The sequence below is a fragment of the Ambystoma mexicanum genome, chromosome 14 (assembly GCF_040938575.1).
Source record: "Ambystoma mexicanum isolate Mex_15411 chromosome 14, UKY_AmexF1_1, whole genome shotgun sequence".
Lineage (NCBI taxonomy): Eukaryota > Metazoa > Chordata > Amphibia > Caudata > Ambystomatidae > Ambystoma > Ambystoma mexicanum.
The window spans coordinates 609,385,611-609,529,789 of record NC_090940.1 but is presented as its reverse complement, the minus strand read 5'-3'; the positions used below and the strand labels follow the sequence as shown (position 1 = coordinate 609,529,789).

Below are 144,179 nucleotides of genomic sequence, written 5' to 3'. Positions count from 1 at the left end.
AGCACGGGTGGTTATGACGGCGTGTATGGAGCTCTGCACGAATTGATGGCGATATGGGTGAGCAGGCAATCACGGCGGTGAGCGGGGGCTGCAAGCAATCACGGCGGTCAGATAGAGTTGTCGGCCCAAGTCTGTTGATCCTTGCGGGCTACAGCAGTGACTCTTGGAGGCAACACGGGTCACTCGGCAGCTTTCCCCAGCCGCGGCGGTGAACCCTTTCATCCCTCATTTGACTTGACAGAATTATCAACCCCCGCTTTAGGGGTATTTGAACCACCCAAGCCAAATGGAGTCAAATCCTCCTTCTTTAGCAGAAGTGCTAAAGACATTGCAAGATATTCAAGGAGAGTTAGTGCATGCCAGACAGGAGACTAATAATATTAAGGCTCAAGTACAAGGGTTAGTGGCTCAGGGTACTCTCTTGGAGGGGGCGGGACCATCCACAGGGGCTACAAAAGGAAGAGCTTCTACAGTTATTGTACAAGCACCCAGCAGTGTTCCCTTAGCGGCACCCGAAAGATTTGCAGGAGATCCTAGGAAGTATATGACATTTTTGACGCAATGTAGGTTGCATTTTATCTGTAAACCCGCTGCATTTGAAACCATCCAAGCTAGGACAGCATTTGTGATTTCTTACTTAACGGGGGATGCAGCAGCGTGGGCCATGCCATTAGTACAAAAGGATGACCCATTGGTATACAATTGGGATATGTTCTTGACAGAATTCGGATTACTATTTGATCGAAGAGAAGTTTCATTAGCCCAGGACAAAGAACTGTTAGCATTAAAGCAAGGGACACGTGATTTAGTATCATATGTTACGCAGTTCAATCGGTTGGTAATAGAGACGGATTGGCCAGAGAATAAAACAACAGTATTGTTTTATCAGGGACTCAGGGAGGAATTGAAGGATGCGATGGCTCCGGTGGCACCTCAACCAAGTTCCTGTACTGCTATGATTGACCTAGCTTTGAGGTTAGATCGTCGTATGAATGAAAGGAAAAGGGACAGGAAGAGACCTGAGGTGGCCCCTTTTGTAAGATTGGATAAGGGACGGGGAGGAAAAAGTAGTGATGTAGAGCCCATGCAAATAGGTGGTGTAAGAGGGCCTTTGTCGGCGGTGGAGAAGGAGCAGCGCAAGGTTGTGAGAAGTGAAGGGAGCAAGGTGGAGGTGGGAAAAGGATTGGGCCGGCCTTAAGGGGAACTCAGGTGTCAGGCCCCAGTCTGAGTAGGGGCCCCAAGTTGGCAGCTAATACGATGGATACCAAGAATTCTCATTTGTATCTGTTGGTAACATTATTATTTGCATGCACAAAACAAATGGTGTCAGCCATGGTGGATTCAGGTGCTACTGGAAATTTTATTGACATTGGTTTGGCTCGAAAGTTGGGATTACCTTTAAGAAACAAGACACAGGTGGAAGGAGTGCAGTCAGTGGGTGGTTCTCCCTTAATTTCTGGTCCCATTTATCAGCAAACCCAACCAATTCAGATTAGATGTGAATGAGGACATGTGGAGGAGATTGTGTTGGATCTGATAGCAGCACCTCAATTTGGCCTTATTTTGGAAATGCCTTGGTTGATTTTACACAACCCTAGTCTTGATTGGGTCAAGAGAGAGGTATCATTTGAGGGGTGGGGACTGGCATTCCTAGGCAGTATGTTGATTTTGCAGGAGTATTTGACAAAAGGGGAGCAGAGAGGTTCCCTCCACATCGATCTTATGACTGTGTGATTGAATTAGAACCTGGGGCCAAGTTACCATGCAGTCGCATGTATGCCTTAACAGAAAAGGAAAATAAACATTTAAAGGAATATTTGGATGATATGTTGCAAAAAGGTGACATTCTACTTCGCCAGTGTCATCCCCTTTGGTTTTTGTGCCGAAAAAAGAAGGAACACTTAGAACCTGTATTGACTATAGAGTGTTGAACAAGGTAACCATACAAAACAGGTAACCCTTGCCTTTAATCTCAGTACTATTGGATCAGGTGAGATCAGCAGTGATATATACTAAACTGGACTTGAGAGGGGCATACCACTTGATTCGTGTAAAAAAAAGGGGATGAGTGGAGGACAGCCTTCAGAACTAAATTTGGATTATTTGAATACTTAGTTATGCCGTTTGGGCTGTGTAATGCACCTGCAGCATTTCAGTACTTTATGCAGGAGGTTTTGAGGGAGTTTTCTGGACATATTTGTCATTGTATATATTGATGATATTTTGATTTATTCTGCTTCAGAAGAACAACACATAGATCATGTGCGAGCAGTGTTACAAAAATTACAGGAGCATGAATTGTGTGTAAAGTTGGAAAAATGTGAATTCCACACTACTAAGGTGGAATTTCTGGGATTCATACTCACTCCTACTGGTATAGTAATGGATCGAAAGAAGGTACAGGCAGTCATCGATTGGCGAGTGCCTCAATGTGTCAAGGACATTCAGTCCTTTTTGGGTTTTGCCAACTTTTACAGAAGATTCATTTTGGAATTTTTCACAAATTGTTGCACCCATAACTAAGTTGTTTTAGTTGGAATCAAGAAGCAGAACAAGCATTTAGCGCACTCAAAAAGGCATTTACCTCTGCTCCTGTTTTGAGACATCCAGATCCAGAAAGACCTTTTCAAGTAGAGACCGATGCCTTCAATATAGCGGTGGGAGCGGTGTTGTCTCAAAAGGATGGGGAAGGTAAGTGTCATCCAGTGGCTTTCTATTCCAGGAAACTCACGAGTTGTGAGCAGAATTACTCTATTACGGACAAGGAATTATTGGCCATACGAGAAGGATTTCTGGAGTGGCGTCAGTATCTTCTGGGAGCATCAAGACATCAGGTGTTGGTAATAACTGACCATAAGAACCTACAGTACTTTAAGACTGCACATACTTTAAGCCCCAGACAGTTGCGGTGGTCACAATATTTCAATGAATTTGACTTCCTGGTAACTTTCCGACCAGGAAAGAAGAATGGGAAGGCTGACACATTATCCAGACAGCAAAATTTAGAAAATGTGGCTACCGAGGTGAAGACTATCCTTCTGGTGGAAAGAGTGGTAGGTGCAGTAACCAACAGTCTGTTGATCCAGGTGAAGAAGGAAATGAAGAAACAAAAAAATGTGTCATGGGGTACCAACGGACCCTTAGAGACGATGAAGAATGGTCTCCCATACTATGCAGGAAAATTATGTTTACCTACTCAAGATTTACAAACAAAAGCCTTGCATTGGTGTCATAACTCTCCCTTGGCAGGACATGCGGGGAGGAAAAAGACACAGGAAATGTTGACAAGGTATTTATTTCTGGTGGCCAACTTTAAGACAGGATACCATTGATTATATTAAAAAATGTGAAACATGCACACATTGTAAGGCTGATCATGTACGTAAGGCAAGACTATTGCACCCGCTGCCTACTCCGGAAAATGTTTGGACACACATTTCAATGGACTTCATAACTGACTTGCCTCCTGATAATCACTGTGACACAATCTGGGTGGTAGTGGATTATATGTCCAACCAAGCTCATTTTGTGCCTTGTCAAGGTATCCCAGGGGCAGGGAAATTGGCAGAGATATTCTTCCAGAACATTGTTCGATTGCATGGATTTCCACAAAGTATTGTGTCTGATAGGGATCCACAGTTCACATCTAAATGCTGGGTATTGAATGTGCTTTATCTACAAGTTATCACCCACAGACTGATGGACAGACTGAGCGTGTCAATCAGACTCTGGAACAATATTTACGATGTTATTTGCATGACGGTATGGATTCCTGGGTACAGGCTTTGTGGTTAGTAGAATTTACATATAATAATACTGAGCATGCTTCACTGGGGATGTCACCTAATGAATGTTTGTATGGACAAGGACAGAATATGTTGCCAGAACAGTTACCCCCAGTGGAAACATTTCCAGCATTACAGGAAAGGAAAGAATTACTGTTGGCTATCAGACAAAAGGCTAGAGTGAATTTAGAACAAGCAAAGAAGGATTATAAGAAACAGGCAGATAAAGGAAGACGGGCAGCTCCTCATTATCAAATGGGAGACAAAGTATGGTTATCTACACGTAATTTACCCTTGGCAGGATATCATAAATTTGCCCCCAGATTTATTGGGCCCTATGAAGTGGTGACATGTATTTCGCCAATGGCTGTTAAACTTAAATGGCCTGATACGTTAAAAATACATCCTGTGTTTCATGGGTCTCTCCTTAAACCCGCAGTTCCAGGAACACGTGTACAGAGACCACCAGCCATCACCAAAGAAGGTCAAACAGAGTATGAAGTCAAGAAGATATTGGATTCCAGACGCAGACAGCAGAACTTGTGGTACTTAATCCAATGGGCTGGTTATGGACTGGAGGATTGTTCGTGGGAACCTGCCAGCTCAGTGCATGCACCAACATTGATAAAACAATTTCATTTACGTCATCCGGAAAAGGCCGGACCAGAGAAGAGCCCTGGGAGAGGAGGTACTGTCAGGAATAGGGTGTGGGACAAGCCCAGGAGACAGTATAGGAGAAATTGAGGTAAAGACTACTGTTCCCAGCATGCTTAGGGGAGAATTGTAGTCACTGGAGTTTGCGCCGTGATACAGCTGGAGCCCATCAGGGGAGTATTTAGCCGTTGACCGCCCATGCAAAGGTGCTGATAATTGATGTTGTGCAGCACGGGCGGTTATGACGACGTGTATGGAGCTCTGGACAAATTGATGGCGATCTGGGTGAGCAGGCAATCACGGCGGCGAGCGGGTGCTGCAGGCAATCACGGCGGTGAGAGAGAGTTGTCGGCCCGAGTCTGTTGATCCTTGCGGGCTACAGCAGTGACTCGGCAGCTTTCCCCGGCTGCGGCGGTGAACCTTCCATACTGCTGCTTTGAGCTCCAGACTATGCGCGGCAGTGGCTCCGGCTACGGCGCTCCAACAGCGGCATGTCCTAATGTACTCTCGAGTCACCCGGACCCTAAAATAAGTACATTCAAGTATTTACGTTAATGCCTCGAGCATGGTGTTTAAGTGCTAAATTCTGAGTGATTTTCATGAGCTACTGGTGTTGGGTCAGCAGGTTGTTGGTAACTTTGTTTATACCCGGAGTATGAGGCAATACTCGCAGTAAAGAGAGGAATCTTTACTAATTGGAAGGGGCCAAGTCTTTCAGGCATACAACTGCTGACAAGTCATGATCTATGTTTTTGCTTATGTTTGCTCATGTTCAATGTCAGTCCACGGGGCCATGTGTCATGTTGAATTCATGTGGGGAAGATTCCCTTGTGTGTGCCATACAGTTTATGTTGCTTCATGTTTGCTATGTGTTATACACGTTATACACACACGTACATGGTCATGGGTATGGTATAGTATAATTAAAAATCCTAGGTGCTACATAAGTATATTCAGGAGTTGAATAGGATAGGCAGTATCAAGCATGGAGTACAGGATTATGAAGTTTCAGTATTAAGTTCTGTGTTAGGTAATGCATGTTTTCTCTTCCCTACCTTCACTTTGTCATTCCACACCCTTTCCCTAACTCCGTCTTCCCCCCATTGGCTGCCACGTGGTTATCTGTGTATTTACATTCAGACGCCCGTGCCCGAGGGTCGATCTATTCGGCTTCTGTGGTTCAGGAGAGGGGGTTGAGACCCTTTCATCCCTCATTTGACTTGACAGCATTACTGGACGTAGAGACAGAAGAGGGCGAAGATACAAAGACACGACATGCTGAGGTTACAGCTGATGCAGTATCCTCTGTTCCCACCAGGCACATTTACGTGACTATTGGGGAAAATGGGTATGGTGCGCCCATGAAGATTGTAGTTATATGACCTGGAGTCTGGACGACCATGGAAAGTAACATGGACATCTAGAAGAAGTAACAATGGTTTGGGTCCAGAGACTGTACGTGAATAGGCAGAGTTGTCTAGGGAGTGTGGTTGACTTGTCGAGCACAGGGGGGATTGGAGAGGGAGACATAAGTGTGGCCCTGGTGACCCCCAGCCGGATTGCAGCCCAAAGTCAGAGAAATGAGAGATGCACGTCACTCCTAGGATCTTCCTCACCATTGTTGATGTATCACAGACGTGAGAAATTCTATTAGCTCAGACAGCCATTCAAACCGTACCCGACTGACAATATGGAGGAGATGCAGTTTTCCTCAATCGAACATGTTGACTGATCATAACCTCAAAGAAGCTGAAGATGTCACTATTGACATTACTATATAACAAAATGATCATGGTGACTGAACTTATGTACAGGCTGGTCTATTATATCGGGGGTATTTTTATAAAAGTTTTTTGTTTTCTGTTCTAGGTTCGCCCTCTTGCTGATGTTTGCTGTGAGGTTCTTAGAGTTTCTTTAAAACTGCTTCATAAATTAAAAACCTTCTTTATTTCATTTCTCTATCCACAGGATTTTTTATTAAAAAGGGAGATACATATATATATATATATATATATTTCCATTGTATCTCTAAACAACGACGGGCGTTGTTACTTTGAGGTAAGTCTGAATACTATGTTTGCATATCTTAAGACACAGTGTTGGATGATACCAAAGTCTTTTTATTCAGCTCTCCCATGTCTTCTATGAACTGATCTTTTTTGTTATCCTTTTAAGAATTCAGTTCGAGGTTTGAGTGGTTCTCGTGTTGTTTGGGAGAATCATAGACCAAAAAACGTACACCGAGTTTTAAAATTTTTCTCCTCTGGGTTGTTTGGTAAAGAAAAAAGCCAAAAAGCCTACCGGTTTCAGTGGCACTATTGAGTTAAAACCACTTTCATCGGGGCTGGGCAGACACTCAAGATGTGATGTGTCAAAAAAGTAGCTGGTATAAGGTGGATTAAGACAGGAGATCCCACCTGTAGATGGAGGGGGAGGGGAGAGGGGGACAGGGTAGATACAATTGCAGCGTTATAGATAGATATCTTGTTTTAAACTGCAAAGATATATAGACTGGGAGGGTGCTGTCCCACAGTCTACTGAAATCTTATCTTACCCAATTGTAAGGATCCCAGAAATGTCAGTCCGTGTGGGTACTTGCAGTAAGGTCGCGTTTATGCCAGCTGGGGGTTAATTACTACATTGCGGAATGGCAGTTTCTGCAGTGTTTCATTGTTCTTAGTGATGCGCTTATGGTGGGCAGGGGTGGGGTTATTGATAGTTTGGTGGATTGGAAATGTTTTTTACCCCATTAGTAAGCTTTTTTCTAGATGCCATCATTAATTTGTGTACTCACCGTCTCAAGATGTGATTGATGTGCATATTGCATCTCATTATAGCACTTGTACTTTACCATTGAGATGCTGCTGTTTAGTGGATGTGTCTGGTGCATATATTTTTTAATTCTGTGAGGGCATGCCTGTATTTATTAATGTTTTTGGACTACTTTGGGTACTTTGGTAATCACCTTTTCTCCTTGTTGGTTTTTACTATGAGAAAAAAAAAGGGGGGGTCAGGGGTTGGCTACTGGATTGAAGGGTGCACATGGGTTACGAGTTATTTTGACATGCAAGGGGGGATTTTATTGTTCATAGTGGTGGTTCTTGATGCAGGGGTTGGTTGGGTTTGGTGAGGGCTCTGGGACTTATTTATTAAGGGTATTTGAGGAAGATATTTTGTAGTAAATGTTAGGCATAGGATTCTGGTGGAGATAGTTGGAATAGGTTATGATTATGTATATTATAGTGTTTTGTTGAAACCCAGGATATGTTGGGTTTCTTACAATCGATACTGTTTTGTATGTGTGTATGTTGTCTTTTGTTGTATGTGTGGTGTGGGGGGGGATGATACATATGTTGCTCGACTTTATAGGATGGTTTTGGCATTTATCACCATGCTCAAATGGAAGATTGTAAATGTTTGAAAAACTATGAATGCATGTGAGGATATAGAGTGTATTAGTGTGCTCTGTAGGGGCTTGTTTCAGTGGGTACTTGGAATGTGAAAGGGTTGAATTGCGTGCGAAAGAGAAAGAAGGTGCTCTCTAAACTTTGGCGGGAGAAGATTGATGTGGCTGTTTTGCAAGAAACGCATCTAATTGATGGTACTGGTGATTCTCTGACTAATTCAAGATATACGAGAGTATTCTTCAATTGCTACTCTTCCAACTCCCGGGGTGTTGGTGTTATGAACTACCGATTCCGTACTGGACTTCGTGGTCCATGATGCACCGCAACATCAGGTCGGTGATTCTTCCAACATGGCTGACGGCCCAGAAACGCTGCGCTCTAGTGTTTACATGCAACACTCTGCTTCCTAGAAAACGGGCATGCCCCCGTGGCTCTGCGCATCTCAACGCAACTGCTTAGAGTTGTTAGGCGTGTGTATCGAGTTCTTGACCTGTGCTATTTCCAGTTCCTTACCCCTTTTTTCTCCTTCCTGGAGCCCCCTCCTGATTCCTGCCTTGCTTCTGCTAGCTTTATCACTTTTTATCCTGGATCCCATCCCGTGCTCTGTGCCGCAGTCTCCCCGCCACTCTATGAGCATAGGACGCCTGCCCCCTCTCCTTCTTGGATTCCGTTCGCTGAACATTCCTGGATACTGAATGCTATCCTGCTTAAGGCAGTCGGCTTACGGAATCCGAAGACTCGCGCCCCTACCTGTACAAGTCTCAATCAGTGAGGAAGAAGGAAGGTGCTTCCAAAAGGACCACAAACAAGGAAAAACAGGTGAGAAAGAAAGAAGGGTGTGACAGATTGAGACGCCAAAAAACTGATATCGAAGTCGACATGGAAGCCGCAGTCCAAGACCTCATGAGAGGGATGCAAGAATTAACCACAGAGGTTCTCTCAAGGCCAAAAATGCATCATTAAAACAGCTTGTCTTTTCCCTGGATTCCGCGTTCAAAGAAAGCGCCCTGATAGGGGGTATAGTGGACAAATATGATGGCTCTTCCAAGTCCCTGCGTTCCTTCCTTGACTCCTGCCTGGCGCATTTCACGTTCAAGCCCTACTATTTTTCCACACCTCGGGCTAAGGTAGGGTTTATAATATCTCACCTCACGGGCCATGCCTTAACTTGGACGACTCCCCTAGTAAATTCGGGAGACCCACTCTTGGATGATTACGATGGATTTATAGAAGCCTTTAAGGCCATGTTTGATCGACCAGAACTTGTCTACAGTGCACAAGACTTCTCGAATTCCAGCAAGGAAGTCAGGATATGCTTACTTACGTGACTCATTTCAAACAGCTAGCTAAAGAAGCCGATTGGTCTCAAGAAGCTAGTTTTACCCTATTCCGAATGGGATTGAATGACAAAGTCAAGGATGAGTTAGCCAGAGTAGCCCATCCAAGTTCCTTCCAGGCCTTAATGGACCTTTCCTTACAGATTGACTTCAAAATCCAGGAGAGAAAGGCAGAGAAAAGAAAATCAAAGACAACATTCCCAAAGACAACCGTAGAATATCCTTGCCTCAAGGAAGCACCCTCTCCACGTTCCTCAGATCCTGAACCTATGCAGTTGGGTGCCTTCCGTGGACCAATTTCTCCACAAGAAAGGATCCGTAGGATCAATACTGGACTTTGTATGTATTGTGCCTCTGATAAACATCTTATGAGAGAATGCCCAATAGCACCACCCCAGTGTTCGGGAAACGCCAGCTCCCAATCCTAAGCGGAGCGCAGCTTTGGGAGAGAGATGCCTGCTCCACATCCATTCCTTCCTTGAATACTCCAGGACAAAACACCTTAGTGATTCTCCAGACAATCTTGTCACCTGCTGAGAAAGAATCATTCCCCATCCTGGCCCTAGTGAACTGCGGTGCCATGGGTGTTTTCATAGACCATGACTGGGCTGAGTCACAATATTCCTCAAGAACCCAAAGAAATAATACAACCTGTCGAAGGAATTGACGGGAGACCGTTATCTTCCGGGCCCATTACTCACCAAACCAAGGAACTACTACTTTTGATAAACAACCACCGGGAAAAGCTCCATTTTGATATCATAAAAGCCGTTCACTACCCCATGGTTTTAGGCATGCCCTGGCTTCAGAAACATAACCCATACATCAACTGGGCAGCCGGATCCCTATTTCTAGGTTCTGAATTCTGCCTGTCCCATTGTTTGTCTCAAGACTCATTGCAAAACTCTCCTGTGAACTCCCGGAATCTCAATCAATCGCCCTTATGTGTATCCAACATTACCCAAGTACCTGAGATTTATCAACCATATTCGGATGTGTTTTCAACAGCCATTGTTCAAGCTCTTCCACCCCACAGATCTGAGGATTGCGCCATTGACAGATTCTTCAGCAGTGATCCCATTCGGCAGAATGTTCATATTATCCGAACCCGAAAAAAGGGCCCTATGAGAATACCTGGATACCAACCTGGCAAATGGGACTATTCGTCTTTCGAAATCTCCAATCGGTGCTTCTCTATTCTTCGTTCCAAAGAAAGACACCCAAGAACTTAAACCCTGTTTGGACTACCGTGGTCTCAACCAATGTACTCTCAAGGATCGTTATCCTCTACCACTCATTTCTGACATCCTAGAGGCAGTTCGGGGTACTGCCATCTTCACTAAACTCGATCTTCGGGGTGCTTATCACCTCATTCGGATACAGGAAGCGACGAATGGAAGACGGCCTTCAGAACACCTTTTGGCCATTTTGAATATCTAGTAATGCCCTTCGGTCGCGCCAACGCCCCTGCAGTCTTTCAACGGTTTATGGATAGAGTCTTCTCAGATATGCTGTTCCTTTTCGTCATCATGTACCTGGACGATATACTGATTTATTCCAACGACCCCCAGATCCATCAGGAACATGTAAATGCAGTTTTACAATGTCTACGAGAACACAAACTCCTGGCCAAACCAGAAAAATGTCTCTTCCATGTCCAGACCGTTCATTATCTTGGATTTGTGCTGAGCTCCAAAGGAATCGGAATGGATCCTGCCAAGGTCGACTCCATACTCTCTTGGCCAGCACCAACTACTGTAAAACAGATTCAATCCTTCCTGGGACTTGCAAATTTCTACAGAAAATGTATCGCCATATTTTCTGACATAGTGCATCCCATAGTAGCACTCCTAAAGAAGGACACACCGTTTAAATGGTCTACTGCTCAAGAGGCTGCCTTCCAGGAGCTGAAACAGAGATTTACTCAAGGTCCAATCTTGGCCCAACCCGACATAAATTGGCGCTTTCTGGTGGAAACAGATGCATCAGACTACGCCATTGGTGCGGTCTTAAACCAAGAATTTGAAGACAAGGTGGAACATCCTACTGCCTACCTATCCCGCACATTGACTCCCAGCGAGAGCCACTACTCTGTCCTGGAGAAGGAGTTATTGGCCAACCCACAAGCCTTTACCGACTGGCGCCATCTACTCTTGGGCGCTAAACATCCATGGCAAGTACGGACAGATCATCGAAACTTGCAAGTCCTACAATCCCTAAAATGCAGAAACAGTCGTCAAGCCCGTTGGGCCTTCTTTTTTGCTCAGTACCAATTCCATATTCACCCCTTTCCTGGAACTAATAACATTATAGCAGATGCCTTATCCAGGCGTCCTGACTACGAGCCTGTCAAAGCTCGTGCCTTCCCGAAGATGTTTCCAAACGCTGTGTTTGTGGCACAGGCGAATTCACTCCTGGAAAACGTCTGAGCCGAAACACCCTCTTCTGATCTCTGGGAGGACTACATCATGACTAATCAATGGAACCTAGTTACGAAAGATGGTTATCTCTTCAAGGACAAACGATTGGCAATACCCACACAAAAACTGAGAGACAAGATCATGAGTCTATGTCATGATACCTCTCATTCGGGACATCGTGGCATCACTACCACTCTCCGCCTCATTCAGAGACAATTCTGGTGGCCAAAGATGATTTCTGATGTAAGAATTTACATCCAAACCTGCGCAGTGTGCAATCAAAACAAACATGATAACAGAAGACCTGCAGGGCTCCTTCATCAACCCGCATTACCAACACACCCTTGGGAAACTATCTCCACAGACTTCATCATGGAATTGCCCCCATCCAGAAGATATACAACCATAATGGTTACCATCGATCTGTTTATCCATATGGCTCACTTCACACCTTTGTTCAAACTACCATCCTCGCTTGAATTGGCTGGGATATTCCTAAAACATATATTCCAGCTTCATGGATTACCTTCCAAAATCATCTCCGACTGAGGACCACAGTATATATCCCAGTTCTGGAAACAACTATGCCAAATACTAGGTATCCAGCGTGCATTATCTTCGGGATATCATCCTCAGACTAATGGAGCAACTGAACGTGTAAATCAGACCCTGGAACAGTACCTCTGCTGTTTTGCAACCAAGGTGCAGGATTATTGGTCACTTTTGGTTCCTGTAGCTAAATTCGCTTACAACTATTCCGATCATTCGGCTATCAAGACAAGCCCATTCTTTTGCAGTCAAGGATTTCACCCTTCAGTTCTGCCATCTGTCCTACCACATCCTACCCCGGTTCCCTAGATTAAAACACTAGTAAACGTACATAGGGACGTGAAGGAGCACCTGGAGAAAGCCAGGATAGAAGTCAAGAAATATGCAGATGTGAAGCGGAGACCTAGCCCTTCATATGAAATTGGGGATAAAGTTTGGTTATCCTCAAAACTTCTCCCTCGACATCTACGGCCTAATAAACTGGCTCCCATGTATTATGGACCTTTCTCCATTAAGGAAATCATTAATCCAGTGGCCTTTTGACTTCAACTTCCAGAATCCTGGAAGAGGATACATCCGGTCTTCCACACTTCCTTATTGAAACCGTATGCACGGTCCACCAGAACTACTCCTAGACCTAGCCTTGTGCTTGTCAATGACCAGATTGAATTTGAGGTGTCCAGGATATGTGATTCTAGATACAGACAGGGTCAGCTCCAATATTTGGTGGAATGGAAAGGATGCCCCCCCAGCGAACACACCTGGGAACCTGTCTCAAATATGAGTCCCCCCATCTAGTACAAAGGTTCCATCGAATCGATCCAGGCAAACCCAGTGGTGCTGGGTTTAGGAGGAGGCATGGTGAGGAACCACTGATTCCGGCCCTTCTGGACTTTGTGGTCCATGATGCACCGCAACATCAGGTCGGTGATTCTTCCAACATGGCCGACGGCAAAGAAACGCTGCGCTCTAGTGTTTACACGCAACGCTCTGCTTCCTAGAAAATGGGCCAGCCGCTGTGGCTCTGCGCATCTCAACGCAACTGCTTAGAGTTGTTAGGCGTGTGTATCGAGTCCTTGACCTGTGCTATTTCCAGTTCATTACCCCTATTTTCTCCTTCCTCGAACCCCTCCTGATTCCTGCCTTGCTTCTGCTAGCTTTATCACTTTTTATCCCGGATCCCGTCTTGTGCTCGGTGCCGCGGTCTTCCCAGCACTCTCTGAGCATAGGACGCCTGCCCCCTTTCCTTCCTGGATTCCATTCGCTGAACATTCCTGGATACTGAACGCTATCCTGCTTAAGGCAGTTGGCTTACCTCATGCTGGAATCCGAAGACTCACGCCTCTACCTGCACAAGTCTCGATCAGTGAGGAAGAAGGAAGGTGCTCCCAAAAGGACCACAAACAAGGAAAAACAGGTGAGAAAGAAAGAAGGGTGTGACAGTTGGAATCTTATTAAGGAAGGGTTTGGATGCGTGTGTTGAAAAGGTGAGTATGGATGGTGAGGTGCGTATTATACTAATTGACCTTAAATATGAGGGTATGTTGTTAACAGTTGGATCTATATATGGCCCATGTGCGGGAGGAGGGGACTTTTTTGTTTCGCTGAAGGCGATGCTTGGTGATATGGGAGGTGAAATGGTTGTTTTGGGGTGGGGGTTAATTGTGTGATTGACTTCAAAATGGATAGGTCCTCGACGTGTCAATTTACCGGACAGAAATCGAGTAAAGATTTTCGAGATTTTTTGGAAGTATATGATTTAGTTGATGTATGGAGGAATTTTCACTGGGGGGAAAGGGAATACTCGTTTTTCTCACCGGTACATAATTCTTATTCTAGGCATGATTACATATTAATGTCTGATAGGCTAATTGAAAATGTTCAAGAGGTGTCTATGGGGGAACGACACATTTCAGACCACTCAATGGTTATGGCTAAGCTGAGATTATCCGCTGAGAGACTAGTCTCTAGTAGATGGAGGTTGAAATCTTGTGTGTTAAATGATAAAGATGCCACTGATGCATTAATGAGTTTTATACCAAATTTCTTTGAGATAAATGATGGCACGGCAGACAGTATGGTGGTGTGGGATGCTTTCAAGGCTTCGGTTAGAGGGGAACTGATGAATTGGACTGCGAGAATGCAAAGGGTGGGAGAAGCTAGATTGGAAGAGCTTGAAAAGCAATTGGGAGATTTGCAAAGAAATTATGCTTTGTCGAGAAAGGAGAAAATTAGGCTTAGGATATTGGAGGTTAAGGAAGTAATGAAAAATGAGGTGAACTCACAAGTTGAGAGGGGATTGTATTACATGAAGCAAAAGTACTGGGAGCAAGGGGATAAGTGTTATGACCGGCTCTTGGTCATAGGGTTCACTCCAAGGGACACTCAGGATACACAGGCCAGGTACGCATAGTGGTTATTTTATTAGGGTTCTTCTGTTACAAGGATCAGATGTCATCATAGTTATTAGGAGATAAAGAGGAAAGGGACAGGAGCCCACTGGCTCCCACCACCCAGGCTCACATCTTGTAACTGCCTGGGTTAGAACCAATTCACCTCTAAACATTCTAACCTCACACTCACAACCTGCATTCTAATGATGACATCAATCTTGGCACAGCATACATGCAAGCACAGGAGCCAACCCTAACACCTCCTTTCCTACAACAAACAAACATATGTCAAACTCACCAGAAGGAAGCCAACCCTAACAATAAGGCAGGGAAGTTATTGGCAAATAGATTGAAAAGTTATTCAGAGAGGGTGTATATTCAAAGAATTGTTGATGAATCTGGAAATATGGTGATTAAGAAAGGTAAAATAGGTGAATGTTTTCGTTCATTTTGTGCTAAATTGTATACGGAAGATATTGCCAAACAAAGGGATGATTTTGATAGGTTTTTTGGAAAAATTTCCCTTCGTGTGCTTTCTGAGGGAGGTAGATGTTGTATGGAGGCCCTGATTACCATCCTAGAGGTTTTGTCGGTAATTGAGGAAATGAATATGGGTAAATCTCCGGGGATGGATGGTTTGACAGTGGAATTTTATCAAAAATATGATGAAGTGTTGGCACCGGTTTTATGTGAGTTACATAACTGTTTTTTGAGGGAGGGGAGGTTATGCGATTCAATGAAGGAGGTAATCATCACGGTGATCCTGAAACCTGGAAAGGATGCAACTAGGTGCAATAATTATCGGCCTATCTCCTTACTTAATGTAGACCTAAAAATCTTTACCAAAATACTGATGGTGAGGCTCAAAGAATATATGGGTGAGTTAGTAGAGCGATCTCAGACAGGATTCATGGGGAGAAGGTATGGATATGATAATATTCGAACACTGTTAGACATTTTGAGTCTGCCAGACTCAGAGATAAAGGATATTTTGTTAATCTTTTTAGACGCTGAGAAGGCCTTTGATAGGGTGAATTGGGGCTTCCTGAATTATACATTGTCGAAACTAGGTTTTGGTCCTTTCTTTATTAATGCTATTCAAGCACTTCAGAATGGCATATCGGCAAAGGTGTGGGTGAACGAGGGGTTTTCTACGGCATTTCGGTTGTTTAGAGGCACACGCCAAGGTTGCCCTTTGTTGCCACTGCTATTTAATTTGGTATTGTAGCCCTTGTTATCGTATATTCGTCAGATGAGGTGTATCAGAGGGTTTGCTGTGGGAGATAGGGAAGTTAAAGCTCTGGTTTATGCGGATGATGTAGTGGTCATCTTGAATGATCCTGATTTAGGGGGGTCATGTATTGAAGGAGGTCTTTGAGGAAGTGGGTAAGCTATCTGGGTATCGGATCAATTGGGATAAAACAGTGATATTTCCGGTGAGGGCTTCGCATGGATGTGAGAATCTGCTGGGGTGGCATTGTAAATGGGAATATTCTACTGTGAAATATTTGGGTATCTATATTACTCAAGATTTTAGAAAGTTCGTAAATTATAATGTGGATAAAATCACTGAGGCCGGATATTATGAGATGGGGACGTGTCAATCTAACTCTTTGGGGTAAAATTAATGCTATTAAAATGATTTTGCTACCAAAGGTTCTGTATGTTGTTCAATCTCTGCCTTTGCATTTTACAAATGGAGCGTTTGCACATATAGACAGATTGTTTCAGGATTTTTGTGGGGATTTGGGAAGAGGGCCAAGATTCCCCGGTATATTATGGCCCTGAAAGTTAAAGATGTGGGTTTTGGGTATTCGGTGTTAAAACATTATGGTAGTGTTTTTTTGTTAAAGAAAGTGTTTTTAATTTTAACTGATTACACTGGTGAAGTTCTGAACCAGGTGCCGTGGTGGGTACAAATTGAGTTGCAGCGGTTTTTGCCTTATGATATTAAATGTTTTCTTTTGGAAAGTTGCCTAGGAAGGTGCAGTGCTTGAAGTCGGTATTGGCTACTAAAGAAGCATTGTCGTCGTGGATAGTGGGAACTGGACAAGGTCTATATCTTTATGAAGAGGCGTCCCTTTGGCATAATCCTGGTCTGCAGTTTAATAATAAGGTACTGAATTGGAAAAGTTGGGTTCAGAGGGGTGTTTTGACTATTGGTGATGTGTGGAGTGATGCAGGGGTAGTACCTTTTGCAAGTTTAGTTGAGAAATTTGGGTTGAGGAACAGGGAATTAAGAAGGTATGATATTTTGGTAACTCTACTATCAGAACGGAGAGACATGTTGGGTGCTCCATTTTTGAAGAAGCCAGAGAATTTTAATATTTTGGAAATTGGATTTCAAAAAGTGTCTACATTTATGCAGATTATGCAACCTGATGGGCAATGGTTAGATTTGTGGGAAAAGATTTGGAGAGTGCCGACGACAGCCAAAGTGGATTTGCAGTTATGCTATATACATCAAAGGATATTGGGCAGAATATATTGGACCCCAGTACGTATGTGTAAATTGGGATTAGTTGGTGATGATCAGTGTTGGGGTTGTGGGAAAGAACAAGGTACTTTGGTACATATTTTGTGGTATTGTGAAAGGGTGGTGAGTTTTCGGAGGGAGGTTATTGATAGGATCGACCAAATTTGGGACATTGTTTACTCAAGCAATCCCTTAGCGGTCATCTTACTATTGTACAGTCCTTGACGGGATGTGAGTTGGGTGATATCGTGTGGGGTAACCAAAGTTTTGTTGGTGGCGGCTAAACAGGTATTGAGGGTCTGGAAGACACGGAAGAAGCTGACGGTGGAGGAATGGATTTTAGATGTTAGAGTTTTATCAAGATTTGAGAAAACGATGTTCTGTAAACAAAACAAGGAAACCCTTTATGAAGAAATGTGGGGGATCTTTATTGATCCTTATGGATGATGATAGATTGGGTTCTGTAGTGGAGTGCATTGGTCTATTTTCAAGTAACATAAATAGGGGTGGGGGTTTGTGTTGTCTGTGTGGTTGTCTTGTGTGGTCCTACTTGTCTGTTGTCACTTGTTTGGTGCATCTGGTTTTGTTTTAGGTTAGTCTTAAGTTTAGTATGGTGGAATAAAGAGTTATGGTTTGGAATTCTGTTATATTCGTCTTCCGCTGTTGTGTATTTTGCAATTCAATGACCTATGATGTTAATTCTGTTGTTTATTTATCTTGTTGAAATTAAGAAATAAAGAGTAAAAAAAAAATAAGATGTGCAAACATAGTATTCAGACTTACCTCAAATAAATAACGCCTGTCGTTGTTTAGAGATACAACAGAAATATATATATATACGTATCTCACTTTTTAATAAAAAATCCTGTGGATAGAGAAATAAAATAAAGAAGGTTTTTTCATCTATGAAGCAGTTTGAAAGAAACTCTAAGAACCTCACACCAAACATCAGCAAGAGGGCGAACCTAGAACAGAAAACAAACAACTTTTATAAAAATACCCCCGATATAATAGACCAGCCTGAGTCTTCTAATGTGTGAGCATAAAGGGTAAACTCAGGTGTGAGACCCTCCCTTGGTCCTTTTGGTGCAAAGTGAACTCATGTATACTCATGACATTGACCCCACAACAAAACACATTGGGCCTCATTAGGACCCAGGCGGTAAGGGGTTCACGCCGGCGTAAACCTGCTTTTAGCAGGCGTTAAAATCCATGGCGCTAAGGGACCTTGTTGTTAATTACGCCACCGTAATTTACGGTGGCATAATTAACGGCTTCCCCACTCCCATTATGCCCTATGGGGCCAGAAATGGGAATGGTAAATGGGGATTGGGGACTTACCGCCCCGCCAACCTCGGAATGGGGCGGTAAGTCCGCCAACCCCCATGGCGGAGATGGCAGCTTAGCGCCATGGACCATGGTGCTAATAGCGCCATGGTCCTCCGCCAAGGTCCTAATGAGGGCCATTGCATTTTGTTTGAAGAATGAACAATTAATTAATTTGTCCAGTTATTTTAATGAATAAAACATCATTATCAAGATTGTTCTTCAGAGCAAGACACGAATCGATAACAACACAATATCTGTAAGCAGTACATTGATACTTTGTCCAGTTACATTAGCTGGATTCAAGTGTGGATAAAAATGTACAATCCCTTACAGAATCTAAGGATTTCAGTGAACAAGTAACGTGTGAATATAGCACACAACAGTATATAATTAACAGTGTTGATATTACAAGACTGAGGAAAGAGGAGTCGACACTACTGTGTTTCGGCCATTCATCAGCTGATCCATAAAGCTGGCACGTGGTTGGTACCAGGGGCATAGTACTTTAGTCAGAGGTGGCTGAGCAGGGGGGAAGTAGTGGGAGAAGGAAAAGGAAAGAAGTTGATGAGAGATGGCAGGATCCGGTCAAAGAGACCTTGAACCAGTATGGTGCCCGTGAAGTAGACATTAATGCAGCAGCAAGATGAGAAGAAGCCCGCCAAGAGGACTTTCCACTTGGTGCCGCCATTAATGGCAGAGGAAGAGTAAGGGGAGAGAGTAGAGATGAGATGAGAAGTCCATAGGTCTGGAAATGGGCAGAAAAAAGGATGTCAGTGAAGATTTCTCTGGGTGATGCACTGACAAAGGTGTCTGCAATTGGGAGGCCAGGGTTTGCAGCAAGGATGTCTTTTTTATGATTTTTCTGTCCAGATTTTGTGAGAGAGGGTGGATAGGTGATAGTGTAGCAGTTGGAGTAGATTGGAGAGACGCAGAGTGCCATCTCAGAGCAAGAGGAAAGAAGCGAGAGGAAGAGAGGTAAAGAGGGGATGGGGGGTGCTACAGTGCACAGTTCTGACCTTAACTCACAGGCGGCCAAGTTAGGTTAGCTTTGGATGGCAGATTGCTTCCTTTGGACATTTATCCACAACTGATGAGCACCTTACTTAGTAAAATAGGAAGGGAATCCCCATAGTTATAGGGAAAGATAGGCATTATTTAATTCTTTAATGAAAACATACTACAAATGTCCTCAGAGTGTCCGCCTCCTTCTTCTGATCTGCCACACAGCTCACCCTGAACTCATCTCAGCCAGGGACAGGTTCCCTGTACTTCTCTCCAGATGCTGCTGTATGAAGAGGAGCTGCAGCCTGAAGGAGGGTTTGCTGCCTGGGTGATAGAGCCTGGACCACCCTGGAGCACGACATGCTTGCAAGCTGCTTGAAGAGCCTAGAGGAAGATGATTGACCCATGCCATGGGAGAGAAGGAGAGTATCCCTGCAGCCCCACCTAAGCCTAAAAGGTGGAAGAGCTGACCTACCAGAGAAGAAGCTGAGGAAACTGGCAGACTCAAGGGGAAGGAGAGTCTCTCCGGCAGCACCACCAAAGTCGAAAAAGGCAGAAGAGCCGACCTACCTGGGAAGAGGCTGAGGCAACACCTTCCATAAGACCCTGGTAGTGATACCAGGACAGAAGCAAGTTCCCTGAAGAGGAGAGGGGCAAACCCTTCGATAAGACCCTGGTAGAGACACCAGGGCAGACGTAAGTGTCCCACAGAGAAGAGGGGTAAAAGTGAAGTACCCTGAAGAGGAGAGTGGGCAAAGCAAAGAGAAAGAGAACAGGGCCACCAAGTAAGAGGTGATATTACCCCACAGAGGGGGTAAAAGAGAGAAACTGAGAAGCCAAACTGGAGGTTGGGGCAAAATATCAAGCAACAAAGAGAGAGCGAGAGATTGTAAGAGGGATAGCACAGGACCCCGCTGATCCCTCGCCGAAGAGGTCCTGCACCTGGAAAGGAACTACAGATCCCAGTATAAGTTTTCGCGTAAGCGGCCCTGTTGCTTATCTACCTGAGGAGGCCGGGAAGAAGGCCGCCCTGAATTGATGGACTTTGTTAATTTAGGGAAGGACTTTAAGTTTGAGATTTATATCCCTAGCCCTCCCCACCCCAGCTCCCCCCTCAACACTTTTCCACCTTTAGGTTTATTTGCCTCATTTCACCATTTGATTTAGCCATAATGACAACTCACTATTTTAGGAACACTTGATTCAGGAGACCTTTATATTAAGTTGAGCATTAGTTGTGATAGGCAAATTTACTTTAGGTTTTTTGTACTTTGGGCACATTCTTACTTCATAGGTGAAGATCATCTTAAGTTTGTGTTATTTAGTCAGGGATGGACTTTTAAGTCACTTATATTTGAACACTTTGTTTTATTCTTTAAACCCTGTTTTGTTTTACACTTGCTTAATAAAAAGTTTTCTTTGAAAAGACCCAAAGTCTGACACCATTTAATTTGCCATGTCGTCACAAACTCTAGCAATGGTGGGGATAGGTTGTGGAGGGAGGAGAAACATGCTGATTAATGTCTTTTTGGCTAGTAGAAATAGTAGTGAATACTTTGTAGGTGGAATTCAAGATAGCGTCTCTGGCCCTTGGCCCTATCAAGCCCAAACTGGCCCAAATAGGTAAAGGTTTTGTCTTTGTCCTTCCTTTGCTGAGGATACCAGTAATGAGGGCGCCTAAGGAGGTCTGGTGAAATAGGTGGTGGGCGGAGCAGCTGAGTGGCTGGGCATGATCATGTGACCGGCAGCCTCCTCAATGTTGTCTGCCTGCAGCTGGATTGGAGCCCGTAAGTATGGATGAAGAAGCTTCTCCTTGACCTCTCTGAGGAGGGGCAGGCAGCAACTCAGAGGGTGATACCCTTGAGACTGTCCCTTTGGAAAAAAGTGGTACCTCAGAATAGAAGGACACAAGCGAGTACACCCCAGACTCAGGGAGACCAGTTGTAAATCCAGATGTGTTACCCTCATTTTGCATGGGAACGCAGCCTGAATGGAATCTCACCTGAGTCTAGAGCTCAAGCATTCCAGTCCCAGATGGTAAACTCTGAGATTAAAGTGTTGTAATCACCAGGGTAGGGTGTTTAGGCCTTAGGGCTATGGGACCCTACCCTGAGCTTACCAAGAGGTGTGTAGTGCCTCGCATGGTAATCCGGGGTAGCACTGTATAAACCAGCAATGACTTACTAAGCAAACAAGGAGGTTAATTGCTTGGCCCTGCCTTAGCTGAATGTCACCAGCCAATGGGGAAATTCAGCCCCTGGGCAGCACTGCTGCTCTCTAATCCCTCAGAAAAGAGGATGATCAGTTGGCCAGGAGAGATGCCTGGTAGAGAGACCCACCCACACAATGTTACAGCACACAGCGGGCTGTGAGGCCCAGTCAGAACCTCCTGCAGTCATTCCCTTAGCCATGACAATGGTAGATCAGGAAGATGGGAATTTAGGGAATGTTCCCTGGATATGTACCACAAAGAAAAGAAATATATTGCTTCACTCAGCTCTAAATGGATAGCTCGATCAACTCCCATTTGGACTGACTCAGGTTATTTAGACTTAGGCTTTACCTCAGCCATAAGTAATTCTGATGGGCAAGCCTTCAGAGTAGACTAGTCTAAGGAACCACAAGATAAAAACTCCACCCCCGCACCGATAGTGAACAGTCTCTCAGGGAGATGAAGAATACCTGCAGAAGGGCACCAACTGTGAGCAATTTTCTGAGGGAGAATGGGCAGTGCTACTTCTGGCCTTCCTATTTGAGCATAGGATAGTTGTACCCCATTCATCTGGTATGGATGGAGTCATTTTAATAGGTGTGTCCCCAACTTTTTCTTCAAATTAGGAGAGAATTTAGACAGGGAGGACAGGGTCGGACAATACTTGTGAGAACAGGGAGGTGGCAGACATTTATTGGGATGCACCTTGACCATCATAGAGCACACACTACTAGCAACCTGAATCCCAGGATTTGGGTAACCGAGAGAAAAAGGCACTTATTCACTGGGCGAGGTGCAATGTGGTATTGGTACTAGTGGGTCTGGGAGATCCACATGGTCCACGAGGCTGGGCTAAAGGCATACTCAGGGCACATGCAATTGTCCAGATTGTTACTAGGATTCAGCATGGACATCATGCTTTCAGCTGGAAGAAGGTGTTCCAGTGCAGATGGCTCTGAAAAGTCATGTCGCTGGTGGGAGGAAAGTGGCCCAGTAGCATTTTAGCTCCCTGTTTTTCAGCTGAACGGAATATGACAGATTTCCACCTGCTAGGTAGAAACACACTGATTTTTTTTTACATTATAGGAGCTTTAGTAAACAGATTCTTCCATAAAAATCAGATCGGCTAAACAGTCTCCCTTTCAGACAGCGTCCTGTGTTTTACACTCCGGTGTTGGTGGCTTGTACCCCGATGGGCCTACAGGCCATTGGGTTGTAATTTAACTTACCAACAGACATATATAAGACACACCCTGTACACTTGCTACTAGACATAAGTTATTGGCATGGCAGAAGCATGTTATCAACAAGCATTGGCAATGTCCACTGTTTGGGCTTTTATGTAGGTATGGAAAAGCCACTTGCCAGGCATGGCTGTAGTGGTATTAACTGGACATTGATGGTAGAAGTTGCAAAATGGTGCGAGTCCCTGGCCATCTAATAACAGTGCCTGGGAAATATCTAATACTTATACAGAAGCCAACACTGTTGGCTTTATAAAAGCTTGTTTTTAACAGAACTTAAGTGAAGGACACGCATAGTGCTTATAAACCGTGTGGCGGAAGGCAGACCTGGTTATGTCATTTGTATACACCAATAGTAGGTTTACAGCTCTAATTAACTGCTTGGAAAAAACACTGGCAGCCCCTTTCGTGCAAAGTTCAATGGTAAGGCTTGATTAAAGCAAGCTCAAAGAGTTCCCATGAGGCAGTGTTTTGGGTGGTGAAGGGTAGGAACTGGGTGGGAATGACCATGGGTATTAGGATGGCCATGGACAGTCAATGGGTAGGCAAATAACTAAATAACACCTACAAGCTGTGTGTCCCTCTTCATATGCCATTTCACTCTATCTGTACTATAATGCAATCAGCCCTACAGATAAGGGGTGTATCAGCCACTTTTACTCCCTAAACATTGGCAACTACTCCCAAAAAATAAAAATAGGGAGTAAAAATACCTCTAACAAAAAATAGGAAACAGGACCTTGTGCCCCAGCTTTCACCCACGCAGCTCCATGGATATGTTTGGAACAGTAGTGCACATAGTACCATGGGAAGAAACTACTGTTATTACTGCCTGATTGGAAGAAGTAAACATGATGTGTATGAATAAATCAGTGCAAAGAAATAATTATTACAAGAACATTTGTTTTCCAGTTAGAACATAGTTTTACTCGCTTGTAAAAATTGGACTCACATTTTTACTCTTTAAAAAATCATTTTACTCCCAACTTAAAAAAATAGAAAGTAAAACAATCCCATTCCAAAATCTTATCTGGAGCACTGAATGCAATAGTTTTGGCTTATAGGTTGCGCCAGAGCCACCTAATAGCCCACACTTAAAATTGGGCTTCACATTTAGAAAGTGCCCAAGCCAATTTGTTCTCTAAAAAGTGTAAAACAATGTTATTTGCCAATTCTGCAGAAAAATAAGTAGAAGTCGCTGAAAGACTCTGGAACCTTTGCCACACCAACATCTGACTCGCCCCTCGCTTCTACAGTTCATTACCCACCTCTTAAAGGACTGGCTCCTCCCTAACAACTAGGCCCATACACCATCCACTCCCCACCATACCTGAGACTGGGTGATCTAATACCCACTGTTTCTTCTCCTGGTTACTTGTAGATCCATTGCTAATAAGTACCTTTCCTCCCCTGTTGTTGGATCCCCACTCTCTTGTTCCTCTGCTTCGTACACATTTTCTTCTCCCCATGATTCTGAAGTGCACTGTTGCCTCCTGTAGCGTGGCCTGCGCTGAATAAATAACCTAATAAAGCAGCTGCCTGGAAGGCAAGAAAACTGGTGGGACAGGGCCTGGTCACTTGACCAGCAGCCTCCTCAATGATGTCTGTCTGGAGCTGGCCTGGAGTCATTAAGTAGCTTCCTGGAAGGCAGGAAAACTGGTGGTGGGTGTAGTAGCTGAGGGGGGGGCCTGGTCGCGTGACCTGCAGCCTCTTCAGTGTTGTCTACCTGGCACTGGTCTTGAGTCCTTAAGTAGCTGCCCAGAAGGGGCGAAAAATGGTGGTGGGCAGAGTAGCCAAGGGTAAGTGCCTGGTCATTTGACCAGCAGCCTCCACAATGCTGTCTGCCTGGAGTCCTTAAATAGGTGCTTGGAAGGCATGAAAATTGGTGGCATGCGGCACAGCTGAGGGACAGACCCTGGTCAAGCGACCAGCAACCTCTTCAATGCTGTCTGTATGGAGCTGGCCTGGAGTCATTAAGTAGCTTCCTGGAAGGCAGGAAAACTGGTGGTGGGTGTAGCAGATGAGGGGCGGGCCTGGTCATGTGACCTGCAGCCTCTTCAGTGTTGTCTACCTGGCACTGGTCTTGAGTCCTTAAGTAGCTGCCCAGAAGGGGCGAACAATGGTGGTGGGCAGAGCAGCCAAGGGTAGGTGCCTGGTCATTTGACCAGCAGCTTCCACAATGCTGTCTGCCTGGAGTCCTTAAATAGGTGCTTGGAAGGCACGAAAATTTGTGGCCAGTGGCGCAGCTGAGGGACAGACCCTGGTCAAGTGACCAGCAACCTCCTCAATGCTGTCTGCCTGGAGCTGGACTCGAATCCTTAGGTAACTGCCAGGAAGTCACGAAAATGTATGCTGGGCGGAGCAGCTTAGGGGCAGGGCCTCATCACGTGACCAGCAGCTTCCTCGTTGCTGTCTGAATGAAGTGTTGAAATGGCCCTGTTCTGTCACCAGTTTCAGCTTCTATTATGTGTTCAATATGGGCAATAACCACAACCACTGACACGCATTTCAAAGATTCACTTGGGCTTTCAATCTACTTCCTCCAAAATTGTATCACAAAGTAAACCACCTTTTATTTTTAACTCTGGAACGTTGGCTAGACCATATTTGCTTGTTCAATGGTGAAAATGTGTTAACTCGTTTATGGAACTATACATTGTTAGGAAAGATTTCGTAATTGTAGGTAATTTTCCTTCCATGTGGCAAACCCTAAACTTTTTGCTGTTGTTTTTCACCTTGTTCTTGACTTTGCCAGAGAAGTGCAGCCTTCTGCCGCACTCCTCTGGGCTTTCGCTCCTTTCTTACGGGGAAACTGACATGCCCTTAAGACAGTCAGTACCGGGGAACGCTGTTTCCCGTAGTTTCTTTTATCATGTTGCGGCTTTAGTGCAACATGACACAAGAGGGCACTGTAAGCTAAGTTACAGCTCTCTTGGGTCACTAGCCTTCTACAGGCCCTAGATACTCGTTTAGGATTGTATTTGATCGGTGCAAGTGATTCAGGGACGGGAATGGTGGCAGCGATCGTTTCTTTATATTTTGAGCTCCTTTTGGCTTTCTAAGCACGTTTTCTGCGCTTAACCCAAAATGGTGGCCTGGCTCCCAAAATGGCCAGACCACGAGGCTCCTTTGTCCTGTCCGCTGACCGTCTTGCTCCCTTCACCTTCCCCTGGTCGAGCCGACCCGGGGCCTTCCTTATTTGGGCATGTACTTTCCAGCGAAACACGGATGCTTTTGCGGGCTTCTACATGTCTTTTGTGCGCCTCCAGGGTGTGGGCTGGGATGTCTGGTCCCAATACACATCCTGGGTGCCAGAGAGTCTAGGGTAGTGTGAATGCCTGGGACCACCGTGGTCCGTGATTGGTCCACGAATGGTGTGTGTGTTGATGAGCGGATCTCCCATTGGCTCCCCTCCGTTTTGGCGCGAAGGGAACCGTGGATAAGAGGGGGCTGGAAACACCACTACCAGGTCGATCTCCTGAGTTCTCACGAACGAAGGAATACAGGAGCCAAGTATCCTGCAACCAAGAGGCTGGACCGAGGAATCGCTGGTGACCCGCTGAAGGACTTCTCCTCTGCACTGCTGTCGCCTTGTGAAACCCTTTTCACCTTTGATCGAACCAGAAGGCCTGTACTGGTACTTCGACCTTTGGAATAGCGGGAACAGCTATTCTCGGCATCTTCATCATCTCCTGCCAGTAAGCCTTCGGAAGCGTCTCTGGGCCATCCAGTTGACTGACCAGCTTACAAGGGAGTCTTGCTCTGTAACCGCCGCCAGGTTGTGTTGTATTTCAAGTCCTTGTCACTCTCACAAGCTTAGTACACTTCTCGTTCCCAAGTCTGAAGTGAGTAGTGTACATTTGGCTCAGATACACACGGCCGCTCCGTTGCCCTGCTGTGGTGACAAAACTGTGCAGGTTTCTTCGATTGGGACGTCTTTTTTCTCTACACGACGACGAGGCATTCCCGGCTCTTCTGAACCTGCCAGCTGCTGAAACTAACGTGGAGAAGCCTGGGTCTGTTTGCATCGGGGACCGGTGAGTAGTATAGCTAGGATCTGGTCGCCCTCCTGCAGTAGCCCATTGCTTTTCCCCGCTGTGTAAAAACAGCACCCTTTTGTCCGTACTCGCGTGTCCGTACTCGCGCTCTGCTTCTGCTCACTGTGGAGGCTGCGCTTGAGTCGCGGAACCTGTTCTTCTTCTGTTGTGCACTAACCCGAACTGCCTGACTTCCTCCGAAGAGCTTCTCCTTTTGCCCGTTGGCACCAGCGTGTGCAGGTACTTTGAGCACAAGGCTCCACTCTTCGCAGGGCTCGGACTTCCATCTAGTTAGGTGCCTCTGAAGGCGAACTGAGTCTAAAGCATTATCGCACTGCCTGTTTTCTTTCCCTTTCAGGTGGACTACACATTTCGTGCATATAACGCTTGCGACTGTCGTATTTGTATATATATTGTATTGGTATGGTATGTGTTGGCTTAATATTGTGATATTGTGATTTTCTCGCTACGGTCATTGTTTTAAAGGCCTTAAAATAAATGTGTATATATTTTTGATATAACAACTGTTTGGAGTAGTTTGTAAGTGATCTTGCTTTGTGTGCTCATTGCGGGCTTTCAGTCACCCTCACCCCTCTTGAGACCTAGTCTTGACCGCCGCGATCGCTACCTTGATTGGTCTGGCTCGTCCAGAGGTTACCCTGTTCCAAGTAATTAGGTTGGCCTTCTGAACTTCTGCGCCACCAGGACAGAGTTCAGAAATCTGTCTTAACAAATTGGTGTACAGCGGTGGGATACGACTGAAGGTATCCAGTGTTGCGCACGAACTAAGGCATTTCAGGTTATTCCAACCAGGACACGTAGTGAATTGTTGTAGTATAACTTTAAAAAGGCCATAGTCCTATCTAACTGTATGGAAACAAATACCTTGTTAACTTTAAATGCTTCCAAATCAGAAACATTGAAGAAGATGTGTGCGGAGAGAGGTGTTTCCTCTCAAGGCACGAAATTGGAAATGATCCAAAGAATCGTGGCGTGGCAAGAAGCGCAGCTTGACGCTATAACTTCTGAGGACAGTGCGGAAGGTGGTGGGGCTGCTCTCACTGGTAGAACCGACGGTTCTGCCGCCGCACTGATCCATCGCGACCACGAGGACAGGGAGGACGAGATGTCTAATGTTTCCTCTGCCAGTGTTGATGGGGAGGCTATGCTTGAATTCAAGAAGCAAGAGCTGCGGTTTAGGCAGCAGGAGCTTGAATTCAGCATAGCCAAACTAAAAATCGAACAGGCAGAAAAACAGAAAGACAGGGATCACCAGTTGGAACTGGTCAAGCTTCAGGTTGCAAATGGGTCCAAGGGTCCTGGACATGGGTCTGGGGCTTCCTCTCATCCACGGTTTCCGAAAGATCTGCTCAGTGTGTATGAAGAAAGGAATGACATTATGGACTGGCTGAATGCGTTTGAGTATGCATGCGAAGTTCAACAAGTTGACAATGCTGATAAGATTGCCTGGTTACTCAGCAGACTGCCCCATTCTGGCTGTAGTGCCATTATGGAAATGTCGAAGGCTGAGCGAGCTGATTTCGCAATGTTAAAGCAAACTCTCATTTTAAAGTTTGGGAAGACTCCAGCCCAATATTTGAAACGTTTCAGAGAGTATAAGAAAAAGGAAGGTGGTACTTGGGTATCTTATGTCACTGAATCCTTGAAAAACTTAACTGGCTGGGTCGAAGGTTATAAGGTTTCTACCTTCGAAGGCATGATAAATCTTGTCATGCTGGAACACATTTTTGCATCTTCTTCCCCGGAGCTTAAGCAGCATTTGGCCGATTCGAAGGAGATAGATCCTAAGAAGCTGGCCATTGCAGCAGACTTATGGGTGTCACATCGAGTGTCCCATAAGGACAAAACTCATCCTGGTAAGCAGGAGGAAGGGAAAAAGTCCAAAGATATGGAGGGTGGAGAATCTGATAAATCTTCTTCTCATAAGGGCCACAAAAAGAAAAATAAGGGTAAAACACAAGAGAACTCACAGGGTAGTGGAGGTCAGCCTCCGAAACAGAACTCTGGTTACAATAAGCCTCCCTATGTAAACAGACCCAATGGATCTTGTTTTGCTTGTGGAGCAACTGACCACGTGAAGGGGGATCCCCGGTGTAAGGTTAGACCTTTGGGGGTCCACTCCGCTAATCTGGCCATCTCCTCCTACGAGGAAGAAGAGATTACAGGAGCATCCTTCTCCTCAGACTCATTTCCCAGCGGGATAGAGGCTGAGGTAGTTTTAGTGTCCCTGGGTTCCTGGGAGCCTAAAATCGCAGAGGCTTATGCTAGGATTCCGGATAATACCAAGCACTACTTTAAAGACAGTGTGCTGATCAATGGAGTAGATACTCCAGCTCTTAAGGATAGTGGGTGCAGTCGCACTGTAGTGGATTCTACCTTGGTAGACTCAGAGGAAGTTGCCAGAGCTACTCTGATGCCCACTAAGTTGGCTGACGGCCCCCTCCGTATGTTTCCCGTAATACCTGTAAATCTTACTTTAAATGGTACAGCAGTCAGGATTCCAGTGAGCATTCAGAGAAACGTCCCGGGAAAGGTCTTGTTAGGTAATGATCTCAGAGCTTTAGGGCTCGTAGGAGACACGGCCGAAAGACCCTACACACGGTCTCAAGCACGGGCAGCATTGGCCAAGTCCAATACGCCGCCCCAGCCGAAGGGGAAACCCAAGGCGAAAGGAGTCGACAAGTCAAGACGAGGGAAAGAGAATATTCCCCCGAGCTCGCCTACCACTGCGGTGGAGGAAGTTGGTCAATCGCCCGGGCCTGACGAGGAGGTGGCGATGCCTGAAGTATCTGACCCCAACGATCATCCTAAACTAAAAGACTTGTTAGTTGAAGGAGGTCCTGATAGGGACGAATTCAGTAAAGGCCAACGTGAGTGCCCATCTCTGGAAGGCCTAAGGAGACAGGCCTGCTCCCAGCTTGAGGGTGAACCTCCTGGGACGCATAGGATTTATTGGGAAGGTGGTCTCCTGTATAGTGAGCCCACAGAGTCTACAGAAGGAGACCATAGGAGGTTGGTGGTTCCCCTTGCTGTTAGGCCCTTCCTCCTGCAGTTGGCGCATGAAGTTCCCCTTGCTGGTCACCTTGGTATGAAGAGGACCAAACAAAGGTTATCCATGCACTTCTACTGGCCCAAGATGGTGGTGCAAGTAGAAAGTCACTGCAGGAGTTGTGCCTCCTGCCAGTTGTCTGGTAAGGTTGGCGCGACAATCCAAGCTCCGTTGGTACCGCTCCCAGTTGTGGGGGTACCATTTGAAAGGGTAGGGATCGACATCGTTGGTCCCCTTGACCCGCAAACATCCTCAGGCAATAGGTTTATCCTGGTGCTGGTCGACCATGCAACCAGATATCCTGAGGCCATCCCATTGAAAACTGTAACTGCCAAGTCAGTTGCAAAAGCTTTACTCTGCATATTTACTAGGGTTGGCTTCCCTAAAGAAGTTGTGTCGGATCATGGCAGCAACTTTATGTTGAAGTATATGCAGGCTATGTGGAAAGAATGTGGGGTCACCTACAAGTTCTCTTCTGCATACCACCCCCAGACCAATGGTCTGGGGGGCGTTTTAACAGGACGTTAAAGAGCGTGATTGGGTCTCTGGAGGAGCCTCAGAGAAGAAAATGGGATCTTCTTGTTTCATGCTTACTGTTTGCCTACCGAGAGGTACCACAGGAGGGTGTTGGCTTCAGCCCCTTCGAACTTCTGTTCGGTCATCCCGTACGGGGACCCTTAGCCATCGTCAAGGAGGGATGGGAGATGCCCACTCCCCCTGTTACTACCAACATAGTTGATTATGTGCTAGGGCTCAGAAAACGGATGGTACTTCTAATGGGCTTGGCTAGTGATAAATTGAAGGCAGGGCAAGCGCTGGTGAAACATTGGTACGACCAGAAAGCTTCCCTCATCAACTTTACACTTGGTCAGCAAGTCCTGATCATGAATCCCATAAGGCCTCGAGCTTTACAGGACAAATGGTCAGGCCCTTACCCAGTGGTGGAGCCCCTGGGTGAGGTTAACTATTCAGTGGACCTTGGAAGGCCTGGACAGGCTCCCAAAGTGTTTCACGTGAATAGGCTGAAGGCTTTCGTCCCAAGCGTCGAAATCGCAGCACTGCTACTGGCTTCAGACGTTGAGGAAGAGGAGTCTGAACCTCTCCCCGACCTGTTCCAAAGCAGTCCTTCAGATACCTCTTTTGAGGGTGTCCGAGTGGCCCCTCACCAAAATGGACAAGGCTCAGTGGTTTACCTTGGACATGAAGTAGGTGGAGGGAGGAGACAGCCTCTTCCCAGTAAAGTACAAGCAGTACAAGATTGGCCTACCCCCACTACGCAAACCCAAGTGAGAGCCTTCTTAGGACTCACGGGGTATTACCGCAATTTTGTGGCAGACTATGGCACCATAGCTGCCCCTCTGACTGCCCTCACAACTCCGAAGAAACCCAAGAAGGTAACTTGGACCGACGAGTGTGAGAAGGCCTTCAATGGCTTAAAAGACTCCTTGTGCCAGGCCCCTGTCCTCAGGACCCCTGATTATCAAAGACCTTTTATTGTGCAGACGGACGCCTCTGACACTGGGATAGGAGCTGTACTATCACAAGTAGATGAGAAGGGTAAGGAACACCCTGTCGGTTTTATTAGTCGCCAGCTTAAGGACAGAGAGCTCAGATGGTCCACGGTAGAGAAAGAATGTTTCTCTGTTGTGTGGGCCCTAAGGAAGCTGAGGCCCTACCTCTATGGGACCCACTTCACTGTGCAAACTGACCATAAGCCGTTAAAGTGGCTAATGAACATGAAGGGGGAGAATCCAAAGTTGCTTAGGTGGTCCATAAGTCTACAAGGCTTCGACTTCACTATTGAGCATAGGCCAGGTGTCCAACATAGCAATGCTGATGGGTTGTCCAGAATGTTTAACCGACCTGAACAAGAGACTCATCCAGGGGTGGATTAGTTCCCCCTGTCCATAGTCTGGGAGGGGCGAGTGTTAGGAAAGATTTCGTAATTGTAGGTAATTTTCCTTCCATGTGGCAACCCCTAAACTTTTTGCTGTTGTTTTTCACCTTGTTCTTGACTTTGCCAGAGAAGTGCAGCCTTCTGCCGCACTCCTCTGGGCTTTCGCTCCTTTCTTACGGGGAAACTGACATGCCCTTAAGACAGTCAGTACCGGGAAACGCTGTTTCCCGTAGTTTCTTTTATCATGTTGCGGCTTTAGTGCAACATGACACAAGAGGGCACTGTAAGCTAAGTTACAGCTCTCTTGGGTCTCTAGCCTTCTACAGGCCCTAGATACTCGTTTAGGATTGTATTTGATCGGTGCAAGTGATTCAGGGACGGGAATGGTGGCAGCGATCGTTTCTTTATATTTTGAGCTCCTTTTGGCGTTCTAAGCACGTTTTCTGCGCTTAACCCAAAATGGTGGCCTGGCTCCCAAAATGGCCAGACCACGAGGCTCCTTTGTCCTGTCCGCTGACCGTCTTGCTCCCTTCACCTTCCCCAGGTCGAGCCGACCCGGGGCCTTCCTTATTTGGGCATGTACTTTCCCGCGAAACACGGATGGTTTTGCGGGCTTCTACATGTCTTTTGTGCGCCTCCAGGGTGTGGGCTGGGATGTCTGGTCCCAATACACATCTTGGGTGCCAGAGAGTCTAGGGTAGTGTGAATGCCTGGGACCACCGTGGTCCGTGATTGGTCCACGAATGGTGTGTGTGTTGATGAGCGGATCTCCCATTGGCTCCCCTCCGTTTTGGCGCGAAGGGAACCGTGGATAAGAGGGGGCTGGAAACACCACTACCAGGTCGATCTCCTGAGTTCTCACGAACGAAGGAATACAGGAGCCAAGTATCCTGCAACCAAGAGGCTGGACCGAGGAATCGCTGGTGACCCGCTGAAGGACTTCTCCTCTGCACTGCTGTCGCCTTGTGAAACCCTTTTCACCTTTGATCGAACCAGAAGGCCTGTACTGGTACTTCGACCTTTGGAATAGCGGGAACAGCTATTCTCGGCATCTTCATCATCTCCTGCCAGTAAGCCTTCGGAAGCGTCTCTGGGCCATCCAGTTGACTGACCAGCTTACAAGGGAGTCTTGCTCTGTAACCGCCGCCAGGTTGTGTTGTATTTCGAGTCCTTGTCACTCTCACAAGCTTAGTACACTTGGCGTTCCCAAGTCTGAAGTGACTAGTGTACATTTGGCTCAGATACACACGGCCACTCCGTTGCCCTGCTGTGGTGACAAAACTGTGCAGGTTTCTTCGATTGGGACGTCTTTTTTCTCTACACGACGACGAGGCATTCCTGGCTCTTCTGAACCTGCCAGCTGCTGAAACTAACGTGGAGAAGCCTGGGTCTGCTTGCATCGGGGACCGGTGAGTAGTATAGCTAGGATCTGGTCGCCCTCCTGCAGTAGCCCATTGCTTTTCCCCGCTGTGTAAAAACAGCACCCTTTTGTCCGTACTCGCGCTCTGCTTCTGCTCACTGTGGAGGCTGCGCTCGAGTCGCGGAACCTGTTCTTCTTCTGTTGTGCACTAACCCGAACTGCCTGACTTCCTCCGAAGAGCTTCTCCTTTTGCCCGTTGGCACCAGCGTGTGCAGGTACTTTGAGCACAAGGCTCCACCCTTCGCAGGGCTCGGACTTCCATCTAGTTAGGTGCCTCTGAAGGCGAACTGAGTCTAAAGCATTATCGCACTGCCTGTTTTCTTTCCCTTTCAGGTGGACTACACATTTCGTGCATATAACGCTTGCGACTGTCGTATTTGTATATATATTGTATTGGTATGGTATGTGTTGGCTTAATATTGTGATATTGTGATTTTCTCTCTACGGTCATTGTTTTAAAGGCCTTAAAATAAATGTGTATATATTTTTGATATAACAACTGTTTGGAGTAGTTTGTAAGTGATCTTGCTTTGTGTGCTCATTGCGGGCTTTCAGTCACCCTCACCCCTCTTGAGACCTAGTCTTGACCGCCGCGATCGCTACCTTGATTGGTCTGGCTCGTACAGAGGTTACCCTGTTCCAAGTAATTAGGTTGGCCTTCTGAACTTCTGCGCCACCAGGACAGAGTTCAAAAATCTGTCTTAACATACATTTCTTTCACAATATGGACAACAACGAGCTGCAAGTCCTTACCAAACAATGACTAAAGCAGGTGACTTTACCACACAGGCATTTCTGTGCTTTATTATATATGCATGTTCAACATCTACAGTTTTCAGCAATCAAGCTGTGCCACATCATGTGTGAAGTAATTAACCAGTCCTGATTCTTGGGCACACTTTATATTGCATAGTGGTACCGTCAGTCCTGCATTTACGATGTGAAGAAACTACAGGTACTGTGAAAGAGTGCAAAATCACGTGCGAAAATAAGCTAGGGCTGGAGAATATGACTTGTACGCTTTTCTTTGAATTGTTTCATCATCATGTGCTACGCATTATTGCTTTTGGGAAACATGGGCTGTGCTTTCTCTGCTTTATCAGTTTTCAGCTTTTAGTAATCAGCAATTGTTATGCTACTTCATATGAAGATACTGTTGTTTGTGAAAATACATGCATATTAAGGTGCCCCTGGCATATATTGCGGTATGTGCAAAATTTGTAAATGAGAGTGTTAAGCTGATATTTGTGGCTATGCCTGACATTTTGTGATAATTTAGCACCCTTTTAAGTTCTCCTTTAGGCACACCCCTGAAGAATTGGTGCCTGGCTCTACCCATCACAACTTCAATATGTTACACCTGTGATTTACAAATAACCACATTCAGTGGGAGAAGTGTACCAAAAAAAGTAGTGGAACTGTGCCCCGGCGGGGGACAGAGTAGGCAGGAAACGAGCAATGCACAAAACGTTTTTCAAGGGTTGCAGCCAAGCTGGTTGGCATGCCAATTAAGTTGAAACAGATTTCAGTTTAGCTGTAACTGCTAACTGATGGTAAAGTGGAGAAGTGTGCGTCAATGTTACAAAGAACAATTCCGCAATGGTGAAAATGGTTGCAAACAGTAGTGAAACTGTTAACAGTAACAAATAAAAGTAGTGGAACGCCGCTCCCGACCGTTCCCACTCACTTCGACCACATTCAAAATGCAAACACTGTTTTGCCAGCTTTGCTTGCATTTGGGCTTTTAGAGAGCTGACTTGACCCCACTCATACATTCTGTGGCTCTCCCACCTCTTGTCAATAGATAACCCCCTTTGCTCCCCACTCTTGTGCATGACAAATGCCCACAGAACGCCTTGCCACAAGACAAATCGCTCTTCCACATAGGACAAGTATTCCACCCTTCGACATAGGACCAACCGTCCCAATTTCAACCCTCTTCACACGCCACACACCCCTTCACATGGCAACCTCCCCCCCCCCCCCAATGTTTTGCACATGAACAATTCCCAAATACACCCTCTGCACAGTTTAAATTGTCCTCATCGCAAGACACGTATTCCATTCTTCTCCAATGGACCAGGAAATCCTAAAATGTAAAATGGTTAACTGCAAATGTGTCTGGGTACTTGATTGGCAGGGAAACGCCTCGTTCCCCATCTCGGAGGAAGGCGCGTGCCTGAAAGCTCCCTCGCGAGGTTTCTGCTTTGCCACCTCTGCGAGGGTCACGTGCTTCTGAGAACGAGGGAGCGCCGGACGTACGCGACCCCTGTACGTAACGTGGATCCCACGTGACGACGCCAGGAGGGCGGGGCGTTGCTAAGGTCGGCTTCTCGGAAGAGACGGGTGACAACGGTCCTGAGGAGAGAGTGACCGTGTACCGAAGGTGAGAGTGTGGGACTTTTGGGGGAGAAACAGGTCGGGGGCAGGCACGGAAGGGTTAAAATGAGAGCGGGCATGCAGGATGAACACGGGCATCGACTGTATGCTGGTTTACAGGGACGGCGTGCATGTGATGAAAAAAATGTGCGTCATCATTTGATGTCAATATGCTCCTCTTTAGTCCTGTCAATAAATTCGAGTCGGTGGGCGTATAAAGAGTCTTAGGCGAAGGAGGACAGCAGTAGCCAACATCCTGCAGCACCTTCGAGGGACATTTCGTTGGAGAAATCAGAGGAAATTAATTTTCCCATCGAAATGTATTGGCTGAAAAATTATTTTAGGTGAGAGAAAGCGAAAAATAGCAATATTTTTAACTGCAAAATCAGGAGTCTTCTGTAGAGATTCAAGTAAGCACGTAGTGGGGGTTAGCAGCTCTTCCCCTCAACCAGCAACTCATAGAATGTGGAACTTTGGACGTAAGTTCCACTACAGCATTCCCCCCCCATGGAAACAAAACGAGCAACCCTATGAACTCTTAACTTAAACTTAACACTATGACACAAAAGGGACAACAATAACATCAAAATACCATTATGACACAAAAGGACGGCATGGGTGAGAACATGCTGCACCCACATAAAACCCGGACACACCTTCAACCGACCGCCCAAGCGCACATCAACCCAACCCACCTTCAACCAACACATCACCCCTTCCAGAACCCCAATGTACATAATCCTTGAACTTGATGGGAGGTAACCTGATTCTCGTGGGCCAAACCTGCACGACACCTTCCTTGGGTTGGGCCCCTTGCTGAACTGGGACAGAGCTCTCCTTGAGTTGGGACCCTCCTTGATCAACAGGAGACATACTCTCCATCTGCCTGGACGGAACATCCCCCTCTACCCCACCGCTGTCCTTGTCTCTCACCCTCATCTGTGGCTGCCCCATATGATGCATCAAAAGAAACGCCACATCCCTCATCAGAGCTCACATGGTTGGAATCAGCTTTGCTCCTTAGAACCGCAATTCTCCTATTGTTCTACGTTGAACCTTCATCCAACACTACGTAACCTGTGCCTACCTTCACCACGCAGGCTGAAAAACGATGTCCTGGAGGGTTGCCCGTGGCTATGATTAATTCAAAAACTTCCAGCCATCACCTTTTTGTTTTCCTACCTTCACCACAACACGGGAATCCATGTATACGCTGGCCCTCTTCAGCACCAAATGAGGATTACGCACCCGCACGTGATCACCCATAGACACCATGAGGGGCAGCCTTCGCCGCTGCCTCACACTCACCCTTTCTTGGCGTAATCGCACCCTTTCCGAAAACTTAACCATGTCCACCTCGGACCGAACCCCACCGCCCAAGGCCGCAATCCTAAATTTGGAACCAGGTTTCCTGCCCCTAATCAGCTCAAAAGGGCAATAAACCGTAACCAACGACAATCTGTGACTAAGCCGACAACGCCTCCAACAATACCTGCATCCAACACAAACCATTAGCCACCACCAACTGTATCGCTCCCTTGACAAAATGGTTCATCCTCTCCACTAACCTGTACGCAAACGGATTATAAAGTGCAATTTTGTGATGCTTGATTCCCAACTTGTTATATGATATGCCATTTATAACGCGCCTATACACAAGCGTTTCAAGAAATTCAAATACTCCTGCCTGCATCCTGCCACAAACTGGGCGCCATTATCGGTTACAATAACAGCAGGAACACTTCCCTGTGAAAAACCATGTTGAGAAAAGACACTTCAGCCGTGACTGTTTCTAACGCTGTGGCCTCCACTCAGCATGAAGTATGATCAACCAAAACCACAACAAACCTCAACTCTCCGCCCAAAATCTCCATGGGACCCACAATGTGAATAGCTTAACTTCGACCACACCTCTTCTGGAATATCAACAGGATACACAGGCTGCGCCCGGAGCACCTTTTGTCACTAACACCACCTGCTGCACAATCCCTCACAACTGTTTCTACTTCCTCTTCCATTCCCGGCCACCAGTACGACTCCCTCAACCTTCTCTTCGTCAATGACCTGCCTAAATGTCCTTCATGCGCCAGATTTAACAACCTGCCCTTAATTTGCACGGAGGAATTAACATCTCTTCTCCTGGCAACACCCCACGGTCCTTCCGACAATTCATGCCATACATGTTCATAACCCTTCCTTATCACTCTTCCACCGCCAACAGGCACCCCATTCCTCAAAACCTCTCTGATGCTTTTTCAAATCGGGATCAGTGGCACATTCCTCCTTACTCTCACTCTTGCCTACAGCAAAAAACATACTAGCCACCTGTCCTTTCCTCACCATCCTCCTGCCGATCCTGCCCCACAGCAACCGATCAGCCACTGTATTGTTAGCTCCAGGAATATACTCCACTATGAAGTTAAATTCCTGTAAATCGGCCATCCATTTGGCAATCCTGGGAGAAACTGAAGACCTCACTTTTGTTGTTAACACAAAAATAAGTGGTTTATGGTCCGTGCGGATCACATAGGGAATACCCCAAAGGAACGCCCTGAAATGCTTGGAGGCCCACATGACAGCAAATGTTTCCCTTTTCTATGACAGCATAACACCTTTCGGCATCTCTTTGCACCCTAGAGGCAAATGCTATGGGACGGGGTGTTCCATTCTCCCACTGCTCAAGCACCGCACCTAAACCAACATCACTAGCATCTACTGTCAACAGTTTTATTTCTGGGATTAAATTACCCTAAAGACGGAGCATGATCAACATCCCCCTTTAACTCAACAAACTTTTTGACAACTCTCCGTCCACTCAAAACGGGCTCTTTTCTTTAACAATGCACGCATGTGCACTGTTTTCTCTGCATGTGAAGGAATGAACCTCACATAATGCTCAGTCGTTCCTAGAAATGACCTGAGCTGCTCCTTGTTCACCGGAACGGGCGCCTTTCTCATTACCCTTACTAACTCTTCCTTAGGACTTATCCCCTTCTCATCCAAAGTATGACAGTGACATGTCACACTTGGCACGCCTACATGACACTTCGACCACTTCATGGTTAACCCACTCTTTAATATTTGCATCACCCCATTACCGTGTTATCCTGTTCCTTGCGAGCTCTCCCCCACACCGATATGTCATCTTGCAAATATTCAACACCAAGCACTCCTGCAAAAAGGGTTTGCATAAGCCTTCAAAATACTGCTGATGCCGATGTTAACCCAAAAGGCATGCAACAAAACTATATGCCCCGAAAGGGGTGACGAACGATGTTGGGGCACGTCACTCTTCGTTTAAGTCTATCCGCTGGTAAGCCAAAGAGAGATCAAATGTCGAGAAACACGTTGCTTTACCCACTGATGCCAGAAGCTCGTTAATATTGGGTAGGGATTACCAGCAACCTATATGTGCGCATCCAGATCTCTTAGATCTACACACATTCTCGTACTTCCATCTGCCTTGCACGCCAATACAACTGGCGACAACCATTCAGACCACTCAATCTCTCCTATAAATCCTGCTTCCTTGAGTTTGGTGACTTCACCTTTTAACCCATTGCTGGCCGCTACTGGCACCCTTCTTACTTTGTGAACCTTGGGTACTGCACCTCTCTTCAGAACAATTTTGTGTGCAAAACCCTTAAGCCTTCCCAACCTTTCTGAAAATATGGTGGGAAAGGTCTCTCTCAAACACTCGGCAGTCACCACCCCTTTGCATGGTTTTTCTTCCCCGCCTTCAACACATAACACAGGAATCTGCTTGCTGGGGCGTATTTCTATCTCCAAGGCTGCTTGCTCGTCCCAACCCAGAACAGTATATCCTTTGTGGGCTACATAGAGATATCCCTCCACAGTGTGCCCCTTTACCTCTATCTTGGCACATTCATACCCCAGTACCTTAATGGGTACACAACCATACGCATGGGTATTTATGTTGGAGGGAATTGGGGAGGACACTTCATTCCCGTACCTTTTGTCATATAACTCGGGAGACATCATTGTGTATGGCGGCCCTGAGTCTAAAAGCATCTGCAAATGGACACTGTTGACTGTCATAACGGCCCACAGCCCCTTCCTTTGTGCCCCGTCCAGGCTCAATAACGCTCCTCTCAAACCATCACACCTCATTCCCTCACTGGCATAACAAATGACACCATTGGAATTGCCTTCAGACTCCAACATCCTTACAGCCTGCCTGTTTAAGTGTCCAGCACATGTGTGCAAAGTGCTACCTTCCTTTGCATCTCCTGCAGTCTGCATTCCACGTGGGACAGTCCTTGGTTCCTGTAGCATGCCCTCTCCAGCCACATCTTCTGCATGTTTCTTTCGTCGCAAACATTCCTTTGTTGTCCCTAAGGGGCCAGGTTTCCCCTCTGGTGGGTCTTGCCTTCTACAGTGCCTTTCTTGGTCATTACTGCATGTACGGCCATGCTTTAGTTCTCCTTTCAGTCACTTCTTGTACGCTGATCCACAAATCTTCGATAGCCCAGGCTATCTCGATAACTTTTCAAGCAGTGGATCCTTCTCAATCCATAATCTTTCCCTCACCTTGGCATTACTTGTTTTCATCATCAATTGGTCTCTTATGTAATCTTCCAAGATGCCTGTGGAGATGAGTGCACACAAAGCTGTTACATACATATCAATACACTCACCCACGCCTTGAGCCCTCGAAAAGAAATGGTACCTCTCTAGCACCACGTTTGGTCTTTTCCCAAACCGCTCAAGTTTTGAGTGCTGTTTCATACACACTTGCCACACCATCACCGGCGCCCGGCATACACAGATCTTCCCCAGGAAGATGTCTGAAGGCACGTAGACCCTCTGTGCTAAAAAAAATTCAATAACGCTGCTTCCTTTTTGTTGTCATACCTGGCGCCACCTGCCGCCTTCGCGCATACTTTCAAAGTGTCCTTCCAGAGGTCCCACGCAATGGGAGACTCACCCAGGCAGGGCAAAAATGCAGGTGGAGGGCGGGCGTTGCTTTGCTGCATTCTTGGTGACGGGAATGATTTCTAACCTCCTGCAGCTTGCACTGCCTCTGATTTTCTATACAGTTGGTGGGTGTGGTGATTGCTGCCAAAACAATGTCTCTTTAGTCTCCTAACTTGTTAATTACCATTAGGGTGGTGGGCATACTTAGCTTGGTGTCCTTATACCACTCTTTTCACTTCAGTTAGACTCTGTTTGTGCAGGGTGCTTCACCTGGTCTTTTATCAACAGTGTTTATTTTGATTGGTCTGCCGCTTCTCAGTAGTAGGGAATGTAGGAAATACAACACACAGTTGCTTCTCTTTGGTGACTGATTTCCTTATCAGCTTCCACGCTTCGCTTGGGCCCAGTGCACTGCTTGCGTGTCTGTTTACCAGCTTTGGGTTGTCGCCCTGACAACCTCCATGTGCGTTGGCATGAGCACACACGTTGGGCCTTGCATTTAGGCCCCGCCTCCCTCCTCTACTTTGTCGGTGCAGACAACAGGTCTGAAGGGGCTGCTGCAATGATGTGGGCACAAATGGGTTCCCTTTGCTGCTACGCGGCGCAGGCTAGCCTTATCACTGACCACTATGCCTGCAACTGCCGCTCCGTTCCTTGCCGTTACGCTGCTGCGCCGGGTGCAGGGCTTCGCTGCTTCAGTTCTCTTCACCCACCTTAATCTCGTGGAGTGATGGCAGGGATCTTTTGTCCTCTGCCCTCCTCGCCTGCCGCGCCACCGCTCCCTCTTCACGCGTTGGGAAAATCGCAGGCTGATAGGCCGGCCGTACGTTGGAGGGGGCCTGCAGGGTGTTCGACGGATGGCTGCTGGATGTGGGTTCTGGCCGCTGGATGTGGATTCTTCTGCCGGGGTCTGCCAACGTCTACTTCCACGTCGCCAGTGTAGCGATTCAAGTAAGCACATAGTGGGGGTTAACCATGAGCTTTATTAGTGACAGACCCACAGCGCGCTGCAGCTTTCCCCCTCAACCAACAACTCGTAGAATGTGAAAACCTGGAAGTAAGTAAACAGTCCAAGGTTCCACTACAACATCTTCCTAAATCGGAAGGTTTGGCATTTATGCAGCATTGCATTGCATACCTGCACAAGTGGGTGTGCAAAGGCAACAAGGTGTAGTGCCCAGAAGACAGCTGTGAGCGGGGATGGCACACATTCAGCAGGTAGTAATGCAACCAGCACTGCAAAACCTTTCTTCTGATATTTTTAGACGTGCTCTTAGTGCTAGGTTTTGCTAGGGCCAACTTTACAAAATGGTTCTGCGGGACACTTTAGATGCGATGGCGCATCAGAAGCAGTTTTTTACATGTGTTGGTCTGTATGGCATCTCCACCTCCCCGAATTCACTTGTGTGACTGGGGCTCTCTAGCAGTCACCCCTCTGATCAGCAGAGAACACTTGGGCCCATCAAAGACTCCCTGCCACAAGAACGGAAGACTCCGCCATGGGGCAAAGTTACTTTGTTATTAGCAAACAAAATTAGTTTTCACACCAGAAAAACAGGTATCCTCCGGGGCTCTCCGCTTCTAAGCCTGTGTCACTAGGTCTTATCCTGGTGCGACGTCACAAATCTAGATTCCATCCCATCAGACATTCACATTGGTCAGTTTGGGTAACCTACATATAGGAGCTATAAGGGGTAGTTCTACTATTGGATAGCCATATCTGGTGGCTCCCCCCTGGACCACCTTTTACTAGTATCAATCTACAATGGTGCATGGAGACCATTGGCCCTTGCAACAAATTATATCCCTGCGTGAAAGGTGACTCTGGATTGGGTAGAACGTGTGCCCCCCCATCCCTGCGACCCTGGACAGTTACCACACTGTGTACTCTTTCAAGGCAATGGGAATGAACATGGAGGTGCAACGTGTTCTCTAATGTTGCCATCTCTGAACACCTAAGCCTGGGAGAGTACATTAAATTGGAGTTTGCGGGCAACACCTGGTTTCTCCTCTGGTTCGATGAGAACAGCCTTCTCCGTCTACCTTAGCTGAATGAGAATTATCCTGTTAGGCTAGGTCACGTGTGTGGAGACCACGAAATGAAGCGGTCCTGCTTGTAATTGAGGATTTTAGCCCGATTTGTTTGAGGGGGACTCATTGTCTTGGTAACTGGAACTTTCCTGTCTCCACTTGTCCTTGGCTGCGTGCATAGTTTCTGAACGCCTCTGGCTGCGGCGATCATGTCTGCTTGTCTTATGTCCCCATAGCCTGTTTTTCCTTTGTCATTCATTCCAGAGACCTATAGGTTCCATATTGTTCCTTGGGCTTCTCCATGTTCGTGGCAGTCAAGCATGTGCAAGCTACATATATGAATACTTGGCATCCTGTGGTTTCAGCTTTGTTGAAAAATATGAATATATAGAGATGCGTATGTGTATCTGTGCTCCGTGTATGTGGGTCACAAGCATTTTCTTTGTGCCTATATGCAATAAATTAGTGCATGTTCATGTAACTTCATGAATGGATGCATATGTACTTCATGTAGAAGTGAGGCTACGTCATTGATTTCTGGTCTTGCAGTCAGTCGACTTGCTTGATCAATTTAATTTCCAAATCGTCCAGACCATCAATATGGGTACGGTCTGAATGGCTGTCTTAGAGAATGCTTTTCAGACCTGCAACACATCAATGATTGCAGTGATGGGCCTAATATAGCCGGTCCGATAGCACAGCGAGTAGAGCGCTCGCTTTGACATCCATGCAGAGCCCGCTGACGCAGGTTTGAATCCCGGCAGGGCCAAACTCAGCCTTTCATCCTTCCGAGGTCGATAAATAAGCACCACACACCGTGGGTAATAATAAGCAGCGCTCAGATACTGGAGGGTTCGTAGCGCTATATAAATGCTAAATTATTATTAAGAGTGAGGCACATCTGTTGTTTCTCTGCCTTCGTGTCGGAAGTCATGTGGGGGCATGAGTCAGATTTGGCCACCATATACAGAACAAATTCTGATTGGCTGACGGGAGGTGTTCGTGTATGTGCTATCTATTCTCGTCTTGGCCTTCTCTTATGGGGGGTTCCATGTAACGCTCACCTAATTCCCGTAGAGGCGCCGGTCTTGACTGGGCATATACCGTATCTTCAAAGGTGATGTGTAACACACGGCTGGCTCTTTGGGCTGGACCTCTGTGCACTGTATGTCTGACTCGAAGGGTAAGATGTCTGCAGATAGAAAATATGGGATTAAGGAACTGGGTTATTGAATGTCTCTCTCTTCTTCCCTTTCTCTTCTCCTGTAGAACCCCAAAGGTTAACGCTCTCACCTTAGGTAAGTGAACGCCGTGCTCTCCATCTGCCTCGGGGCAGGGTGCTGTAACCAGTTTCTTCACTGGATAAGGGGAGCAGGCCTCTTGACTTCAGAGGACTGCTGTCCGTCGTTTACTGCACGAACGGTAAGTTTCGAGTAATTCTAATGTCTTTAAAGTCTTTAGTAATGATGTTTCTTGTTTTGCAGGGTTCCGGCGATGGCGGATGACGGGCTGAAGTGAGTTGAAGATGGAGCCCGTGTGATGAATAGAAGCGCCTGGAAGCACGTAAGTAAGCGCTTGTTGCCTGCTTCACGATGCGCTCTAACTGTCTTTTTATTTTGCAGGTACAAGTTCGGAGCGGCTGCAGGGTGCCGGAATACCCACTGGGTTAGATGTGGAAAGGAGTAATGGCACGTGAGTATTAAAGTTCCCCAATGTCTTTAAACGCACCTTGTTTTGTCTTTCAGATGCAGGATGCAGCGCCGAAGGCCTCCGGAGCGTGCAAAGAGTTGGTAAGCTTTTGTCTTTCAGATGCCGGAATGCAGCGCGAGGCGTTGGTGACAGCCGATGGACCAGGTAAGTGAAGAGCTGTCACTGAAGACCGTAATGCTAACCTGTTCTTTCTTGTCTTTATAGGTGTTGCTGAAGACTGGATTCAGGATGGTAAGCCTTTTCCCTTAGGCCCAGGATCAGATGCAGAAGACACGATGAGCGTTCTGCTGCAGAGGATGCAGAATAACGCAAAGCAAGATTCATCCATCGGGTGTGGTTTAAATAGCCTCCTGTAGTGCTTAGGCGTCTCCTTCCACAGCCACGCCTAGGTAAGAAAAGAGTTCCTGCTTTCCAGAAGAGTTCCAGTGTTCTGAATCTAGGGAGTGGCTCCTGCCCCACCCAACAGGAAAAGTAGTTCCAAACAGAAGAGGATCAGAGGCTCAACTGGCAGGCAAGTAAGCAGCATGGTCTGCTGCAGGTAAATCCACCCAAGCATTATGAGCCCGGCGCTTCCAGCGCTGGGACTGGGCATATTTATGAGCCTGGTGCCACTGGCGCCAGGACTGGGTCCAAAAGGTCCCAATTGGGACTGGTTGGCACTCGGAACCTGGGTTATGGATCTGCTTCCAAGGGAGTTGGGAAAACCCTGACCTTTTGGAAGCAGAGATCATGACATTCCACCGCTTGTCTTATTTCAGCGATCACTGCAGTATGTCAAATTCAATAAACTACGCACCCAGGCCTCAAGGTTTCCGCACTCTACTAGGAAATTATGTGTATATGTACAATTGAGTGGGCAAGTGACTTTTTCAGCTTGTCTGGTAACCTTCCTACTTGAAAATGTGCCAACTGACATAACTGTCAATATGGAGTTAAGAAGCTGCAAAGGAAGTTGTGTGCACATCTGCATTGCTTCCCATCTAGGTTTGTCCTTTATAAATCCCATACATACACATACATTATGCGAAGCAGAAGTCCCTGAAAGACCCTGAATGGCAAATGTGGAAAGTTCTCTGAATTCCTCATCCTTGCATGTGGGGGGGAAACAAGCCACCTGGGACATGGCAGGTCCAGTAACTCTCTGATAGGCCTTACAGAGGTGGAAGAGGCACCCTGCTGGCTAGCTATCCCCCATAGACTCAGTATTATTCTTAACAGGTATCCAGCTGCAGAGGTTTGGCCTGCAAGACTACATTTCCCATGGGTCATTGCGGAACATAGTGGTAACCCAGAGAGGAGGAACTGTTGGTAATTGGAAAAAGCAGCTGTTTTGCCAATCCGTTGAGTTTGCAAGTCACATAGAAACAGAGGCGTTGCTAGGAAGGGGCTGAGGGGGCTACAGCCCTGGGTCTTTTGGTTGTAGCCCTGGATAGAAGCTCGGGGGTTGCAACCAAAAAGGCTAGCTAGCCCCCAGTCCCACAGTAACAAAATTTGCATAGCCCCAGATCTTTTCCAGATCTAGCAACACCCCTGCATGATAGAAACAAAAGAGAAGCTTACCATCAAGAGGGCAGGTGCATGCCACTTCGCAGATCTGAAGCTCCCAGCGTGGCCCTTGTCCAATTAGTGTGGAGGAGCTGCAGAGTAACACAGAACCATACCTTACCACTGTTGACTTTGTTTTGTTCATATTTATCGGCCTCAAAATGTGCACCATTGTTGAGGGATAATTCATTCTTTGAGAGTAAGACCTGATGTGGCATTCCTGGTAGTGTGCTTTCAATTGTCTTTTATCCATGGCTATTGGCTTGAAACTTGACACTTTTACCCCTGTATAGCGTTTCATTAACCGTAGAAACGCTTAGTGGTTTATGTAAAATACAAATGGGGATGGGGTGAGCACAAAAGTACATGGGCAGCAGTAAGTGTGGGAATGGGGCATGAGTAGAGGTCAGTGTGCAATAAGATGCTGTGAAGCAGGAAGTGCACGACTGATATCAGCAGCAGAGAATGCTATGACTACTTACCGGTAGTCTTCATTACTCCTAATCCTACTCTTCCTTGTCACAAAACTTACATCGGAGGCCGTGCCTCCATTCTAGGAACCCCTCTTCAATTTATTTTCTTTCCAGGTAAACCTCCCACAAACACCAGTTAACAATATCCAAACCGGTGCATGGGACCCTCCCTGCAGGGAGGGAGAGGAGGGTCATCAGTACTGTGATGAGTCCCAGTAGGACTGGGAGTAGTGAAGATTACCGGTAAGTAATCATAGAATCACCGTCATGTCCCTCTTCCTCGTCCTAGTACTTACCACTGAGGTATACCAAAGAAAAGCCAACGGGGAGAGGAGCCAAAGAAACATAGAGACAGAAAAGCTGCAACACAAACAGCAAGTCAACCCCTTGACGACAAACCTGCACAGGCAAAACCCAACCTCGGAGGAGCCAACCTGAGGGGCGAGAAAACGGGTGAGAAACGTGCACTCTGCCTGCCCAGGTAGCAGCTCCACAAGTCGCCTGCTGAGACACCTCAAGGGCATCAGCCCAGAAAGCCGCCAACCCCCCTGCATAACCACTCCAATGGCTGACGGACACCGAGACCCAACGCCCAGCCCCAGCAGAGCCAACCGACACAATCGGACCTGTAGAACGACGGAACAGCACGTCCAAGAAAGGCAGACCAAAACAGCGACGGCAAAAGCCCTGGAAAACCCAGAGGATCAGAACCAGGAACGCAGAGAGGAAGAACCCATAGAGGAAACCCCACATGGGCATAGGGATGAGAAGCAGCCAGACCCCAAGGAATGGACGCACCAAGCAAAACCCCACCCTGCTAAGAGCCAAAACAGAAGCCCACTGGGAGAGACAGGCGGAAACCCGCTAGCCCCCCTGACAAACCCCACCAGGAGAAATCGGAGAACAGAAAACTCCTCCCAAAGGGGGAGGATGCCAGACCGCCCACACCAATCCAGAAAACACACCAGCATCGGCCCCAGGGGCTCAATGGAGAAGGGTGCCGAGCCCGGAGGACAGACCATAGGACCAAATAGTCCCCAAGAGGTCAACTGAGACAGAAAACAGGTCCTGGACAACGACCACCAACCAGCAGGACAAGTGATGAAGCACCACAGGACCACACAACTCCATGCTGAACAGGCACCCAGAGGGGCCCCCTGCCCACAACGGTAGAAAGAGCAGACCACATGGGCCGGACCAGCGGCACCCCACACCTGGAGATGACGGACCAGCAACCACCACAGCAGATCTGCCTATTGACACTGAGAGATGGGGACAGTGGCCAAGTACGTTCGAGAAGCCGGTAGCCAACGGCCCAGGGCAGGAGACCAGAGGACGCACACAGGCGTGCCCTCTGGACCAGAAACACAGGAGGCCACACGCCCCACAGAGGAAGCAACAGGCCAGCAGGACCAACATCCACCATAGAACCCAGATGAGGACAGAAGAAGACCCTGAACCCTGTCCAGAGACCAGAAGACCTTCCCACCCAGGAGCAAAACAGGGCCCCAGCGAAAACCAGACCCAGGGACACAGGAGGGACAAACACACCAGGCGGACATACACCCCTGGCAAACCAGACGCAGAAGACCCAGGACCAAGCCTGCAACCCTCCTTGCTGGGCCCACCAGACCAGCCAGTTGACCAGACATGGCGAGTGGGAGGGACAGAACACCCAGTAGGAGAAGAGTTCCCAGGAGAGCCTGCAACATGGGAACCACCAGAGGGTCAAAACGCAACCAAACAGGGAGGACCCGGAACCGAAAGCAAACATCCACAGCAGCAGGAAGAAGCGAACTGGGGATGGGAGCAGTGCCACATGGGAATAAGTGACCCAGGGAAACCAGGTATGCCAAATCATTCGAACCAGAGGGAGAACACATAGCAGAGCCACAAACACCAAAAAAAAGACACACTGAGCCTGTCTGCAGACACACCCACGGATCCCAAGGAGAGATGGCCACAGCAGGGAAGCAACTGCTGCCAGTACGTGTGCCCCGAGAGACCACTGGAGCAGAGAAGCAAGCACCGTTGCATACAGTCCAGCAAGCAAGGACTGTGTCCAGACCAACGGAAATTACCATTACAGGATCTGAAACACAAGGAATGCCGTAAACCGCACCCCAGGCTCTGCACAAATGCCACACTGGCGGATGCAGGAAAGCCGTACGGGATTCTCGCAGGAAAACGCAACATCCGACCCACAGGTGAGTCCGAGGGCGAGATCCCAGAGGGCAAGGCACTCCACATTAGGCAACAACCAGAGCATAAACTGGGGCGTTAGCCAGGGCCAGCCCTGGCACTGACAACCACATAGCGACACAGATACCGGAGCGCAGATGGATGTTGTAGAGCATAGGTAACCGTAAAAACACAACAGGCAAAAAAAGAACACAGAGATGTAGCAATATATAAGCAACAACAGTGCGCACAGGCCAGCGGAATCAGCTACCTGGGATGGGCCAATGATACACATAAACCCGAATACCCTGGCAGCAGGGCATGATAAAATCAATGAGCTGGAAGGTGGCATTTCAGGCTATTCAAGAAGGCCATGCCCGCAAATCTACTACACCAAGAACCAGCAACACAGATAAAGCAGTGTGGGTAGGAAACAGCAGGATAGTCACCAGCCAGCAGCCCCAACACCAGGCAGGACAGCAAAAGGCCAATGTCGAGAGGAGCGCCAGCCAAGAGAGCCAACCCACACAAGAAGAGCATGCACAGCAGTGTACAACAGTTAAAATGGGCCAGTAATGGCAGCGCCCACAACCGCCCATCAATGCACCATAGGAGGAAAAGCAATGCACCCCAATTGATGCAGAACGACGGACAACGGGTATAACCAACCACCAATACAATCGGGGCAAACTAAGGTCACAAGAAGTAATGTCGATAGGCAACAGTAAAGCACACAACTGCCAACGCCATTGCCACTATCACCCCGAACGCCAAACCCCAGATAGGACATTGGTCAGAGCAGCAATGAGCGGCGTTTGGTGGGGACCCACCTTCCCAGAAGCACCACAGGACTGTAGGACCGTACAACCAGGCTCAGGTATGCAAAGGACGACAAATGTAATCTGACACACAACTCTTCTTCAAACTTACCACTGACGCCCTTGCACTTTCCTTCATCCCTGTCAGCCTCTCTGCCATCCAGGCCTGGTGCACTGCTAAGGACCTCTGCCTCAATGGCAGCAAAACAGAGATTTTCCCTATTGGGTCCCCTGCACCCTATTTCCTCCCCTCACTCTGGCCTTCCTGCATGGTGCCCCCTTGCCCCCTCCTCTATAGCCAGGAATCTTGAGTAATCTTCGATCCCTCACTCTCCTTCATCCCTCATATTCAGGACATTGTCAAGAAGTCCCACTTTCAGCTCTTTCTTCTCAAAGAAACTCTACCCATCCTCACCTTTCCCCAGAAACTCAATGTTATCCGTGCTCTGGTTCTCTCTAGGCTAGACCTTTGCATTAGCCTTCTCCTTAATCTTCCTGCTACCCCCACGCCCCCCAGCTAACCCAGAATAGGGCAGCAAGACTTAACCATGGCCTGCTAAGGATTTCAATCAGGCGACGCACACTAGGTCTCGGCCTAGTGTGCAGCGCACAACTGAAATGCTTATCTTTTTATATTGATTCGATATTGAGATGGTATACCACTCATATCGCACCCCCTTTTCAAATACCCTGGGTCACAATGGACCATGAACCAGGCTGGTTGGTAAAATACAATATTTATTTATTTGAAAATTCAAAAGAAATCTTACACTTTTAATATGGGGCAGCCATCAACAATGGGGTGATAGAATGTGAGCAATGCACTGGGTTTAACCTTCTAGTGAAACATATACACAGCACAGCAGAAGAGGAGCACTTTTTGACTTAGGAAAGATAGCACCCAAGTTAGAATTTCACCCTGCAATGTTCCCTCAACCCACAAATCAATTGTGAGTGGATAAAAAGCAGCAGGTAATCACAAATGAGAAATGGGAAACAATCAAAATCTGACCTTCCCTCCCCAAGTAAGAGAAAAATTGATTTTAAACCCCTGGCAATGTTGTGAAATGACACTGGAAATGGACAAATAAGTAATGAATGTGTGTTTAAAAACCTTGAAGCCAATATAATTCCCCACTAAAGCAACAATGCAAAGAAGACACTAACAATCACAAAGAATGGATTACCAAAAGCACAGTTTGAAAATGAGTGGAAAGTTAGCAAAATGACACGTTGGAAACTTTGCAATTTTGCAATTCCCGCCTGAAATTACCCACGGTTTTTAATAAAAATGAGTGAAATACACTGATTTGTAGTGCGGTTATCTGGTTGGCGGACAGCTATAGATCACAGGTAAGTCTCTAGCTGGTAAGTTATGCAAGATATAAAAAGGTGCGCTTTCAGTAAAATGACTCAGTGAAATAGGAAAGGAAATCAGTTGTGACAAGAACAGTTTTACTTTAGAGTATTCAGGCTAGCCCACCAAAGAGAGGCACAGTAAGCTCCAGGGTTGATTTGCAAGTTCAACCCTCTCATCCCAGCACCCAGTCCTGGCGGAAACCAGTCAGATCACTCGAAATAGGACTAATGGCTTAGGATTGCACAATACAAAATAACTACAGCGATGGCGCTGGCACTAGAAATCGAGGGCAGGGTTGGAAGAATGATTCTGACAGTTTGAACAAGTTAGCAGGGTAAGGTTAGGATGACTTAGAGAGTGGGATAAGGACAAAGACAAGATAGGCTATGGGGTGGCGATTATACTCCACTTTTTAGTTTTGGATTTTGGACAGTCAACGGTTCTGGTCACTACACGGCAGCACGCCTGGCAGACAGCTGTTCTGGTCACTAGATACTAAAGGTCAGCTGGATGGCAGGATGCATGCAGTTAGGGTATCAGGATGCTTCCCCAAAACACCACAGCTTTCCCCTTTGGTTATTTGGGAATTTTAGTTGGACTTCAGAATTGAGGCATTGCTGGAGCAGGATCAGCAATGCTTTGGCCTTGTAGTTGGAATCTGGATGGATGGAACGTGTGTGTGTGTGTGTGTGTGTGTGTGTGTGTGTGTGTGTGTGTAGGTAGGTAGAGTCTTGTCAGGGACTCTTATTTATAATGCATAGTGACATCATCAAAGTATATGACTGGGGCAGGCTTAACTAAACACGCCTCTAATAACGGGATTGGACAAGGGTGAAAGTCTCTGCCTCGCTCTCAGCTGGTTGGATTTCATGAAAATGTCAGATTTATGATGTCAGTTTTACAATGTCCAAAAACATCCCACAGTTACTTTAACTAAAATCAGATTTTGCCACAAACATACATTTATACAATTGGAATCTCTTAGCAAATTATATACACAGGTTACATATTTTGTGCAGCACATGGCAGTCCAATCCTCCAGTCCCTGAGACCTTGTTTCGCCCATCTACCAGTTTTTCGCGCTTTTCAATGGGATTTATATTACTTAAAATTCTGTAATGTTATACATGGGTGTAGATTATCATAAGGGATGTATGTACAAAAATTAGCATTTATAACATGGATACTTTTCTTGGAATCTGCAATATTTTGCCCTTTTTGACCCCATAGTGTCAGTGAATTCTACCATGTCTTAAAAAAAAGAGAGCCCAAAAATTCACTTTTACACTGCGAAAATTCTACATTTTTACAAAGTCTTGCTGCAGAGATAAAAGTTTTTAAAGTTTATTTATGAAATAGTCTTTGGAAACTGATGGCAGTCCTTTGTCACTGGATCATTTCTTCCTTCCTTCAACTGCTACCAACTGTCTTTTCCTTCAAAGCAAGGTGGGGGTTTCTCAGCTTGATTGCAGGTTTTATTGCCCTTTCACACTTCAAACTTCCTTGCCCTGGGAGTCCCATTGTCTGTGGGTTAGCCTAACCTAGATCCTTTCCAACCTAGTAATTATCATTTAGGTGTTAGTATCTGCTGAGAGTTTATGGTGTGGCTCCCTTTCTTAGGGGGAAGCTTTTAGCTCTGCCATCTGGAATAACTGTTTTTTGAGAGCTTGCAAGTTCAGCCCATGTGTTTTTAAAATCTTTATTTTCTTATTTTGGGTCCTGAATTAAAACAAACCGGTGGAATAAAATAGCCCCTGTGTGTATTATCACCAACAACACAACCCCTTCACATTTCTAGGCAATGCAAGCTTTCATTCAACAATTTACTTTTTAACGGCCCATATTATTTCCTTCAGTTTGCAAAGACCCATTTTTACATTTGTGGTGAAAAGCTAGCATTTCTTTCTTTAAATTTGGTTTGGCAGCTACATCAGATTCCATCAATGTCTTTGCAGCTATAGTCATTTTCTTGAAAGCAGGAGTTTTGTCTGATGCACAGATATATTGAAACTGACCTGGCTCAGAGAGTTGGTCTCTTTGAACTGCTGAGCTTTGGATACTTTTGGAAAGAAATAAACACGTGTTCTCGCACAAGTAAAAGTGAAGTTCCTTGTTGATTTCTCTCGGAGTTGGTTTGACGGGGCTGTCATTCAGAAATCATGGCTGGTTTTGCTGAGGCACAATGAAATATCCTGGGCATGGCAGGTCCTTTTTAATCACAGTAGTTTAAGACAGAACAGATGGAATTGGCATCAATGCAGCATTTTTAAAGGGTGAAAAAGTTTCATTTTGAAGGGGGAATTTTGTGTTTTCAGCAAAACAGTGCTGCCTTTTCACTTTATTGCATTTGTTTCAGAACACACTGGCACGCTCCTTCAGTGTGTCCCCTTGTTCCATCCTGCCTGAAGTGTGCTTGGCAGGACGGTGCAGCCATCTTTTTGTTGCTGCAAAAACGCAGTTTTGAGGTCCTGGTACGCACAGGAGCCAGCGCAGCCATTTGCCGTTTTCTGCAGACGGGCAGCTTGGTGATGTGGTAAAATACTGTTGAGTGGGTCAATATATCCCACAGGCCTCAGGCCCAGGGACTGCAGCTCTCCTGCCCTATAAAGCCTTCATTGGCTCCCGGTCAGGGCACAGATTAAATTCAAATCCCTCTATCATCCACGGGTCTATTTGGGGCCGGGGACCACTCTATCTTTACCGCTTCCTGACTAAATTCTCCCCTTCTAGACTCCTACGTTCCTATGGCACCAACTCCCTACGTGTGAAGCGGTTTGCGAAACAAAGCTGGTGGTCGGTCACTTTCCTCCTTTGGAACACCCTCCCTCTTCCTTTGTCTTGAGCAGGACCTCCTTAAGTTCCCAGAAAAGCCTCAAGGCCTTTCTATTTACCTCTTCCTTCTCCTCTCTTTCCTGCTAATCCTTGGTTCACTGACCCTCCCACATCTCTCATCCTGCCCACTGTCTATTACTGCACTTACTCTGCTCACCCTCCGCATGGGAGGTTGCACTTACGTTCTTCTTGTCTTAGCACTTCACACCAAGCACTTCTCCATAAGCACCACAGCACCTATCCCTTACCCCCCTCCGCCCTGCACTTGCACATTCTGAACACTCTCACAAGGCATAGTAGGTATGTCTCCCTTCCCTGTTAGTCTCACTATTTGTTTGTACTTTTTAATTCAATTATTTGCCTTTGATGTAATTCATAGGCTACCTTCCCTGTTCCCACCCTGTCGCCCTGTGGGCGCTTTGAAACCGTTTTGCTAATTGTGTAAGCGCCTAGCAAATGACCAATAATGCGCAGGGGACAGAGCAAAACAAGCACAGGGCCAGATCGGCTTTATCGGCCACCGTACCGGTGACCCGATGAGCCCCACGCCACAGAGAACGTGTCGTGCACCAAACACTGACCCACAAGGTGACCACACCGAGGGCCCAAGCCTCCCGCAAACCTGCCCACAAAGCGCTGCTAGGGGCCCAGAGTAAATCGGAACAGACTGAAAGCGAGAACCGGGTGGAAGACAAATTGTTAAGCACAGTGTGTTCAAGCTGGGCCTTAAGGCTGACATATGTACCATTCCCAGAACCCAAACGCGGCCCCCATCAGCGGACTCTAGCAGGGCCGACCCCAGGAGAGGGGACCACCTGGAATCGCCAGTGGCAGGGGGACAAAGGCACAAGGCCAGCTGGCGGCCAGAGCCCAACAGGTACCAGACCTTGGGAGCTGACAATAGAGCAGCCCACGACAACAGCCGAGGACCCCCCCCCCAGTCCACAAATAAATGGAGCAGGGGGAAGCCAAGTCTGTTCACCAGCAGGATCAAGATCCCGCTGCCTGCATCGGCCTGTGCAGGCCCACCACACTGTACCCCGGGGTGGGGGGGTGGCAACAATAGGACAGTGGGGGGGCGGCAACAATAGGATATCTGGCAACCGTCCAAAGCAAGGAGGCAAGGCACCAAGGCCGCCGTAGGCCAGAGTCGGCCTCTCCCACCAGTGCCGGAGCCCCGGAGGAGCCGTCCACAATACCACCACGGGCAGCCGCCCGTTACCAGACTTCCACTGTACATTTCACCTGGAAGCCAGGACCTGGGCCACAGCAGCCACATCCACCCCCGGGTCCCCTAAACACTGCAGGAGAAACAAGAGGCAAACAGGAGGACCCAAGCGCCTAGCGCTCAACTGGAGCTCGAGCCCGCAAGAACCCAGAGCACGCATCACAGGGTGGGAACCTCCGCCCCTCCTGAGGGACTCCGCCCTGGGGGCCAGCAGATGGAGCTCCTCGGTCCCCCACTCCAGAAAGAAGGAAAACCTGGCCGGAGGACAGGAGAAATTTAACTGGTCTTAATTGGTAAGTGGGAGGTATTATACCTCAGTTGAAAAGAAATTGAAGAGGGTTCCTGGAATGGAGGGCAGGACCTCGGAGGTAAGTACTGGGACGAGGAAGAGGGACATGGAGGTAAGAAGCTGCACGGGGCACCGGAACATAGATCCATCATTGTGCAAAGGGAGATTTACAAGTGCTAAATGCACAAAGGGAACAGGGTGAGCACCGATTGTAAAAAGTAACGCACCTGCAGTAATTCGATGCACTTTAGCAGCCTCGAGTTCGTGAATAGCAGTAATGTAGGGGTAAACCTTTTTATTGTAAAGGGCGGTAATATAGGGCTCTTCCTACCAGTTATGTACCAAGTGCCAGATGAACATGGTCTGCATTGTTTGTTTTGAAACCGACTTGGCCTGCATGTTTTGTTTTGAAATGGACATGGTCAACATTGAGAGGAAAAAGGGACCACTCGGGGATTTTAAATGTACAAGTAGAATGCGTGCAACATTGATTGCTAAAGTTACTTTGGTAGAGAACACTGACAGTAAAGAGAGCAGTGGGTGCATGGGCTGTGTTGTGTACAAACAGGTGAATGAATTGGCAGCAAAGAGTGTGCTTATTATGTGACCTGGGTAACTGTGCATTTCCTTTAAGGGGACATGGCCCGACAACAGGAACTGTGAAACGCCATGGGCAGTGCTGAGTTTGCAAGTGGGTGTGGGCAGAAGTAAATGGAAGTGAGACATGGGCAGCAGTCAGTTTGAAGTACACTTAGGCAGCAAGGCATGTGCTAGCTGAATACATGCATTTGGGGCATGAGGAGTGGCAGTGAGCATGTAAGGGGGATATTGCCAACTGGGAATGCAGAGTAAGTAAGTACAGGTTGCATGCATTTTGCACAGGGGATATGCCATTAATGACTGTGTAAAGGAGACCGGGGCAACCAGGACTGTGCAAAGGAGGACGTAAAGTGGCCAGTCCAAGTGGACTTTGCAGTATTGAGTGAGCGAAGAAGACTGGGCAACTGTTTGTTTGCCCTTTAGAACAGTGTGTAAGGAACTCGTGGTAGCAACAGTAAAGACGACACAAGTGATCACAGTTGAAGGGTGTTTATTAAACTGTATAATTGGGTGAGAAAAACGCTTAATCTAAGTTGGAGCAAGCTACGACCATCAAATAATAATAAGGCAGTCCTATTGGCGTCTTGTCAAATAAAAGGGCATATACAAAAAACTATTTGCAATCCTTACTGCCAAAATGTGAAAATAGTGTGGGAAAATGTTCACCAGAAAAGAAAGAATTGTTCACAAAATGATAAGTCGGGATGGTACAACTGGGGTCTCCCTTCCCCAGGTTTTTAGCACAGGCCAAGGCGGAATTCTCTAGCACAGCACGCTTCTGGGCTTCTCCAGTACGAGTTTCAGTTAGTTTCCAAAATATCAGGGCTTTTTGTGGCCAAGTCTCGTTTACAAAGTCTCTTGCCTCAGTGGACCCGATATGCTGTAAACAGCAAAACAAAAGTTCCTTTCAGTTTTTCTTCGCGTCGGGTGATTTTTCCCTTCACCAATGGATCCCCCTCAAGGGCTCGGATCCTTTTGCAACGTTGGCCTCCCTCAGTCGGGTTCCGAGTATTATCACCTGTAGTATTCGAGAGTCTCCATTCAAGAGTCTCAATATCCTTTCAAACACTTGTTCACTGTGGACATCCCTCAGCCAGGTTCACGCGTCAACACAATGTTTACGGGGTGTTAACTTTTGCTCTCCTTCGTGGGCATCCCTCAGCCGGGTTCACATTTGCCAGTTTGCATAGTTCATCCGAAAGCGGGGTTCCCTTCCCCCTAGCTTTCTCTTGATTGTATCAAATACTTTCGATTGTACAAGGGATTTTACACGACCCTTGAATGACCACTTGACCTCCTGCGTCTGGCTCTCCTAGGGCTTACTGGTATTTGTAGTCTCAGCATAAGCGGAAAACAGCCAGAGTCTTTTGAAGGAGCGCCCACGTGGCACTGGACCACTCTGCAGTTGGATATTCCCTGTACCTTCTTAAAAGTTCAGTAATATACGAGTTCTTTGTTCACAAGTTCTTTCAGCTCATATCATATGGTGGTTTGCAACCTTCTCTCAATACAGTTCGGTTTATTATTGGTTCTCCCTCCGACTCCCTGTCTGTGCTGAACTCCTTGGCGTTTCTCGTCTCGAGTCGAGGACCGGAGCAAGCGTGGCTCCCCGCCTTGGTTATCAGAGTGGGAGGGCCCTGTGCACCATTGACATCTGTTACACCACACGTCAGCTGTAGTTCCCGGTTTTATGATTCATTTCACAGAGGATTTGTGGGTCTGGGTTGAAAAGGGTAAGGGCACTTCCCTCTCTGTCGTCCTTTCAGGTTTCGCTGCCTTTCTCCTCTGTTTGAACTGCCGTCCTGGAATAGTTGCCTCCTTGTGTGTTTTGCCTTGCTCTTGTGCTCCGCCTTTTATCCCTGTGGGGAAGATAAAGGGCAGTCGGGTGTGTGTAGTTAATTGTCAATTGGCTGACTCTTGTGTCAGGACATGTCAGGTAAACAGCTCTGGTGTTAGTCCATTGTCTTTCACAGTGTAAGAACATGTTTGTGTCAGAAAGGGGGTGGGGGTTAGAGTTCTACGTATCCTGCTAAGCAGGATGGGGAAAAGGTGACCTAAGCAATTAAATTCCTCATCCTAGGGGGTTTGGTAAGCTCGGAAGGGTGAGTTTGGTAGGGTTTGTGAAATGAATATGGGGTGGATTGTGGGAACAGTAGTGGTTTGTCAAAGTAGACTGGGAGTTAATGAAATAAGCAGAGGGACGTGGAGAAGAATGACTAGGAGTACTTGGGTAGGTAATAGGAGGACAGAGAATCTGGAAGATGTAGTTTAGAGGGTTTGAGTTCCTAATGGGTTTACCAGATGAGGAGGGATTGTTGAATGGAAGAGAGGTAGATTTTGAGCAGCCTATAAGAGCTTCAGGGACTATGCCGTCCTCGCCTTCTTCTCTGGTACGATGCTGCGTCTTGCTTGGGTGATTCCCCTGCGCATAACCCCGATCTCCCCTACCCAGGTGGGATCCGACTGCGCCAACCCTTCCCTGGCCACCTGAATAAGGGATTCTCCATCTACTTTTTCTCACAGCAGGCAGAACTGAGTGTGTCAAGGCAGCATAAAAACCAGACCCACTTAAATCATCTGTGTCCAAGGAGGTAGTCTGTGCACCACTTTACGTGCACAGCCATGAGCTTCAAGTGACGCCCATTTCAGTACTTGGTCCTCAAAATGTACGCCCAGTCTGCTGTGTGCATGTGGACAATGCATGGGGCGTGACTTTTTATGACTGGCTAGTAACTTGAAATTGTTACCTCTGCATACTGTGGTTACCTGGAATGAGAAGTCGACCAGAACTTTATATAATTTTACCTATAAACTTACAAAGTAGCAACCTTGGAGGGGGTTTCCCTCCCTCAAGCAACTAAAACTCGTGCCTGCCAGGAAGTCTGTGGTGTCCCAATAAAGGGTATGCGTCCTGTTCAAAACAATCCCTACCACTGAAAACACAAATTCCAAAACCAAGAATGCCTGGGTCAAAATATATATGGCTAGGATAATGACTCCCTTCTTCTAGCTGTAGGTTAGACTTTGGTTTGAGTCTTTTCTTCTTATTTGTCTCCCTCTCTTTCCTTGGTTGCTTCACTTAGAGTTCTTTTAAGGGTGTCTTCTTTTTTTTTTTTGAAAAGAAAGGGGGAAATGAAAAACGTACTCTTGGGGTGATCCAGTGTTGAGAAAACGTTGCTTCGACGGGCGCCTTGATGCTGCCGAAGACCCTTTTCAAAGGATGCTGGTCTCTGCTTAACGATTTTCGTTGGTTCCCTTTTCTTCTCCTGTTGCTTAAACACAAGTCTCACATTCTTACCCAGGAGAATGACACTCATCTCCTGGGTAAAAAGTCCCTCAGTTTGTGTTTCACAAAGTTCCACACATATCCAAACACGAGGAGAATGGCTCCCTTCTCCCAGTTTACAACCCTTTTTTAGCTTTTTTTCTTGACTTGAGAATACTCTTTGAACTTGCCCCCACTGGGACGAGGAAGAGGCACCTGTCTTATGGAACAGACCTGGGAGTTGCCTTACAAAACCACTTTTTTCTTGTCTTTTGGTTTAGCCTTCTCAAGTTTTCAGTCCCCCCCCGTCCAGGACTTAATACCGTTCCTGTTACCTTCTCTCTGGGAACTCTTCGCCAGTTTCACCAGGGGTTGCTGGTTCGTTCTTTCTTCTCCTGCTCTTCATAGGCACGCTTGACTTGGCGGTCCTTTACTGCTGGCGCTCTGGGTGCACGTTTCGGACTACAACGATCCACTGGTTCCAGGCCGCGCAGCCACCCCTGTTCTCGTACTTCCGTGCAATTGCCTACGCAACTACGCAGTAGGCTAATGTTGTCAGTCTCTGCATAGTTCTTGGACCCCATGGTCCACCCACAACAGTTCACGCCACCACCACACTGACTCAACTTCAGGGTTGTCGACTCGCAGCCGACGGATGAGATGCTCTCCTGGCGTTTTTCTCTTTGTTCTGGTCACTCCACACTGCTGCTTTCCTACAGCCTTCAAATGCCCTGTTCCCAACTCAGAGGCCTTTTGTGGCCTCCTAGCTTGTTGACTTCTCCCTCAGGAAGTTCTCTCCTTATCCTTCTTTACTGTGTAGCTGGGACTGCCACAGCTTAACGCCAGTTTGATTGACCACAGCTGATCGAACACTCATCATGCTTGAAGGTAGTGTTCTTGGGATCTTCTTTGTCCCCATGCCTATCCTAGCGAGACTACGTATTGCAGTAACACTTCGTCTCTTCCTTTACCACAGAGAAGAAAGGTTTGGATGATGATTTTATCCTGTGGGGTTGGGAGATAATGGGGCTGTTTTTCAGAAGCACGTCCTTGTCCCGAGGAGGGAAGTCCCTCCCCATGAGATCCTCCAACATGTTACCACCACTAGGGGGCTATCGGTTAGCTGTCTCACATCCCTAGACTCCTGGGAAGGGGATCACCTCTGGGGAGAAGTGACGTCATCTGAAGGATCGTTCGAATACCCCACACAAAACCGGTACATATGTCAAACAAAAAAGTAGAACAAAATCGCCACAGTCATTCCTGAACACAGCCCTACAGATAAGGGGTGTATTGGCCACTTTTACTCCCCAAAAATTAAAATGGGGAGAGAAAATATTTTGCCCATGTCAGAATCTTGTGCCTCCGAGTTCACCAACACAGTTACATGGATATGTTTGGATCAGTAGTGCACACAGTACAACAGGAAGAAACTTCTGTTACTACCTGATTGGAAAAAGTAAACCTGTTCCTTTTAATGTGCATGAATAAATGGGTACAAAAATGATTACAATAAGATTTTCATTTTTCCAGTTCTTATTTTTACTCGCTTATGAAATACTCCCACTGGGAATTGGACTTACATTTTTACTCCCTAAAATCATTTTACTCCCAACTTTAAAAAAATAGGTAGTAAAATACTCCCACCTCCAAATATTATCTGGATCGCTGCCTGGCCATCAGGGAATCCTCATTAAATTAACAGATGAACTTGGTAGCAAATAAGGCAGACGCAGACTGTTCAGTTTTTTGCAAATCACCATTCGAGAAACATACAGAGGGAGGAAAACATTACAGCCTAATAAGGCAGATATGTATTTATAAATATTTGCTCGCTAGTCATACCATTTTATTTTCTTATTCTGGCTTCCAACTGCAGGTTTTGATTCAGACATTCCCATTATAGTGTTTGTTTTGTTCAACGCTCCAGATCTGCCATGCCACTTCTGTGTGCCGTCAAGGCAGCACTAGATTATTGGCAGCAGAGCTGTGTCATATTGGATGACATTACCACATGCTTTGGGTTACACGTGATGGGAGGCAAAGCATTCAGTGGATCTGCAAGAAGAGCTTAGATGTAACCAAATCCTCTTGGTTGTTTTTCTTACCTCTTGAATTGTGCTATGCGACCCATCAGAAGCACTTCTTCCTTTGCTCACTGATGAAGGTTTACCACTTTATTTCTCTTCCAGAACTCTTCTGAAGATGTGAGCAGTGTTTCAAAAGTTTTTCCACTTAACCATGGAGGGCAAGCATCTCTCTACAGGAACTCAAAAGACAGCACTGAGTCGGCTGAGCAAGGTGCCAGAGATGAAGCAGCGAGCACTTTTCCTTGGAATGGCAGCCGCCGAGTCCGACAAGGACTCTGGGTTTTCAGGTTGATTAAAACTGCATTAAACATTTGTGTTCATTGACATCTAACTGCAGTTTGTTATGTTTGCTAGTCATTGCAGAGTTTGGGGGTGCATTCTTGTTTTTGTTTCCTGCGTCGATTTGCAGCATGGTCCATTTGTCTTCTTCTTACGCTTCTCATCTTAAAGGCATGGCATCAGTCAGAAGGGTCTAGAAGTTAAGTAGTTTCATTAGGGCAGTGACCTTTTGTTCTAGAACTGCGCCAGCTCCAGGATGTCTCGTCAATTAGACTGAGAGGAATACTGAGGGGACAGGCAAGAGGATATGAGCCAGGCAGACCATTGAAACAGCAGTCAGTCCAACTTGGATGGTAGTGAGGAGGGTGTGTCTGGGCTAGAAATGGTGGGGCATCAGGAAAATGCAGCTGAGAGCTAGATGGCGCAAAATAATTCTTCTAAAGTTGTAAGTTGGAGTTATTGTTTTGAAGCAATTATGTAAAACTTATTTAAGTTTTGTACCTAAATAGCAAATTGATAGGTCAAGAAGTTATTACATTGGACATGTATTTATTGTGCATTTGTAAGGCGCTTAGACCTAAAGTAAATTGTGTTTCAAGGCGCCCACAGGGCAGCGGGGAGTCAACATGGGAACGAAAGGCAAATATAATCACAACGAAGAGAAAGAGGCAGTCCTACTATGCCTTGTGGGCATTCAGAACGTGCAAGTGCAGAGAGAGATGGAAGAGACGAGGGGCGGGGGGGGGGAGGGGAGTAAGAGCTACAAGTTCCACTGAGAAAGTGCTATGGAGTAAGTTGCAGGCAGGTTGATGGCCTGGCAGAGATCACTTAGTGAGAGTGGTCAAGTGCCAATAATGAGTGCAGGCTTGTGACAGCACAGGCAAGTAGGTGCCCCAAAGGCAAGAGCTGGGAGTGGCCGGAGGCTGAGGTGTTTGGGGGGGCGGGTGGCGGCCAGGACTCGGAAGGCCCCTGGCCCCAGACAGCCTTGTGGATGATGCAGAGGGATTTGAATTTGATCCTTGCAGCAACCGGGAGCCAGTGGAGAGATTTTAAGGCTGGAGAGATGAGGTCCCTGGGCTTGAAGCCAAGGAGAAGTCTTGCAGCCCTATTCTGGATAGGCTGGAGGGGACGTAGAGAGGAAGAGGGTAGATTAAGGAAGAGGGTAGTTTAAGGAATAGGCTGTGGCAATAGTCCAGCATAGAGAGTACCAGAGCTTTAGCGTTATTGAGCTTCTGGGGGAAAGTGAGGAAAGGAAGGATTCCTTTGAGGAGGTGGAGTTGAGTGGGCCTACTGGATGTGAGGGAGGAAGGAAAGCGAGGAGACGAAGATGACTCTGAGGTTTCTGACTTCAGATGAAGAAGGGGGAAGAGCCCATAGAGGGAGGCCAAAGTGAAGGGAAGAAAGAGGGAGCAGGAGTTCCAATGGGAAGGATCTCAGTTTTGCTGGCATTGAGGTGTAGATCATTGGAGGCGTACTAGGACTGGATGCCAGATAGGCAGTTGGGAATGAAGAAGGAAGTAAGGAGGGAGGTCAGAGGAAAGTTTGAAGAAGAGTTGTGTGTCATTTGCATAACACTGGAAGTAAGCAGAGAAAGTGGAAATTAGGTGTGCAAGCGGAGCAAGATAGATTTTAAAGAGCAAGGGAGAAAGCTTGGAGCACTGGGGAATGCCAGAGGTGATATATGGCATTTGTAAGGCACCTATACACAAGTGGTTCAAGGCGCAACGAGGCAAGGAAGGGCGAACAGAGGGAGGACAGAGACAACGATCTTACTAGGCCAGGTGACATTGAGATTGTGCAAGTGAAGGGGACGGGGGAGACGAAAAGTGCCAGGGAAGAGGCAGTGATGTACATGGGATCAAAACAATAACAAGAAGTGCGGCCAGCAGGCGGCAGGTGCAAGGGTAAGTGCTGACGGCAGGTGTCCAAAAGTGCAGGTAGGGGGACTGTAGGGTTACAGATACATATCCAAATGCAAGGGTTGCCGGGAGGCAGTGCGGGTGTGCAACTGGGCAGGCAGGGACCTGAGCCCGAAATCAGAGGGTAGCCAGGTGACCAGTGCAATATCAGACAGGAAATCAGCAGGGGAGAGGAAGAGAGAAAAGAGAAGGCAGAAGCAAAGAGGAAGGTCTTGAGGTGGTTATCCTCAAGTTTCAGAGAGGCAAGGAGGCTGTTCCAGAGGTAGGACCCAGCCGAAGAAAAAGATCTACCAGCAACTCGTTGCTTGGAGAAGCGACTGACCCTGAGGGAGTTGGAGGTGGAGGAGCGAAGAGCTAGAGTAGGAAGGTATTTGCGAAGAGAGAGTTGGGAATATTGAGGACCCAGGCCCCAGAAAGCCTTGTGGATAATGCAGAGGGTCTTGAACTTAATCCTCGCAGCCACTGGGAGCCAATGCAGAGATTTAAGTGCTAGAGAGATACGATCCCTGGGCTTGAGGCCAAGGACAAGTCTCGCAGTCCTGTTCTGGATGAGTTGCAGAGGGCGGAGTGTAGAAGCAGGTAGATTTAGAAAGAGCCTGTTGTAGTAGTCCAGCCTAGAGAGAACCAGAGCGCTAGAGACTGAGCTTTTGGGGGAAGGAGAGGAGAGGAAGAATACCTCTGAGGAGGTGCAGTTGGAAGTTTGACTTTTTGGAGACATCAGATATGTGAGGAGAAAAGGAGAGTGTGGAGTAGAAGATGACCCAGAGGTTCTTGGCCTCACAGGTGGGAGCAGGAAGAGGGCCAAGGGAGGCCAGCCAGAGTGACATGAAAGGAGGGCGCAGGTGTGCCGATAAGGAGAATCTCCTTCTTACTGGCATTAAGGCAGAGATTGTTGGTGGCACACCACTCCTGAATAGCAGACAGTCAGAGATGAGAGAAGAATAGGTGGCAGAGTCGAGCCTGAAAACGAGCTGTGTCACCGCATAGCACAAAGTTCGAGCAGAGAGCAGCAATGCTGTGGGCGAGAGGTGCCAGGTGTTGGTTGAACAGCCAGGGAGAGAGGTTAAACCCCTGGGGAACACCACAGGTAGAGAGTGAGAGGAAAAGAGTCACCCAGGTTGGACCTGGGAGGGCCGATAATGTAGGAAAGAGGTCAGCCAGGCCAGGCCTGATTGGTGATACCCAGGTTATCACTGAGACGATTGAACAGGATGGCATGGTTGACCCTGTCAAAGGCAGAAGGGAGATCAAGTAAGATGAGGATAGAGGGGAGATTAGAATCAAGATTATAGCAGGTCTTCACAGATATTCTAGAAAGCAGTTTCCGTGCTTCTGGCTGCTCTGAAGCTAGACTGATGGTCATGGAGACAACCAACAGATTCAGTGTGAAGATTAAGCTGGGAGATGGCCAGCTTTTCCAGAGTTTGCCCAGGAAAGGAGTAATGGAGAGCAGCGATAGTTAGCTGGGCAGGAGGGGTCGGCTGAGGGTTTCCTGAGAAGAGTGTGCACAATAGAGTGCTTCAGAGGGTAAGGAAAGGCTCCAGTGGTGAAGGAGTGGTTGCAAAAGTCAGCCAGGGCAGGAGCAAGGGTGTCAATGTGGTCTTTGATGGTTTTGGAAGACCCTGTTTTGCCGTGACTTTCATAGATCGAACTTGTCTAGACACCTCGTCGGAGGAGAACCAAGGAAAGGAAGAGAAAGGAGGTGAGGTGGCCACAGTGGAGCCAGAGGTAGAGGAGCGAGTAGAGGGAGGAGGAGAGGCCGAAAGGGTGGACAGGATGTCCTGGGTTTTAGAGATGAAATGAGAAGCCAGGGCCACGCAGAGGACCTGTGAGGGGACAGGAGAGGTAGAGACTGCAGCAGGATTGGCCAACTCCTTGCAGATTTTGGAGTTTGGCCAAGTTATGCCGCTTGGATGTGGGCTGTCCTTAGTGCAGACAGAGAGCCAATATTGCCTTTGGAGCAGGATGTACAAGAAGCTAGCATTTCCCCTCAGCCACCCTGCACTTGCGTTTTTAAGGGTGACTAGGTCAGAGTCATACCAGGAGTAGCACTTGGCTTTGGGCTTCAAGCGGATCCTCATGACCGGTGCCAGAACATCAAGAGTATCCGAGATAAAAGAGTGGAGCATGGAAAGGGCTGTGTCAGGATATGAGTCAGCCAGAGGACGAGGAGAGGGAGAGAAAGTGGCAGTGAAAGCCTCAACTGACACATGCTGCATGGGTCGGATGACCGAGAAGGTAGGTGGCAATGCTGGAGTTTGCTTGTCCTGAGGGGAGAGAGTGAGAGATGGCAGGAAAGAAGAAAGTGATCACTCTAGGAGAGAGGAGTGGTGATATCTGGGAGAGACGGAGCCCTGGATAACCTGGGAGGGACCGTCTGTCAGGAAGTAGGTCAGCCAGTCCAGTGCCCGCTCCGAGATACTTAGGGTATCGTGGAGCCGTTTTATGAGGATGGAGTGGCTGAGCATATCAAATTCAGAGAAGAGATCGAGTAGAATGAGAACAGCTGCAGACTTGGAGACAAGAGATGCAAGCAGTTTCCGTGCCTCTGGATGCTCGTAATCCAGATTGATGGTAGTGCAGGCAACCAACCAGCTCAGTAGGGTGGGTCAGTGGGGGAAAACCAGCTTCTCCAAGAGTTTCCCAATAAAAGGGGTGATGGAGATGGGGCGGTAGTTGGCTGGTCACGAGTGGACGGGAAGTTTTTTTTCAGGTGGGGGTGCACAAGAGAGTGCTTGAGGGAAGAGGGGAAAGACCCAGTTGCAAGAGAATGGTTGCAGAAATCAGCAAGTGCAGGGGCAAGGCAGCTGATATTGTCCTTAATAGTTCAGAGTGGACAGCTCTAGTGACCTCATCGGATGTGATGGGAGAGAAGGGCAGAGGGAGGATCTCTGCCCGTAGGGGGAGGATTGGAAGGGGGTAAAAAGGAAGAGCGTGCCCAAGATGTCAAGGTTTGGAGGACACGACAGACTTGTTGAGGAAGGGCACCAGGGCTAGAGGCAGGGATTAAACTGGAGGGGCCAGAGTTGTGGAATAGGACTGGATGGGGAGGGGTCAGATGCATAGGGAGGAGTGAGGAGCACATAGGCATGCGACTGGCACAAACTGGCTCACTGAGGCATAGAAAGTACATAATCTTTTAAAAAATAAAGCTGGGGCATGGATTCAAATAGCAAATGAACCCGGGTGATGACTGTTGTAAAATGCAACTTCACACAATTGGCAAGGCCGCTAGACCCCGGGGCCACACAGAGGTCATCCATTACCAGGATTCACCTTGTTCTAATGCTGGTGCTTTATACAGCAAAATTCGCCTCTCCCACACATAAGCGAAAATGAGGAGTTCAAACAATGTTTTTCAGTGTGCTTTAGGCGTAGGCAGCCATCTTCTGCTGCACGCCTTGATTGCACTGTCCCCACCTTCTCTTTGGAATGATTGCAACATACATGAGCATACACCGGATCTCAATTGTCTTGAATTAGGGCTTAGAATGTACACTCATGAGTACCCATTCCCTTGTGATAATTGACACTTTGTGAGTAAGATGGCGTGCCGTGTGTGTGGAGTATTTAGTGGGGTTAGTGAATTTTTACACTTGGCTAGTATCTGGCAACTAGATATATTTACCCATGCTTAAAGTATAAACAGATCCATCAAATATGACTGAATGCCAGGCCAGGTTTTGCTTGAGTTTTGTGTCCATCCCTTTGCCACCAAATCAGGATAGAGCAGTTCTGGACGACCTACTTTATCGAACTGAATAGGACCACCAGAATCACTCCATATCTTCAGGTTCCGCAAACAAATTGAGGTTTTCAGAGCCTTCATACTTTAGAGAAATGATTACTGCAAAATTACCTACATGGGCCTCAGAAATTATTTGTTTTGTGACAGTCTCCTGCTTGACCCTGCAGACAGATGGTGCGGTTGCCAGTAGGGTCCGGTGTCACCATAAGATGTGTATTGCTGGCCACAGGGCAGGTGGATTGGGGTGGTTGATCCCCTAGCTACCCCTTGCCATGCCACCCTAAGGTGACTAGGGCTTGCTTAATGAGACTACATCACAGTGCTGTACCTTTAAGAAACGGTGAGAAAAGGTACAGTCCATTTGAGGAATTGCCTTTAAAAGAAACTGACTGTGAGTTCAGGCTGCACAGAGTGCCTTGTGTCTGCCCCACCGTGTTCTTAGACTTGCTGGGCCTTGCTTGAGAGAAGCTCCCCGAAAAAGACCTATGGACAGCAGCAGCAAACTCCCAGTGGGAATGCTGCTGTTTCGTCCTCGCGTGCAAGGCTTCTTATAGGCTATTTTAGCACGGTGGTCAGTGTTAGGGACAATTCTCCTTCTAGGGCTAATTTCCCTCACCTAGTGAGTCCCCCAGCAGCTTTGCTGGATTTCTGGAGTTTATTTTTTCCACCTGGTAAGAGTGTACATCCTTTTTCCACTCTTACATGTGTTTTGGCCTATGTGTTGTTACTCATTGTGTGATCTTGGGCACTGGAGCACACCACTCCTAGTGCCCCTGTTCTTGTATGGGTTACACAGCACCTTTAGTGTAGTAACCCAGGGTTGTCTTTTAGACTTCCCGCTGACTCCATTTCGCTGGGGCTGACTACTGTCTCCCAGAGAAAGGTAAAGTTGCCATTTACTTTACATAGTCATTTTTTTCCACAGACCCAGTACACCCCATCGTACATGGAGTACTGGAAAGGGCTAATATGTACCCCTTTTCTGTCTGTACCTCCCTGAGAATTGTTTTGCTCTTTTAACATTTAGACTTGGCTGGTGGCAGTGGTATCTACCCTAACTTTTCTACCGCGATTATATTAGATAAACGTGGTACTGTTTGTGGCTATTATATTGGCCTCGAACATAAACCCTCTTGACCAAATCGTCTTTCTTTTGGCTCCGGTTGGGTTTATTCGCCATTTCTTTTTGTTAAAGTCCTTCTTGTGTTTTACTTTGCGCGGCAAACTAGGTTCGCCTTCTTTGTTCACCTTCTTTTGGCGGGCTTCTGCAGAGAAGCCCTCCTCTTGGCGCCTGTGTGTCTAGGTGGGCTGAATGTGAGGGAGGGGTGTAGTCCCCTCCTGCACATGGTATCCTAAGAAACCCCAGTCACACTTTGCCACGATTGGCTGAGGTGGTTGTCCCAGCCGGACAACCCCAGCCAGGCTGTGTGAATGGGGGTTTTGCGCATAAAAGGCAGGTCTCTTGGGCTAGAAGCAAGAGTCGCCTCTGGAACTAAAAGGAACCGAAGAGAAGTGGAGAGAACGGCGGCTGCTGCAACTACCATGTCCCGGTAAAGCCCTGCTGCAGTCCTGAGCTATCTACCCTTCGATGACTAAGAGACGATCCAGTCCGGAGTCTTCTTCCCTTGAGCCTGGTGGGGATAACCAGCTCATCATCTTCAGCCAGAGATCTCCGCCGTGGTCGAAATCGCTGCACACTGCTGTAGTGGTCCGGATAGCCACCTGCTGAGTCTCTCCTGTTTTTAAGGAGCACACCTTTGCGTTGTCGCTGCTGTCGGCTTCTTCCCTGTGTGGTGCAGACCCCCTTCAGACGTCCTCCTTCACAACGAAGCTCCAGGAACCGTGGGTCTGCGGGAAACCAACCGGAACAACTGCCAGGGCACCAGCTGCATCGTGGAAATAAGGTACTGTGTTCTACTCTAGGAAACTGGGTGAACCCCTTTTCTTCATCCTCAAGGCTCGTCCTTGTCTTCCCTCATAACTTTTGCTTCCGAACATTGACAATATTCAAGTACTTTTTGGCTACACGGAACCGTGAACTGGCGAACGATGTGATCTTCGGCACAGGCCTCCGGTGTCACCTAAACCTGGCTCTGACCCTTTGACTTTTGAACTTCTGGTTCTCGATACTGTCTGCCTAACCTAAATATTGCCTGTGATTTTTGCCTTCAACTCCCTTTGGGTATCTCAGGTGCTGAGTGTGTTTTTGCCCCGGTAGCATTTCATGTCACGGATACGCGTTTATTTAGTAGACCGAACTGTCAAAAAGTGATCGCATCCGTATCCGCGGTATCGTGTTTTGTTCATAACACCGGTTCATTCAAATACAGGATACTTACCTTGAGACTTACTGTACAAAGTGAATTGGTTAGTTGTAGTATATTTAACATGTGGTTTTGTTTAAAGTTTAATAGAGGTGTTGTGTTTATAACTGATGGTTTAAAAATAAATGTACTTATAGTTTTTTACCTGAAACCTTGAGTCAGTGTTTGCTTGAGTCAAATTAATTGTGGTTCCTTTGTGTAATCTCTGCTCCTGCTCATATACTCTTGAGATAAGCCTGGCTGCTCTGCTACTGCTACCACTATAACTTAGTAGTACAGGCTTGTACCAAAGGTAAAACTTGTATTGCCACCTGTAGTCTTAATCAGGTGTAGTGGTCCCTAAGGGCACTGCTCAGGATTCTGCCTAACAGTCAGCCCTTGCGTTGCCTAATGGAGAAGTTAACGCATTACCCACAAACTACTAATCACATCATTTACAATTATGAAACCCAGCGCACACAATTGTAGGAAGACTCCATCCACTGGCTGGGAGGAAACCTCCCATGTGAACTGGGCAAGGCGAATGGATAGCATGGGTGAGTGAAGATGGCAAGAGTTTCAGGTAGATGGTGGCAAGACACTGGAAAGGCTGACGGAAGGCTAGAGTTTGGAGGACGATGGTGGCGGTTAGAGGACATGAAGGGATAGGAAGAGGGCAGTGTTGGGAAAGATTTCTCTATACACCACCTTTATGGACCCACAAACCTTTAGCTTTTATTTTTGATTCTGTCCTGCTCTTTTTGCAGTACAGTGACGCTTTCAGCTTCACTACACTGTCTTTTGCGCATTTGTCATGGGGAAGCTGACATGTCCTTCAGGCTGTCGGCACTGGGAAACATTGTTTCCCTTAGTCTTGTTACTTTGTTGCCACTTTTGGTAACTTGCTATCACTTTTGTTAACTAATCATTGTACAATGCATCTTACAATGCTGTAAAATGGGGTACACTCTTTGTTTTGCCCTAGACTAACATGATTTTTGGTTACTCTAGGTGTGCCTATGGGACAAGCTGGTGGTAGCAGTTACTTTTTGCTCATTTTTGGTGTAATTTACTTTAGCCTTCCCTCGTTTACTGCGTTTGGCTACCAACTGTTGCCAGGGTCCAAACATGGCCTTGCCACATGGTTTTTCGTTTGCCCCATGGCCAACTTGTCACTAACCCTTCTTCCTAGCCTTTGAGGCCAGGAAAATCCTTATATGGACTTCCAGTGCCTGGGTCAGCAGAGGCCTTTCATGGCTTACTGCAGGGCCATGTGTGTTTGCTGCTAGGAAATGGGTTGGGACTGTCTGGTCCCAAATCACAAACTTGTGTGGGTGTGGCTGGCTGGCTGGCTATTTGGTTTTGGAGTGCACCCACTCTAGAGAAATCCTGGAAGAAACCGCAGGAGCCAAGTATCCTGTCCGGCTGCAAGACTTGCAAGGAGACCGTGGACCTGTTGGAAGAAGGCCTGTCAACCAACTTCTGCTGCTGTCTTGAAAGAGCCTTGCATTGTAGTTGATCTTCAGAAGTCCTGCAAAGGAGCTGCGACCCTTGGAGTGGATGGAACATCCATTCTCGGCGTCATCTCGGAGTTCTGTGAAGAAGAGCCATCGGAAGTGCCCCTGGATCATCCAGTGGCTGGCCAACTCGGTTTAGGCTACCATGCTGCAGACGCCGCCATTCAGAGTTGAGGCCTGTAACTTGGGGGGGGGGGGGGTGCCAGTTTATGCTACAAGACTCCCCTCTGCCAAATTGCGTGGTTCCAGCATCCATGGGACCGTAGATGGGAGGCAGTCTGACCGTGGCTAGTGTCCTCCCGTGTCGCTGTGCAACGGTGGCCGTCGTCAGAAACAGCTTGTGCTGAGAGGGGCCCTGCATAGAGTTCCTCTGCATTCTCCAACCCGAAGACCTTGCACCAGCATTTGTCGCCGACCGGATAAGTGCTCGAACCTTCAAGCCTTGGGCGTCAAGGGCAGAAGCTGATGACGGGAAAAGCAATTTCTGACCCTCTTCAGAAGACCTACCTAGTCTTAAGGAGAATCTGAGTATGGGGGTGAGTTGTAATGATACTTACTGAACCCCTATCTCCCCCCTTCAAAAGAAAAGTAACTTTTACAACAGTTTGGCTTTGCTATTGATTGCTCACGCAAGCACTCCGATGTTGGGGACACTTTTGTTAGTTAGAATAGCTTGTTCTCTACCACTTGGAACTCTTCATTGGACCCCAGAAGCTCTACACTAATTTGTTCCTGTCTCACGAAAGCGTGTGGAACTTTGGTGACCTTTTGGGCACAAGGCAGGCCCCATACATCTTGGAGATGGCCTTCTAAAGTAAGTGTTGTCTCTGTGGATCTGTAGTGCTGCATAGCAACTCTCACCTTCCTTTTCAGGGGCTTGTTATGTATTTTGCCCAACTCCAGTGATTGTACTTGGATGTCTTTTACTTAGTGTTGTGTGATATACATGCTAGTAGTCATTTTTCATAGTGAGATGTGGCCATAAATAAATATTTCTATAACTGATTGTTTAAGTGTGTTCCCTGACTTTGCACTGTGTGTGCGTTCATTGTGGATTCCTTACATGCTCACCCCCTGTTGAGACTTGGCCTAGACCACTCGCTTGCCTGTCTACTTTGAACTGGTTTGTCTACAGCTCCCAGAGTTGTGCATGTTGGTATACTAGGTTGGTCTTTATACATCTGTCCACCAGGCCAGAGTGCAGAAAATCAGCCCTAGCAGTCTGGAGAGAAATTGAGGTGTTATAGAAGGTGGCACAAGCATGTGTCAGAAATGTACAGACCGGATAGTGATCCAGGAACAAGTGCCATAGTGTCAAGCCGTAGTCCATTTGTGTTAGTTTTGGTAGGTGCAGAACACTGGGACATGGTGATTGTCCCGGGTCAGAAGATCAGCAGCTAAAGCCCATTTATTGATCTGAACTTTGGCTGAGGGCAGTGCTTTCTTGAGACTCCAGTACATATTCCAAGCACCCTAGAAGAGCTAAGCTGCCCGGCCGTTTCTTCGACCATGATATTCCGTGCACTGGACAAGCTGACAAAAGCTAGAAGCCTCGACCAATGCAGTCAGGAATTTTGATGTTTTGTGATTCATGTGACGGTTTGCCAGAGATCGTCACTTCTCCCCAAGGGGGTGCCGTTTCCCATGAGGCTAGAGAGGTGTGGCTGCTACCCAATAGTCCCGCCCTAGGGGTGGTTTAATGTGGGAGGACCTCATTGGGAAGGACTCCCCTCTCTAGGGATAAGAATGATCATTTAGGGTACAGCCAGTTGGCCGATGTCACACCCCAACCTTCCCTACTGCCCCTTCCATTCCAGACCACTTCCTTGACAGTAGACCCATGTATTTCTATAGTTTAGGAGAAACAGCCAAAACGGAAAGTATCAGGACAAAGAAGAGCACTGAAGACATGAGGATTACTGACTGTGCTAGTATTGGTACAAGGTGGTCCGAGTATGTATGAAGATCAAACTATCAAAAACAACAAAAGACTGACAATCCACCATGGTGGCACTGGCAACGATGTATAAGAAGAGACGAAAGGCTGAAGATTTGGTTAAGCCCAGCCGGGAGAGGCAGCAGGTGTGGAAACCATCCTGAGCGGGAGTTTCAAATCCTATAGGCTGACCGGGGATCCCGAAGAGTGGAGTACGCTGGCGAATCCCTGAGGGAGTTATCCGTGGGTTCAGCTGGAGCAGACCCAAACGCGAAGCAGGAAAAGAGAGCTGAGCAGTCCAGTAGAGTGCAGAGCCACCACGGTGCGGCAGAAGTAGGGGAGAGACGCCTGAAGAGCTGGAGAGACACACCCCAGTCCTAGGAAGCCCCGTGGCATAAGTGCCAAAGAAGATAACTGGAGGTACAAGAGACCCGTAGGGGACACAGGGGTGGGAGAGAGGCAGGCTTGAGTGACTCTCTGCCGTCCCATTAGTAACAATCAAACTATTGGGAAGGGTGGACTGAGCATCCGAGGAGAACGTCCTCGTTCCAGTGCCAGCAATAAGCCCACTGACCACCAAAGAAGGGTTTGGGACCCCCAACACAGGCACATCTGAGTGGAACCTCCTTGTCGCAGTGGCAGTAATAAGCCCACTTGCTACCAGAGAAGAGTCTGGGACCCTAACTCAATTGATTTGAGCATCCTAGGAGAACTTCCTCATTGCAACGGCAGCAATAAGCCCACTGATCACCAGATAAGGGATGGTACACTGTACTAAGCGTCCCTGTAAAGCATCCTTATGACAGTGGCAGGGAAAGGTCCACTAAGGTTTGAGAAGGATCAAGTTGAGAGATGCAGGGAAGCACTCTCAAGCACCAGGAGAAGGAAGTAATTCTCCTGGTGCCGGAAGTTGACTGGTACAAAGGTTTGTTGGCACCACAAGCCAGGGGAGGGAGTCATTCCCCACACTTTTGGGAATACCTCTCCCCCCAAATACCATGAGAAGGGAGTCATTCTCCTGGAGAAGGAACTTGTTGGGTTATTCTTTAGTTGTAGTGTGAGGGATAGAAGTGGGTTCTGACAGAGGATGGTAGAGTTTGATTTCGGCGGACATTCTTTAGTATTAGTTTGAGGCAGGAAACCCCTCTTGGGGGTGGGGGGGAACGATAGGGGAGTGAGTTTTCTTGCCAACCAAAATGCCATCCTTGTGCCAGCATCCTTCTTCAAAACCCTTACACTCAGACACCACGGAAAGACCCGAAAAATATTAAGACCTTCGTGGTCAGCTGAGACTTTTGTGTCCTAACTGTTGATCCATCTATACCTTAGGCCAGGGCGGCATGCGCAAATCTCGAGGGCGACTGCAGCGGAAATGATAATCTAAGCTTATAGATTTTTGTTTCTGATTCTTTTGGTGAACAGACTTAAGATTCTCTGAACCTTAAGGCCCAAACCAATCCTGACAATTGGTGGTCGATATTTACCTGGGTCACTGAAAAGGCGGGATCTGGGACCATTTCCTTGTTTATGTACGGTGGCAATGTCTCATGTGCGACACACATTTTAGCTGTTCAAGTAGTCTTTATTTGGCATTTTCAGAATGACCAGTATATCGATAAAGAGGGATTCAGAATATTTTTGGAACAAGTATTTATTTAGTGTCTTTGCTCCGATTCAGCGTTCTCATTTTGGGTGGCTTACTCACAGCTGCTCTTTTGCAAAGTGGATTAGTTTCAGATCATCTGGATTTGCCTTTCTTGTATTTCGTCTTCTATCCTTTGATCAGGCACTTTCCCAGTCTACCTTTTCTGGGGTTCTGTTTCTGCTGACCCCTCAGGAGAATCTACTCTGTGGTTTTCTTCTTGTCTACCTCTGGAAAACTTTCCTTGCCTGTTCTTCCTCTTTACCTTCTCTGAGATCCTTTATCTTCTTGCATCATATGGAGTTTTTCTGTAGTCTCTTCTCCTTGCCCATCTCTGGACATCTCTTCCTGTCCTCCTCCACCCTGGGGCGTGTTCTCCTTTTCCCTATGTCTATCCTCTTCTTGCCCTTTCCAGGCATCCTCTTCCTGTTTGCGCCTCTTGGGTGCTTTTTTTCTGGCTCGATCTAGGACTCACATTTCCCCACTTTGTTTAGTTATTTAGGCCTTCTCATTATTCGGTTGTGCTTCTCAATATGTGGGGGTTGGGGGGGTCCGGGCGGGCAAGGCTTCTTCCTATTAGGAGTATTTTTTACATCCTATTTTTCTTTCTTGGCAGTATTTGCCCATTTTTAGGTAGTACAAGTTCTTATAAACTCTGTAGGGCTAATGCATCTTTTGGCTTTTGGTCTCTAGCAGCCTTGGTATTCAGCTCTACGATTGAGGATGTCCTTGCGCCACTTCTGACATTGTCTCATTACTGTACATGATCCTGTTGTATACTTGTTGGAGAAAAGTAGATGTTGAGAAAAGGTTTACTGTGTAGGACTGATTCTCGCCCGCTGTTAAATTCGTAACACAAACCTAAACAGCAAGAAGGTTGATTGCTGTGAAACATGTGGATGCAATGACACTTGCATTGAAGGCTCTGTTTGCTGCATGTCGAACAGACAATCTTCTTGACCTTATGCACTGTGCTGAGTCTTCCCAAAAATCAAGCCATCTCTAAAAGTGTATGCATAGAGCAAACGAGGAGGAATCTGCTAAGCTCAATTTAAATTCTCTGCCCAGCTTCAGAAGGAAGTGACATGGTGGACCCAACCTTGCAGTGCTGTGGGCCAAGAGCTGCAGTAAATGACCTAGCAGAGCCCAATTAGTATGTTTGAGACTAACCAAGACCTGACTGTTTAAACTAGTCTTTCGTGTGTACATTACTGGGCTCATGTAGTGTAGTTCAAAGGCTTTGATGTTGTGCCCTGAAGCCAGGATTAGTTGACTGATTTTGATTGTACTCTGTCAAGGAATTCTAAGTATGCTGACATTGTGAATAGGGTGGGGACAGTTTAATTTCAGTGAGGAATATACTATAATGTGTGGGTAGGAGGGCAGTTACCTGAGGAAAATACCGTGTTTACAGGTAGTGCTGGTTTTGCCTAGGTATACGTGTTGCTTCTAGGAAAACCAGTAAAGAGTATTATTTTGGAGACCTCCACTATACGATTTGCCTGATGCAACAGTGATTTTCAAGAATTGTGTACAATTGTGCACGAGAGCATGCTGGTTGGCAGTGTTTTCTTCATGACTGAGGGAGTATTGGAAACACATACAGAGTGCCTGGGGGTCGGGGGGGGGGTGATGATTTTGGGTGGGACCTGCTCTTAGCAACAAATCTTGTAAACCAGCTATTAAAGTGAGATGGGTGTATCTCAACGTTCTGTATGAATATTCTCCTTTATATCTCAGACCATATAAGTGAGTGTATACACCACCGACCACTGTTTTACAAAGGCCTGTACTCGGACCCTTGCTTCTTGAACACCTCCGTTTGCATTGTCACTCTAGAGCCTTGCTTCTTGTAAACTAGTTATGCAAACTAATACCTCTTATGTCTTCTTCGTATAAAGCAATTAATGAAGCCAAGTTCATTTATTGCACAGATTCCCACATTCACTACTTTTACAGATTGCAAGACCCCCTCCTTCAGATCCACCCTTTTAAAGCAAGCTTTGCTTCTCCTAGATGGTGCTTCAGACTGCCAGAGCTCCATGGAGCAGGGGGAGTCGGAGGACGTGAATGGCGTCTTGTGCTGGAGTGCCAAGGATGCGACACAGCCGGACCCTGGGACAAAGACTGGTCCATTCACCACACTTTCACCTGTGCTCATGATGAACAATGTATTCTTTAGGCAGGTAAGAGCTCAGCTTTGAGATTGAAGACCTTGCTTTTAGGTTTCGTGCACTTCTTCAATGAGAAATGATTTGCACTGTGGACTTAACATGTTTTTTTTTTTTTTTCTTCTGGCTTTGTGTAAGGCATGTCTTTTTCCAGTGCTTGCATCTCTGCCCTCCTACCTGCAGCTGATTCACTCTTATGTCCGTGCATGCAGGTGAACAACACTGTGTAGCACCCTCTCACCGGCAACCCTTTTATTTTAATTGAATTGCCCCACCCAAGGCGTTTGACTTTTTAAAGCTTCCCTTACATAGTACATTGTCCCCGCATCTACGCTCTTCCGGTACTCCCACATCCACCCCAATCAAAGTGAGAAGCGACAGTTGTAGGGGGGGAGATTAAGGGGAGATGGGGGCAAAAGGATTACACATGTGGCTGCAAAAGAATAGATGTACCTCCTTTCAGTCTGTCTCAGAAAAATCGCTCCACCAAAGAAGCTCCCAAAATATATGGTTCATAGGTTTTATGAAAACTGATCCATAGAGCATTAACTTTACTAAGGTAATAAATTGGTGTAAAGGAATTGCATGTCTTTGGACAGTGGGCCTTGGCCGTCCTCTTCTCCCTCCTCGCCCCCAGGTAATCTGCCCCCCTCCGCAGCAAACTGACACCCCCCCTTCCTCTCCCCACAATTCATACTTGCCAGCTGTGTAAAGACCAATTTGTCCTGTTCTGCACTGATTAGGATATTGTGCTGATCCTTTGAGGCTGGCGTAAAAACGTGGAATCACCTTCCAGGTGCTTTGGGTTGTGTTGACAAGGGGCAGGAGGGTGTTGAAGGGGGCAGGCATCCGACTCTTGTGGAAACTTTAGGTTTGGACTTGGCTTTCTCCCTGGTTGTGGTTCTGGCCTGACAATGCTGGTCCTTCCAAGCCTTCACCTGTAGGTCAGCTCTTTCCACCATGTACTGATTTGGCATAGCTTCACGTTTTTTTTCCTTCTTTTTCTCCTCTTCAGCTTATTTCTTCTCTCACTTCTGTTGTTACTCCTGTCCTCCTACTCGCCTCTTTTCTGCCTCTTCCTTACTCACCCCATCTGTTACTTCATCATCCAGCTATGCTGCTTGTTGCTTCACCCTGAGCCTCTGCTTCAATATTTCTTGCCTTCTTTATTGCCCCTCAGCTCATTTCTATCCTACTGTTTACTCTCACCTTGGCCTTTCTGCCCCTATCTCCACTCCTCTTTTTCCCTTTTCCACTTTTCTTTTCCACTCTTCCTATTCCCCTCTCACCCCTCCTTTCACCCCATTTCTCTCCTTTTCTCCTACTATTGTCTCTACTCCTTTCTGTCCAATCTCTGCCTCTGCCTTAACTTTATACTCCAAACTCTTCTTCCACACTCTTGACTTGCACAATAACATCTGAGTCATGCTTGCTTTTATTTCACCTCTGCATTAACTGGGCAATGTACAGTTGCTTGAGAGATGTCTGATTGGTTGAGAATGTAATTGTGCTCGGGGTTAGGGTGCCAAGCCTCACTCTACAAACCTGGTACCTGATACTAATGGTCTGGCAGACCAGCTATTAGCTCTGACTGATAATCGACTTCTGGTTCATCCATCATCTTGGATTCAGACCGAGGTGGTCACTTCTGCCTCGCAGCTTGGGCCTCATGCTTACCACGACTGGCTATGGACTTCTTGAGCCCCCTTGAAGCTCAGGAGAGCTGGGGAACTCCTTGTGTATTTATTTTGGGGCCTTCATCACAGAGAAGGTAACAGTCCTTGGCCACCTGGGTGATCCCATCACTGTCACTTAACCTCTAGCATGGAATTAGTGTTTGCTTTGGCCACATACACCTATTGGTGTGGTGACTGTGATAAAGTCCCATCTCTAAGGCTAAGGGGGGGTTGATTTGGTGTGTTTATAGCACTCACTGTGTGGCATAGTACATCTGGCTGCAGAAAGAATATGGGGAATGAACTAAATCAAGTGGGGAGCAGATTATTGAATTGATGCATTTTCAGAGATTTAGAAAAAGGTAGGTAGCAGAGATTTGCATGACTGGGGCCAGGTCTTGTCAAGGGGGTAGCACAACCCTTCTCGAAAACCATGCCTGCCTCAATGAGGGCAGGCTCCTTCCCGAACCCTCGTTACCTGCTTGTGGGGAGGCGGCAGGGCCTTGAAGAAAGCAGCGTTGCGGGACATGCAGCGGGTCATGCTGCACCATAGGGTGTGATTAATGTGACAACAGCGGCTGCTGGAGGACGTGGCTTGGAAGAGCAACATCAGGGGATGCAGCAACAGGGACAAGACTGGTCTCCGCCAAAGGAGGAAAGCGTCGCTACAGCCAACTCGGTCAGCTGGAGCCAGCGCCCAGGTGACACACAACTGCTAATCTACCAGGCAATTTTTCAAGAAATGAAGACTGCATAAAGCCTAGTATAACCCCACTAGCCCACAAGTGATATTTGAGTCAGTTTGGCATGCAAGCAGGCCTTAAACAATGGACCCTCCATGACCCTAACAGGGCTCATGGGAGAACCACGACCACACACTACAGAAGTGAGCAGGGCTTACAAGCCCTCCTAAGCCTTCCGCTGTAACAACCTTTCAGCCACTTAAGCTGTTGGGATTGGCCATGGCCAATCCCAAGAGGGGGTTGGTGTATTTAAGTAGGCGTGTGCGAATGCTGCAGTGTGGCTTAGTTGGTTGAGGACAGGAGGCGGTGCAGGATGAGACAAGAGGGAGTGAGAGCGACTCGAGTGCAGAAGATATTGGAGAGGAGGCGGGGGGTATTTGTGTGTGAGTGGAGTGTGAGGAGTAGACAGAGGAGAAGCAGGGTAGTGTGGTAGCAGAGGTGGTAGTTGTGGTAGTTGGTGGTAGTGGCCAGTAGTAGCTTTTTGTGTGTGGTAGTTGCAGTAGAGGGAGCAGGGTTATTGAGAGGTAGTAGCGAGAGGGAGTACAGGAATAAGAGTAGTGTTAAGAAAGGAGGAGGAGCAGCAAGAGCGAGGAGATAGCATAGGAGGGATGGAATTATAACAATGGCGGTGACCGTAAATAGCAACAGTAAGTGAAAGAGTTGAGAAGTAACATCAAATGGTGGAGGTGGAAAGGTGGAGTGAGAGATGGGAGGAACAGGACTACACTGGTAGGAGAACATCTCCAGTGTAGTGAAGGGTCGGGGAGGCTCGTGGGTGAAAGACCGAGAGAGCGACCCTGGGTGAAAGAAGGCGCCATCTTTAACGACTTACCTAGAACACTAAGTGGGCTAGGTCCGGGAAAGGCTAGAAGGCCTTAGGGAGTCAGGTAGCCATTGAATTGGGGAAACCACCATCAGTCTTGGAAAGAGAACAGACAGTTATGTTGGTGCTCGCCAATGGTAACACCTCCCTCATAGGGAGGCCTGGGTTAGTGTGAGGGCGCAGAAGGAGGCTGACAAGGAGGGGCCATTTTGTGAGATATAAACCTTTGTGTAACTCAAGAAAACCTACCTCTCCCTACTTCTAAGGGACTTCTCCTGCCTCATCCTAGCAATAGTTTAGTGATCTGCTAGAATGTCTGTCAAAATAAAATGTTCTCCTTCCTCTGTCGGAAACCAACTAATCTAACCCTAACATAATAAAAATAAGTCTTTAAATTGAAGTTCGTTTCCTTCACTAGGAGAATGACTTGCTTCTCTTGGCTGCTTCAGTCTTTTAGTAGAAGTAACTCCTTCAATATCCCATCACAAAGGACATGGGGAATTACTCCCTTCTCCTGGTCCTTCTATAAATGTTCTCCACATTGGTATTCAAGCACCCTTGCAGAAACTTTGAGTCACTTTGACTCCTTCCTGGATGTAGAAAACCCCCTAGCCTTATTCGGCTTCCATTTAACACTCTGATGGATATATTTTGCCTGGGTTCTCTATATTCCTCCAGCATTGGATCTTTCATAGATTTACATGCTTGAATATTCCCCGTCGTTAGACTGGGAATCCTCTGTGATTTTTAAAAAAATATTAAAACTTTAGAATATATACATTATTTCCATAGAAATATGACTGTAGATTGCCCATTATGTACTATGGGCCATTCACTTGTGTAGTCCCTCCACCTCACTTTGGTCCTTTACGACCCCAACCAATGAGGTGGCAGGGTTTAAGATCTACCCCAGTAAGCCATCTTCAGATTTTACACCGCAATCTAACAGACGGAGGGAATCCTCCAGCTCTCTGAGCTTTTCGTAATCTTTCTCCTGTTAGATATATTGGTTTTACCTAAAATATATCTTTTTGAAATCTGTTCAAGCTCTTGCTGCTCTGTGTTTCTGGGCTCAGAAAACACAATTTTTCACCTAAAATTTGTCGAGTGAAATCCCCTTCATAAAATGGCTGAACTTCCAACTGCCAAAAAGCCTTCCCTGTTCAGGGACTGCATGAGGTGCATGAAGAAACTAGTCTACATGAAGGATCCTCATGAGCAATGCATCTACTGTCTGTATCCTCATGATATAACTAAATGTTATATTTGCAGGACTTTCTCCAACAAGACCCTGCAGGATAGACCAGAAGACCTCATCTCCATTTAGAAGCCAAAGGTCTATCTTTTGACAAAGAATCTTCCAAAACAGCTCCTGTACATTCTTATTTTTTTATTTATTTGCATTTGTATAGCGCACATCGGCCCTAGGGCATCGTGGCACTGTTAAGGATAATTGCTTAAACAAAGAGCATAGCTTTTAAGATTACATGAGCATTTAGCAGTTTAGACATACATTTCAGTTACGGTTTGGGCTCTTAACGTAGATGAACCCACAGATCAGGAAGCAGGGAGAGGTGACGTTTTTTTTAGGGTGTGTCTGAGGTGTCTGGCTTAGTGGAATAGTTGAGTTTTCTGAAACTTGCAGAAGGCTGAGCGTAAGGTCTCTTTCCTGAGTGTTGGTGGTAGTGTATTCCAATTTTTTGGTGCTAGGACTGCAAAGCTTGCGCCTCCAGCTTTGGCTTTTTTAAAGGTTGGGATGGCGAGCAGGTTGCAGTGTTGGGTGCGTTTAGGTCTTTCTGATGTGGCGCGGTGAATGGTTTCTGAGAGGTACGGAGGTGCTGCGTTTGCTAGGCAGGTGTGTGTAATGGAAATCGCTTTGAATAGGATGCGCTCTCTGACTGGGAGCCAATGGGCGTCTTTCCGGGCTTGGGAGATGTGCTCCCTTTTGGGTATGCTGAGGGCTGCCCTGAGGGCGTTGTTTTGAGTGGTTTGGAGTTTTTTTAAGTTCTTGGCTGAGGTGTCTAAAGAGGCCATTACAGTAGTCCAATCTAGCCCCTACTGTGGCTCTGGCTATGGACAGGCAGTTTTGAGGTGAGAGCTAAGGTTTGACAGCATTAGATTTTGGTGGTAAGAGCTGCCGAGGATGTGATGGTGCTGACTTGTCGTGAAATGGATAGGGTGGAGTCTATGTGTACTCCCAGTGTTTTGGCTGTTTTTGATGTAGTGATGGGAGTGTTGTCTATGATGGAGGAATATTTACTGTCCAATTTATTATGTTTGTTTGGAACCTACTATGAGTATTTCAGTCTTGTCTCCATTGAGACAAAGGCCGTTAGCCGCCATCCAGGCCTGGATGATGGCATAGATCTCACTTAGCTTGGCAGTGTCCTGTTCATAGGAGCCGGTGAGCGGGAGTAGTACTTGAGTATCATCGGCATAATTGGTGTAAGTTATGCCGTGATCGTCGAGGTCGTTGAAGAGCGGGAGGGTAAAAATGTTGTAGAGTCGGTGATGTGCAGGAACCCTGCGGAACTCGGCAATTGATGGGTGTGGGGGTGCCGCATGCTTGGTCTGAGAATACCCTCATTAGCCTTCCCTCAAGGAAGGAGGTGATCCATGTGGTAGCTTGCTGTGAGAAGTGAGCTGCCTTCTTGAGGTGTCTGCATAGGGTCATGTGATCTACCAGATCGAAGGCTGCAGACAGGTCAAGCAGCAAGAGTAGTGCTGGTTTGCCTTTGTCTGTGGTTTGTTCAATTTGCATTTTTAGGTCAAGTAGGGCGGTTTCGGTTCCATGCTGTGGCCGGAAACCTGATTGTCTTTTGCCCAGGATGTGGTTTTCTTCCAGAAATTGTTGTATCTGAAGGTATGCTGCTTTGTCCAATATCTTAAGCAGGAATGGGACGGTTGTTATGGGTCTATAATTATTGGGCATGTCCGGGTTGAGTGAATGTTTTTGAGTAATGGGCAGACCCAGGCTTCTTTGAGAACAGGGGGGACTATGCCAGTTGAGAGAGATGCATTAATGATGGCTGTAATCAGTGGTGCTAGTGGCTCTCTGCACTCTTTGAGTGCTGCTGGGCAAATGTTGCCCTTGCATGAAGAGGGCTTGATGCGTTCCATGATGGCTGTGACTTCTGAGTCAGTGACTGGTCTGAAGGAGAAGGCTTTAAAATCTTTGCTGTCATGTGCGAGGGCTGGGCTTTGGGGGGGGGGGCGGCTTGGTCTTAGTCAAGGCACTGAGGTGTTTTTTTTATTTTCTCTTTGTGTGTCTATTTTGAGTAACATGGCTGTTTGTATATTATTACACCATGTTTCGTCTTTGACTGTTTCCTGGGTGTTGGTGGGTGAGCAGGCGAGCTCTTTGTAGATGGCGAATAGTTCCTTCGCCTCAGAATGAGCGTTAGTAATTCTGGAGTTGTTTGATGCAGCTTTGGCTAATTTGATTTCTTTTTTGTAGCATGCGGCAAGGGATTTGTAGGCCTCTAGAGCGGGTTGGGTAGGGCATGCTTTACATGTGGTGACTGCCGTTCTTTTTAAGGATCTCGGGTCTAGTAGCTCTTGGGTGAACCATGAGTTGGAGTGCTTCCGCATTTTGGCTTTCTTCTTGGTTGGAGGTACAAGGGTGTCTATGGCTATTTTGACAACTATGTATGTGTTGACTAGTGCTACCAGGTCTGTAGAAAAGGGAGGCCTCAAGGCTGATGCAGCCTCTAGGAGGGGGGGGAGTATTCTTTCTTTAGTGAGGAGTCTGGCAGATCTGGTACTAGCTGAGAGTATGGGTGCCATGGGTTTAGGTGGCGGTTTTGTTGGGATAAAGAAGTGTATGAGGAAGTGGTCAGTCCAAGGGCATGGCATGATGGAGCTGATGTCTGTCACAGTTGTGGTCTGATATCCAGTCCAGTACTCGCCCTTTGGTATGTGTAGGGTCAGTGACTCTTTGGATGAAGCTTAGGTCATGAAGATGTCAAGGGCTTTGCTTTTTTTGTCCTTGGGGTTTCGGAGGCCAAGATTAAGATCGCCTAGGATGATAGTTTTGCTATTGTTTTTCAGGTTGCGTCCTATCTGGTGGAGCAGGTTAGCTTGGAATTCTAGTAGTGGGCCTGGCGGGTGGTATATGGCAAGTATGGTGATTGTCTCGTTAGCAGAGACTGCAAGCTTGATAGTCCGTCTGTGTGTTCTTCGAAAGTAGTGCTGATTTGTCTTATGGTCAATGAGTCTTTGGCGATGATCGCCACCCTCCCTCCTTTGTTGATAGTTCTGTCCTTGTGGAACATAGTGTAGCCTGGTGGGAGTGAGAGGCAGATGGAAGGGCCAGAGGCTCCATGAAGCCATGTTTCAGTGAGGGTAAGGATGTCTAGGTCAAGGTCGGTGATCAGGTCATGAATCTCTGTGGCGTGAGCTGGGAGTGACCTGACGTTGATTAGGGCGCACTGGAGGGGTCCGTGTAGAGGCTAAAGACGCATCTCTGTTTTTGCTGGGCTTGGCTGCGATAGCTCTAGTGTTGGGGGGAGGGTGTGGATGTAGAATTGGAAGGGGTGGGAGCTTTGAGCTTGCGTGCGGCAGGAATGGTGGCGTGTGGTTTATTCTTGGGTAATATGGGTCTGTGGTGGGGGTGGATTCCTAGGAGTTGGTTTCTAATGGTTGTGCTCTGGGGTGGGAGCTGGGAGTCTGGGTACTGTTAGAGCAGCAGCTGGTCTTGGTTTGTTATCTATTATGTGAGTTGGTAGGCAGTGCATGTGCTGAGGGTGTTTGTGTGAGCAAGTCAGTGGGGATCTAATAAAGGGTCGGGTAGAAAGGGTGTAGGGGGTATGTCCTCAGAGTGGTGGGGCCTGTGGTGCCATATGGGCAGTGAGGATTCAAACGGGTCTGTGTGGCAAGTGGGCGGGCGTAGGACCTAATGGAGCCTAGTCACATCAGCACGATCTTAGAAGCACAGGGTGCAAACAGGGCAGAATCACAATAGTACCTTCTGAATTGGAGGTATAGGGTGCACACAGGGCAAAATTATGATGGCACGCTTTGCATTTGATTCACACGGGGCAAACGGGCAAAAACACAATAGCACGTTTCGCATTTGAGGCACAGGGTGCAAACAAGGGAATGCCCAATATCAAGCTTTGCATTTGAGGCACAGGGAGCAAACAGGCAAAAATACAATAGCACTTTTTTGAATTGGAGGCACAGGGTGCACGCAGTGCAAAGTCACAATAGGTAATTATAGTAGCTTGTGCTCGCTGGGTACACATGGTGGGGTAAAAGACATGTTGCATTGGCTGATTGTGGGGACAGATCTGCTGTGAGTGCTGGGAAGGCTAGCAGAGTGCTGTGAGGACGGGACTTGGCTGGTGCCGTAGTTGAGAGGGTATGGCCAGTGGTTAGGGCTCAATGCGGTCTGGGGAGGGGTGTATGGCTGTATGGCTGCTGGCGCTGGGCAGCAGGGCATTTTTAGGGGAAGAGGGGTTGTCTGAGTTTGTGGCGAGGGAAGAGACAAGTTGATAGCATGTGGTGGGGGCGCGGGAAGAGGGAGCAGATATGGAGGTTGAGAGTGGCAGGGGTTTGCTAACCAGTGGAGTGCTGGGTGTGATAACGTATTAACGTGTGCCTTTAGATCAGTGAGTTGAGGGGTTCAGGTGGAACTCCCCATCGGAGCGTGAGGCGCAGGTGCCGCAGGATCAGTTCGATAGGCGGCTTTCAACGGGAGTCCCAATGATGTTGGTAAGTTTGCAGGGGTGGGATGAGTAGAGTTCGGTGCTTGCAGCTCAGTCAGGGGATAGCCTTTTCCAGTTGCCTTCGCCGGGGGCTGGGTTTCGCCTGGCTGGTGGCCCACGATTGGCTTTCTGGAGGAGGCTGGCAATCAGCTGGTCCAAGCTTCCTTGGATGTAGCTGTAGGTGTTGGCTCAGAGATAGGTGTCGGCCATCTTAAGACGGCAAACCTCGTGGTTTGTTGATGCCGAGGGTCAGGATAAGTGACTGCAATGTCGCCCACACAGTCTTAGCCTTGAAAAAAATCTGCACAGGCTATTTGGGAATCAAGTGGATAATAGTGTGGCGGTTACACGACGGATGGCCTATTTTCTTGCAAATAGGTCTTAATTAGCCCCAGGCTTACCTAAGGCTTACTGGAGTCTGTGAGTTGGGGTACGCTACTCCTGCAGCCTACGGTGGATGGGAGCTCCTGCTCCTGCCTTAGAGAGTGAACATTGGTGATTCAGGCTCATTCAGGGGATAGCCTTTTCCGGTTTCAGGGGATAGCCTTTTCCATCTGAGAGACAAACTTCTAAGAGAAGGGCCTCTTCAGTGGAAAGGAGTGTCTCCCCTCACAAAAGTAAGAGGAAGGTGGAAATGCCCCCTTAGGGCTCTGGGGAATCACAGAAAACGACACCCTGAAGGAAAAACAACCTCCAAAGGTAAGGAGCCGTTTAAAAAAAAAAAAACCTGGGGGGGCCACAATCGTCCACGGATAAGCCATCTACGAGCGGCCATAAGAGGCCCATCGACGACCAAGCCGTTGACGAAACCCTTATCGTCCACGATGACGACACTTCAAACCTCGTCATCGACGACCAAATCTTTGTCGTTAAAATCCGCCTCCACGAAACATTTATCGACGGAGTCCCGTCACTCATCCACGAAGATCCCATCGACGGAGAAACACACTCCACCGTCGACTAAGTCATCGTCCACAAAGCCACCGTTGACGAAGCATACATCGGCGCCATCTATGACGGTCAATTCCTTTGTCCACGGAGAAACCAAAGCCCAAAACAGCCGCTGCAGGCGCCACTGTTACACCAACCAATGAAAAAACAGTACCTCCTATATCAGTGACTCATGAACCAATCGGAGCACAACTTTCTCCTTTAGGAGAAATGACAGAACTCCCAGACATCATTCTTCAGGAGTTTTCAGACACAGAATTGTTGGCGGGCAAACTTGCCTCACCCCAAGGAACACAGTCCTCCATGGCAGCCAATTGTGGAGGAACCTGTCGATCCTTACGATCCAGCTCTCATTGACTTGATGCAAAGGATAATTGAAGAATTCAACAGACGTCAAGCAGAAAAGAATAAGTCATCCATGCCGAAAGAGGTAACGCCTCCACAGAGGAGCATCTCACCTAGGCATAGCATACCTAGAGTCTCCTTCGAGGAGCAGGCCACATAAAAGGGCATATTCACCTAAGCCTGCCCGCAGATCCAGGAGCAGGACGCTCGGTGCTTCACCGACAAGGGTCCCATCTTTAAGATCATCGCCTAGGCCAAGATCACCTGTTCGAGACCCTACAATTGTGCCTTCAACCGCATCGGTCTCAGACTGGCAAGAAGATCCTTTCCGAGATTTTTCTGACCCAGAGGAAGGGGAGATTACTCATGAACCTGACACCCATAGCGAATGGGATGATTACATAGTTGAAAAACCTAGAAAGAAATACTCTCCAGGAGATTCTTCACCACCAGACGATTTGGTATCCTTTCATCCCATTATCGGTAAAGTTTCAGACTTATTCACATTACAAGTCACATCTGAAGAGAAAGTCGGTGCTTTATGAGCACAGGGACAAACGCAGAAGGACAGTCACGACTATACCTCTTCTTGATACCATCTGGGTCAAAGATATTGACTATGCCTTTATCTACTCCCACTCTGGTTTCAAGACCGGAAAAGAAATACAAAGCTCATGACACTGTGCCACTTTGTCTAAGGGGACATACTAAACCAGATTCTGTCATCACGGTGGCAGCCAGAAAAAAGTTGGCCAATCCTTCATCGCCCTTATCAGCACCTCCTGACAAGGAAGGCTGTAAGTTAGAGGCCATGGGCAGGAAGGTATCCTCGTCAGCCTCTCACCATCAGAGCGGGCAATGCACTAGCCAATGACAGCGCGTTTTGACAGCGAGCTATGGTTGCGTATGTCTAAACTAACCAGGCATTTACCAGCGGATCTCCAGGAAGAAGCCAGAACAATCATGGCAGACGGGGAAGCTACCTCAGATCGTATAATTGACGCAGCAGTGGACGTGGCAGAATCAAGTTTCAGGCAAATGGCTCACGGTACTGTTCTAAGGAGACAAGCCTGGATGAAAGCTACAAATTTCAGACCGGAGGTACAAGCTCAAATATTGGACATGCCCTTCGATGGGCAAGACTTATTTGGTAAGAAGATCGATGACCACCTCAAAGGAATAAAGACGGACATGGACACTGCTCGAGCCATCAGTTCGCTTAAAGACAAGGACAAAGACCGTAGATCTTTTCGTCCCATTCGAGGTTCATCATCCAAATTCAGAGGCTTCAATCGTCCCTCTTATGGCCAAAAAACGCAGGTAAACTCCTTCCAGGACAACAGATGCCACCAAACCTCTGGCAGGTACTCCCAGGCGGGAAGGCGTGGCTCTACCCAGGGCAAACAAAATTGACAGATCATGTCTTTCCCTCAACGTCACACCCCGGTGGGGGGGGAGGGGGAGAGTAAGCCGATTTCTCCATCGTTGGCAGCCAATAACATCGGACAAGTGGGTGCTGCAGGTGATCCACAAGGGTCACACCATAGAATTTCTAGATCAACCTCCATCATTTGCTCTCACCCCTCGCAAGGTACATCTTTTAAGACATGTTATGTCCGATATTCAAAAACTGCTCCTAAAAGCAGCCATCGAAACCAGTCCAAGAACAACAGAAGGGAAGAGGTTTCTACTCCCGTTTCTTCCTGATCAAAAAGAAAAACGGTCAGTGGAGACCTGTACTGGTTCTAAAAGCGCTCAACAAGCGCATCAAATTCAAGATATCCCTGCAAAGCGTCTTACCTTGGCTAAACCAACAGGACTTCCTGGCCACTCGAGATTTGGAAGACGCCTACTTCCACATTCCCATTCACCCTGCTCACAGACAATTCCTCAGGTTCGCAATAGGAGAGTTATAGTTCCAATTCTGTGTTCCTCCGTTCGGGCTAAAGTCAGCACCCAGAGTTTTTACCAAGTGTCTTGCACCGGTAGCGGCAAAACCCAGGACAAAGGGAACAGAAGTCTTCCCATATTTGGACGACTGGTTGGTAAGGGCAAGCTCATACAAACTCGCACGCTTGGCAGTTTCGCGAACAATAAACCTCTTAAAAGGGTTAGGTTTCTCAATCAACGAAACAAAATCCTGCCCTGTGCCCAGCAAGACAGCTTTCTTCCTGGGTGCAGACCTCGACACCTGCATCCCCAGGTTAAGACCCTCAGCGGACAGAGTAACAGCTATTCTCCACTTCACCTCATGGTTCCTAAACAGAGCAGCAACTACAGTATGCTCTTTCAAATCTCTCCTGGACATGATATCCTCATGAATATTCCTCATACCAAATTGCACACTTCGCATGAGACCAATCCAGGAGGCCCTGGACCACCAATGGAAACAAGCACTCGGTTCATGGGAGGATACCGTCCAACTACCGCAGACATTACACAAGGCACTTCTATGGTGGAATACACCTCAAAACCTGTTACAGGGAATGCCCTTCCAGGCACCAACACCTACCCTTCTCCTCAGGACAGATGCATCGGTCAGGCTGGGGGGCTCACCTAGAGGACCTCCAAACCAAGGGCACATGGTCTGCTCAGGAATCTCAACTGCACATCAATGTCTTAAAGCTCAGGGCAATATGATGGGCGCTGAAAGCTTTTCTCCCTGTATTAGCCGGCTAGGTGGTGATCATCCAGACAGAAAATGCGACCTCCGTACATTACATGAACAAACGAGGAGGCACCAAGTCAGATCTTGTCACAAGAAGCTCAACTGCTATGGGCATGGGCATTCACTACAGAGTCCAAATCAAAGCGGAAAATCTTCCGGGAGTGGACAACATCCTAGCGGACAAACTAAGCAGAGAGTTCACGAGTGGGAACTAGACAAGAAAGAAGTCCAATTAATATTTTCAGAATGGGGTCATCCGCAGATCGACCTGTTCGCCACAAAAGCCAACAAGAAATGCCACAAATTCACCTCCAGGTACCCAGAACATCGGTCAATAGGAGATGCGTTCTCGATGGATTGGACAGGGAATTCCTTTATGCCTTTCCCCACATCCCTCTCATAGCGAGAGTGCTACGCAGACTGAAGGAACAGAATTGTTCTATGATCCTGATAGCGCCGGATTGGGCTCGGCAGATCTGGTACTCAACCCTACAACGCCTCTCCCGTTGGCCCCCGATTCACCTCAAAGCTCATCAGGAGTTTTTGACGCAACAGAACCGCAAGGTCCTTCACCACGACCCAGCGAGCCCATCTCTCAAGGCCTGGTTCCTGAGCAGCGAAAACTAATGAATCTAGATCTCCCTGCAGATTGCTGGGACATTATCAAGGCATCTAGGTCTCCGTCTACTCGGATCACCTATACCCGGAAATGGACTGGTTTCTCCAAGTGGTGCGAAACATCTTCAGTGAAACCTCTCACAGCATCGGTCGAGCAAGAGCTACCTTACTTACTGTACCCTGAGGATTATCTATATCCTCTATTAAGGTTAATGTATCAGCCATAGCGGCATACACAACAAACCCAGATAAACAGTCTTTGCTCACTCTACCAGCTGTTAAGATTTTCCTAAAAGGGCTAATGCGTAGTACTTTCCCACCTACGCCAACATCGGTACCATCCTGGATCCTAAACACGGTACTGACAGCTCTAATGGAACCACCTTACGAGCCTATTCATCGATGTGACATGAAATTCTTATCTTGGAAAACGGCTTTCATGATAGCCATCACATCTGCTAGGAGGATCAGTGAGTTACAAGCTTTATCAACTGAACCTCCTTTCACCTTGTTCCACAAAGACCGAGTCATTCTGAGAACCCATCCAAAATTCCTCCCCAAAGTTTGTCGGAGATGACTCTCACGGAAAGCATTGTCCTACCAACTTTCTTGCAGAATCGCACATCTGATGCAGAAAGATCTTTGCATTCATCAGATGTGGCAAGGGTTCTAAAGTTTTACTACAGAGAACTAAGGAGTTTCGCTCCTCCAACAGATTGTTCATTGCTTTCTCTGGGCACACTAAAGGTCAACACATTTCAAAGCAAACTTTGGCATGTTGGGTCTCTCTATGTATCACCCACTGTCATCAATCTAAAGGTGACCCCCCACCCCCTTCTCACCAGACCTCCTTCGGCGCACTCCACCAGAGGGAGGGCAGCTTCAGTTGCTTTTCACGGAGGGGTAGCATTGAATGACATTTGCAGAGCCTCTACCTGGAGCACTCTGCACACGTTCGCCAAGCATTACTGCCTGACCGAAGATACCAACAAAGAATGTGCAGTTGGCCAGGCAGTGCACTGCCACCTCTTTGCATAAGGTAGGATTAGCCTTCCTCCCGCCTTTCCCTGGATATGTAACCTTGGTGTTGCCATATGGTAAAGGCTTGCAGAGGTTTGTTCTGCATTTCTATGTTATACGATGTGGGCATGTTTTAACTGCATGGTATTATATTCAAGCATCTGAATCTATGAAAGATCCAATGCTGGAGAAGTCTTAGTTACTTACCTGTAACTGTATTTCTCCAGCATTAGTATCTTTCATAGATTCACATGCGCCCACCTGCCTCCCCTAGAGGCTGCTCTTGCGTTCAGCTTCCATCATACTGTAGTCTACACGGTTCAAAATCTGAAGATGGCTGACTGGGGCGGAGGTTAAACCCTGCCACCTCATTGGTTAGGGTCATAAAGGACCAAAGTGAGGTGGAGGGACTACACAAGTGAATGGCCCGTAGTAGATAATGGGCAATCTACAATCATATTTCTATAAATATGTATATATAATAATGTATATATTTTAAAATTTTAATAATTTTTTAAATCACCGAGGATTCCCAGTCTGACGACGGGGAATGTTCAAGCATGTGAATCTTTGAAAGATACCAATGCTGGAGAAATACAGTTACAGGTAAGTAACCAAGAACTTTCTTGTATGCCTCTCTACTGTGTTCTATATCGTAATGAGGGGATTATTTCCCAAAGCTCTCAGGCTTTCTAATGACATTTGTTGGACCACAGCGACAACTCCTGATGCCCTCTGTTTTAACAGAGGTATTTGATGAATCACTGATGAGGGGAACGGCTCCTGTTCCTCTCTGCTTGAGCAGTGGTATTGGGTTGACCACTGCGACGAGGACAATGCTCCTTATGCACTCTGCTTGAGTTGGGCCTCTCTCTGGACCCCACCCAGTCTTCCTGCAGTTCCTATTACCTGTGGTATCCTGGGGATACAGCTCCAGTTCTTTCACAGTCCTCTCCTTCTTGCCACCTTCGCAGCTTCGCGGTAGGTTGGTGGTTTGTGTCATTTCTGGACCCGACTGTCAACCTTTCGGCATCACGTCACCACCAAGTAAGTCAATTCCTGCCGGCTCCCAGGACACCAAAGCAATGTCCTGCTCTTCTAGTCCCCCTCCTGGACAGATGCGACTGCTTCGACTGCAGCACTCCAAGTTTGAACTTCCCGGGTCTCTTCGTGTACTCCTGGCATTCGGGGCGAGATCTCTTTAGTCCATTCTTGCTTTATACCGTTTTGCCCTGGCGTAACGTCTACACCATCTTGGAAAGTCTCATTGGCACTCTTCATGTCTCCAGTGAGCCAACTCGCTGCAGTACATGGCTGGCTTTGCATAGGGTTATTCCATATGCTTCTCATGGTGTTCCTCATCCCAGTATGTCTTAAGTTTGTCTCAGTCATGGCATCACAATAACACATGGCTCCACTGTCAATGGTGAGAGGAAAGGGTGGGGGTTATGCGACTGGGTTTTAGGGAGGCTTTTCAACGGTGGATGTCCTTATCCCCCAGCAGGGGAGTCCCTCTCCGATGTCCTCCCACATATTACCACCCATAGAGGGGCTACTGGGTAGCAGCCTCACCTCCCTAGCCTCATAAAAAAGGGCTCACCCCTAGGGAGAAGTGACGAGACCTGGCAAATCGTCACATAAGGAAGGAGGGAAAACCTGGGGAAGTCGAGCCAGAGAGGGAAGGCTGTAGTGCCCAAATCCCCAAGCCCAGAGAACATCCAGATTCAGCATCTTACCTGTCTGTACATCCTGGAATGAACACCCTTGGACTTGCTATCTGATCCATAAGTGGCATGCCACCCAGTCACAAAAGCCTAAGGTGAAGGGAAATGGAATACAAGAGTGTAGGGCCCAAAACGGAAAGAGCACATTGATCTAATCAGCTAATAAGTTTGAATTTTGGAAATTGAATACTGGGATGTGAATGTGGTAAGGGAGGACCCTGGGGCCCAGGGAATGTTTCCTGTTAATCCTGGAGGAGGTATAGGTCTGATGCCAGCCCCAGAGACTCCTCCCCCACCTGAACATTGGCTTTGATTTGCATCAGCACAACCGTATACTGGAATTGTCGAGCTGGCAGTATACTGGAATTTGCAGTCTAGAGCCTACTGGTATTCGGCAGCGAGCACATAAACTGGGAATATACTGGGATTGTTACTACTATGAATATATCCTGTTAAGCAGTGGCATATACTGATGTTTCCATGCTGTGAATGTACTGATATAATACTGTGCAACCTTGACTGTAGTGGGATTTTTTTAAACTTGAAATATACTGTGTCTGTCAAACTGGAAGCATACTGTTTTTGTCAAACTGGAAAAGTGCATATTACGTGCACAGTTGCTTTCTAAAACTCGTAATATAATGGGATTAAACTGGCACTATAACGTGGTTGTCAATCTAGGAATATACTGTGGCTGTGAAAACTGAATTGTGAAACTGCTTGCTTGTCAATATTGAAGTATATTGAGATTGTGAAATCTGGACCTAAATTGGATTTGTTAAAACTCAGAACATATCAAAATTGTGTAGCAAACTCTAGTAGTTTTATCAAACTGAAAACAGAGTCAACTACTAAGTAAACTCTTACTGGAATTGGCTTGGGCCTTTTTAAAACAATATTCTATGCCTTAAAATAATTTCCTCCTAAAACCAATTATATTTTTCAATGTCTATTTGTATAATTTGATTAAGGGATGCAGAATAGTCTGTGATATGTTGCGATTGTAAATTCTTGTTCCTCTAGATTACCTTGGGCCTAAATGGAAAACCATTGCTTAAGACGACCTATTCCTAACACAAAGTATGCATACCTTCTGTAACCTTTCAATCTCTCCCATGATGCACAAACAAGGGACCCTAGGACCTTCAGGACAAAACTTGAATCCATAATGCTAAAGCTTTTCAACCTAATTTTTCTAATTGCAGAATAGTGCCTGCTAAGCAGCAGTGCCCCGCAGTTTCAAAGCTTAGTGACCCAGCGACAAGAGGATAAGACCTTGACTAGAATAGGCCTTAAAAAGACAAACAAATGATTGCCACTGAAGAGACTGTAACATTTCTGTACACCCTGTATTTACTTTGGGAACGTTTGTCTAACTTCTCATGGCAATATACTGCATTGTATTGTACGCTGTGGCGGTGGGGGACACCCAAGAGGGCTGGAGTGTGTGGAAGATGAGACACCCAGTAGGCCTGGGAGGGAGAGGGGGATAGGGGCACCCACGGGACCGGGAGAGGGGCAAAGTCTTTGACGAGTGCCTGGAGTCTTCTCGGGGTGGAGTTTATACCAGAGAAGTGCTGTTTTAAAGATAATCTAAATACTGCTGAAGTGATGACGTGGTTTGTTGGACCACCCGTTTGAATGTACTGATATGTGCTTGTCACGCTAAGGCCATTCCAAAGCACTGAAGAGCAGAATCCGGGGGTTCAGGTCTGGCTGATGGTCCGTTTTTTGATAGTGTGTGATCTACTTTATGTTGTAAAAAGAAGCTGCGTAACAGTCATTGTGGGCTACATGAATGTATTTTGTAGCTACATAAGACTCTGTTGGAGACAGTGGGTGGCTATGTTGAAGTTGGCTCTCCCGTTCAGTGCCAGAGGATCATCATTGGATGAGCCCTGAGGGGACTGCTGTGGCTCAGAGATGGTATAAACATCACTGTCAGCAATGAATGAATTTTAGAAGGTAGAAATGGGCACAGAACAAGCAAATCTGTTTTTCTTGCACTAGCACAGCTTTTAACATAATGCAATGTTTTTGTTCTTTTTACTTCCAGACAAATTCCGCTGTACCACAGTCTTGGGCTGTCCATCCATCTTTTGAAGTGATGTCTCAAGCCCAGCCCCAGATAATTCTACTTCCGCCCACTGCGACTCCTCTACTCAGCCCTCCTGCTGTCAGCGAAAGAAGAGGTTATCTGCCCATCCTGAATTCCTATGCCAAGATCGCTCCCCATCCTACAAGGGATAGCCTTGCCTCGCACACCGCGGAAAGTGCAGATGCTGATGGCCCCAGGAGGCAGAAACGTCTCCGTTTAGAAAAGCATGCAATGGATGCGTCGGACCCACTGCCCGTCAAGAGTGACGTGCTTACTGTAAAGAATGACGTGCTACCCATGAAGATTGACGTGCTGGCCAGAAAGAGCACCCAGGCACCTCTCGGCTTCATTGGTGGTACTACGACACCTCTGAAATTTTCTGCTAGCAAGGCATGGCATAGTTCCCCAACACTAGTGGAAAGCACTCCGGCTTTAAAGTTGAAGCCCAATACCAGCATTGAGACACCTATGGCTCCCAGTCTAATAATTGAGGCCTGTCAGTCTCAGACATTGGAGATTTCGGAAACTGATATGCCATCTTTAAAGAAAGTGGCTGTTTGCAGCACACCCCGTCTGGGAGAACCCTCTGGCCCGTCTCCACTGTCTGTACAAGAGCAGCAGAGCAAGAGCAAGCGCTTTCAGAACACCCTGGATGTCCTGCACCGGTCCGGCCTGCTGGAGATCACCATGAAAACCAAGGAGCTTGCACGTCAGAACCGTGCAACCCAGGCAGAACTGGACCACTTGAAGGAGCAGATGCAGCTTTTCATGGAGGCGATGCAGAGCAGTCTGCCCCAGGCATGGGCCAAGCTGTACGAGTCACTGTCAACCACTGCCCCAAAAGCTGAAAGCGGGCTCGCTGACACAGGCATGCTGCAGGTGTCCCTGGAGTCGTTTGGCATGTGAGTCCCCCGCAAGTAGGATCCTTTGGGAAAATGTTCAAAGGCTCTGAGCTTGACCCCCCCTCGCCCCATCCTCTTTGTTCTAGTGTCCACGCAGCTTGGGGAGGTGCATGCAGTGCAAAGCGCGGGTTCTGGGGTACCTCAGTGGAAGCAGTGCGTCAAAGAATAAGTGACCGCTCCCATGGATGAACCCTGCTGCTTTGTAGTTTGGGGTTGCTGCCTGCGAGTCATGGTATTGGTTGGAGCATTTCAGCTTAGTCCACTGTACCCAATCCGAGAATAAGGCACATGTTCCTGAGGATGAAATGCCAACACTTCTCTTACTAGTTAGCCATGCATTGGCAACTTGTTTAATATGCAGAAAAATCACTAGCATTAGAGATTAAACTGTGTAATGGAGCTTTCCTGGATTGCCGCCTCCTGTAAGGCATTTAAGAAAAAGCACCAAAAATTGCATTGAATAAAAACATTTTGTGATCGCATCTCAATGGACAGTCTCCTGGGAGGATGTCTGCACGTCACTGCGATCTCAAGGGTTCTGCACAAAACCCTGTGGTAGCAGTTCACTCTGGACATGGCTGGACTTTTTAATAAATGCAGGCTCTTTATGAAGTCTCCTAAATACTATACTTTGCCCCACCTAGAGTAAGGGAAAAGGAAACGAGACTCGTGGAAGTAAAGGCTTAATTGTATACTGATGGCAAGAGCATGACGGTTTGACAATTGTGCTGCTTCTTGCACTGTTGCTATTTGAGTTGTTTTTCTTGTTCTGATTGGTATGTCTTTGCGTCACTGGCTTTGTCTTGGTCCCTGCCCTTTTGTTGTCTCGAATTTCTGAATATCCCAGTAAAACAAGCCTTGTAAAGACTAGGCTTAAGGTCTTCATGAAGAGGAAGAATCATTAGCGAGTAGATGTGAGGTAGTAGCTGCTATAGCAGAGGTTTTTTAAATGTATCCTCTAGTGGAGTTTGTCTGACGGGAGGAGATTGAGACAGAGAGTACTAAAGCCATCGAAAAATGAGAATGAAAAGAAAAGCGTAGCAAAATGATGTAAATGAGATTATATGCAGCCGTCATCTCCTCCCAACTGTGAGTTATTTTGTGCAGATTTCATTCCTCTGACCAAGGAGGCCAGCTGCTACCAGTGATGCACATACTACTGCTCTTTTGTTGGACCACCACTGGGCCTGCCTTTGTATTTTGTTTTTAAGCCGAATGAGTTCCATTTTAATTTGGAATTCTCTACCCACATTCTGGCTATGGAGGCAGATTTTGCGTCAATCAGGCTGTGGTATTTTGTGTAAGCGGTGGCCATATTGAGGTGAGGTGTTTGGCAAAATGTTACTCATGTTTTAGGTGAGTTCAGAGGAGATTCCAGTGGGTGCCCTGGGCTTTAAGAGTACTGCCTGAATTGTTAGTATTTTGTCTGGTGAGAAGGCTACCATGAGGTGCTGTGCTGGAGGACCTTGGGAAAGTAGACTGAGGAATTGGCATGCAGAGCTTTGTGCTCTAAGTCCAGCCCTCCACTACATATTCTTCTTAACCAGAAGCCGGTGGAGGCATGTCATGAACAGCCTGCCGCTGAGTAGAAACTGATGGCTGGGTTCTGCACTCAATGTAGTCCAGAATGAATTTGGAAGCCCTGTATGAAAGCCTTATCTGGAAGCCATGTGTAGAAGTCATTGAAGTATTCCAGGCAGAACACAAATCATCTTGTCTTCGGTTTACTTCAGGGATTGGGGCATTGTAACAGGCATCTGAAGGGTCAATAAGCATGTCAAGAATTGTGGAAGTTTTGTTGAATCAATGTTAGACATGTTTCAGGCAAATGATTTGCTTGTGTTAACCAGAACCTTGCTTCCGGTTCAAATACAACTGGATATTTCCTTATCGGTGAAATCTGATAAGTTGACCTTTGATAATGCAAGTAGAATCGTATATACATTTCCGAGAATCGGTGAGATGAGTTTCCCTCTCACTGTGACTGATGCTGCTTGTTTTGGGGAAGAATAGAACTAGTGTTCTAGTGTTCCGTCAGAAGGAATGTGAACCAAGTTTTGGCTGCCTTGCCGAATGAAGTGCCCTCTTAAGTGGTGCAGTAGTCAAACGGTCCATAATATCAAATGTTGCTGAGAGGTTTGGCACACAAGGCATCCAGGCAGGGGTCCCCAAAGTTAAGGTTGGTTTCCCTCCTGTGTTGCAGGTGAAAAAACTGAACTAGTAGAGTAAGTTTCCCGATAGAAACACTTTCCCCCTTCCCATGCACTTGCACGATCTGAATGACACCTGACCTAGTAGGATCGCTGTTTGTGTCCCCCGCCCCTCCCTTGCCTTGTCGCGCCTTGAAACACTTGTGTATAGGTGCGTTATAAATGCCATATCATATCATGGTATGGCCTCTGTTTCAGATGGTTTTTCAGTGAAGATTGGGTCTAATATAGGTATATTGATCGACTGGATCTCTGTATCAATGGCTTCTCTGTTTTTCAAGTAGAGATGTGATGATTCTTTGCACGGTTTTAGGACATCTCTTGGTTATAAGTAGTTGATGCATTTATTGTGATGAGGCCTGGTTAGGATAGGAAGTTCCAGGTTTCATAATCTTGCATTGGAAATACTTGTTGGAGGAGCAATCTGCTTGAATTATGATGTCATCTTTATTGCTTCTGTCTATGTTGGATGGCAAGAAGTGCAAAAAAAACCCACTGGGCGTTCTCATACCACTTCTACACAACCTGGAAGCGAATAACCAAAGAAAAATTACAAAAATGTTAAAGGTCCTGAAGCATTTCAATGTTCAATTCAATGTGTTTGTTTTTAACAGGCACAGATTTTTTTGTTTACGGCAGATATCCGGTTTTCAGATGGCTCATGGAATAGAGCTGAGGGTAGAGTTTGTTGAGCTTCTACTTATCTGTAGATTTTAGTTTCTTAGAGGAGTGTTCTGTTTAAAACTGGGCCATTATTGTCAAATACATGGGCCCAGCATGTCTTGGCTAAATACATTTCAGTACGTTATTTATGTATCGGTTGATGTAGTCTTCAGGAAGTCTAGTATACACATGTACACTTATGTAGTGTATTAATTAAAATATGTCTAATAACCAAAATAGCAAACTTTGGTCAACAGTGTCTGAATTTTCAAAAAGCTTAACTTAATTTGTCCATCTGTATAATAAAGAATTTTTTCAATACCAATTGCAGTGCTGTTTACTTTCTAATTTGCGTACACTGATTCCGGTCACGGTCTGTTTTTTTTTTCTCTCCTCCTCTTGGTTGATTCCACAAATTCCACTATTAACCGCATGTCTAGCACCCTTATTGTGATTGTAAAAATAAAATAAACTGCTTGGCTTAGTGTGGTGTCTTTAGACTGTGCGCTAACTGTTGAGATTGAGTGAATCTGCAATAACCACATACACATTTCCTTGTGCTTGACTTAATACCTTTTTTAATATAAATTGTCTTTTTAGTGTTTTTTTTTTTTTTTTTGTATTGTTAGTCACACAATTTCTCTCCACAATTTTCTCTGGCTATTTTGTATTGATTTCAGACAATTAGCTATTCATCTCTCATTGTTAGTCATACAATTTCTTTCACTTTGTAGTCATACCATTTTGCACTTTGTATTGATTTCATACAATTTTACTGTTCGTTTCTCCATTGCTATTCGTCTCTCAACATGTGTTTCCCCATAGCGGTTCCTATGGTTCATCAGGAGAGTAGATATCAGAAATCACTACATCCATTAAAAGTTAATGTGCACAGCTAAAAGTTAGGAGAATCCATTTACATGGTGACTGGCATTGACACTTGGCATAGTGTCTTTTTCTTAACCCACAACACATTCTGTAGGTCTGCATGGGACGCACAAGTGCCCGTTTTGTCCATATGACTCTTACTACTGTGCATAGAAGCGGGAGGAATCTGACATGAAGCACTGCATGAAAACATGCTGTTATTAATCTGATGCACGTGGTAGTTACAGTGTATCTTGGATTTAAATATTTTACTCTTTGCTCTGTGTATGAGCAGGCTGTGGATGCTGTGAGTGGCGTTGGATAGATGGTAGGGCTTGATGATGTTCAGAATGCACTTTTGAAACTGGGGGTCTGGAGTCCATGTGGAGATTGTAGCACCACTATGTGTGGAAATGGGAGGAGCAGGGGGGAATCATTACTCTGAAATGTTGATGCTTGTGTAAGTGACTTAATATTGTACTCAAAACCTAGCCTATTATTCTCGTTGGCTTGGGCCACAATCCTTTTGTTGGAAGGTTAAAATTGAGGAGTCCTTCAGGCAGCACAGGTTTGGCAGTACTTGTTAATTCATTAGTTACATCGATAAGGCACAGAAGTTGACGGGACAAGTGTAAGAGCAGGGAGGAAGCCCACTGACTCCGACCACCCAGGGTACATGGTTTCAACTGCCTAACGTAGAACACTCGCGCAAGACAACTTTCCAACTCCTCCAATGTTCCACACATGACATCACTCAGTCGCTGACATCATTCAAACTCTGTCCACACTCTGGTCAAGTCATCACATACTCAAGTCCAGTCCCAATAAGGTTTGTTGACCTTAGTATGAGTTCACTGATAATGTGCAACCTTCAGCGAACACCGTTGTGATTGATTTAAGGAGGGCTTGTGTCAGAGAAGGTCTATGTTTTAGTAGTTTGCCATTATTGAGTTCTTCAGGAATTTAAGAAGGAATATTAACTTTTCTTTCTGCATTTTAAAACAACGGGCTGAGAGTACGTGATGGATGTTATATGGCAGAGTGCTATAATTTTGGAGAGGCCATTGTTTGGAAACTTGTGTGGAATAGGGAGAGTAAAATGGTTAGAGGGCCTGTTTTCATTGGGAATGGTGGATCAGTGACCACATATATCCAGGGCTGCACCAAAGAGTTTTCAACTGAATATGTATTTAGGGCAAGAATTTGGTCAAAGACTGAGCCAATACATTATTTTTAAATCCACAGTTGATGAATACCCTTCATAAAAGCAACGAGTAGCATGTACATAACTTGGTGTTGCTGTTTCCTTTTTCTTTTGGTACGTCTAGTCCCCTGGCATGTCCTTTTTACAGGACAGTGAAACGTTCTGTTCTTTGCAATGAACACATTTATAAATGAGGCTGCTGCGCAGCTGTTGTCAGAGGCTCTGCCTCAGAGCACATGCGGGTTCACCTACAACTCAGTCCTTTTCCCCGTTGCTAGATCTAATGTTTCCAATGGATGGCTTTAAGTGTTGCTGTTTTTGTCAGTCACCGTACCAAAGCTCATCTTCAGCGCCTGGAGCCAAAGCAGCCCTGTCCCAACTGTGGGTGTTGCTACTTATTTTATTATTTAGTTTGGGGAAAAAGTCCTGGCTGCGAATTCTCTTTACCCACAGGTTAGCTGGTTCAGACAGATCCTCTGATTAATGCAGATCCAATGTACTTTCTAAATTCCATCACTGAGCAAGTTCCTACATTCTAGGACCAAAAGCCCATATGACTTTGATAATTACAAAAACAGGTAATTATTGGGACTAATTCTATTGAAGGTTTTAAGAGACATATTCAACACTTCTATTTGCGATTCACAAATTGTTTTAGACTTACAATAGTCTTTTTCGGTTTCTCTAGGACCGGCCATGAAAAACGTATCATGAATGCATTAAGGAATTATAATAACAAGAAGCTATAACTAATAGATCGCACATCCAGGTGATTATGAGTTTTAAGTCATCAAGACATGACATAGAGAAAGGATTTAATGTTAAGATAACTAAAAATGTTTATCTATAATACTTTGTAAATATACTGAGAAGTAAAATTGTCGGTAGACCACTTCTGAAGAAGGGGACATTATTTCCCCGAAACTCGCCAAGTGTAAAGCATTTAAGGTCACCCTGAACATATATGACCAGAAATAATGAACTGGTGTGTTATATATGCACAAATTGGTGATGATCCATATTATGCTAATGTCTACCTGAAAAATCAGACTGATGAGATTGTAATAGTTTGAATTTATTGTTTTAGTATTTGAAAATACTTGCACATACATATACAAAAAATCCTTTTTTATATAAAGAATCATCTTAATGAATTTCTGGTGTAAATGTTGTTATTTCTAAACCTATACTAAGTTTTCACAAAAACATACTAGAAACAGTTTTGTTTGTTTTTAGAATAATAACAGGGTGTGCAGGGTACGGGAGTGTTTTACGCCTATTACTATTACTTCCTGTTTAGACATATCTCGGTGATTTGTGTGCCAAATGCCAGAAAAGGCATGCTATCATTCTGGTATGCTGATTTGTTTGCTGACTAAGCCATTGGGTGAAGATTTCTTTTTGGATTAATGGCTCCCACAATCAGGGAAGTACTGTTAATCAAGGCCTGGTCTGTTAAAGAACTTGTAACTAGTTTAGGTGCAGGGCAAAATATTTTCACCTGTCTGCCACTAGCCTTTGCTGATTGATAATTTACTGTTTGAGAGTAAGGAATGGTGTGCTACACACACGTCGAGAAGTGGAATTCATGTACAAGGTAGTGACTTTTATGCCTCGCCAGTAGCTTGCTACTTGAAATGTGTACCCCTGTTGGAGTTTGCTCTGCCGTGCTTAAAAGGCCTAAATCCACCACAGGACTTTGAGGCATTTCAAGACATTGATCTGCCGGTGTTTAGTGTGAGATACTTTATAAGCCTAAAAAGTACCAGAACTTCCTATGAGGTGCTCATGGGGGGAGGGGGAAGGGGCATGGGGGAGGGGTCAACGTACAGCAGAGCTTCTCCCAGAGATGCTAAACAAGCCTGGTTCAGGATATGTTCCTTAGCAAATACTAACTAGAATCATTTCGGAGGTGCTCTTGGAATCTAAACATACTGACTTTGATGCTACAGTATCAAATCGACCATGCCACAAGAAACATGGCACCACAGTGCTGTCTGTTCTGCCCTTGTTATCATGCTGGCAGGGCGAAGAATGAGTAAATCTTGTAGAATCGTTTAGCTCTGAGAACTCTTAAGGTTTACCAGTTTTTATGTCACCTAATTAGGGTTGCAGCTAATGGAATGTGCTTCAACGCACCAATCCAGTCCTCTGGGCATGTCCGTTCATAGGATGTTGCACCACCATTCAGATAGCTGTTCTACAACCCTTCTGAAGGGATGGTGGAGAGGCTTATTTGGTTCCTGTTTGGAGTCCGATCTATCCTTGTAGATAGTTGCCATGCCCATGCGTCAGGCTTCTGAAAACTCTAAAGTGGGGTACTCGTTCAGAGTACTCGCGTGTGGTGAGCATATTGTTTGATAGGTGCTCATAGTGAAGCAGATGTTGGCCCCCTTCGAGACCTTGCCTCCTCCCTACTGTCAGGTGTGGGTCGCTCTTAGGGATGGGAGTTTTGACTTTTTCTGATGTTTACGATACAGTGCTGGCTTTTGCGGCGGTCCTAAAACTTTAGAGCTCAAGGATCTAGGTGGGGGTTATTCCATATCGTCACAATTTTGGTTTTCATTGGCTTTAGTTCAGCACTGAGCGATACATTTGTGTTTTCTTGTTTTTTTTTTTATAACCAGCTATATATCACACTTCAGTGTAGCGGGAGGCAAGGCAGGGAATCTCTGATCGGATGCAGAATCTCCAAAGAGCAGTTAGGAAGGTAAATTTAAAATCTCTCATTTACATTTGATATGATCACAGATCCGGATCTACCAATCAAAGGTTTAAATCGGGGTCCACCACCTTTCCTCGGTTCCATGTATTAGTAATGAAACATTTTATAACTAATTTAAAACAACGGAAAAAAGTCATTCTTTTGTTTTTCAATTTGTGGAGCCCAACCCACCATTTACCTATCTTTCAACACCCTCCCCACCTGTTTTAATCCCTTACCCCACATACTTTTAGCATAAATCAACATGTTTTTGTTATTTTTGTTTTTTATATAATACTTTAGTTATTGTGAATTCGTTAATAACACTGTATACCCCTCTCCTCCATCCTGTCCCCCCACGCCCCTCCTCCCTGAACCTGTAGGGCCTGCAAGTCTCATCTGCTCTATCCATATCCTTCCAAGTGTAGTTTTCTATCCTTAATTGTAGCCTTTATTGTACTGTGTTAGTGCTGTAGAGTGCTCATTTGCACTAAATAAAACCCATGGTCTACATGTTATGTTACTTGGCATTTATATAGTGCCTTATGTATCATTGGTATGATCTCGAACCGCTGGTAGGTTGAAAGCCTTCGGGAACCGTAGTTCAAGTCAGTAGAGATAGTGTCGTATGGTGCGTGGGCACGCCGAATATGTGTGCAGCTGGTGTGGTTGTTGTATGGTAGCTGTTTCTTAGCGGTAGGTGTGGTGCTGAGGAAATCAGTTGGATGTGTTCAGTCTGGAGGGTGGACACCCAGACTGAGTTGTGGCTGCATTAGGCCTGAGGAGACACCTAAGCCAGCCGGAATGTGCTCTACTACCTGTGTTTTTTATTAGGATGATGAGGTGTTCGTGGGGTCATGTTAGTATGAGAACAGCTAGACCGAATGTGTGCTATTATAGCTGTGTCCTAGTTGAATGATGGTGTATAGAAGAGAGTAAGCGTAGTAGTGTGTTTTGGCGGTTATCAGTAAAGCAGCTGCGACCAAGCACGAGAGCAGGACGGGGGGGGGGGCATACATAGCGGCATACGTATATAAGGCGACGGGATGGATAGGATAAGCATGTGATGCAGATAACATGGGGATACAGGTACATAGCAGCATATATATAGGAGATACATCCACTCTGTCCTACCATCTACCTGTTCAATCTGTCCATCCACTTCATCCGTTCCATCCACTCCATCCTGTTCCATCCACTCCATCCTGTTCCATCCACTCCATCCTGTTCCATCCACTCCATCCGTTCACACATCAAACTTTGCCACAGTGACTCTGTCGGGGCACCTTCTTAGTTCAACTTTAACACAGTGACGCCATTAGGGCACACTCGGTGGTGTTGAATACCTTCAGATTCAAACTTCACAACGTGACGCTATTTGTAACATTTTTTGAATTCAACTTTACCACTGTGACGCGATTAGGAACACTTTCTAAAAACAACTTTGCCACAGTGGCGTTATTAGGCACACTTTCACAGTTGAACTTTAACACAGTGACGCTATTGGGCACACGCTCTAAATTCAGCTTTAACACAGTGACTATATAGTGGGACACTTTCTAAGTACAGCTTTACCACAGTGACGCTACAAGGTACACTTTCTGAATTCATCTTTAGCACAGTGACATTGTTGGCATACTTTCACAATTGAACTTTAAAACAGTGACGCTATTAGGCACATTCAATGTTGTTATGGGACTTTAAATTCAGCTTTAGCACTGTTACTATGTAATGGGACACTTTCTAAGTTCAACTTTAACACCGTGACGCTGATTAGCTCACACTGGCCTGTGGGGACCTCAAAGCGGGTCCGCAATGCTCAAAATGGGGGCTCAGAGAGGGCCCAGGGCCGTAACACTCACCAGGCTCTGGTTATTCTCGAACAAAAATAGACAACAGACACATAGGGGCCTGCCTCCCTGCTTTCACCCACACAGCTCCATACATACATTTCGACCAGCAGCACATGTAGTGCCACAGGATCTGAAGAGGTAGAAATGTACTTTTTTTAAAAAAAAATTTTTTTTTTTTTACTTGAAGTTTTACAACATCATCTGGACAAAGACTATGTTGTAAGCCCACACAACCCTCACTCCCCCCGACTCACACCCAAGTCCTATACTGTTTTTCACCCTTCGCCCTCCTCCATCCCCCCAAATCCCCTCCTGCCCCCCCCCCCATTGAACAGAGTCGTCTTCTGCAAAATAAACAATCCCCATATCATTAGGTTGTGGCTAGTGGAGAGCCTTTCCTCCTTGTCGGATTGCTAATATCTTTGACCGCCTCAAGGGAGGCTTCCTCACTTGCGGTGAAATCCAGCTTGGATGAATCCTCTAACTAGTGGTGTTGCGCCCTCTCAGGGTTTGCCTGTTCATCAAGCTCAGACACTGTTAGCGTATTTCGCAGTGTTTACTTTTAGTTCATATTCACATATTTCACCATAAATTCACCCCACAGCTTTTCATGCGGCACTGCTTTCCCATGGAGCGCTGTAGTTATCCTCTCCATCGTACATATGTTTATGGCAACATTAATCCACTCCTTACCCGTAGCTGTGGTGACTTTCCATTGCATAACTAGGCAGGCCCTTGTGGCCAGCAGGAGAGGGCCGGGGGAGGCTGCGACTCCAGTCAGCCTTCTAAGTTCCCGTCAATTTCTTACATCCCAAATAATATGAGAATTGGCGTACTATACGGTGGATCCCTAACTTGACTTTGTATCAAAACAACTTGATATGGGGGCAACCCCACCACATAGCCAGTAATCGGCCCTCTCCCCACACAAGCCCCAACACCACGGGGTGGCCCGTTGGAACATCTTTGAAAGCCTGACTGGACCATATTGCCATCTGTGAAGAAGCTTAATGGTGTATAATTTGTACTGACTTGCATATTCTCCCCCAAAGGTCAAGGTCTATGCCCATCCACACAACCCTTTCCCATTTTTGCCTCTGATTCTCTGTTGACCCCTTCCCAGCATTCACTAATGCACCGTACATGGCCGAGGTCAAACCTTTCGTTCCCCTCCTTTTGTCTAGGAGCTCCTCGAAGCGGGTGAGGTCTCTCTGAATCTTCTCCCTCCTTTTCTCTTCCGTACGGTCCCCTTTTTAGCTGAAGGTAGTAAAAGACTGAGAGGGGACCTATACCCAATGACTCTTCCAGGTCTGTGATTGTGATAAATGAGACCGTTTTCCAGACTTGGCCCACCCTCTCTAGACCTGTCTTAAACCAAGCTTGGAATCTGTCGGAATTTGGTATAACCTCCCGGATCCCGGGTGCCCATATATGGCTCAGGAGGGATGGCCATGCGGTCACTCCTTACACATCAACCGACTCCTGCCAAATCTCCCATAAATTGCCCAAACAGGTTGGTCCCTAACCCGGCGTAGGAGCTTCTTTCTCGGTACCCAGAGCCATTCCGCGACGGTAGTGGGTGCTAGGTTGCTGTCCATGTCTACCCACTGGACACCCTTCTGCCCATGCAGGTGGGGTATGAGGACCCTCAGATGTGCTGCTTCATAATACTTTTTCAGATTCGGGAGACCTGCCCCCCCCCTTTCCTTTGGGCTGTGTAAGGACGTTGTATGCTACTCTTTCTTCGCCTGCCATAAGAACTTCAGCATCCCCCCTTTTACCTCATGAAAAAAGCATTAGGAGGTGGATCAGGAGCATTTGGAACATGTATAGAAATCTAGGGAGGCAAACCATCTTCAGGGCATTTAATTGCTCCCCAGCCAGGATATGGCCAGTTTCCCCCATCTGGCAAGATCGGCCTTTAGACTGGAAACATGTGGGGGGAAATTAGCATTTAACAGGTCCCCCAACTTCCTTTTAAGATCTATCCCCAGGTATCGCAATGTGTCCCCTCTAACAGTTACTCCCAGTGGAGAAAATCTGTTGTCCTCTCCCTACCCAGGTGCCTTAAATGGAAATAGGACCGACTTGGCCTAAAGCTGGACAGCACCCCATGCTGTTCAATCAGCTGGATCGCCTGGGGTATGGCGCTCAGGGGGTCCCTTGTGTGCAACAGCAAGTCGTCTGCGTATAAGGCCACTTTGTACTCTATCCCACCAACTGTGAGACCTTCCACTTGGGGGTCCCTTCTGAGCCTCTGCACCAAAGGCTCTAGGGAGAGGGCAAATAGAATCGGGGAAAGAAGGCAGCCCTGCCTTGTGCCCCTGCTTAAGTTGAACCACCGTGAGTGGACTCCATTGACGGCCACTGACACCCTGGGCGAGGTGTACACCGCCGTTATCCCCCTTCTGAACTTGGGTACCATTCCTACCTTGCCCAAATCCTCCTCAAGGAAACACCATTCCACCCTATGGAACACCTTCTTGGCGTCCACTAAGTGAATGGCCGGGTCTCACCCTATTTTACGTGACTCATGAATCAAATGTAGAGTTTTCCGCATCGCTTTTGCGATCCCTGCCTTCCTTGTGAATTACCATAATTGGCGACTGTGAGAAAGATTCTGGGGCTTCCCCCCCCTGTCCCATAAATGTCATTAAATAGTTCGACCATAAATGGGAGATGGGAGGAGGGGGGAAATAAATGATTTAAAGAAGCCAGCAGTATACCCATCCACCCCTGGGGCCTTCCCCAGTGGCAATCGTGATACCGCCCTCTTGATTTCTTCCACCGTGATTGGGGCATCAAGTGCATCAGCTTCCTCTCGAGGGAGCCTCGACATCTGTGTATTGGTTAAGTATGCCCCTATGTCTGTGCTCCCTGTTTTAGCCTCCGATTTGTAAAGGGTCTCGTAGAAGGTTGAGAATGCCTATGGGATCCCCTCCGCCCCGAGTCTTGTGACACCCCACCCTCATCTATGGCTGTCACCCACCTCTCGCCTTGCTGTCCCCGCAATCTGGCAGCCAGCGTTGCATCCGCTTTATCTCCCTTCTCGTAACATTTTTGTTTCAGGAATTGTAATTTCTTAACTATTTGGCCTTCCTCGAGTAGTCTGAGCTTTTCCCTTTGCTATCTGGCTTCAAGGACCTTGTTTTCCCTCTCAACCATGGTTTCCCTTGCTGCCCTATTAAGGTGGTCAATCTCCCCCCTCAACCTGTTCTGAATTAGGGCCCGCTCCCTCTTCTTGCTCCTCACTAATCGGGATTCCTCTCCATGTCACTTCCCCCCCTCCCACACCGACTTCCTTGGGACATCTCCCATGTTATTAATACTAAAGTATTCCCCTATTTCCTCAGAAATCTCTGCTCGAAACACGGGGTCCTTCCACAGTGACTCATTACATGTCCACATTGTCCCTGTCTGCGGCAAGCCTGACCAGTTTAAGTCCACGTTACCATATCATGTTCCGACCATGCAACTGGGGAGATCTCCAAGGCCAATGCTGCATCCCATAGCCCTCAGGAGACATACAAGTAATCAATTCTGGTGAAAGTACAGTGGGGGGGGCGTATAAAAGGTATACCCTTTCTCATTCGGATGGTAGCACCTCCATGCATCCTTGAGCCCGTACACCCCCAGTATCTCCATGTCACCCGTGCAACCCTTCCCCTGAGGTTCCTGTATCCGGACCCTCCCACCTGCCTATCGTTCTTAATATCCGCCCATATGTTAAAATCACCTCCCAAGATCATGTGGCCAGAGGCCTCCAGCATTATTTTCGGGATTGTGTTTCACAAGAACCGCTGCAGGCCTGTGTTAGGGCAGTACACCGTAGCCAGCATCTGTTCATACCTTGGTCACCTCCATTTTCAGCCCTTTCCTAATGAGAATACCGACCCCCGCCTTCCTCAAGGGGCCGGAGCCCCAGTATTCCTGTCCCAGACCCCCTGGGAAACTGGGATTCCCTTCCCCCCCCCCGTGCATATTTGGTCTCCTGAAGGAACATCACATCCAGGCCTGCTCTATGGAATTCCCTCGCCACTAAAGATCTCTTCGTGGGTGAATTCATTCCCTTGACATTCAGCGTGCCCACCCTAAGACCACCACCCCCACTCAGCGCCTGAATCTACCGCCATTCTCGCTTTTCTGCACCACTGTCACTGTTTCCATCTTTGGGTGGACAAACCTTAGACTCAACCTCTATGCTGCCACTTACACTCAGCTTAAAGAAGACCCCATTTCTGCCATCAGGGCTGCCACGTCTCCTTTGGTTGCGGCTGATTCCTCCACCAAAGCCTCCTTCTCTGTCTGAGTTGGGTCTCCTGCCCGGGGCGTTGAGTGGTGTATTTACAGGTGGCCAACTTCCGCCTTACCTCCATGCACCCCTTCCCGTTGACCTGTGCGTGGTCTCCAAAAATCCCATCCGCTGCAGCCCCGCTCTACGTAATTATTTCCGCTTCTAGTCCCACGTTTCCTCCAATGGCCCGATGTTCCCCTTGGCCAGCACCTCTGCCCCTGTGGCGGGCACACGCCCTTAAGTCGGGGGCCCACACCACTAAGGAGTGGTTTAGGACAGTAGGCAACCAGATTACTCCTCCTCAAAGCAGTTTTTATCTCGTCAGGACCCAGGTGGTGTTGGGCTACTACCTCTCTTGGAGCCCTTCCACGGTACTAAAGGTCTATCATGGCTCTTGCACTTCCACTGCTCTCTCTGGTCAGCAGTTTCAGATAGATGGGCCCATCCTATCTCTGGGACCTAGGAGGAGGGCACACAACCCAAGAATTGGGGGCCCACCCCTCCTTAGGTGTGCTGGTCTCCTGTGTGTGTCCTATTTCAGGTCTGTGTCCGGCCCTACCACTTGAGTTGTTGCACATGGATGGTGGGTTTCGCTCCCCTGAACGTGACCAATTTCAGTGAATTCGGGACAAACGATAGGCAGTATGATCAGGGTGTTAGCAAGGGAGGCTTTTAAGACAGTCTCCAAATGGCACGCTCCCCGGGGTGTTCCCCGGCTCTTGCACCAAAGTCTCTTTGCTGTATTGCTTCGCTTAAGAGGGGGCACTCCTTGGGAGCAGGTGTGTGGCCTGGTATAAACCCTGTTCTGGTGCTCGCTGAAGGCCCCAGCGCTGCAGCTCTGACCACGTCGTGGGCACTGCTGCTCCCCTTCTCTGATCAGGTATGGTGGCATGCGGCATCCATCCCCTCAGGGACTACAAGCCATGGCTTGGCACCAAGTGTGTGGAGGGGCCCTGTATCCAGCTGACTTGGAAGCGCTGAGTGCCCCTAGGTGCATCGGCGCAATTTCCCCCCACGTAGCTTTCCTCCTCGAAGCTAGCCCCTTGATGTATTCCCTTATTGTGCTTGAGGGCTATGGGCCAAGGTTCTACTGCCCTCTCAAGTTTGCTACCCGCCTGGGGGGGGGGCTGAGCACCACCAACCTGGACCGATTATCTAAGTCCTCACTATCCCCGGTACAGTCGGGCAGGGGCACATTCTCACATGCTGCTTCCCTCCACAGTATTTGCAGCCCCGCCGGCTCACTGCCTATCTGTTCTGCTGGCTCCCACCTTTACACCTAGAGCGCTCATGGAGGTAGCGCCTTTGCTCCAGGTACACACGACCCTGGGAGGGTCCGGGCCGCCTGGACTTCTCCCTTTCTCCTGCCGTGGGCCTGCGGGTTGCCTCACGGGCTTCGTTGTTACATATGCCGCCGCCTTCTCACTCCGCACGTAGCTCCTCTGCGGGCAGAGATTGCACCTTTGTTTTCATCACTGAGTGCTGCGGTTGATTCCCAGCGAGTTCTTGGCCGATTTCTTCCGTTCTTCGTCCAGCAGATGCTAACTATGTTCTTACACCTCACTGATGGGGTAGCGGGGTGTGAAGTGGGGGCTCAGACCACTTCTAGAGACCGTGTGGTGGGAGGACTATGTAGAGGCAGTCTGTATCTGCGCGCCCCCTGGTGGCTGTCCAGAAATGTACCTTTTTAATGTGCAAATAAATATTTATTTCAAAAACATGTTTTACAATATATTTTGACTTCCTTATATTATACTTGAATTGTGGGTGGGACTTAACCTTTTTTACACCCTAAAAAATAATACTTAAAAAATGGAGGGTAAAATACTCCCACTTCAAAATCTTATCTGGAATAGTGGCTAAAGGTAATTGCGGAAGCATCCTTTACAAGATTGATTCAGAAGTCTTTCTGCCCTCTCCATCGATGCAATATGCTTGTAGGCTAAAATGACTATTATGAGTGAGGTAGAGGGTGAGTGGCTGGAGATGGAGAGAATTTCATGGATGTCAAACGATATGGAGAGGAGGCCCTAGCTGAGAGTTCCAACACTAGAAGAACAGTGGAGGTAAAACACTTGTGAAAAAAACTGGAGTTGGGTGAACAAGAGAATAACCAGTCATGCTGCATGCTGGAACTTGATGTGCAGGGTGCCTGGATCATTTCCAGAAATGGAGTGCTGCATAATGAAATGAAATGGCAAGGTTACCTGTGCAAAAAGGGAAAGAAGTGAGAAAGTGACTACTTGGAGAAATGTTGCTAGCTGGAACTGGACATTTCAGAAATTGAATACCCAAAGATCATAAACGACATTGAACTACGTAGCCTGGTGATTTAAATGCAGGACTTTGGGGTTGAAAAACCAAGTGACAGCTCTGGGACAGATGTTTGGAGCACCAATGATTTACGTTCTCATTCTAACAAGGCCTTTGCATGGTATTTTATTTTCTCCATTCTACTCTCCCTGATATTATTTTTTTATTTCTGTATATGTTGTGAGTTAAGTGTGTACTTTTTTTGTCTCCATGTCTTTTCCAACTTCTGCAGTAACGCAATGGGGCTGCATCACATGGATTTCATACAGAGATTACCTCATTTTTGGTACACCAAGTTCAGTCAGTCGCCCTGACTCTACATAGGCTTTTGGTCCCATAGACAAGCATCTAGGGATAGTTGGGATTGATGTTTTTTTTCCAGTGCCATCCTGCGTTCTTCCTGCATTTCCATTAAAACCCAAGGCAAGATTGACAACCTTCCTTGTGTTGTGGAGGAGAGTGTTGCAGCCTTCTTATTAGGTATTACCTGCAGGTTGGCTTCCTACCCAGTACTTATGCTGATTCTAGTGTAACTGGTTAGGGCTAACCCAGGGTCCTATTGGTCCTGGATCATGAGGCTCTTGAAACCTCTACAATGTGGTAAGATGCCCCTTGCTTCCCTCTAGATTTATACAATTCTGCCGGATGCCATTTTTTGCAGAATAACACTTTTTGAATATTTCCCACCTCTTGGTGGTGACTGATGTCCTATATGACTGCTATTAAGCTATGCTACAATCCGATCTCGTGAATCTATAAACAGTACCATTGATAAAGATAAGTTACGGCATGTGACTTTAAAAATCAAGTATGGGTGGAGGGGGATTCTTGAGTATGGGTGTGTGAAGGTGGGGTGCGGGGTGTTCTCTCCAGATGTAGCTGTCAGCAAACAGTGAACACCATGTTCTGATATCGGCCACAAATGTGTTTCAAAGCGTGCACATGGCAGCAGGGAGGGAGCATGGATTGAAAACCAACGCCTGCACAAGAGTTAAGAGGTGAACTTACTATGCCTTGCGAGTATTCAGAATATGCAAGTGCAGAGAGAGAATGGTGGAAGAGGGAGTGGGGGTAAGTGCTGGAGTGTCCGTGCTCGTGGTTGAGCCGCAGATGTAAGTGTTGAATAAAGTAAGTATAAGGGAGCGTAGAGTTGAAATAAGTGCAAACCTACACTGGTGTGGGCCAGTGGGTGCTGAGGCAAATGCTGTGTGTGAGCAGAATCTGAGTTGATTGGGTGTGAGGGGCCAAGGCCAGAGGACACATAAGGGCCCTGGTCACCAATCACAGTGACTGTTAGGTTAGCAGATGAGGGAAGAAGGGAAGGAGGAAGTGAAAAGGAAAGTCTTGAGGAGTTTCTGGAATTTGAGGAGGTCTGGCTTAAGACTAAGAGGAAGTGGGAGGGTGTTCCACAAGAGGGAACCAGCAAAAGAAAGAGATCATCCTCCAGCTCTCTGTTTAGCGGAATGCTTCACACACACAGTTTGTTCCGGAGGAGTGTAGGAGGTCTGGAGGGAGAATATTTAGTAATAGCAAGTTGCAGATAGCATGGTTGTTGGGGTTGAGCCCAGCAGGCCATACATGTTGGTGTCAGACATGGTTATGTCTCTTGAAAGTAGCCTGGCGGGGACCATAGGGTCCTGATGCGATGGGTAATGTTTCGGTCCTCTCCCCATAAGCAATTGGATGCACTCCTTTATTTAAAAAGTGACATTTAGTTATACCTCATAGACAGAGTGACAGAATTCGTCCCTTCTCCCCAAGGTGGAGCCACCCCCCTAGAGGAATGGCCAAGTGGGATCCCACTGGGGGTGATTCTAACCAACCCCCCCGCTTGTGGGTTAAGGAAACCCCTAGTAGGGTTTTTAATCGTCCTCCCTCATGTACCAAGTCCCAAATGTCTGTTGGCTATATGTGAAGTGGTTAGGGGAATGTGTACAGGGTCCTTGAAAAGCTGGTGTAGTTTCTGCCCTGTTATTACCATCTTTGTATGAAACACAGAACCAAAGGACTATCCTGTCTTGTTCCAAGGGGGAACATAAAGGTCCTTTGAGACCGACAGAAAGCTGAAGGGACCAGCCAGAGGGCTAGTTATGCAAGCCTCCGTAGAAGCGCAGGAGGTCGGGGGAGGGATGTCTCCCTTCCGGGAGGAGTCTGAAGTGTAGCATATTTTATAGATGATAAAGATCCAGCCTAAAAGTAATGGGCCTTCCTTGCATGAGCAAGAGAAATAACATATACCAGCTTAGAATGTAGGGAAATGAACTGTTGAAATAATTTATTTTGAAAGCCAGAATTCATAATCTCAATGTACAATAACATTTTCTTTCAGCCATTATGCAACTCACAGAAAATATATCTGAAATGTATGCCCATCAATCATATCTTGAATGTGTTGGTTTCTTGGCAAAGCACATCTCTGCCATGTGTGATTTTCCCATAAAAGAGCCAGTGCAGAAAAGCAAAAAAGTTGAATTCTCTGACATTAAAAAATGTCTTTCTATGACTGCAAGATTTAATTGACCTAAAATAACATTTTGAATTGTGGGATTAGACTCAATGTTACAGTTCAATGCATTTCATGTATGTGCTTCTTGTATTATAGATTTGAAATGGCGATTAACATTGTCATTTGAGAAACAGAATTGGAAACCATTTTTGTCTTTACATTTCCAAGCATGCTTAGCCCAGAAATTTAGAATCAAATGCATGAAGTTCAGGGCCTCCAGTCCAGTTGGAACTGGATAGAAATTAATAGCATGTTAGGGTTGGGCCAGATGGCTTTTAAGAATATTCGAGAGGCTCCTTCATTGTATTCAACGCAGTCTTTCAAAACTTGTAAACACTATAAATCACTGTAAGGCATTCCTTTATGACACCAGCACTTACCTTCAAAGAATCTATTTCACATAAACACATCAAATGTACATTAGTCTTGTAAGATTAAAAAAGCAGGTTGTATGCCTCCCCCCCCTCCACCCCCTGCGACTCACGGATTAGTTAAGGTTACAGGTCATAGAAGAAATGTACAATTAAGACCATTTACTGTTAATAGAGCTAATATAGATGAGGAATATTTAGGTGATGTTTTGTTTCTGCCCTCTTGTGGGGAACTGCCGAAGTGCAATTATTGGCTCTCCTAATCTAAGTGCAGCATACTCTCTGGGTACTTCACACTTTTTTGATCACGGGAGGCATGTTTCAAAATGGCAGATAAATTTGAGAAACAAAACACAAGGAAATTGGCTACCCCATCCTTACTCACGTAGCTTCATGGAATCAAGCTATGGAGATATGAGGGGCATCAGTCATCAGCACCCGTGGTCAGAGGAGTATTGAAAAAAAGCACTTTTAACATACTATATTCAAAAGTGAAAAACATACACACATGGTTACGCTACAATGTACACTATACAGAAAATACATACATGCATCTAAAACATATAAACCATGTCTACACTTAGACAACAACTATAGAGAGCTGTTGGGTGACCTGAAAAGTTATAATGTTCAAAACCAGTCTGTTGAAAAAACAACTTCATCAATAGTGTGGGGTTAGTAAAAATGTGACAAATTAAGCACATTTGATGATTTATTAGCCCTCTATGGTCTAAAGAGAGACTGACAAACAGCTTGTTATAACTAATCCAATGGTACTCTGGGTGTGATGTTATCTACTGGGACCCTCGTCTGGTGGGCTATACCAACATATCCCTATTAGATATATTGCCAAAATTTCCTCTCCATTCTATGGTACAGTAAGATCTCACTATATATGACAAGCAGTCATTTCAATCAGGGTCGGGGGGGTGTGCTGGGCTTTAGCAAACTGTGTCAGTCGACACTATGTTTCTAGCTGCTTAGGGGGACTGTGCTTAACCTCAACACCCACGTTCACTAGTCCCAAGAGACCTTCGTCAGGACAATAAACTTGAACATGATGTTGGTGGGATTCTGCATTCTTAGGAATCTGCTTCAATTTGTGCACTGTAACTAAAAAAAACAACCTATTTAAAACATCCTGACATACTGGTACCATAGTTATCCAGGCCAAACACACATATGCATACTTTGCCACTAACTTCCTATTTCTTCAATATGTTTTGGGCAGATTGCTTCTTCTACTTCTTTACATGGATACAATCTTGTGTTGTTGGTAGTTTCCTTAATAAGAGGACACCTTATTTAATTGAGTTTCTCTTCTCACTGACCACGTGGGTACATGTATTACCTTGTTGATGATATACTGTAGAGTGAGAAGCTTGAGAATTTGCTTCACCCAGCTTTATTTCCATCTTCTCAGTGTCTATGGTTTTACACCACGACTGTTCACCTTAATCCCTACAATAGGTGAAGGATGTCTTGTTACAGTGAATTTGTGATAGCAACCCTTTCAGCACCAAGTATCACACCTGATCAATGCTCTAATTACCAAACTGCCCAATACGAGTCCCTCTGTGCCGTGCATGCACAATGCCATTTGTCTCATATGTGGCCATTGCAATGAGTCACTTGGGTCCTATTTAACACCCAGTACACAACAGGAGATCCCCCCCCCCTCTGCCACAAACCGTCATTTCATGCTTCACAAACCAAGTAACACCTCTGCACCAAAAACAAGAAACATGCCTCCTTCCGAAAAGGCACTGTTTGCTGGCACATTTTACCATATCAGTCACTCTTTCCCAAACGCATGGAAAAGCAATTGTATCTCATGATGTCTATAAAATATGACAATTATCGTGGAACTTATATGAGAGGCACAGTGATTCTCCTCTAAACATGTATCTGTGAAGAATAGTACTTGCGAGTGATCGCGAGGCTAGCACTTGCTTATACTATCACTGTGTCACTTGCACGTCACAGAACCCTGTGTGCACCATCTTGGGTTGGGGCTTTTTTTTACAGAGCATAACAGATAATGTCCCTTCCTTTTTTACTTATTCTAGAAAGCATTACTTCACATAATATGGTTGTTTTTTTTTTATGAGAGTTTATAGTTCTCAATGATCTACTTATTATATTTTGTAACTACTATACTCATTCCATTGGTTCACTTACAGAACCCCTAAGTAATGTATACTTTCCTTTTTCTTTGTCGTGTGTCTTCTAATTAATTTGTCCAGACCGTCGTCTTAAGGAAAACCTAATTCTTGTCCCAACCCTAGTAAGATTAACAGGTGGGGGTGTGTGATGCCCGTTCATAAAATATATCGGGTGTTGATGTGCCACCTTCTTTATTTGACAGGGTGGGTCCACAGAGAGCTTTAGAACATGCAATGGGTGAGCTGTACCAAGACTATATTCAGTAAAACAGTGAGCCATAATAGTATCCCTAGGTGGCAGCAAAATGAGTATTTTAATCGACTAGAGCCTGGTGGGTTATCATGGTTTAATGGGGTGGGTTTCTCTTGCAGCCCAATTTGGTCAGTGCGCTACTTGGTTCTTGAGGCACGCGTGATGTTGACATATGCGTTGGCGGATCTCTTATTGTCTTTCCAATGTAAATAAGTCTGCAAGGGCATTTAATACCATAAATGGCCCACTTAGACAGTAAATTTATGAAATTGCCACGTCGGACCATACAAGTCTACCTCTTTCAAATCTTTTGTCCACAGGCAACATTTTCCACATCTGAAATCCCCAGTCACGGGTGTTAGTGACCATAAGGTCTCTTAAGTAGTCTGCATTGTCTGTTGTTCTTCCTATGTGTCTGCTACCCTATCTTTCAGGTTTCTGTGGCTTTTAAAGGCAAACTGTGGTTTCTCCATGTTAAATTCAGCAGTTCCGATAATGTGTCAATTCTGTAGAGTCACCCTTCTGAGGGAGTGGCTGATAGAAGGAGGTAAGGCAGCTAATCTTATCTGCTGTTCCCTTTGATTGTCTAGTGAGGCAACCTTTTCTATCCATATTCTGTGCTCTTTTACAGGCCCTGTTACGCTCACCTGGTACCCACGGGGACGCCACTCAGCCCTGGTTGTTTGCTGGAACCTTCTCCCGATTTCCGGATGGTGTCTTCGGAGGAGGTCTAGCCTGAAAACACAGGAGGCTGGGTTCAAGACTGGCTGACTCAGGTAAGTATCCTCCCACCACACCCCTTTGGCTTCAGCCCCTTAGGCCCTCTCCTCACCTTGTTGCTGTATTTGGTGTGCTCTCAGTCCTGCCTTCTCAGCAGGGGTGCGTAGTCTTCACTGGGCGCGGGTGACCGAGTTACTTCACTGGCGCATGCCCGTTTATGTGTCTTTAAGGTAGGTTTTATTGCAGCAGTTTTTGTATAGCTCTGATTGTTCTTGCCTGCCTTTCCTTGGTGATTAATGTCCTTTCCTTCTCCTTAGGCGTGCGGGAGATTCAGCGTGGCATACTGGATGGTTCAGCACCGCCGGTAAATGATGGTTTCAGATTTGCGCTGTAATGCGGTAAGTAATGCGCTATGTGCTGCGCTGCTTTGTCTTGCCTTTGCTAACCTGCCTTTCCTCTCTTCCTTACAGGTTGTGGTCCTTCTCCAGTGGGTGTGGAGCGATGCCGGCTGTGGGGTGAAAATCCAGGTAAGCTTCCTCTAATGTTCGTGACTTAAGCACTGCCGGAGGATGTCTTTTCTAATGTTGTCTTTCTCCTTTTCCTTTTTAGGTCGCTTCGTTCTGGTAGGTGTGCGGTGCCCTGAAGAAGCTGTTCACTGGAGAGCGGATGACAGGGTGGAGATTGCATGTAAGATGCTACTAAAGATGTTCCTTTTGTCTCCTCTGCAGGTTCGTTGATTCTGAAGCTTGCGGGTATCACAGGACATAGTGAGCGTCGCGTTGCAGTCTGCAAAGTAAGGTGAAGCGTGCTCTGTTGCTTGGGTGTGGTTTAAATAACCTCCCAACAAAGTAGTCCCAGGCCAGGCCACCACACCCAAAACACTATACCGCATAGCTTAGTTCTTAGGAACCAAGCTATGCGAATGCTTCCATGTTGACTGCAGGCTTAGTGATAAAGTAGTCCCCCTTCAAACATGTTCTCCATAATGAATATGAGCCTGGCGCCAGGACTGACTCCAAGAGAGTCTTGGGAGAGGATGCAAGGCCTTAATGGAGCCCCGACCCCTGACCTTACCTGGCAAGTGGTCTTGCCAGTGGGGGTCTGGGGGTAAGGGTCGTGACAGCACTCCCCCCCCCCCCCCCCCTCCAGTCCCCCCACCAATCCCGTACTCCCCACTCCCCCAAGGCCCCTCTCATGGTGGTTCTTCTATTCGTTCCAGGCTTGGTTGGAAAGTTCTGATGAAATTCCTTGACCAGACGTGGTGCATGGATATTCTTGCTGGGTTCCCAGGATCTATCTTGCGGTCCATACCCTTTCCAATCGACTAGATAGTATCATTTGGACCTAGTGTATTTAGAGTCCAGGATTTCCTTGACTTCCAATTCTGGTTCCCCGGCAACAATTATGGGTTTTGGTGGTGTAGTAACCCGTGTACCTGGTTGTACTGGTTTCAGGAGTGATACGTGGAACACCGGGTGGATTTGCATATTGGGTGGTAATGCTAGTTTGACGGCTACTGGGTTGATGATTGCTTTGATGGAGTAGGGTCCCAAATATCGAGGATGAAAGGTCCGTTTTCCCTTAAGGGGTACGTACTTTGCTGCTAACCAAACCTTGTCCCCTACTTGATAATCAGGAGCCTTTCTTCGATGTTGATCGGCGAATTTCTTTGTCTGTCCTTGGCTTGCGTTAGATGTTCTGTCGCTTTTTTAAAGGCTTGCGATATGGTTGCATGAAGAGTCCTCACTACTTCCAAGCTGGCTGGAAGGTCTAGTTCAGAGGTATGCGGATGTCTGCCGTAAAGGATGTAAAAAGGCGTTTGTCCCATGCTAGAATGCAATGAATTGTTATAAGCATACTCTGCTATCCATAGTAAGTTCCTCAATTTCTTTCCGCTTGATGCAGCATGCACCGCAAGTATTGCTCAAGGTGATTGGTTGATTGGTTCTTACTGTTTGGCAATCCATTTGGGGGTGGTGTCTGGTGGATAATCGGATGTCGATTTGTGCCATTGAACAACATTTTCTCCAGAAGTTGGACACGAACTAGCTGCCTTGATCCGAGACCAGAACTGATGGGAAGCCATGTAATTTAACAATACTTTCCAGGAACACTTTTGGCAAACTGGATGCATCTGGGAGACCCTTGAGAGGAATAAAGTGTGCCATTTTTGAGAACAAGTCGACAATTACCAGAATGGTGTTTTACCCTTGACTGGGAGGCAGATCTGTAATGAAGTCAAGGGAAAGGGTGTGCCATGGGGGCAGGAGGAATGTCCAATGGTTGAAGAAGAACAGCTGGTTTCTGCTTTTGCGATTTGTTTTGTGCACATACACCGCAGGACTGAACATATTGGATGATGTCTTTACAGCAAGTAGGCCACCAATAGTTCCGTTTCACCTTGGCTAAGGTTTTGGTGATTCCAGGGTGACCTTCCATCAGTGAATAGTAGTAATCCGAAATTATTTGTTGTAGTTCTCCTTTGTGCACTTATAGACGATCCCTAAAATAGGGCAATTGGTCCTTGACGGTATATTGTTCTCCCAGAGTATGCCATGCAAGCAAGGTGTTGGGATTCAGTACCTGTTGGATTTCATTTCGGAGTTTAGCTTGTGTCAAAGCTGTCGTGAGACCTAAGAGTTTGTCCTCAGGAATGATGGGTATTGGATCTGGAGTTGTATACACTTCTTTGTCAATGCCCATGCGGCACAAGGCATCAGCCTTCCCATTCCGGACCCCTGGTCAAAATGTGATTACATAATCGTACTCGGCGAAGAAAAGGGCCCACCGCAGTTGACGCGAGGACTGGGCCTTTGCTGTTTTCAGATATTGCAGGTTTTGGTGATCCGTGATTACCGTAAAAGTGTGCCTGGCTCTTAAAAGATAGTGTCTCCATGCCTTAAAAGCAGATTTAATGGCCAAGAGTTCCTTGTCGGTGATAGCATAATTGATTTCCGGAGGTGAAAACTTGCGCGACCTTAGGAACCAAGCTATGCGAATGCCTCCATGTTGACTGCAGGCTTAGTGAAAAAGTAGTCCCCCTTCAAACATGTTCTCTGTAATGAATATGAGCCTGGCGCCAGAGAGTCTTGGGAGAGGATGCAAGGCCTCCAAGGCCATAACGGAGCCCTGATCCCTGACATTACCTCGCAAGTGGGCTTGCCAGTGGGGTTCTGGGGTAAGGGTCGTGACAGCCCTATGTATTACCTGGGTTGTTTCAGTCTTGTACTCAAGATTTGGCTGTGACCATCAAAATCTGACATAACGGCGCAGTTACGCCGGAATCTTAAACTGCCCATATGGGAGATTTTTCTTTAGGCTTAATGGATGAAAGTTCTCGTAACCTGGAAGTGTATTTTTATCGGTGGGTTTTCTGAATAAAGTAGTTCTTATTGTGCCTAATTCTGTTTTGTGGATCTCAAAATCGAGGAATGGCATAGTTGTCTTATCAAAGTTGATATATTTGTTCTGATCATTAAGCCAGGTAAGGAAGGCTGTCGGAGAGTCAGAGGATCCCTTCCACACCATGAAGACATTGTCAATATAACGATGCCAAGAGCTTATGTCATTGGTGAAAGGATTACCCTTGCTGTAGTTAGTCGCTGTTTCCAAAGAATCCATTTAGGGATTCACAAAATGCTAGTATATAGCGCCTGTAGATGAAGATTTTCTAGAATATCATCTGCCTGGATAATTGGAGAGGCAAGGATTTTAATCATTGCTGTGGTATCTTGAACAAAAGACCACGTGAATCGTAAAAATGGCCTTACAAAAAAGTCTGTATAAATCGACAATGTTTCAAGAATAGGACCAATAGCAGACACTATAGGTCTGCCAGTGGAACTAGTCTCATTCTTTGTGAACCTTCAGTAAGCAATAGAAAGCAGGAATTGTGGGATGTTTCCTAACCCAACATTTCTTTTGTTGATGTCATTTAGTAGTAATAGAATCTGTCTTTCTTGACAAAACCTTCATGATCTAATCTTAATGATGCACAACGAGTCTGTATGAAGAAGATTGTATGGGCAAGGAAGGCCAGTGTGGCATGTTTTGGTGTTGGATGGTCAAATGATAATCTGTAGGTTGAGGAGCAGCAGCTCCTGTTGGGATGCGAAGGCCTTTTTTCACACCAGTGCTACAGACTGGTTGAGTGTACAGAACAAATGATGGCTCCTACATTTAGTAAAGAATGAAGTGTGTTATGGACGTTTGTCTTTATAGTGGCGACAAGCTGAAGTTGAGCGATAAACACCAGCAGGGTGAAAAATGACTACTGTGGGCATCAGATAGCAGTGTTTCGATTCGATTGGATTAAAATAGTGGTGTGAACATATGAGCCATTCTGCAGTGAAAAACTATGGTACCGTACCATTACATCCTAAACCTACTTTTGACAACTGCTATTAGTATTCCCCGCCCCATCCGAGAATCCTGTTGGCCACTTGCTCAACTTTGTTGTTGTGAATAGTCATGGGTGGACAGTTGTGTCAAAGTTGGGAAGCCTAACTGCCTTTTGATGTGTTATGAAGTGATCTGCATCAGACTGGGGGAAGAAACACCTTTTTAAAGTACGTTTTGTTTTTCTGGACCTTGTGACCGGTTGCGGTATCATAGGTAAAGAAAAGCCAGTGATAAAAGAAGGCAGAGTTTTGCTTTAGCGGAGAAGTTGTTGCTAACTGGTGGGGCGGAGCGGAGGCTGCCGAGTGTAAACCCAGATGAAGGGAACTGCTTGAGTGGAGTGAGAGGCAAGAAGCCAATTAGTCTAAATAAAGGTGAGAATGAGCATCTGCCAATGTGTACCCTAAGCAGGGTTGAGGGGGCAGACCAGAGTAGGTTGAGAGTGTGAGCAAGAATAAAAATTGAGTGACACTAGGGAGAAACCCTTCCAATTAGTAAGCAGCTTTAGAGGAACTTGGAAGAGTTAATCCAAGTAGTAAAGCTACACATCCTGACCTGGCGTAAGAGGTTATAAAGGACATTAGAAGAGCAAATACTGAGATGCTGCATGCTGGGCCTTAGAGGATGAGCTGAGAAAATCCTTACAACAAGAAATGCTGAACATCCAAAGGAAGTCATTCCTGCAAGAAATGTTGCATGCTGGGACTCGTGTCCGAGTTCCAAGAACTGGCTGACCAGAACTTGTACACGTTGCTATTTAGAGTGCAAGATGACAAGGGATATTGCACGTGGATCTCTGTAGGAAGACCTACGCAGTAAAGAGTACTACTAAGAATACCCATTGCACGCTTGATACAATATAGCCTCTGAACGTCAGAATAAAGAGGCCAGGCCAGTATTTAAAGGCATACTTTAGTAAAAAATGTTATTGGCCCTATGGGTCGGCCATGTTTTTTTAAGGCTAAGTGGCTCGATTTTAGAAAACTTTCCTATGGACCTTACCCGAGTTTTCGTCCATTAAACGCAAGCGAAAACAATCACCGGGGAGCCGCCATTTTCTGATAATCCTATCTTTTCCCCGATCGCCCTGGCTCACCTGCTTTTGCGGCACTAAATCAATTCCCCCGCCCCTGAGCCTGTCATCAGCAGACTCGTACCGCCCATTTCCCAACGTCCAAGCACGTCTCGTGTCAACATTCGCTTCGCTTCAGCTAATGACGTGTCGCCATGGAAATGGCAGGACGCCTTTCCTCAATAAGTATAAACAGACCGTTTCACAACACACAGCAGCAGATTTTCGATTCCATTCCTCTCTCTGTGTTACTTTGAGTATTCTGTGACTCGTTTCAGTGCTCTGATCAGCTACCTTCGCCGCTTGTAGCCGTGTGAACACCTGTACCATCTCGGTAAATTATTTTACTCTGTTTACCACACAATGGCTACAATAATGCCCTACATGTACGAGCCTGAGTATACCGAGGAGGAACTACTGGAAAGGGAAGCACGTGAAAACGATGGGGATTCGGACGGCAGTTGGGAGGACGATTCAACAGATGAAGAACCTGGGCCTAGTCGCATGGACGGCGTCTCCACCTGGTGCACATGCAATCGGTGCGAGCTAATGCCAACCGAGGACGAGAACTGCTGCTGCCGAGAAAACTCGGGATGCCTGGCCTACATTTCGGAAGGCGAGCCACGACCGCAATGCATCACCGAGCTGCCAGACTTCAGGGCAGCCTGCCTCACACGGGCCGTGTTGAGAATCTTGATGGTGCTTATGCACGAACTTCGAGCAACTGTTCGTCCTCGTAATCCGAGTAACGAGTAAGTATACTCTGCTTGTCATGCCACTCCTATTTCATGTTCTTCTACTATATCCAAAATTACATTTACATATCATTGTATCGCATGTAAGGCGTTGAATAGTGTGCATTGTCTAGATAGCATTTGTCCGTGTAAAATGCCATTAGTTACAAGAATTGTCATTGACAACAAACGTTTATTAAACTTATCTGGGTCATTTAAAAACAGTTTGTTTCATTCCTTTTCACAGGTGGTACAGGCTGGTGGCCTATCGTTCCTATACATGGTGGCTTCACGGGAGGCTTGGACACCGCGTTCGAAGAGTGATACCCGCCTGTGCCGTTCGTGCCATTAGAGAAACGTTCCCGAGTGACAGCGGTCAGTACAGGGGATTTTCTCTCGCTGTGCTGCAACCTGACCTGTATAATCTTTAAAGTCTTGTATTTTTGTGTCATGAAAATAAGATACAAAATAAAACACCACATTTATTTTAACGTTTGTCTCGATTTTTTAAATGAATCACATATATCTATACTATCAATTACCATTGGATTATACAGACCTTCAGGTCTTGGGCCACTATAATACACTGGTTGAAGTGTGGGTCTGTGCTCACAAGAATCTGCGGTATGTGGCATTTGTTATTGATAAGCAACGATATACTATCATTCATATAAAGGCGATCTACTGTATATTGATATAAAGGCGGTTCGCGCCGGTGGATGCTCGCTGGCATGGGGGTGGGGGGGGGGGGGCTGTCCGGGGCGCGAAAGGCCAAGGTGCCAAACTACATGTACACTTCAAAAGGTGTCCCACGCCAAGGGGCCATCGGTCACATGGCCTCCTCAGACCCCGTGTCTCCAGCCAGGCCTCCCCTTGAAGCAGGCCGCCCCCCTAAGACCACGACATACATACGTCATTCATTCACAAACACAACCCTGTTCCAAATACTTTATAAACCACTTGATATGTCTCATGAGAACATCTTTGTGCTTTGCAAGTCAACTCCTGAACGTGTTACCTGGCAACCACCGAGATCTACGCTAATCTGGTCGTCGTGCTATCCGTGAACTTCTGTGACCGCTTAGAGCAAACCCATCAGTGTGCTACCTGTGGCCACCCACCTATTCTCCTGCAACATACTGCTCTGCTTGCTGAATCCGACTGTTTGTTGGTCAAGGTAAGGCCATGTATCCTAGTCATATTTCGCAGATTTTTAAATTTCTATCTATTTGCGAGTAGAGTACACAATAGTGCTATGTTCATTGGTCTCATTGCTATTGACTAGAGTTTCCATTGCTATGCTATCAATAGATCTATTTATTTTCATCTGTGTCTATTGTCATCGAATTGCATCCTTCGGGGATCCAGTCTATGATGTAAGCATGTTTCCTTCTCGTGCAATACAGAACATCCAAGGGATGAGTCACATGTTCAGATTTTAGTCACATCATTTATACATTTCTGCAATTTATGCAAATACTAAGCTGCACATAATGAACTGGTACAGTTCCTGCGACCAAAACAAACCTTGCATTGATCATTGTATGATTCATTTACTTTTGTATCAAATCTTTATTCTTGAGATTGTATAATAATGTCGATATTTACTTTTCAGATTTATCAACAATGCCTGCCTGTTCGATTAGCGGTTGCCCTTCGAAGACCCATGCGAAATCTGAAGGAACTACAATGCATGTATTCCCCGAAAACTGTCGATCGAATAAGAGAATGGGTCAGACATTGCGGATATCCACTGGATGCGCTGGAAAGTAGAGTCCAACAAGTCTTAGAGGACAAGAGGGGCGATCGATACAGCATCTGCAGCCGCCACTTTTCCTTGGACATGTACACAACTTCTTGGGTAACAAAGAAGAATAAACGGCGAACTACACGGAAATTGCTCAAACGCTATTCCCACTCTATTCGTCCACATTCCGCCACCGGTGAGTCAAGTGTCCGGATTTAGCTTTCGGCCTTGTGGTAGTGTGTAGCCGAATGGATTAATTGATATTGTAGGTGTTCTATCCCTTGTAATAATTTCGATATTGATATGAGTGTATAGTTTTTTGAATAATGACATTTATCAATATATTCTTTTTCGATTTCATAACCCACAAACGCAATGTATATATATATGGGGACAGGGAACTGTGCTGTATTGAGCATTTTTCAAGTATTCTGTCGGCTTACATGGCTATTTTCAATATTGGCATTTCATTATCAATCATTAATTGAGCTTTACAACTTCTTGACTATCCCTTGAATCTGAAGCAAGAACATTCTACATCCTTGACGTGGTCGCAGTTATCAACCACTTCTAGCGCGTATCAGGTAATCTTATTCGGCTAATCCGCTACATACTTGTTTTATGCATGTCAAGTAATAGTTTTATTCTATCGTGTAATTATTTTACCGAATGTTTGGTTACTGCTTTCCAATTGATATACACCTTAGTTATCGTCCACTGGTGTTTGTTTTCAGTTATTAATGTTATCCATACTAATGCAAGTACTGTCTTTCAGGGAGATGCTGAAGCGTCCGCCACATCTACAACATTTCTAGATGTTTTTCAACATGAGGAGGTATGGATACTGACAGCTCCATCGAGCATCATCATCAGAGCTGGAATTCTTGTCGTTTGATTGTTCTACACAATGTTTCATTCGTGGTTAGCCGTTGATATGTACCTGTGCTGTCGACCCCAGGTGTATGTTATGTTTTCACAATTGTAATCCTCACTAATGCAAGTACAATGTTTCAGGCAGTCGATGGAGCGTCAACCCCTACACTTGGTGCAGAGCCTGACATTCAAGTATACGAATCGGCGCAACAGCTTTCGGAAGTGCGCCCTACATTTGCAACATCCATAGATATTCTTCAGCAGCACGAGGTATGGATACTGACAGCTCCATCATGCGTGATCATATAACGTGATTCCATTTGCTATACTTTCTTCCCTATAAACGCAAGTGCTGTGTTTCAGGGAGACGACGGAGCTTCCACCCCAATCATAACATCTCATGGAGATGATGCAGATGTAAAGGAATCGTTGAAATAAGTCGATGAAATGTGATCATATTTGGATTTTCCTTGATTCTTTTGGACAATGCATCATTTGCAGTTATCTCTTTATATGTACCTGTGCCGTCGACCCCAAGTGTGTGTTATGTTTCCAATATTGAAAAGCATACTAATGCAAGTATTGTGTTTCAGGGAGATGCGGATGCCTCCTCTCCAATACAACCATTCATGGCTGTCCATGCAGAGCCGGAGGTGTGGATACTGACCGTTCCATCGAAATAGATCATCACTGGTCGAATACTTGTCGTTTGATTGTTGCACACAATGTTTAAATCGTATTTGGCTATTGAGATGTACCTGTGTGTTCGTCCTCACGTGTTTTATGCTAACAATATTTTGATACATAGTAATGAAAGTACTATGTTTCAGGGAGACGATGGAGCCTCATTCCTTGCTGTCTATGCGGATACAGAAAATATACTCGTTGCAGCGCAAGAGGAAGGGAGGACATGCGGAAACAAATCGGAGCTACAGCGTGCAGATGTTGAAGGTCGAGTCAAAAAAGTTGCAAAGAAAAAAAAACAAAGGTTGGTTACAAACAGTTAATAACTTAAAAAATTTTTTTGTGGTGGGGACTATTTTGTTTTTTTCTAGTCAATTCTACTACACTCCATCTTGTGTTTAAACTGAACATCCCTTTTCCAATCTCTCCTCCAGTTACCCGTGGGCATCAGAGCTATACACACACAGACATTGAAGCGAATGAGAGATGTGGCTTGCCAGACCATGTACACTATGGAGGGAACTATTAATTGAGGCGAGGCGTGTTCAGGCTCGAGATGCTCATGTCCAATGGCCAGAACATGAATTAGCTCTGTTTGGAGACTACAGCAAAGTTGCATTGGACCATAGCTACTGTGAGACCGGACCACTACAAGAAGATGTTATTGAATGTATTGGAGATAGCTCTGAAGTAGTTGCAGATCAATTTACACAATCTACACCAGCCAAAAAATTGCCACCAAAAAACATGCCGACATTGTTGTGTTCTCCCATCAATGTTGAATTAGCAGATGTTGAAATGAGAGAGAATGAACCAGCCGCATCATCCATAGACGCAACAATACTTGATAGCAGCGATATTACTTTCCAATGTGTTGACATCTCCACAGCGTCAAAAGCTGAAACAACGTTGACGCAGGATGACAGTCTAATGAAAGAGAGCAAATAAGTTGTATTCGACAGTTGCTTGATGGAAATTATAAGTATGCTGAAATGTGTGCATTCCGTTAGAGGGAAAGTATGTGGGAAGCCATTGATTAATGTGACTCGTAAAATGAAAGGCACTAACGTCAAAATAAAAGCCGCCTGTAGATTAAATCATAGGTTCTCATGGTCTGCACAACCGATGCTGGGGAAACTGCCAGCAGGCAATCGACTGTGTGCAGCTGCATCACTTTTTAGTGGCTCCAGTTTTAGAAAGTTAGAGGCTTTTTTTCAGTTTGTGGGACTCCATTTCATTTCTAGTGCGCTGTACTACACATACCAACGTGATTATCTGTTTCCGGCCATTAGTGATGCTTGGAGAATTGAACAATTGTCTCTAGCAAGTACATTCGAAGGCAAACGATTCAGGCTAGCCGGCGATGGACAGTGCGATAGCCCTGGGTTTTCTGCCAAGTACTGCACCTACCACTTTCAGGACATGGATAGTAAGAAAATTGTGAGTTCGGAGGTCGTGCAGGTAACACAATGTACATCCTCAGTGGCCATGGAGAAACTAGGATTTATAAAATCAGTGGAACATCTACAATCGAGGGGTATGGACATCGAGCTCATAGCCACGGATAGACACGTTTCAATTTCCAAGACAATGAGAGAGCAGTTCCCACATATTAAACATCAATTTGACGTATGGCATCTTGCTAAATCAATCAATAAGAAAATCTCGGCTGCAGGAAAAAAAAGGTTTTGAAAGTATTTTGCAGTGGTCCCATTCTATCACCAACCATCTTTGGTGGAGCTCAAAAACTTGCGAGGGGTCAGTGGAAATACTACTTGAAAAATGGCGGTCACTGATGCACCACTGTACCAACGTTCACCGCTGGACAGCAAATGAACATTTCCACCAATGTGAACATGGCCCTTTGTCCCCAGAGGAGGCACGGAAGAAGAAGTGCTTGATTCCATCATCACCGACACACAAAGCCATTGAGAAGATTGTTTTCGACAAAACTCTATCAAGAGATTTGAGAGGACTGACAGAATTCTGTCACACAGGAGATTTGGAGGTGTTCCACAATATGTGCCTAAAGTACAGGCCAAAGCGCTTGCATTTTAGCTTTCGGGGCATGAAACATCGCACTCTACTAGCCGTCTTGGCCCATAACAGCAATGTCGGACGTGAACAATCTAGGACTAGGGGCAAAGTAAGGATGCCTCGCTACACCAAGGTGTTTTCAAAACGAAGTAAGCAATGGGTGATCAAACCAGTCTATGATGAAATGCAGTTCGACTTTGTGAAAGGCCTTATTGTTGCTGTGTTAGAGAAGCACAGATATGGAATTTTGGACGTTTCTGTACAGAGCAGTGATCCATTGCCACCAAACATTGCGACTGTGCCATGCCCACCCGATGCACAGCTGATTGTGAAGTACAAATCGCGGTTTAAATAATTGCAATAGGATTGTATTTTTGTAAATAAATGTTATTGTACAGTGTACCAGTAAACCTAACCCCCAACTTCACCATCATGGGTGGCGAAGAAGCTGGGTGTCATCTTTGAATTCTCTCTATTCACCTCACATATGTGTATGTATATATTTTTCTCATGTCTCATCTCATGTAAATGTAAATGCTGCGCACTGTTAACGGAGGGGAGGCTTGCGTATTGCAAAAAATAAAACAAACAAACAAACAATAAATCTCACTTTTAACTCAACTCCTGTGTTCCCTGACCTTCCGCAAAAAATTTAATGTTTCAATTTAGGCTGCAAAGCTCGCAGACAACGGGGACAAAATTGGGGCACTTAGAACGCGCCAGCCAAGCAGGCCGTGGCATTTGGGAGAGAAGTCAGTTCGCATTTGCACATTGAGGCGCACTACATAGACGGATTCTAAACTTCAAGTTCTCACAGATGCCTATACTACGTGATGTTGCAAATAAAGAATGCGAAGGACAGTGCACAGATGAGGCCCACAAGTCGCACTGGAAGTATAAGGGTCTATTGTTTTTTGACCTTGAGACAGGGACCATGCAGAAAGAACTACATTTGAAGGGAGTGCGCAATAACGTAAGAGACGTTAAGGCAGAAAATTCAGAAACTAGACCGAGTTTCGCTTTTAGGTCAGTATACGAAAAATCATTGTCAAGAGCATGGTCCGTTTTACAGACTGCATTACGAAGAGACACAATGGAAATTTCAAATATAATGTAAGTAAATCTTTACAGGCTTTTATACCGGAATGAAGATTTAGTGAATGGATGCATGAATAAATGAATGAATGATGACTGTAAAAGATGTTAAAACTGTTCGTAGTGGGCACATGGGCATGCAGGTTCACTGGTGTCACCGATCTCGCTCCTTGGCCCAGCCACTTTTCCCTGCACTACGGGACTGTCTCTGTATCCTTCAGCCCCTTGTCCCGGCATTTACCTTGCACTTGCCACCAGCTGGCCCTATTATTTAATTTGTATTCAACTATCCTTGTACAGCCCATCCCCATGCGCGATCAGAAAAAAACACCTGGCCTAGTAGGATCGTTGTCTGTCTGCCCTTGTTCCCCACCTGCCTCGTCACGCCTAGAAACACTTGAGTATACGCGCGTTACAAATGCCATATCATATATCATATCATTCCTCATGCATGTAGAGTGTCGTTTATCATTGTGTGTTGCCCTAGATTTATCTTGTTACTTTTTGCATTTATGTTAGAGAAGAACATACTCCATTCAACTACCCTTGCAAGCAAATAGTTTCTGATCGGCCGTAATGAATGAAATGAGTAATATTAATGAAGTTCGGCTAGTGAGACTAATTATCATTTATTTGTTTTCTTAACAGGATATTTGATCCCGTTCTGCAACTGCCACCTGTTTGAGACACCGGCGGACGGATTCTTCAGCAGACACCTGCAGCTTTGTGTCAACAACTGGAGCACGATCACCATATTATGGGACAATCGCCAAGGGCCCACATGCCCTTACGCTGTACTAGTGGCTAGAAGTAACATAACAAACTTTAGGCTGGACTAGTGCCTAGTTGATGGAACAGCCTTGCGGTTCACCGTGCTTCCAAAGTGATTCTTTTTACGAAAATGAACACCCTGTGTGCCATAATGGAACAGCGCGTGACCCAAGATGAAACGGAACAGTTATTGCGGATACAGATAAAAGAAAATAAATGTCTTCCGGAGTTCATATGAATATTCTCTAAACATTTGATGCCAAATAAATGTACTTTACCAAATGTACCGTGTTGCTGTTTCATTGTAAAGTACAGTTTCATATTCCGAATTGTGGCGCGCTGTGTTGTGAGTTGATCTGTGTTGGTTTTCGGGTTCTGTGTGGAGTCGCGCAGAAGAAGACTGAGCGCGTTTGCCTACGCAGCACAGTAACGTCACGGGGAGAGGCGGGGAATATGAATGTTTTGATAATGTCAGGCTCAGGGGCAGGGGAATAGATTTAGTGCAGCAAAAGCAGGTGAGCCAGGGCGATCGGGGAAAAGATAGGATTATCAGAAAAAGGCGGCTCCCAGGTGCTTGTTTTTGCATGCGTTTAATGGACGAAAACTCGGGTAAGGTCCATAGGAAAGTTTTCTAAAATCGAGCCACTTAGCCTTAAAAAAACATGGCCGACCCATAGGGACAATAACATTTTTTACTAGAGTATGCCTTTAAGAGTGAAGCTGGCTGGTGCCATCTATTGGAAAATGCAGTCCAATCCCAAAATACTAATTTTTCTGATTTGAGGCCAAGTGACATGGAAAGAAATGGGCCTAGATACACTCTATTAAAATGGACAAGTGTGCAAATTGAGAAAGTCCTACTGGGAGCATTGGAATACTCGCGTTATTTCAACTGTTATATAAAAGACAGTAAACATGAGCAGATTAAAAACTGTGGCAGAACACATGGGATGGAAAAGAAATGGTGTTGAAATTGGCAGTTTAAAGGGACAAACAATGCATTTGCAATCCTGAAATAAAGTGAAGGACAGATTACATTCATCAGCAGGGAAGAGATCTGGTTTCACCCTATACAATGACAGCATGGACAAAGAAAGTCCTATTTTGTTTAGTGTAGATTTGAATACTGATCCTGATGTAACTATGGCCTGTCTGTGGGGAGCGAGTGAACTTATTTATGTTTGTACAGTACATAAAGAAAAGACTGTATGTATGAACAACAGGCCTTGTGCAGCATTGAAAAGTTGCAGCTACACAGTGGTTAAATGTAATGTGCTAGCCTTTCAGAATGATAAACTGCCTCTTGTTTTCCCTCTAAACTGAAATCCCCATTGAACTGTGAATTGGATAAGTGTGTCTGGATCCTGATCTTGCAGCCCTCTGTTTTGATAAATGTTAGGGGTGAAGGACTGGTTTCAAAGATATGCTTTAATATATAAAGCTAGAGATCGAATGTGTGGTCAATTGTTGATAACACAGGCAACAGACACGACCTTTAAGGTCAGGTTCTCCATTAAAAAAGTGCATTTAACTCTGAACAAAGACCCTTTTGAAATGCCCAGGCTTTTTGAAACTGGGCCTACCAAGAAGAAGTCTGGTTGTCAATTAGTTGCTGATACCATGTCCTGCAGGAGTAACCTTAAGGCCAAGCTTCCCATAAAACTGTACATTAAGCACTGAGCAAGGCTTTGAAGCCCAGCAGAAGGACATGTTAAAATAAACACAGATAAACCAGCTGGCTGGTTGCATGTCTTGAGAGAAATGGAATTTACCGAGGCCATGTTTGCCCAGTCACTGATTAAACATTGAATACAGGTTTTCTTTAATAAAAGAAGCAGCGTGTGTCCTAGAGAGCCCACCCTGGGTTCAAATTAAACGGGAGAAGAAGCCCATTGGGACACTGTAAAAACGTAATTTATGTGGTTTACCTAATTTAAGTTATGTAGAAAAGTATCTTTGTCATTTACATACACCTGAGCAATGGGGGAATTTGCACAGGGGTAGATCACGAAAGTCCGGTTTGAATGGGGAACTGTCCCAATTTTAGCTATTTCGGCGCAGCAGAAAACCACTAAAAATGGTAGCTGCGCTCAGGAAGGGTGTGCCAAAATAGAATTAGTATGGGCCGACTCGCCATAAAATATAGAACTCAAAAATATCTATCATCATGGGGTTATTTGAAAGACCTAGGGATTGAATACCGTATGATATTTTTGGAACAAAAGATGGACAAATCTTTGTCAATTTGAACTGAATTATCTATTCTGCCTCATCCTACATCAGACGTATCTCTCAACACCTGGTCCTATCAGCAGGCAGGGGTGTGGTGAAAGCAGGTCAATGGAGCAAACTAGCCAGTCCTGACCACAACAATTATGACCATATTGCAGTGTCATCCATGCTATAAAAGGACAAGTTTGCATCAGAACAATTTTTTTGTGTGAATTATTCTAGGAGAGCTGCTGCTGGACTCCTCTGAGGAACAACTAGCAGAGAGGCCCCAATCCTTGCATTGTAGACAGTGACTGGGAAATGGAAAAACTAGCAAGGACCCACACCAGAGGAGTAGAAGGAGAATGGGTGCAGGAGGAAATCCTTGATTGAAAGTCCTTGACCAGACCTCTGCTGTTCTCACAGGAGTCCTTCTGTTTTCCCTGATCAAAGCCTCCCATTTAAGTAGATATCCCAAAGCCATCAATTGTGTGGGGAACCACCTGCCTTCGATACATTTTCTGGAGGCGTTGCACTCTGGATGTCTTTTACTTTTGAAGGATAAGCAGATATGCCTCCTTAAAACAGATTTGAAGAACTCCAGCTGTCTCTGTAGAAAAACACTTTTCTCTTTGTGCAACGTTAGGCCCTGTGAGGAATCTGAGGGCATCCTCACTTCTTTCTCCTTAATAGCCTCTTCTCAGGTGCCAGGGAAAGGCATTCATCACTAGATCCTGACCCTGGAGGTGGATATACAAGGGAGGATCACCTGGGTGGAGGAGACTTGAGGAATGGAAGAAGGGTGTCTTTAGGTGAAACTCGGTATCCCCTATTTCCATTCCACAATGAACCCTCAGTGCATGAAGCCTTTATAGGGTATTGTCAAACCCCTCCCTTCCTTCTTTAATAAACAAACATTTGGTAAAGTGTCCCTGTAAAGGAACAGGGAAAAGAACAAGAAGGAGACCATCTTCTCGTATGGGCAGACCAGATCCACATTCACCTCCTCTGTGTAGATCAAGAAATTGGCAAAATATATCCTACCCTTCCTGACCTTTATAGATTATTACCACTCTTCCCCACTGTCACATATCACACATATATCCAATTTAGGTCCCTTTAAGACTTGGATGAGGAAGAGGCGACTAGGAGGAATGCATACTTCCACCTATGCACATCTCTTTGGTACTGGGATGAGGAAGAGGACTGTAGAACACTATTCTGAAAGTCAGGCATGTCCCAGTGATCGCGTTAATTGGAGTCAGGCAAAGGACTTACACCTGCAACCCCTTAACAGGCTACAGGTGCATATAAAAGGGAGTGACCTACATGATAGGAGCAAACGCCTGGGAAGCCAGGGTGCTGTGGAACTGGCTGGAGAGGAGAAGCTGGCAAAAAGGACGCCAGCGGTTAAGTGAAAGCGGGAAGGGAACTGAGGCTGGAGAGAGTTGAGAGAGATCCAGAGCCCTGCAGAGCTCTGAGCCAGATTTCCCCAACTGGAGCTGGGGGACACAGAAGTTTCATCTTTGTCGCAGGAGGCAGTGCGACGTCAGGAAGAGGTGATCGCGGCTGGCCGGTGCTCCTGTTAGAGAGAGGGCAGCGAGTGAAAACGGAAGAGGATTGTGCAAGCACCCAAAGGACCTGCCACAGGTCGGTGAGTGGCAGGGAGAGAGTACTCCTACAGGGGAGCTCCGGGGCATAATCTGGGCCAATGAAGGGGCCAACCCATTGAATGCAAATAATGAATAGGTCTGGAGCCCCTATGGACATTGTTAAGTGTTCAGAGAATTACCAAGTATTGAATAATGAACTAAAGAAAAGTTATACACAAGTGAAATGAAAATACTGCACGAATTGAGAGAAAGCGATGTGTATTTACGAACAGAGTGGAATTAAGGAAAAGCATTTATGAATAATGTGAAAGAGAAAAGCCAAGTGAAAACCAGTAATGCAAATTGGTGAAACATGTGAAAGGTAAGTATGAAGCACTATTGGTAATTGTAAAAGCAAGGTGATAACAAGGATTAAACCGCGAAGTGAAGTGTGTGAAAGGCACGTGCTAGCAGAGTCAAGAGACTGCCAAGAAGAAACCAGAGTGCATATGGACTAATGTCAAAAGTGCAGAAAGGAAACATTTGGTGGCAAAGCAGTCCAATGAAAATCGGTGAATATTATAAAGTACCACGGGTTGGCGGTTGCGTGACCTGTGATGGGTGGACTGTCGGGTCTGACAACTTCGCCTAGATTGAGTAGCCCATACTTGAAGTGAGCCAAGGAAAACAAGAAGATTGAAGCAGTTTTGTTTCATCAGTCTCGAAATGACTAAAGAGAAGAACAAAGTTGAATTAACTGTCAACTGTGTTGAACTTGAGAAAGGGAACCTGGAGATTATTCAGAACTTTGTTGAACTTGGGGAAGGTAGCTCAAAGAACTTTTTATGGAACTGTTTTGGGTCTAAAGAAGAAGAAGAAGCTGAAAACATACAAGGAGCTGGAAGAAACAAAAAACTTTACTTTGAACACTGTTTCTTTGGTTGCTGATACCCCTACACATTGTACAGATTTAGTTGTGAGGGCAAATATAGGCTTTGGACACATGGGGCCTCATTACGACCTCGGCGGTAGCCATTGGTTGCCGCTGAAATCGCATCCGGGTTCCCAGAATGAGGAATTACCGGGCCATTCCGAGTTCGGGGGGCCCAGTAATTCCTCCCTCCAAGGACCCGGACCTTCCCCATTCCCATTTCAGCCCCCATAGGGCTAAATGGGAATGAGAAAGGGAGCAAACAACGGGCTGATTACGAGTGGCCCGTTGTTTTCTACCTCTTCCCCTCGCGGGACCCGGTAAGCATGCCTGGTTTTACCAGGTACCACGAGGACCTCGTAATGTGGCGGAACGGGTTTAACGGGTCCGCATCCTTTTGCGGCACACGTTAACCCGTTCCGCCAGGGTCGTAATGAGGCCTATACGACGCAGACTACCATTACTTTCTTTAGGTAGGGAAATCCCACCTAAGCATAGGGCAAGTTAAGCCTTAATCCATCCTGACATTTGAGAAATGAAAGCTATATTTTAGAAAGGTGAATCTGTTGTCTGTGTCTTACTTCATGATGCCTTTACAGCCCAACAACCTTACACAGTACAGACATTTCTCTAATCATTAAAGGTATTCTACCTCAGACCTGGCGAATACCAAAATGTCAGCACTTGTATTGATGGCCCCTTGAATGCCAGCAAGCGCCTCTCTCACCCAGTTCTGGAATATGTCTGCAGCCGAGTATATTTCAAAACCCAGCTGCTTATAGCGTTATAGGCCCTTGAGGGTCGTGAAGGTTGAAATATATCTGGAGTCGGGGTGAATAACCAACTGGTGATAACCAGCCACATGTCTAGTTGAGACAAACACTGCTCCCACTATGACAGCTACGATGTCATCAATCGTTGGTGTGATGTGTCTCCCTTTTGATTCCCTTGTTTGGGAGGTGCATTCCCACGCATATTCTGACCGAGTTTGGTTGTTTGGGCTTGTGCGCCACTACGTTCGGGGATGCACAGGCTCAATAATGTCCATTTGCACCAATTACTCAAGCTCTCGCTCCACCTGTTCCCTTGGGTGAAATGGAATGCGCCCATGATTGAGAGTCACGTCTCATCTATGTGCAGACGAATGGGGTCCCCTTTCGTCATTCAAATGCCTGAGAATACTGCGCTGAACTGCTCAGTCAGCAACTGCACATCTTCAATTTACACTCCAAATGCAAAGTTCATTATTTTGAGCGCCTCAGCTGCTGCACAGCCAAGTAGCGTGTTCTCGCTCACCTTAGTCACATAAAACTTGTCCATAATTTTCTGCTCTTCATGTTGTATTGAGGTAATGAACATACCATCGGCAAAGGCTTTGTTCCTCCAAATGTGAATATTTGCACTTGGGTGTTACACAGTGATGGGGGTTGTTTTAAAGCTCTGTAATGGGATACAGCCATCACATTAACTGATGCTCTCATGTCAATGAAAACAGTGGTGTCTGTGCCATGTATTCGTACTATTGTCAGAGACATCAGGGGCCAGGCGGGTAAGGTTGGGCATAGCACTAGAGTTGGAGGTCCTGGTTGTACTTTAAAGCAGGCGGGGGGTGGGGGTGACTTTGGGTGCAAAGGAACATGTTGTCTGTTTTCCTTAATCTCTTTTCTCAGAGATCTTTTGAGCTTAGTGCTCAAAATGGAGGATTGGGCTTGAACCCAGGCCAAGATGGAGGTTCATTACAGCTGAGTTCTAATTCGGAATGTTAAGTGCAGATTGTCTTTCATCACTTTCCCTTAGAACGAGTAGTCAAGTTCCCTTTAGGCCAACTATTTCTTTGAAACACTACAAGCCTGAAGCAGCAAGCAAGTTTTGGAGTGAACTACAAGCAACTAAATATGGTGGGAGCGCAGCATTTTGTTAAGCTTTGTGAAATTTAAGTGCAGCCAGGATAAAAACTGTATTTGGTGTGGAGTTAGCTGCGCAGCTGGTAAAAAGAACTGTTCGAGTAAATGGAAACCCATAAATCAAACTCGCTACATTGAGGTTTCCTTTTTCTCCCTATTTTGAGCACACTGGAAATGAAAACCACTTCTTCCTCATCCTCACCGCGACCGACTATTCTTACTTCCTTGTTGGCTCTACCTCAGCAACCTTCTGTCTTCTCCCCTGAAACTGTTGTTTCGGCTTTGCTTTTCCCCTTGGCTGTACTGTCGGCACTTGGGCATGACACACTCTCGCAAAATGATTCAAGACACCACATCAACCACATATGTGAGCTTTCTCTGGGCAGTCCCCGAGTGTGGAAGATCATAACCACGGTGTGAGCATATACATGCAGCCTCCGAGCGTTTGTCCTTCTTGTAGGATACACCTTTCTTGATCGACTTGTTCATCTGTTGCTTACCCACTGCACACACACGTCTTCTAGCTTAATGATCTTCATGGTGGCATCCGTTTTGGACACCCTCACATCCGCTAATTCACGTTATCGGCCTAGCTCAAGTATCCTCGCCAACGTGATACTAACTGGCCTATCCTGCCGTGGGAAACATCTAGTGTTTCTTCTTCTCTCTGTTTGGCAGATCTCATGAGAAAACGCTCATAGTCAATATTCACTATGGGGTGAAATGCTCCCTCAATGCTACAGTAGCTGCGGCATAGGAATTGTCAGTTGGGCGAAGTATCTTAAATACTTTGTGCACTGCCAGGCCTGTGCAATACAGTTGGGTCGACTTCTTGGCGTTAACGTTCAATTCGCCTGTGACATCGAAATACATTTTGGGCCGCTCAATCGACACATTCCATCTTGGACCCAGATTTAATGGAGTCCCTGAAATGTCAAACTCTACCAATGAGTCCAAAGACCCTTACTGCCTCAGCAATCTGCCAGCAAACTGAGCTTCTCCAATTCATCTGCCATGTTGGCAATAATGGGAAACAGTGCTCACAGTGAGAAAATGAAGAAGGCAGCAGTTGTGGAGCATGCACACACGTTCAGAGTGACTTGGAGTTAGCAGCCGCATAGTACACACATGCACCCAGGACAGGGCTGCCCGGGTGACTGCCTGGGGTGCCATTAGCCGCCCCCCGCCTCTGCCCGCACCAGCTTGTGGGAATGAGTCTTTCAAGGTCTGCCGTGAGCTGGCCTGGTGGGAGAAGGCACGGCAGGTACCCTATTGAAAGTAAATGCGCCCGCTCTTGGGAGCGGGTGCATTTAATAACATTAGGGCGCTGCTGCTTTTGCATCGTCACCTATTGAAAAACACCCCCTGTCCCCGCATGACATGGGGCGAGCTGGGGGAGGGCGCCAAATTGTTGTTTTGCTGCCTGGGGCACTGCGGTCTGCCCTGCATACACCCAGAGTACATTCCCCTCAAATCTTTCGTAATGCGGGCAAAGGCGTGGTCCTGTCTCAGGGATATGATATGACATTTATAACGCGCCTATACACCAGTGTTTCAAGTTGCGACGAGGCAAGGGAGGGGGTCCAGAGGGAAGACAGACAACGATCCTACTTGGCCATGTGTCATTCAGATCGTGCAAGTGTATGGGAGTGGGAAGTGGGAAAGTGCAGGGGACAGTGCAGTACATAATAGAATAAATAACAGTAAGTAAAGTACGGCCAGCAGGTGGCAAGTGCAGGGGTAAGTGCAGATAAAAGGTGTCAAGTCCTGGTAGTGGAACTGTAGGGATACAGAAACAGTACCCAAGTGTAGGGGTTGCCAGGAAGGCAGTGCAGGTGTGCTACTGGCGGGGGAGGGGACCTGGGCCTGAGATCAGAAGATGGCCGGGTAACCAGTGCAGTTTCAGTGTCAGTCAGAAAGTCAGCAGGGGAGAGGAGGAGAAAAAGAAGAAGCAAATAGAAAGGTTTTGAGGTGCTTCCGGAACCTGAGATGATTCTCAAGTTTCAAGGAGGCTGTTCCAGAGGGAGGCCCCACCTGAAGAAAGAGGGACACTTTAGAGGCGCGGAAGCACTCCCTGCGGAGCTGCAACCTCTTGCTTTGTTTCCACGGTCAAATTGACATTAGGCCAGGACTGACTGACCAACAGAGATCCCCCAACTGCTCACGTGCGTTGTTTTCCACCAGAGCCGCATCCTGCGCGCACTTCTCATATCATCCAGCACAAGCGAGTATATAGCCGCAGGCAGTTTAAGCGCTGAGTTCCACACGTCCTCTGCACACTTCTCATGCCATCCAAGACAAGTGAGTGAAGTGGCGAGTTCCACACGGAGTAGGCATGCACACAGGTTTGGGCTCATCGCGCGTCACTGTTCAACGCACTCGACCACCTCGTAGCGATTGTTGGGGACCTGGGGGCACCAATATCATGCCGGAACCCTTGAAGCATGAACCACACCAGGTGTGCAACCAACACCATTGAGCTGGCTGGGCTTCGCCGCCCCCCTCCTCTGAAATTTGAGCTGAGGGGTGGGGCTTTTTGTTACTCGGAGAGGGGAGAGAAGCCCTTCCCAAAACCGGCAGCTTTAAAAAGTGTTACCGCGTTGGTTCAGAAATATCTTTTTGCACAAACGCAGCAAAACGTTAAAGCTGCTAGTTTCAGGAAAGGCTTCTATCACTGCACTGCCTTTCAAAAATGAAATGCACACATCAGCCCCCTCCCCACAGATGCAAGACAACATATAACAACGTTATGTGTTACTTCACATCCGAGGGGAGGGGTTGATTTGCCACTTATGTTTTTTGTTAGGCAGAGAGGCGAGTGAAGCCTTTTCTGAAACTAGCAGTGTGTAAGGGTGTTGCATGTTAGCTCATTATGTATATATGTGTGCAAGGAGTGTGTATGTAATGTATGTATGAATGAGTGTGTGAATGAGTGTATGACGTATGGGGGCAGGGTGCACATGTAAATGAGTGAGTGTATGGTCAATGGGATGTTTAAGTGTGTATATATATATATATATATATATATATATATATATTTTGCTGGACCAAGGAGCTGATTCTGGCGGGCAGAGGGTGGGGGGATTGGTAGGAATGGGACGGTTGGGGGGAAGGGGATAGGATATATGGTCTCCGAAGCCTCTAAGTTTGCCCCACCCCATTTCTAAAGTGGCCCCATCCATAACCAGTTACCCTGGTTGCTCTGAGCTGGGGGTAAACACACCAGACCCATGTTTGGGTGGACCCTTAAATGCTGTGGTGATAGCGTTACCGCCGCATTTAAGGGCTACCGCCCAACTCGTGATGAGTGTATCTTGTGCTAGATGATGGCCTGTCACTTGTTTGTTTTGTCTATTTTGTAGGGCGCACCGAACCCGTAGGTAACTGGGCGCAGCGAGTACAAGAATACTTAAAGTGTAGGTTACAAGGTGAGACAGGTATGGGTTACATGGTAGAAGGTTACATAGTATGATAGGAAGGCAGCAGAAAAAGTTCAGGAGGAATACAAAGGAATAATACAGTAGGTAAGTAGGATAGGTACAGAGAATAAGTACAGTAAGGATCATATATCATTGGATCGTAGCCAGTTCAGAGTGTTACGTCTAAAGCTAAGGAAGGATTGGTCGGCTCAGAGAGAGGTAGTGCGTTCCATGATTAGGTGGCTTTCACTGGGAAGCAGGGCTAAAGTCGAGGGTACACGCGGATGGACGGAGTCCCGCCACTTTTTTCAGAGGGTGGACTCCGTCCCCCCTTGCTAAAATGAGAAACATTTAACTCTTCCTTGAATTTATCAATTAAAGCCGACCTGGGATCAAACTGCAGTCGCCAGGATTGCTGGCTGGACACTTCACCACTGTACTATATAACCTGATGGAAAATAATGAACAACAAAAGGTGAAATGTCCTATTTTGGTACTGTATGTTCCAGGAAAAACATTTGTATTGGTTCTTGGAATTTTAAAACATGCAGACCTTTTAACGTTTTCAAAAACGCTATTAGAAGAAAATATCCTCGCTTAGTTTTGTGTGTGTGGGTTGATTTTATGAAAGGCAAATTACATTCATCCTGTGCAATTTGGGTGGTTATGCAAAGTCAATTTAATGAAATGTGCATATGTCACCTTGATATGTTAATTTCTGGTGACGTCACATCCCATTGCGTTTATTGATGAGTTCCCCCCACTTTTATTTTTAGGACTTGACCCCTGCTGGGAAGCTACTTCCTCCAGATTTTTTTTAGCTAAAATTTGGGAATGTTCAGACAGAAGGAGTTAGCCGCTCTCGAGGGGCGGGTAGAGGTTTTCCTAATAATCATCTCTGTAAGGTAGGGAGGTGCTGCATTGTTAAGGCATTTGAACGTGAGGAAGACTGTTTTAAGCAAAAGTCTTGTTGCTGATCTTCAGCCAATGGTGTTCTTTTCTGATTTTTGAGACATGTTCTCTAATGGGTATGTTCAGAGCAGTTCTTAGCGCATTCTGTAGGATTTGGATCTTGTCTAGGATATACTTGTTGGCACCTAAATATAGGGCGTTACAATAATCCAGTTTTGAGAGTATTAGTGCGTTGGCGAGGATAATGCAGCTAGCTTTGGATAAGAAAGGCCTACAAGCCCTGGTAAGCTTGCACATGTAGGCGGTTGAAGAAGTCATGGAATTTACCTGTTTGCTTAAGGATCGAGTGGAATCAAGGTAAAAACCTAAGGTTTTTACTACTTTGACTACCTTGATTGTGATTCCGTCTATAGTAAAAGCAGAGTAGTTGGTGTCCAGTTTTTTTTAGGTTAACAGCAGATCCAAGAATCAGAGTTCTGTTTTGTCGTAATTCAGTCAGAGGCCGTGGGTTGCCATACATGCCTGAATGAGGAGGTAGATTTTATTTACCAAAGGCGTGTCCTTGCCATAATTGCCCGAAAGGGTGTCATCTGCATAGTTAGTGTAGGTGACACCCAGCCTGTCCATTTTGTCAAACCTAGGCTTTGTAAATATATTATACATGGTCGGCAATACACAAGATCCTTGTGGAACGCCACATGTAGTCTGGATGCGGTCTGCAGATGCTGATGGGGAGAAAACTCGAATTTTTCTGTTGTTTAAAAAGGATTGGACCCAAGCTATTGCATCACTTGAGAAGTGGGCCGCCGAGGCCAGGTGTTTGCACAAAACTTCGTGGTCAACCAGGTCGAAGGCGGCTGACAAATCGAGGAGGAGCAGCATAGCAATTTTCCCTTTGTCCTTGAGCTCATCGATTTGGGTTTTTAAATCAATTAGTGCCGTTTCCGTGCCATGTTGTGGTCTGAAGCCGGATTGGCGCAACCTAAGATGGTTAGCCTCGAGGTAGTTCTGTATTTGTAGGTATGATACTTTATCAATTATTTTGAGAAGGAAGGGCACCGTGGTGATGGGCCTGTAATTTGTTGGGATGGAGGGTTCAAGGTCTGTTTTTTTTAGCAGAGGTAGGACCCAGGATTCTTTTAGGTTGCTAGGGACCGTGTTAGTCGCAAAGAATAGTTAATTAGTTTCGAGATGAATGGCGCCAGGTCTCTCACTGCATCTTTGATTGTTTGGGCGGGGCAATTCTCTCCCTGTCAGTTACGTTTCAAAGATGAAATTATTTTTTCAGTTTCTAGGATAGATATTTTGGAAAATCTAAATGGTTCTGGGGTACTGGCAGATTTAGTAGGACTGGTGGATTGTAGTTCAAGATTAGGTACTACTACTACATACCTACTTATGCTGTGTAAATGGTGCATGTGAAAAGCTGCAGGGGGTATGGGGACATTGGGAGGAGTTAGGAATGTGACCGCTTGATGCAATGTCTGTACCAGGCCATCGTTTTTCTTTACTTTTGTTTGAGGAAGTCGGCTTTTTTTTACCTGCCACATATAAACGAGAAAGCGTTGGACGACCAGATGGTGTTGACCATGGTCACGGAGGCCATACATTTTGTGTAGTACTGAAACCTCATCATACCCCTTTGCCAGTCTATAAATTACAGAAGAAAAAATACCAGAGCCTGTTGGGATGGTAAGCGGCCACAAGGCAGAGCTCTAATGCTACTCATTGTGCGGTGCAACTGTGTTGGAGATGTGGCAGTCTGCGCTGGTCCTCTAGAGCATCTGCAACCCACGGCTCCCCAGGTGTTTTGCTGTATGACTTTCCATGATCCCTCTCATTTACTTGGGTAGTGCTGATGGGAATACAGCCCCGCCTCCTTCTGGCTTAACATTCCAGAATTTGGGACTAAAA

General features: G+C 46.4%; 1 protein-coding gene across 1 annotated transcript; it reads left to right on the top strand.

Moving 5' to 3' along the window:
* Positions 1-35,483: 35,483 nt before the first annotated feature.
* Positions 35,484-98,960, top strand: CIPC (CLOCK interacting pacemaker). The gene is made up of 4 exons (XM_069638017.1): positions 35,484-35,618; positions 61,074-61,258; positions 76,332-76,501; positions 94,819-98,960. The coding sequence occupies exons 2-4, from the start codon at positions 61,123-61,125 to the stop codon at positions 95,764-95,766; spliced, it is 1,254 nt and encodes a 417-aa protein (XP_069494118.1). The 5' UTR covers positions 35,484-35,618; positions 61,074-61,122; the 3' UTR covers positions 95,767-98,960.
* Positions 98,961-144,179: the final 45,219 nt, after the last annotated feature.

What these genes read in the sequence shown, in the direction of transcription:
- CIPC (XM_069638017.1), top strand. Translation starts at nt 61,123, where the DNA reads ATGGAGGGCAAGCATCTCTCTACAGGAACTCAAAAGACAGCACTGAGT. An exon ending in CAAGGACTCTGGGTTTTCAG is followed by an intron (nt 61,259 to 76,331) that starts GTTGATTAAAAC and finishes TGCTTCTCCTAG; the next exon opens with ATGGTGCTTCAGACTGCCAG. An exon ending in ACAATGTATTCTTTAGGCAG is followed by an intron (nt 76,502 to 94,818) that starts GTAAGAGCTCAG and finishes TTTTACTTCCAG; the next exon opens with ACAAATTCCGCTGTACCACA.